Here is a 144,179-nt window from a genome sequence, read left to right as displayed (position 1 = left end):
GCAGGCTCCTCGTAAAAATGTCTTTTTCCGGTTCTCCTGCCGAAGTATACGAGTTCGATATATCTGGCCGCAGATAACGGCCGATATCTCCGATATACATATATCGCCGCCTCTATATGGCCGGCGTCCTCTCCAGGACACGGACCTCCTTCCACCTCCGGCTCGTATATTTCCGGCACCGGCGGAGGAATTAGAAAAAAATCGCCGAAATTCCGGACGATCGTCCTACTTCGACGAGTATACTCGTCGTACTAAAACGTCGCTGTACCACGACAAATTTCTTTTCGGAATAAACAAATAAGTACCGTGATCTTCGCTTGACCATGACCCTTTGAGATAAATTGTAGTGGATGAGATTAAAATTTAAACAAAATGGAAATCTTTCGGTGGCTGTGCAAGTTATTTTCTTAAACAGTTTATAGAATTTGTGTAAGCTCTGTGATTTTTCTAGACTCTTCGAGGGGCACAATGTTCATTTGAAAGTATTAGGTTGGTGCATAAGAAATATCGGATTTTTAAGCGAGTACATAAAACTGCATATCTTTTTTCAAAAGCTATTGATTTAATCAAAATGTGCCCCATTTATTTCAATACACTATTCCCAACGCGAGTTTAATTCATAGATCTTTCATAAAATATAGATCTTTCGTCAACACCGACTTTCACTATTTTAAACATTTAGGACAGTTTTTACGGGCTAAATAGTATATAAATGAGGACAGTCTGAGATATATTATATCAGAGCTTATTAATTCGAAAGATCAGAATTTGTTTAAGACAGTCATTTCTGAATTGAAATCTCGTTGGAAAAGGTGTAGTAAAGCAAACGGGGCATATTTTGATTAAATCAACAGCTTTTGAAAAAAGATATACGGTTTTATATGTTTACTTAAACATCCGACATTTCATACGCACCAACCTAATACTATATACAATTTTTGTCGAGTCTAGAAATTTTTGGATACACTATATAGTATATTTAGAGACTATTTAGAGACTTTTTACAGAAGCTCTGGCATTGTCCTATAGGCTCTAAAATATACTCACGATCTAGTCTATCATTTTTCTGAAAACTCCATAATATATTTCAAGGCTCCAAAACTTCTGCGATCGCTTAAAATTGTTTTTGTTCATCATACAGTCCCTCAATCATACCTACATATTTTCTCTAAACTCTAAAATGTTCCCTAAAACGTTTGTCTTTTTCCTATAATCACAAAAAAGTGTTTACACGATCTAAAATATTTCTAAAAACTGCAAAGTTGCTCCATAAAGGCTCGAAAATATTTTAATTGCTCTTACAACCCCCTGCCTTCTTCATACATTTTCTATAAACTCTAGAACGATCTTCAAGTAACTCATTGCGCTCCTATTTCCATTATTCAACGTTCCATCTGTTGATTTCCCCCCCGCAAACGCACAGAATCGTTCCACAAAGCCACCAATTTTCCTCGAGTCACGGAAAATGGCAATGTCGCGACCGTCACCAGCATCGCCGGCGCTGTTCGTAAAAATCTTTAGCCCGGTGATCAGCGTCCAAACAGCTGCAGAAGATAGGGGGTGGCTCTTTGACAGTGCTCGAATAAATTCCCCAGGCGTAGCTAAGAAGCTCCAAGAGAAGAAAGTTGGGGGAGGCGAAGGGGCGGGTGGCAAGAGAGAGAATCGCGGGGGCCGTTACTTTTCCATTGGACGGATAACCGTGGGGCAGCGGGGTTCGGCGGGGCGGAGGACGAGAGAGAGAGAGAGAGAGAGAGAGAGAGAGGAAGGAGGGACGAGAAGGTATATTTTTTCACCCCTTTTCTTGCAATAAATCTGGTCGCAGGGAATTAGTTTCGAGATAAAGTATAATATCGGGCCCTCGCTGGGTGACGTCAGAGGCTGCTCCCCAGTATTTATGGCCGCGATAGTGTCAGTCCTGCGCGCTCGAGCACCACCACCGCCTCCGCCGCCGTCGCCCACCCTCAACCGGAAAACCGCCACCCAGCGCGACCCCTCTCCCGCCGGGCTAAATTATTGGAAAATAGTCGGCCGCTCTGAGATCCTGAGGGCGAACGCCGGGAGAGGGTGGCGGAGGGTGTCGAGAGGAGAGGGACTATCCTTCTTCTGTTTTGTATTCCGCGGTACGTTCGGGTGCCCGTCTGATTTATGCCTTTTCTGCTCCCGTTCCGAAGCCCCGCGCGACCCCCCACCGCCCCGAGCGTCGCGACGCCTGAATTTTGTTTCGCGCGAGCCCGCCCGCGCTTTATCTCCGCAACTTTTCTTATTCCTCGCCCGGCCTCGCTGGCCTATCGACTTCCCCCCCTGGCACCGCCGACTTGCCCTCGCGAGGGGTGGCAACCCTCGCCGACCTTCCCGTAACTCGATCTCTTCCGGGCAACTGCGATATTTTCATAAACAGTACTTCCTTCGCGGTAGAAATTTGTATGAAGTCTCTGCGAAGTATTTTGGTGGTCGGGAATTTTTCAGGGGGTGCGGGTTAGTTAGTTTCTTGGGCCCCCGAAATTTTTCTGATGTAGACCTGGAAGTGTTCTGGAAGGATTATGATATTTTGTGTAGGAAGATGTGATTCTGTGGAGAACAATGTTTTGTTAGAAGTGACTATAGGATAACTAGGGGATCGCTGTATTGTTTGGGGGATCTGAAATTTCCTCTGTAAGGTTCTATAATATTTTTAAAGGCTATAGAAGTTTTGTAATGACTCTAGAATTTTTGTGGTAGTCATATAGTTATTCTAATGACCTCGAAATATTTTTAGGAGGCATCTGTATCTTGTGAAGGCCTGACAGTGTCCTCTGTGAGGTCCGACAATTTTTTCAGAGGTCCCACAATTTCTGTAGAAATTGCACAATTTTTCTATAAGTCCCACAGTTATTGTAATTGCCTTACAGTATTCTTAGAAGACACCTATCATTTCTGGGAGATTTGCAATGCTCCCGGTGGAGTCCAACAATTTTTCAAGAGGTCTCACAATTTTCGTAAACGTCTCACATGGCCCAACAGTACTTTTAGAAATTCTACAATTTTTCTGTAAACCTCACAATATAGCTAGAAGACCCACAATTTCCCTGAACGTTGCATAGCGTATCTAAAAGCTCTAGAATAATTTCAGAAGATCTACAATTTTTCTGAAACCCCTAAACATTTATTAAAATCTCGAGAATTCACTTAAATCTCTAAAACATTCTACAAATTCTAAAACTATTCCAGAGATCCAACAATTGTTCCAGAGGCCCAACAATGTTTCCAGAGGGCCCACAATTTTTCCAGAATCCATAAAAACTGCGCGCAACCCGCGAACAATGCCCCAGACCAATACAAAAGCCGCCGCGTCGTCGGTCACTCCGCGGATCTGCGTTTCCAGCAGGGGTCGCAGCCTCGGGCCGCAAGATCGCGATCTTCGAAAGGAGACCGGGAGCCGTGGTTCCATCGCGATGTGACTTATGGAGACGAGCACGCGGGGTGTAGCCGGGCGGCTATCTGCGGGCAGCGAAGCGATGGCCGAAATTAATTTCGGCTTGACGTACGACGCCTCATAATATTGTCTCATAACTCTCCGTCGCAATCGGGCTTATCGGGCGCGCGGTGGCGTTTCAATTAGCCGCAGGCCTGCCCGAAAGTCTTATCCCTCGGCGCGGTCGCATAATGCATGAACGCATAAATACGCCAGCGTTCAATTAATTCGGCGACGAGGAGGAGGAGGGCCGATCGGTCGTCGCGCAAAATCGATGGGCAATTGTAAAATCGGTATCAAGTAGCCGAGCGGCCGTGGTTCTCCAGAAAAATGTTCCGGAGGACGGGGCCGCGTCCAGATGGCCTAACTGCACCCCGGGGGCACGATAAAATAATTTCAACGTCAACACCGCCGACCCCATGCTCCACCGTGACGATTTAACGTCGGAAGAAACAGGTCCCGGCTGCGAACAGATGCGCGGATCGCAGCGGTCCGATCTGGACGATCGAGGTCCGCGGGTGGCCCCGTTCAGGGGGCGAAACAGACACCCCGAACGACCACCCTCGAACCGCGAAAACATCGTTCCGGGCCATTGTTCGCCGTCACGTAATTGTCGACGACGCAACTGGCTGCGGCGATCTCGCTCAACCTGTTCGGGATGCTCCCCTATGGGACAGCAGTTAGTCAGTGTAGCGGATTTATGGGGAATTTACTTTGCCGGCTATAGGAATTGTCTAAACGATTTATAAGGCGATCATAATGTGGTAGATATGTTGTATAACAGCTTTAGAAAAATCGTCCGGCTTGTAGGATTATTATAACGTGCTCAGAAAATTTCTAGACCTAGTTAAGATATCATAGTGCCCTTTACAAAATTATAGAGCCTTCAGAAATGCTTTATACATTATCCAAAAAGATTGTAAGGTCTTGAAAAAAAAATAGAAAAATCGCCCGGCTTGTACGCTTACTATAACGTGCTGAAAAAATTTCTAAATCTAATCAAAACATCGTAAAAAAGAACCTTACAAATATACATGTTCCACAAAACAATCTTACGTCCTTAGAAAAAATGTCTAACCTCGAAGAAATGATACAGATCGTTTAGAAAAATTACGACAGCTTAAAAAAATGTTTAGTCTTAGTAAAAAGATGTTGCAACTCGCAACAAAATTTATGAGGCCCAAAAAAGTATCCTGCAAGGTATACAGGGCCTAAGGAAGTCCGCGACGGATTGTAAAAGTGGTGAAGACCTTATCGAAAAACTCGTGGCGATTTTAAAAGAAATTTGTTGCTGGTGAAACTTCAGACACGCCCACTGTGGGCGTGTCCAGGCCGGTCAGGGGCCAGGGCAGTGCCCCGGAGGAGATTTCGTGGCCGCGGCCGGCGTTCCGCGAGGATGTCGTTGTTACATAATATAATATGGACGGGCTCGCAGAAGCAGCGTACTCGTCGAGGCGTGCACACGGGGCTCGACGAGTGGCCTGCATTAAACGCTTTAGCGCCCTCGAGGCTCTAGATGTCGATAGGGCAGATCGTGGCCCTCTTCGAGGCGCACTCGAGCAGCTTACGGGGTGAAAAAGGTAACTCGAGTTCCGCGGCGACGTCGAGTGCCGCCTTTTCACCGGGCCGGGGCCCCAGCTTCTGATCTTTCTCATTGTCGTGTCACGAAGGACCACCGGAAGTGTTGCTCCATGCTCGTTTTCGACGTCGATGAGGCGGCGATCACCCACGACCATGAACCACCTCGAATCATCCTCGAATCGCGTGCCTCTGGAAGGGCCGCCTTCGAACGGCTGCCACTTCGTTAATAAATTCTTTAAATTTTTAATCGCCGAGGACGTCTCTTTCCAGTCTTAAGAGTTGGAAAATGGTCTTTTTAATGTTTTATTGATTAGCAGGTTCTAATCCGTGCGGAATAAGTAGCGAAGTTAGGTCAATTCATCTTTCGGTGATCCGAGAGTTGCACGCGTTTTAGGCTTTCGTTTATGCTTCTACGTAGCCAAAGGAATTGTTGTTACAAGACTGCAGATTTTTATGCAAAATCAAAATTGTCTGTGTCGTTTTTAAAACACGAGAAAACCTGACAGAAATTCTTTTCCTTTTCCATTCTTTTTAATGAATAATTATCTTAACCTATCACAGTCAAAGGACTGGTTTCTTTTTTTAAATTCACAAGAGTTGTAAATACACATTTATAAATTTATACGGACATATTTCGGAAGATAGTAATCGTTACAGATAACTAAATGTTGCGACAGATGCAGTGAAGTTAATAAAATAGGTCAGGGTGTTTCCGAAGAAGTCAAGTGTTTTTGCTGAACTCTTTTTCTTCATTTATTATTCATTACAAAGGATCTTATAAGGAACGACAGGTGCCGCCGTTATTTTCTTATCGATAATGCCGGAAATGATTGTTATCTATTTCGCTACCTTTCCCAGAGAATAGTATAATATATAATATATAAAATAATATAATATAATGTAATGTAATGTAATATGACGTATGGTAGAAAATAATATAATATATGGTATAATGTAGTATAAAATATAACATATGCTATAATATAATATAATCTAATATAATGAAATATAGCATACGATATAATAAAATATAATATATGTGAGAGAGGAGAGACAAGAGAACAAGGGACAGTCTCACAGTTTGAACTTCACAGATCCACCCCCACCAGTCCCACGCAGCCTTACCGTCCCTTTCCAACAGAGCCTAATAGAGAGGCAGGAACCTCTCGTTTCGGGGCGAAAGTTTCCGCGGGTGGTGAGGTAAAAATGAAAGAAGGCGGTCCAGCGGCTCATTAATTACTCGGGAGATGCAGCGGTCAATTAGCGCGGCGTCAAAACACCTGGCGCGAATTATAGGGCAATTACACGTGCCATTAGAGAGGCTCCGGGTGACTTTAAGCGAAACAGAGATCGTGAGATCACGAGCTCGCCTCCGTAGTTGGAGCGAGATCGCGGTGGAAAGGGGGCGGCGAAGGGAGGGGGGAGGAGAGGGGGAGGGGGAGGGCAGGCCGATGCGCAATCGTCTAATTTACGCAAATTGCAAATCTGCCTCGGCCGTTCTCCGTCGCTCTCACGGCGTGTTACGCGGTAATGTCGACGATCCCGGGACTCGGTGCGCAAACTAAGATCTAATAAAGCGACAAATCAGCCTAACGAGCGACACGCGGACGCTGGAAATGCGGCTTAATGCGGCACGGCCCGTACGTTGGATTAACGGCCCCACTAATGGCTTTCCTATGCATGGCTGGCAAGGATTCCTGGACACCGCGGCCCGCGTATGATTTTCCTTATCTCGGTTCAGGCTGCGAAGATGGAGAACAGAGTCTCCTTCGCGGCGCTTGTGCTTTCCCGGGATCGTGACGAATTCTTTTAGAGTGCTCGCGAGGGCCCAAGAAGGACCATAATTTTTTGAAAGGCCCAAGGTGGCGTTTCTTTAACGTCAACATTTTTTAATGATATTTCGATGTACCATAAACTTCACAATTTTTTTCGAGGCTCTGCAATATTTACTAGAGTCCATTTTTCTGATGGTCTTATATTTTCTCTGAGCGTCTTATACTTTCTCTGAACGCCCTCTATAATTTTTTCTACAGATCTTAAAATTTTTATAGATAATCCGTGATGGGTTTTGAAGCGTTTTATAGGTCTTAAAAGATTAAGGACTCTTTCGATAAGATCCACAATTTTTCTAGAGGCCTAGAGGTCTTACAATTTTTCTAGGAGTTTCATAATGTTTCGAGAGTTTTTGTATAATTTTTATAAAGACGATCATTCTTGTAAGGCTCAGAATTTTTTGTTAGAGTTCCACAATTTTTTAAAGGGCCTCACAATCTTTCTAGAGGCCTAGTGGTCTTGCAATTTTTCTAGGAGCTTTGCAATGTTACCAGACGTATTCTGCAGTTTTTAGATTTCATCGATCCATCTTGTAAGACCCAGGATTTTATGTTACAGCTTCCACAATTTTCCTAATGGGCTTACAATCTTTACACGCGCCTCTTATCATTCTTTTAGACATCCTCCAATTTTCCTAAGAGCTTCGCGATATTCCTGGAAGTCTTCTACAATATTTAAAAATTCAACGATCCTTCCTATAAGGCCCAGAATTTTTAATAAAATACCCTAAAATCTTCCCAGAGATCCTATGATTATTCTAGAGGCTCCAGAATATTCCTACACTATTTTCACCGAACCTGTCATCTTAAGAAATGCTTCACCTCATCGTAAATCACAGTTTTCTTTCTATAACAATTGTGAAACGACATTTTTGAAATTCTTACACCATTAATAGAAGGTTATGTTCGCTGTCTTTGAATTTGTCAGTTCTCTCGCTAAGCTGCTCACGTTGCGAAATAAATAAATAAACGAACAAAAACCTGAGCAACTTGGGGCAGTTTTGGTACAAGGGATTCACGTATGGTCGAGGAACGGGGGTGGTTTCCCATAGGGAGGTTACGATCGTGTGGCGTACAGTCGCATTCGGCGGTTTGCCGACAGTGATTTACGATATCTCGGCCGGCAGGAGCCCGCGCCGATGTTTACGGAAGCAGAAAACGAATAGGAAACCGAAGCCAAAAGTCATAAGGACAACCGCACATTAAAGGGTCGTAAAGCGTTTGCCCGGGATAAGTAGTCTCCCGTGCTCGATAACGAGCTGGGCGTGTCCCGTTTTCCGCGCGACCTCACCGGTCCGGTCCACGGAAATCGCGGTCCCCCGGGGGCCCACGGGCCCAAAACGTCATCCCCGTAACCCTCGACAGAGGATTTACCTTCCACTACCGCCTCCCACAACAGATTTCCACGAGACTCGCCATCTCACGGGACTACATGGTCGCAGCCCCTATTCTGCTTCCTCAACGAGCGTGTTCGCTATTTTGCCAACTTTTCCAGTTTGCTTTCGTTTATTCTGTGTAGCTTTCTTGTAGTACTTAACCGGCATGGTTGAACGATTCCGAGCGATTTAATTTGTTTCCTTTGTTAGGTAATTAATTTCGGACCTAGTGACAGATCTAAAATATTTAGGGCCAGAGGGTTTAACGAATGTCAGTAGAGAAAATGACTCTTATCGTGTGTAATTAAATCTATTTTGTTGGAAATTATTCTGGGTCTTAGTGTGACAAATATTGAGGATTTTTGAGGTCGGTAAATGTAACGAATTTTAGTGGAGAAAATGACTTTTACCGTGTGCAATTAAATCTATCTTATTCGAAATTATTTTGGGCCCAAGTGTGACTAACTTTTGGAACTTTTGGGGACCGTGAATGAAACGAATTTTAATCGATAGAAGGACACTCAATCACAAGTAATTAAATCTATTAATTTAGGTTCTAATGTGAGAAACCTAGAAGTGTTTATGGGTCAATTGATTTGAATAAACACAAGAATTTACGGCAACAAGAAGCCGAGGATTAATTTGGTCCCTACAAATCTATGAGCCTTCCGAAGCCAGTTGATGCAACAAACTTTAGCCGACAGAAGGCCTCTTAATAGCACGCGATCGAATTCATTTATTTCAGCGTTAATTAATTTGGGCCTCGGTGACAAACGGTGGGACTTACGAGGGCAGACGATTCAACGAATCCTAATGGACGACGAGGCTCTCGTAATCGCGTGTAATTTGAAAGCAATTAACGCTCGACGCAGAAATCTTCTCTAATAACGGTACCCGGCCGAACCTCCCACTTTTCCTTTCTTCGGAGGGCCTTCCGACGATTCGGCGATCTGTGGTTATACGGTAGCGGCTGGGCCCGGCCGTCTCTAACAGTCGGCATAGTCGAACACCGGAAGCCGCGGTCCTAATTTCTGTTATTACCGCGCCGTGTTTTCCACGTTCCGTCCGACGTAATTAAGGGTTAACTCGATCGAGTCGTTTCGGGGCCCCGAAGATTATGCCCTCGACGCGAAAATCGAATCACTGTTATTAAACAGCTTTCGTCGGCGATTTTTCTTCACGCGGACGGGATCAGCGTTTTGGTTAATGTACCGTTATGTATTATCCCAAATATTTTCCGCGAGTCACCGATTAGGCCGGTCTGTGTGTCATTTTTGCAAAACACTGCGTCACCGAAAACACGGGCCATACTATGCCCTATTAAACTACGGTGCTGGATATTTCAATCAAAGACTCTTAAATGGATTTTAATAACTGTATTATCAGGTCAGCGTATTACAAAAGAGTTTTCATATGCTTCTGCTAGGTTCTGTTCAGCGCGGTCTGTTTATACGTGTACAAGGATGTACATTCAGGTTTTTTATGTTATGACACCCGATGTCATGCAGTATTGGTATAATTGGCGTGCTGGTTTACCGACCTTTATGAAGGCGATGTATAGTTATTTCTAACATGCCCCCTCTCGGCCGAGAAACTGCATCTAGGTAAATTTATTATAATATTAATATTATGTAAATAAAGGTATAAGAATAAATATCTAATATATATATATATATATAAAAATGAAATATCATATATATATATATGAAATTGAGTCTAATGAATCGGCAAACTATTACGCTTTTAATAGTCTTTTAACCCCTTGCACTACGATTCCTTTCACGCTGCGTTGATTAGCACTTATTTATCCTTAACACTTTTAATAATAGGACTAGACAATTTTTGTTTCTTTTATTGTCTCTATGTACTTTTGTTTCTGAACTTTGGTGACAAAAGAATTTATTCTTATTTTGAAGTAGAAGCAATTAATAATATTCATATTTAATAGATCTTGCGTGGAATCTTCATCACGAGTCGTTATTATAGTGTAAGGGGTTAAATAAAAGGATCTTTAATAATGTCAAAATTATTTCGAAAATGATATAACGATTTTCATTAGCGCCTCAGAGGCGCCACTTGAAACTCTGATCGTTCAGCGGGGAAGACTATACGGAGTCTTGAGAATAACAGAGCAACAGTACGGACGCGAGAGATTGGGAAATATTGTTGGACGTGCTCGAGGTGCAAAAAAGAGAGACGGGTGAGCATGCGGTCGCGGAAATCCCCGGGCCCTGGGCGCGTCGTAAAATCGAAAGGTATCGCCCGCACTACCCTAATCCCCGGGAAGAATGGCAAACAGCTCGAGTCAGAAGGACCCCCGCGTCGCGGGCCCGATTATTATTTACGACCGTTGAAATCGATACCCCTGGCAAATCAATTAGGACAAGAAAGCTGTACCTATCCGGGGCCCCGGGTCCCGTTCCTCCCTGCTATAAACATAAACCGCACGACATTTGAATGAACTGTCCAGTTTTTACAAACGTTCATTCGATGGTGTTTTCGGTAATGACAAGGGACATCCGTTTCCCATGGTCGCAATACGATTTCATTGAAGAAAAGCCAACGGTGCTTGAAGGAATATATCTGCTCATTAATAATTTAAGACGAAGGACTGCGGTTGATCCGATTTCGAAGGAGCGCCTTAAATGTAATTTATTCTCCGCTTTGGTGATAACTTCGTTTATAGAAATCTTGACGATCTTGGAAGCAATCTTGAAACCTTTCAATTCGCACAGCTCGAGGAACAATAATTGTTTGATTTACGATTGTTCAGATTCGAAAGATATGTTTGTTAATTGTTTATTCGGTGCATTATGGTGGATACGTTTATAAAATATTCAGGAGATTATTAATACAATATTGATAGGATATTTTAGTTAAAATGCGGTTTAGGTGAAGTTATATATTTTTATGTTAGATTTTTATAAATTTTACAGAAAGAAATATTTCATTTGAACCAAAATGACTCAATTTTAATTATGTAATATGATAGAGTACTGATATTAGAATTAAAGAAAATCGTCATTCGCACTCACCCCAACGATTTTAATGACAATTTAAATATATAAATTTTCAATTTTAATATATAGATATAAAATATTAAGTTTTTATTTATATCTACAGTAGTTGATCCAGCCAATTTCCCAGAAAATGTGTCGGTCAGTATATTCAAAATTTAAAAATAACTAATATTAATAATAATAATAATAATAATAATAATAATAATAATAATAATAATAATAATAATAGCAATGGTAAATTCAGTTTAAGCAAGCTTAAAAGACCTATGTACATATTTATTAAAATGTTATTGATTTTTGAATCACGGCAATGTTAAAACAATGCTACAAAGGTATAGAAGCATTTATATCATGTATAATGTTATTTATGTATCGATTTACTCATATATTAAATGCATTTATATATTAATTTATTCTTATATCAAATACATTAATATACTAACTTATTTATACGTTAAACATATTTATATATTACTTTATTCGTATATTACATGAATTTATACACCAACTTATTTATACATTAAATGCTTTTATAAATTAACTTGTTCTTATATTAAACACATTTTTATATTAATCTGCTCATATAACAGAAACAATTATACATTAATTTCTCTATACATGAAATGCACAGTTTTGCTAAAATGTCCAGTTGTTTCCGTTGCCTACGCTTCCTCGTCAGTTCGAAAAGATGATAAACGATCATGGGATCACGATCCTCTCCTGATCCTCTTTTCAGAATTGCAGGGGTGGCGACTTGTTCCCGGAAGAGTTCCATCCAGCTTAGGCCCGCAGGTACGTGGATCCCCTGAGCAACCGGGATGGAGCCGGTGTCTTCGCTCCAAAATGTCGCAATGTCTTACGTGTCGGGAGACCATTTTCCACGGGGCCCGGACACCCTGCCTGGACACCGTAGAAACTCCTCCCGCGCCCCCCCTCTGCCACCCTTAAGCCGACGGTACCCTCTTCGTAGGCGACACCGCGGTTGCTTTTGCTTTGCTTACTCCTGTATATACCTTCGAATACCACGGTTTTATGGTCGGTCGCAGCTGATTTATGGGACGGTGCGAACCCCGTAAAATCTAAAAAGCGTCTCGTGCTCGCGCCCGTTACCGACGCCGTGAACTACCCTCTGGGACAGAGGCGAGCGTTCCGAGGATCGTCTAGAAACTGTGACGCCGTCGAGGAAATCGTGCCGGACGAGACGCTTTGACCCACGACCTTCGGTCACTTGACTTTTCACGTTTAACTCAATTTTAATTTTCGTCGAACGGGCCAATTGACTTTTGACCCTGCTGTCTAGCTAGGAGGCTGGGTGGAAGGTTAATGTAATTTGTTGTTGGAGTTAATGTAGGAGAACGAGTTGTGATTGATCGTATATGATTTTTCTTCGAATCATGTTATATTAGGTTCGCATTTTTGTTTGGAATTATACTTTGATTTGTATCTCGAATTAATTTTTCGAAAATTCTATTCGAATGATCTTTTAAATAAATTGATCCAAGACAATTTTACTCAGATAATGTATCGAACAGAATTGTATTGCAATAATATTATAATTAGAATTTTGTAAGGATAATATAGTCAATGCAATTTTGTCTCAATAAAATTGTGAATAAAATTGTGAATAAAATTCTTTTTATATATTTCGCTATATTTATAGCGATTTTACTTCAATAAAATTAGAAATAAAATTTTTTGCAGATAATATATCGGATAGAATTTTATTTGACTAATATTAAGAACAACATTTTATCCGAATAATATATCGAACAGAATTTTATTCGATTAACATTAACAATAAGATTTTATCCGCATGATATGTCGAATGCGATTTTACTTCATTAAAATTATAAATAAAATTCCATACGTATAATATATCGAATAGAATATTATTCGAATAACATGAAGAATAAAATTAACAAAATAAGTAAATAAAAATGGATAAACAACAATACAACAAAAGCAAGCTAAATAGAATAAAAATCAAATAAAATATAAAATCATGAATAAAACAAAAGAATATAAAATCGCATGATTAAAACACTTGCATCTGTGTCTCCAAATAACAATGTCCGAGTCAATATTGAGCCAGCAAGTATTTCAACGCCATAGACACGTGGACGAAGGATCGTGAAGAGGTAGCCTGAGTTGCCGAGCAAATACACAAAGTGTTTCTACTGTCGGCAGAACAAATGTTTCCCGATGGTTCGGTAATTTTCGTAAAACTGTCAACTGTCTTAAGGGCCTGTGTATCTGGGAGAGTCTCGGTTGCGACAGCTGGATGAATGGAAATCTGTGAGCTGGAGCGTACAAGGGTGGAACGGAGGTGACCCAATTTCGCATTAGCAACGTCCGTCGAGCCAGTAGGGGGCCCGTAAGGTGCACAAGCCGGCCAAAGCCCGATGCACCGCTTACCTGATCCGCCATTAAACGACCTGGGCTGTAGCTTACGCCGTCCGGGGATAATATTTGCCAATTTGCTACTGTGTGGACATTGCAGTGCACCTTATTTAGTATTGTTCTTAGGCCAGGTGGAACCTCCATTATTTCTTTCTCGGCTGTCAAAATAAAGAGAGAAAGTCACACGAGTAGGTTTGGAAGTTTCTTGTAATTCAAAGCGTTGGAAAATTGTAAGAAAAAATCGGAGAACAACGTTCTTGGTCTCGTTGGAAAGGGGAGGCTTTGTTCTGTAAGAACAATGTAGTTTCGTTTGGTGAACAAATTTGTTGAACAGTCCACGGAGTTGTAGAGTCAACGGAAGACTGAGATGCCGTTGTTGTTACTAAAGCAACGGTTGTTAATGATACAGTTATTTTGTTGTAAAATCGTCAATGTAGTCCGAAAGTGCATTTCTCGTCCTTCAGAATGAGCTTAATTTCATTACCGTACGATTATTTCATATAAAGTGACAGAAGTTTCGCCTGAGACAATTGTGTTTGCGTAGGCCAGCTTGTCGAATGGCCGAGCAGAATTCCGACTCGAGGTGTCATAAAATGCCAAGAAATCGTAAACTAATATTTTCAGTCTCGTTCAAAAGAGCATAATTTCACTTATCAAAATAATTTATTGATTACCCCGCAGGATTTTTCTCCACATAATGCTTGATCTCTGAAATGGAAAAAAATACCCAAGAGATTACCATCATTATCCAAATTGCACCTACTAACAGCATAGTAACTCTTTCGCAAAGTACCTTACTCGAAAGTGCATTCCTCGTTCTTTAAAACAAAATTTAGCCCGCTTTCCATGGTCGTCCGCGTCCGTCCCGCTCGACCGTTTCGCGTCCACGGTTTCGGGTTGCTAATTGCTCCCCATGGAATTATGTCGAGTCACGTAGGATCGACCTGGCGAGTCTCGAATCGATAGAGACGTGTCGCGTTCGTGTCCGACAGCCTTTCGAAGAGGAATACTGCGGCGTAAGACGATGCCATCGGGGTTTGCTAACCCCCGGGAAGAATGGGGACCGAAGGGGAGACAGTATTTAGAGGTTACAAGGCCTGGCGCCTGGCTTACAATGCAGCCCGGCCGGGTCTCGCCTCTCTTTCTTCCGCCCTAAAACCATTCTCGAAAGTGTCCCCGGCCTCTCCGAACGAATTTGCATGGAAATACGAGGCGTCTCAATCCTTGGATCCGAAAACTATCGACCCTGGACGCGCGCTGCACCACTTCCCCAAAAATCGCGCGAACGATTCCCCAAATCAGAGCCCGTTCCATCGACGAAATTAACTCGTCGCGCGTTCGATTCACGGCGACAAAAAGATCGTTGATCCACGTCTCTAACGGTTCGCTTCAAACAGAAGATTTTCCTCTTCGAGATCGTAGCAATCGCAGTCGTTAAGTAAATTTATTGAATATAGTTTACCAAACGCAGCGAATCTCATTCAAGTAACTTGATCAAGATATCCAGGCGAGATCCCAAGATCCGCACAGTGTTTGACAAATAACTCAATAATCGGGAATTAAGAGGTTCCTCGAGTCATTTGAAGCAACTTTTTCCTTTGCGCACATGAGATCCGAGGCTTCGTTTACGAGTTATTGACGACAAACGTTGACCAGTGACAGGGGAAGCTCAACAAACACGAGCGAATGAGCGGTGAGAGCACAGTTGCGTATATTGGTATAGCGGTCTCGCATTAGTCGGATCTCGTTTCTCATTATTCGACGTTTTTATTTAATAACTCGCAAACGAAGCTTTCGATTGCATTTGCGCAAAGGAAAATGTTTCTTGAGATCATCTGAGGTAACTTCTGGTCCACCCTGCGTCTATCAAATGCAGTTTTTAAATGTCTCCATGAGGTTATCGAGTTAAAATTCTCGATCAAAACCTCTAAGAGACCTCTTCGGCAAACCTCGACGAATATACAAATATACGAATATATACGAATATACGAAAATACAAATATATACGAATATATACGAATATGCTGTTGTAAACTCCGTTGTTCTCATGCGTTATACGTCGCGGCATTTTGTTCCCAGACTACGCTATTTGCAATTGTGCTCCGATTATGTAGAATACGAGAATACACTTGTGATGATACGAGTTGATCTTTCAACGGCTCGTTCACAACCGTCGACTGTCCGTCGTCTCAGCGGTTCCTTGACAACCCCCGTCTTCACCCATTTAATCTGAGGTGATGTCCACTTCAGGGCAGTATCACATTATGGCGAATTAATAATCGCCGTAACAATACGAATATTCGAATATAAGAATATACGAATACACGAATATACGAATACATGGCCGACGGTTTCCTCCAATTACGAATCGAGCGCAAAGTGGGATCGCGAATCGATACGTCGGCGCGAACAGCGGCCTGGGGCGGTGCGACGTGGGCCGCGAAACAAGATCGACAATCGGCATCGATAACGGCGCAGGGCGGCGAAAGCGTTGTCAATCGCGGCCGGACGAGGATCGATTGCTATCTCGCGGCAGATAACCGGTTTCCTCGTGAGGAACTAGCTAGAAAATGAACACGATAAGGCGGCCCGGGGATGGACGAGGAGAGGAGATCGACGTTTGTCGGGCTGGCCGGCCACTTATCTGCTGCCGTAGCTGCTGGTCCCGGCCCGGCCCCTGCCCGGCTCCGCTCCAGACAGATAACGGCCCCGGCCAGCCGCAGCACACCGCCACGGTTTTACACGGTGTCCGGGGCGTGTTCGGTGGATACGTCGAACTTTCCTGGCCTTCCGCGGCTCTTTCCTCGTTTGTTCGGAATTGAAGTTTATCGATGCGCCTCCGCCTGTTGTCTGCGTGCCCGGCGCCCTTATCTCCGAGGCGTGGCCCCCCCCTCGGCTTTTACCGGACCCCGGCCGAACACCGGAAACACGTGTAATCTCGCCAATTCGAAAGGGTTTCCCGCAGCCGCGCAGGATTTCCCGCCAGCCGAACGACAACCGGCGCTTTTTACGAGCGACCCGGCTTGTTTAGACCCGAGCGCGATAACCGACGATAACGACGTACGACAACCGTTCCGCTGATCACCGATTAGCTTTCACCGATTCTGTTACCGGTGCCCGGAGATACCGGGATCCTCGGTCGGCAGGTCTTCGATTTCTAGGTTCAAGGTTCTGCAACTCTGTCCGACGGCATCGGACGATGCCTGAGATAAGTAGATTCGTTTTTGAGATTAACTACGACCATCGTCTATGTATAGGGATGATGATGATGAATGGTGGTGAGCGAGGATTACCTCAGAGAGGTAATTGGTGGGATTAATTTGACACTAATGTGTATAGTGAATAGCGTTTTATGACGCTGGCTAAGTATTAGGTTGGTGCACGTGAAATGTCGGATGTTTAAGTAAATACATAAAAATGTATATCTTTTTTCGAAAGCATTTAATCAAAATGTGCCCAAAGATTGATTTCAATACAGAAATGCCTGTCTTAAACAAATTCTGATCTTTAGAATTAATAAACTCTGATATGGAATATTTCAGTCAATAGAATAATAATTCGTTGGCAATACAGAAAGGGGTTAGGCTAATACCCACCTAATAATAACCCAAGGGGATCCACCCCTTTCTGTATTAATTTCATATCCAGATCCGTTCTTCCATTGGACAGTTCTCGAGCAAACTTTCGGCAGTTTTAGGACAGCGTTGCCAATTCCTTTCGCGGCAACGTCCCTCAAGTATTCGTGGAACTCTTCGCTAACAACTACACGTTGTTCGGCTGAAGAAAGTGACAGCTACCTGTCATAAATAATGTTGGGATTAAGAGAAATAGAACGAACACGTTCTTGCTACACGAAGCTTGCTACATATTTTTATTCTCTGTTTCAGTGAAACAATTGTTTTGTGGGAAATTGAAAGGGTGGTTAATGGTAGAGAATTCACCCTTTAGAATGAGCGTAGGTAGACCTTCCTATGATTTTTTTTCTGCGGAGAAAGAGGGGTTCAAATATCGATACTTTCTTTATCTCGATTCAGCGATCTTTATCTCAGTGCTGGCAGCAGTCTTTTCATTCAAATTGCAATAAATCGGTAAGAAAAATCTTGGAATAAGATTTTTAGTCTCTTTAAGAATCAGGGACCCTATTCTTGATGATCATGGTCGTTTTAACCGAGAATAACATTTTTTTCAATTGTTCAGAAAAGCTCAAATTTCGAAAATCGTAGAATCTTACGATTTTTACTTTTCTACCTGATGTCGGCAGGAAACAATTTATTTAGCTAAAATTGATTATAAATATTAAAAGTGTGAACTTTGTCTTAACGAACAAGCCTGAGTACACCTCCCTGCGATTTTTTTCCCGCGATTTTATAGAGCTTTCAATATCGACCAATCGTTGCTTACCGTGTTGTGACTCAGGGTTACAAATGCCGATCCCACACTAGCAATTCAAAGTTGCACAAAATGGCAAATAAAAATCGTAGACCAATTATTTTTATTTTGTTAGAGAGAGAAAACTTTTCTCTTCGAGATCATCATTGTTCTATTCTACAAAATAAATTCTACGACACTCGGCAGGACAACCCAAAGTCCAAAAATGGTCAAGAAGTTACCATACTAAAACTGCAGCAATTAACAACTCGAAAACTCTTTTGCAAAACAACTTATTTACTTTTTTAGTACATTCCTCGGCCTTCAAAATGACCCTACTCTCATTACCCCCGCACCATTTCCCTAAAAGTTACAAAACTTCGAATACCAAACAATCTGTTAAACTATGGTGCTCGGTATTTTAATGAACGACTCTTAAATTGATCTTAATAACTGTATTATCAGGTCAGTGTGTTGCAAAAGAGTTTTCGTACGCTTCTGGTAGGTTCTGTTCAGCGCGGTCTGTTTATACGTGTACAAGGATATATTAGGTTTTTTGCGTTAGGACACTCGATGTCACGCAGTATTGGTATAATTGGCGTGCTGGTTTACCGACCTTTACGAAGGCGATTTATAGTTATTTCTGACACAATCTCCGCCAATCCTCGCAGAACACCCGATTACCAATACTCTTCCACCACCCCTACTTCCAAAAGTCATAAAACAGGAACCTAATGTCCCAGAACAATGCTCTAATGCTCTTTCAAAAGAAGAAACTTCAATCCTGAAACTATCCAAAGCCACAATCACCTAAAAATTATTTCTTCATCCCTAAACAAATTTCAGAGAGTACTTTTGGTCACGCAATTCTCACTTTAATTCCATCATCGGTGTTAAACTATGGTGCAGGGTATTTTAACGAAGGACTCTTAAATAGATTTTAATAACTGTATTCTGAGGTCAATGTATTACAAAGGAGTTTTCGTACGTTTCGGTCGAGCTCTGTTCAGCGCGGTCTGTTTAAACGTGCACGAAGGTATACATATGGGTTTTTTGTGTTAGGACGGTCGATGTCCTGCAGTATTGATATAATCGGTTTATCGACCTTTATGAAAGCGATTTATAGTTATTTCGAACCGTCGGAAAAGTCTGAATCACGCCAGCTGCATCAGAGTCTGAACAATCGGCGGACTATCGGACACTCTCTAAACGAGGCAACTTGTCATCTCCTTGCGCCAGAGACAAACGAGGAAACGTGAACGGGAATATTAAGGGTACGCGAGGGCCGAACGCACCTGGCCGCCAGGTTAGCGTTCGACGTCACTGTCGCCGAGTAGTCTCGTAGTAATTAAGGATTCAAAGGCTAAGTCGAGCCACGGACAGGACAATTACGCTGCGGCGACACCGTTGGCCGACCGACCGACTCTCCGAAGGGCGTTTCTCGTCCGCGTTCACCGGAAACAGAGGCAAGGGTTGAGCGTCGAGGGACCGCCACGCGCTGACATAAATCACTTCGCCGATTTTCACCGCTGGCGCTCCGTCTGTTTGCCTCCGGTATTCGGGAAAGCGAGCTCGAATTAGCCGCTGCGTTGTGTTGCGGAGCTCTTCAACTATTTCTCCATGGTGTATTGGGTCAGGGTATCGCATTGAACGAGGGTTGCGAGGGCTGTAGATGCTATCCAGAATCCTTCGTTCCGCGGTGACAGTTCGCAGCGACGCGTTCTCCTCGGACTTGGATGATGGTTCTTGAGCAGAGAAGAGTTCGCAGAGCATTGTGCGTCTCACAAAAGCGTCGGGACACTGTTGCGACACTCGTCGATCGGTAGGCGGCCTTTGCCCTTGGTTAAATCGATCGTGATCGAACGATCCGCGCTCGAAGAATCGATTGCTAGGAAACGGTTCTAGGTATAGAAATTCTTCAAGGATTCCGTTAATGTTCGAACTGTTCTGCGATATTGAAAACATTTTTCTTTGGAGTGGGAAGAATGTGGTGATCTAGAGTACAGTCTCTGCTCTTTAGAGAGTACTGAAAATATTGATTTATGATTTTTTCTTAGCGATTTGTGGCACTTTGAGTTACCGGTGTTTGATTAATTTAGTGACTAGTTAATCGATATTCAAGGTATTGCAGCTTTGTAAAAATAGATCACAGGGTGGTATAGTTAGACTCATTTTGAAGGGCGGAAATTGGTCTTCCCAAGCACCTAAGTTAATTTGTGATTGCGCCTCTGTATCATTAATACCAGCGATTTTAATAACGATGCCTGTTCTGCGATCATTGTTCATTTTAGAACAGCTGAGAGGGAAGCTGATCTCTGCGATTTTTTTCAGAAGAAGCTGGTGAATATTTTAGTTTGACATTTTTCATTGTTTTCGAGCAACACTCGAGATATGCGATCAAATTTTCCGAAATTGGAAGAATCATTTTTTTCAAAGCTACATGAGAAATGATTAGAACCGTCTGAGAAAATGTATACAGCTATATCCTCAGAACAAATGACGTTTACGAATAATAATCATCGCTGTTAATGACACAGCGACGCTATTACAGATCAATTTAGGCGTCTCGAAAGACCAATTTCCGTTCTTTTAAATGAGCCTAAACAGACCGCGCTGCAATTTGATTTTACAAAGTTGCAATACCTCGTACATCGACAACTTCTCAAACCATTAAATTGCAACTTTTTCGCATGTTATGCACTTAGTGCCATTTAATAAAGCAAAGGTGATCGTTCTTCATCAAATAAAAGATTTTACAAAATCTTTATTATTGCAATTTGTTTTTCTCAAAGAACACGGTAACTTTTACTCTAAGTATTTTTTTGTCAAATTTGCGCAAATAAATCAAAATTGGTGAGACTGTCGTACTGGCCACTCTGTGTATAATAATGTACATAATACAGTATTTAATAATGTATATAATAATGCTTTTGGTAATATAGATAATAATCTATTTAGTAATATATATTTATATAATAATATATTTAATAATGTGTTTAATAATATATATATGATAATATAATTAACAGTAAAGATAATAACATATACGATAATACAAAGCAGCAAATCGAATGACACAAAATTGCCATGTTCCGTAAATCTCTTAAGACCTCGGTCTGCCGTCGCAGGTCCACTCGGACGATCCTCTATCTAATGACTGGTGTCCAAAGCAGAATGATTTCATCACCGATCGGTGGCTTGTCGCGACAAGGTCCGAAAAAATCGGAAGGGAGCAGTAGGTAGTAAAAAAGAGTAGCGACGTGAAATACCGTCGTCGCGGTTATCACGGTGGCATCGACAACCGTGAAAGATCTCTTTTCCAAAGTGGACCCTCACGCATTCCCCCGGCCCGCACCACCGGGGACTCCTTTTTACCTTCTCCGAGTCCGTTGCTGTCCAGCTTCGCCTTTCCTTCGTTTCTTCCCCCCTCCTCCTCTCTCTCTCTCTCTCGCTCTTCCTTTCTCTCTCCTTTTCTTTCTCTCGCTCTTTTCCTCGTGCCCCGGAACGCCGAGGACCCGGCCTATCTCTCCTCCAAATAGGTCTTGTAGTACTTAGGGTTCATCGAGATAACTCCGGCCGGGCTTTGTGTTTCCTACGACGAGAAAGAACGCTGTCCCGAGGAGAACCGCTCCGCGGAGAGGAAGCAACGGAGAACGGGGGCCATATTGTACGCCGCGGCAAGTCGAGCCGAGCCGAGCCGTGGCCGCCTCGCCGTTCTTGCGGACCGCGTGCTTTATGTTTTGCCCTTTTCGAGATCCCCCCCCCCCACCCCCGCCCCGCCGGTACGGCGCACGTCAGCCACCGGCGGGACGACGCCACGAGAGTTTTCACGGTTCTCGGAAATCTGTGCTTTGTGGTACGTGCACTACCACGCTCTGCTATCATGCGAAACTTCTGCCCAGCCGCGGCATCTAGTGTCCTAGAAGCTGCGACATCGATTTTCTCCGACGTCGTGCCGCTGACCTTTTCTCGGATTCACGAATTTGCGGACGGTTAGGGGAACTTTTTTTTTCTCGGATCCGATTATAGCGGTCGCGAAGGCGGCGGTTTTCTCTTTTCAATGGCGGTGAGAGGATGTTGATCCGTGACTTTTTGTTGACGTTTCACGAAGCCGGGAATCGAAAGTGTCGAGACAGTATTTGTGGATCAGGTGTTGTGCGAGGATTGGTGGAGATGATGTTTGGTATTCGATGTTTTGTAACTTTTGCGGAAATGGTAGGGGGGTAATGAGAGTAGGCTCATTTCGAAGGGCGGGGAATGTACTAAAGAAGTAAATAAGTTATTTTGGAAAAGAGTCACTGTGTTGTTGATTTCTGCAGTGTTAGTAAACGTGGTACTTCTTGACCATTTTGTGACTTTTGGATCTTATAGAGTGTTACTGAATTTTTTTTATAGAACGGAACTACGACGATCTTGAAGGAAAAAATGTTCTCTTTCTAACGAGATCAAAATAATTGGTCTACGATTTTTATTTAACGTTTTGTGCAAATTTGAATTGTGAGTTTCGGATCAGTGTTCGTAACCCTGAGTCACAACACGGTGAGCAACAATCTATCGATATTAAAAGTTCTATAACATTGCGGGAAAAAATCGCAGGGAGATGTGCTTAGGCTCGTTCGTAAGGACAAAGCTCACACTTTTAATATTTGTAATCAATTTTAGCTAAACAAATTTTTTCCAGACGACCACAAGCAGAAAAGTCAAAATCGTGAGTTTCTATGATTTTCTAAATTTGAGCTTCTCTGAAGAGTTGACAAAATTTTATACTCGGACAAAACAACCATGATCGTCAAGAATAAAGTCTCCGATTTTCAACGGGACCGAAAAACTTGTTCCACGATTTTTTCTTACCGATTCATTGCAGTTTGAATGAAAAGTCTGCTACCAGCATTGAAATAAAGATCACTAAATCGAGATAAAGAAAGTATCGATATTTGAACTGCTCTTTCTCCGCAGCAACAAATCATAGGAAGGTCTACCTACGCTCATTCTAAAGGGTGAATCCTCTATCATTAACCACCCTTAACCATTTCCCTCAAAAAATTGTTTCACTGAAACAGAGAGCAAAAGTATGTAGCAAAATTTAACAGTATAGTTATATGATTTTCTATTCGAAAGATGTCTCCAATTTACAACAGTATAAACAGTATAAAAACAGTATAAACTGAATACCATAGAGGAAAACTGGAAGCTTCGACCTTTAAAATGAGCCCACTTCAGCTATCATAAGTCTTCTTGTTACAAAATTACATCAGTCTGAATATCGGCAATACGCGAAAAATCGAAAACCAATTACACCGAAACATTCTGCAATCGCTGTACACGCAATCATCCCGAAATAATTCCGGGCGTCACAAAACACTATTCAGCGTGCAGATTAATGCCAGATTGATCTCACCAATTACCAATCTCCCTCTCCCTCTCGATCTCTCGATCTCTTTCGAATTATCGCGTTCACAATTACCCCCCGCACATAATTATCCCTGTTCGCAGATGAACGTGCGGAGACGAATGAAATCGTTTCGCGGCGTAACGAGAGATTCAAAATGGAGGCGATGGTTCGAGGCCGAATTTCCGGTTGGAAAGTCGTTTAAAAAAGGCTGCTGGCACTCAAGGAAGTGCCGCCGTTCTCGGTACGAAGGGCGAGGGCACCGCGCGTCGGTGCATTAACGTAATCACAGAGACCCGAGGCGAGGGCTGGCCGTCCTTTTTTTGCCCCGTAGGCAGGACTCGATCGTTTTCCGGGTGCTCTCTATCCGACGATGCGGATGCAACGCGCTCCTGACACGCGTCTGCACGGACGCCGCGATAAATCCACCCACCGCGCATCACCGGGGCCCCGAATCTCGCCCCGGCGATCTCGAGGGCCCGGGCCCTGACTCCGCAGAAATTCGAGTTTTTCGCCTCGCGGTCCGCCGCTCCGCCCGTGCTCCGGTCAAATACGGAAGAACTGTTTGCGGGCTCCGTTCGCCGTGACCTCGATTGCATCTGCGGCTGTCCCGCCATCTTGCTCGTTTCACCGGAACAGCCCCGAATCTGATCGCTTAACGAACGTCTTTCGTTTCTTCGCTGCGATTTCATCGCAATTTTAAGAAATTTTCTTCACAGAGTTATTTCATGTTTTTATTGAAAATTTTGCTGAATTGTTGAACGATGTCTAATGTATGTTTTTAAATTTTGTTGAGCGATCAGGATCGAATTTTTGTTTATGTTAGAAGCTGGGAATGTTGAGATAATTTTGGGGTATGTTTATTCTTGGTGGATGCTTTTTATTGGTGGAGAAGGTAATTATTTTTACAAGGTACTAGTAGAAACTAGTAAAAGCAGTGTTTAAAGTATATTCATGATTTTTTCGAGTGATCAGAATTGTTTTTTGGTTATGGCATAAAGTGGGAATATTAAGAGAGTTTTAGTGTATGCTTATTCGGGATGAACGATTTTTATTAGTGGAGAAGGTGATTTTTTTTACATGAAACTAGCGACAATTTTAATTGTAAATTTTACAAAACTATTAAACCATGTTCGCAGTACGTTATTGAATTTTTTTTGAGCGATTAGCATTGTTTTTTTGCATATTTTATAAGCTGGGAATGTTGAGAGAGTTCTGGGGTATGATAATTCGGGATGGACGATTTTCGTCATTGGAGAAGGTGATTGTTTTGATAACAAACTAGAGAATTTTTAAATTAAAAATTACAAAATAATTTACTTATTATTTATGTAAATCTAAATAAATTATTTAACTAATTTATGGATACAATCACAGATGTTACTTATTAATTACCATTCAATCGTTCATTATTTATTAATCATTCGGCAAAACGCTTCGAGTAAATAATACTTACATTGCAATCTGTAACTAATGTAATCCGATCGCAATGTATTTAATAATTAACGCAATTAAATGACTTAATAGTATTTTGTAATTGTACTTGCATTGAATCACGAGTAACATTGTTATTTAATTGACTGATCTGAACTACGGTTTACAGCGTTATCGAATTACAACGTAGCTGAATTACAAGGTAATTGAACAACAGCGTGATTGTATGACAATGCAATGAAATTACAACGTAATTGAATTAAAATATAATTTAATTACAACGTGATTAAATGACAGCCTGATTGAATTCTAATATAATTATATTGTTACATGATTGAACTGTAATAAAACATACTTGAGTTGCAATGTAATGGGATTGCAATGCAGTTGAATCTCAATACAATCGAATTTCAATGTAACTGAATCGCAATGCAATCGAATTACAACATAATTAAATTAATTCGTAATAAAATTACCCTATAATTGAATTACAAAGTGATTGAATTACAAATGATTAACTTGCTTCGTAACTACAATGCCCCGTGCAATTCAACCGTAATCCCGCAGCACTCGGCTCGACGGCGGCCTTAAAATAATTTCGTCAAGTAAAAACTGTTCGCCGACCGCAGTTTTACAGCTCCTAATCTGCGTTAAGTAGAGACCATTGCGAGAACAATCGAAGTATCGACGGCTTCGAGTTGGGCCCGATCCGAACAAATAAACATAATCGAATTACAGTACGGGCACGGCGACGACGGGGGCAGGCTATCGTTTACAGTTTGACGAGCTCGTCGGGCGATACGCGTCCGTCCCGTCTCGCAGTTTCCGACCTGGCCTCGGGGCTCTCGGCCCGTCGCGACGGGTAAACAAACAATGGCGGACTGCCGGGAGAAAGGTGCCGGTCCTCGGGGAGAAAGGGCCCGAAAAAACAAGGAGAAGGCTTTCCCGGGGCCCCGGGCGGACTCCAAGCTCCCACGGGCTAATTTACGACGTCGAACGAGCGCGTCCCCGACTTTCTGCATTGTGTAACCCGGACTCGTAAAACACAGACACCTCGTCGGGGCCCGACCACGGGGCCCCCCGGTTCGTCCTCGTTAAACGACATCGATATCCTTCGGACAGCAGGTCGACCAACAACAACAAAAAAAGATAGAAGACGAAGGAGCGTCGTCTTTGTTTTTTCGAATCTCGGCAGCCGGGAAAGAGTTTTTCACCGAGTCGGGGCCCGCCGGAAGACAATGGGCCTGATTGCCGTGATTCGACAGGGTTTCTCTCGACGGGACGTTCGAAAGTTCGACGTCGAGCGCGAAAATTTTCCTTCGGCAATCGTATCCGCGGTAGATTGTTCCGTTTCACTCGCGCCGGGACTTAATGGGTTAATCGCCGGTAGTTAATTAAACCGGACAGCATCGGCCATTTTGCCATCGTCGATCCGATCTGCGACGGCCAAGAAGTTTACCGCTTCCACGGAAACTTCGGGGCAGATTTATCGGCCCCCGGCGAGACTCTCTTTTTCTTCCTGCACCCCTCCTCCCCCCTACCCCCCCAGCCCCACCGCCCCCCCCCCCCATCACCCGGGTTTTCGGCCGGCCCTTTTCAGTCGCCGCGAAAACGCCGCGGATTAACTGGAATCTTAATTAGACGGTTCGGCGTCGACGAGCGAACACCCTCGGCCAGATCGCGTTCCTTCGATTTCTGCGTTTTCTTTTTTTTTATCCGCGACAGAAATAGAAATTCTTTGGCGCTGTTTTTGTCATTGGCGATCTGTTCGACGAAATAAATAAATAAGTTAATAAGTGAGGCAGTAAGTAAGTAAGTGAGCGAGTGAGTATGTAAATAAATGAATGAATAAATAAATAAATAAATAAATAGGAAAGGTGGGTCTGGATGAAAAGAAAAGGTAGTGGTCACGCGATAAAAAACTGGCGACGGAGTATCGAGCTCAGAAATAGGGGGCGGGAAGAATAAGGGTGGAGGCCGAGCTCTCTCAGGGGTGTCCTTTCAGATAGCGAGCTTCTTCTTTTCCCAGTAGTCAAATTCAAAGATGATAATAACTTTTCTTTCTTCGCGGAGATGGGAAAACCCAGTCCCACGTCGAAACTTACCGAAAAATCTGCGATCCTGCTGCCACGTGAATTTTCATTCGCGTTTCCCCGAAATAGAACTCCATTTTCCTATTTTTCCTATTTTTCCTACTTTTCCTATTTCGTGAACATTGTATTTGATATGGAATAATGAAATAATATTCTGAATCCTGCTTCACGTTTTTACGCAATTATATGTTTTATTTGTCAGTATTCATTGTCAGCGCCAATTGCGTAGTAATATTTGTTGTATTTATCGCGTTAATTAGATCGTATGTTCATGTAAAATGTGACAATGATGTCGCCAAGGAGAAATAAATTATATCAAATATGTGTTGCGATTTTGGATAATTGTATTCGTAAAATGAATTTCGTGTTTTCCTATGTGGAATATATCGTATATTTGATCAAACATAGTAAATTACTCATCTGTAATTAATTGAATGAATTAAGGAAAAAAGGGCTGTTATTTTCCTTATGTAAAATAATAGTGAAATAAATAATTATTATACTCACATAGCTGTATTTGTGCTTACTGTAAATTTTGCATACACCTTGAAATTTTAATAATAAAGCGGGTGCCTGTAAAATATTATTTTTGAAGATGGGACAATAATTTACATACGAATAATTTATGCAAATCATTTCGATACGGAGGGAGTACTATTGAAATTAAAAAAATAGTGTCGTCGATGTTGCCATCGAATTTTGCTGAATGACACTAATAATAATACACAAAATTATGGCACACAGAAGTATGACTCGTAGGAATCCTATAAGCTTTCTAGAATTAATTCGATCGAATACCCTTTTTTGGACTACCGTAATACAAAGCGTCCTTGGTTGAATAACAATACTATACTCGGACCTGACGGTAGGATTGTTAGGGTTGGCGGGACGAAGCGCAAGGGCTAATTAAGCAGCGTTCAAAGGGAACATTAAGAGCAGTCTACTTAAACCGTCTCGAGATTCTGTTAATGGCTGTTAATGGAACACGGGTGACTCATTGAAGATTAGGCGAGTCCCATAGCTAGCCTCCTAACCTTTCCTAGACTATGCTCTTCCCTGGCAATCAGCCTTTGTAAAATCCTTGACAAGCTGCTTCCAAAACAGCCATAACCCATACGCGAGTACTATAAAAGTCGTTGTCGACTACCGTCGTTCACTCGCAGCGAACGCAGAGAAACAACATGACTCAGCGTCGTAAAAAATAATTCTTAAAGCAATCACCAATGAAACAAAGCTGTCGACAATTTTCCTGCCTCTAGTTCAGGGTCCCAACTGACCCAGAAAATAGTATCACACCGAACACAAAATCTACGTGGCTGTGAAAAATCATCGAGGTTGCACCTTTCGCGCAAGGAGATTGCAAAATCGGATAAGTCGAAAGAGGATAAAAAATCACTGACACTAAAAAAATCTAAAACCATAATCAACGATCGCACGCGACCAACTATCTTTCCACTGACAAATTAGTGTCCCGACTGTCTCGGGAAAAAGGTTCTGCGAGGATCGTACAGTGTGCACAGCCGAGAAAAATCCTTAAAGTTGCGCTATTTCTACAACTCGTCGAACGAAAAACTGTGGAAAGTCGAGTATTTTCGGCGGTTCTGCGAGGCGACTTTTCAACCGGGGGAAGGAAAGTGAGGCGAAATGTCTCGGCGGAGCATGTTCGCCGGCGTTTCACGGGGAAATTATCGGCGCGTCCCAAGGGTGGCCGCTTTAGGACGCTTTTGTACCTGGACTGACGGACAAACGAGACGGGCATTGGCCCTATGCCGCAAATTCACGGGCTTTATTGGGGAACGCTTACAGGGGAGAATCGTCGGGCTTGTCGGAACCGATGCTCGCCTAATGATTTTATTAACTCGCGTATCGGCCGGGATCTCGTCGTCACCGGGAACGCCGGTCGGAATCTGGTTTGCCGCGCGCTGATAAAAATCGAGCTCCCCACCTCCGCGCCGTTCCGCGTCGATGGACGTTCGTCGACGTCGAAAACGCGCCATCAATCGTTGCGATTAACACGCAGTATAGCGAATTCAGATTTTTTACATCGTTACCATCGCAACGTGAATCTTTTTCCAAAAACTCCCACCCCTGCCAAACACCATCTCATTAGACGGTTTTTCCTGGAGGAACAAAGAGACTAAATTCAAACTATTCTAGCGATCTACAATCCATACAAACACAACTTTCGATCTCTGTAAGGACTTCAAATTTCGTCGTCGATTTAGAAAATGGCGGCGATTCGAAGAGCGGTTTTCGAAACAACAGCATATGCCTTGACTTTAAGAGTAAAAAAACAAAGAAAACGATTACGCTAAATGAATGAGAGCGTGTACTATGAAAGTAGCATGTTTTCTGCATGTGTATGCTAAATTTCGTAGCAGTCGCTTCGGTGGTTACGTTTCAACAAGCGAAGATAGGCTACGGAGCCGTCGCAAGAAACTGTCGACGCTCGGTTTCGGTAATCAAGCGGTCGATTTCCGTTTAATTAGGTCGATTTGTCGTAAGAAGATGGTGTTGCCGGCCGCGGTATAATTTGCCTGGTGCACGCGTGACCTTGCGGTGAATCGGCGTTATCGCGGACAATGCACTCGCACTTTCATCGGAACGTATTTGCACGGGGTCCACGGTTTATCCGGATCCGCAGCCTTGGAATAAGCGGACCCGCGAAATAATCCCCGCACACGGCACTCGGGGTCGCAGCTCATTATCGTTAAACTCGTTTGCACTGCGCCGGCCGCTCGAATAAAGCGCGATCGAATAATTCGGTGGCCGTAGCCGGAGTCGGTTTTCACCGGCCAGTACGTTCCGTATGCCATTCTAAGCAATCAGGCGCCGATCCGCGACCGAATGGCATAATTACGTACTCTCTAAACGCCGCCACAATATTTTCGACTTTCGGCACGGTTTAAAAGACTCTTTACAAGACCGTATGCAACATTTTTAGGGCGGCTTTTTTTCAAGTGAACTGACTTCGAAGCGAGCGTTTATTATTTCGGTTTCTCCGCAACGTCTAGCGAACGTTACGTATTATGGCGATTTTCAGAAGTTACTTCGAATAAACTAATAGTGGGATATTTTGAAAATTTTGCCATAGTTTCAAGAATGTTTTGGTATGTAGAATATAATTCTTTACAGCGAGCATTCAAGATCTATGGGCTTTAGAAAAAGACACGAAGCGATTCTGTTTCTCTGGGAAGCTTAGAGAATGACGAGATAAGGTGAATATTACGGATTTTGCAAGAACGACGCGGGGAATATATTTAAAACATTCTTTGCGCTTTGAAGAATGGTTTTGAATACGAGGAAACATTGACTCTGTACGGAGATTTAATCGGGACGAAATTTTTCTGCAACGAGAAGGTAAGGGAACTACGACCGCGTAAATCCTACAAGAAATTGAAATTTGGATCCTTTTTTAGAATATTTTGTATAAAGAGATGGCTCAAGGGTTGCTTTGAAAACTGTCTATAAGGTTCAAAGAACGTTTCAGTAGAATAGGACCTATATTATTTATTATATCACATATCAAATCATTTATTAGTCTTATTAGCAGAAGTTAAAACTATTACCAAATCGCAACGATTGGTATTCTTATGTTCGATGGGATGTTTTCCCGTTCGACGCTTTTTCGAAGGGACGACATAGTCGCGGGGGATAGACAAAGCGAAAGAGAGAAAGGGAGACAGAATGAGAGAGAGGAGAGAGGAGAGAGGAGAGGAGAGGAGAGGAGAGGAGAGAGTCGCGCGTTTTCCCATCGATTTTCCGAGCGCGTAGACGAGGGTCTCGAAATCAGGATGCACGGAGCAGCGGCTCCGTATGCCGGGACGATCCAGAAGGAATCGTCCGAGAGAGACCGAGAGAGAGAGAGGGTGGGGATATTGCTGGAGAGGGAGAGAGCGCGTTCGGAGAAAGCCGCGGAGAGAGGGGAAACAAGAGCGGTAAAAATGAATCGATAGGCGGAGTTTTTCATGACGCGGCGCTAGAGGTTTGCCCGTAGGGTGGGGGTGTGGTGGCTGGATAGGCGGAGTCAGGCTGATTTAGGGCCGCCATTTTGTGACAATGGACGAGAGGGGGTATGCCTATCTGATTGGCTGATCTACGGACTTCTCTCGTCCCGAACAAGCTTCTACAGATTGTTCGGTTGTATTCTCCGCTGGTACTCGAGCCACCCGGCGACCCGGCACCGCCGCCAACCCGTTCCCGTGCTTCTCCCACCGCTGCGCCCGCGACACATGCCCCTCTCCCCTCGGCCCGCCCATCCACGAGCCCGAGAGAACCCCTCCTCTCCTCGCCGGAGCAGCTCCGCGACCGCGACGCGAAAGCGAGACGAACGCGTCCTTCGTCCTCGCGCGGAACGCTCGTCCTTCCCGGGACGGAATCGACGATTCCCTCTCCTGCTCTCCTTCTCTCTCTTTCTCGTGCTCTCTCTCTCTCTCTCATTCTCTCAGCCACTCTCCCGCCCCTCCGCCACTCACCGCAGCCCTCCGTTCGTCCCCCCGTTCGTCCCTCTTCCTCCCGCTTTCGCCGGTTTTTCTCGCGACCAGATTTTTCCTTCGCCCTCGCTCTCCCGTCTTTCCATTCGCGCTCCTTCGGCCGACTTCCGGGGGGGCGGGAGAAAGCCCGAGGGCGGTGGGGCCGGGGGTGGATCCACGCTGCCTCTCCCTAATCGACGATCGTGGCGCCGGCATCGAGATAGAAGTCGGGAAGCTCTCCGCCGGGGCTTTATCCGATCAAACTGACCCCCGGCAACCTGTAACGCGGAAGATCCGTCGCCCCGGCTTTTCGGCGATCTTCCGGCGCGTGCATCGCGATCGATGGATCGCCCAGATCGCGCTGCGTGCACGCGCCCCCCGGTCTCGAGCCCTCCGCGGCCCCCAGCGTGCAGCTACGACGCCGGGGATATGTAGGCCAACTTTGGGAATTTTTCGACGACAGATCTCTGGAGGGATATTTTTGAAACTCTTTTGGCGGTTTCGAGGATAGTTTTGAAGACGGAAAGTATTTTTTTCCTTACAGAAGTTTTCAGCAGAAGTATCTTCGCTTTAAGAGCGAAGAGAGCCTGCATCTGTGAAACGCCTGGACAAGGCTGAGACGTAGATGAATTTTAGGAATTTTTTTCGGAGATACGACTTGCGGAATCTTTTTGAAACTTTTTGCATGTTTCAAAGCAGGTTTTTAAATACGGCAAATAATTTTTAGATAATGAACCTTCGTGACAAGTTACTTCTGCAGTGACCACGAAGTGAGTATCGTTCTCTTGTCCATTCTTAGAATACTCGTTAGAGTCAGGTTAATTTTGAAAATTTCTCTGAGAAGAACCCTCCAAGGGATTTTTCTAAAAGCTTTTTTTATATTTTTAGGCACGTTTCCGAATTCAGATAATAATTTTTTTACCCCGAAAAACCGTGCGATTTTCAGATTACATAAATATGTGATGATAACATCGTATATTAGACGTTTGAAAGATTCGCATGCGTTCTGAGGTCCCGCCGTACGGGGGCCCATTTTCGGTGGCCAGTGAATACATTGCGGATCGATTCGCGTGCGATCTATAGGGGGTGTCGATTGCGCGGCGGGCCTCTCGATCGCGTTTCAAAGCGGCCGGGTATTGTCTTACTTGTTTGGGGCACGCGTGAAACAGTATCCGGCGTGCGCGCAGCCCGTTCATTCATGCGGCTGGCAAAAAAAGCGAAATCCTAATTCCCCGGGGCTTGTAGTCTGGCTGAAACGAGGAAAAAAGCGGGCCGAGCGGTGCCGCGGCGCGTCGGAGAGGACGGTCGTCGCGCTTAGGTCCGCGAGCGCGCGAGCCGTGGTCGGCGCGCGTCGATGGTGGGAGAGCAGAGTCGGCTCGGCGTTGACAGGCGGCGTTTGGTGGGGGGGCCGGCGAGTGAACGCCCGCGAGTGGGTTGGTCCTCGGCGGTGTGGGCGTGGCCGAGGTTGGCCGAGCCGAGCCGAGGACGGCCGAGCGGCGGCTCGCGCGAGGAGAACGCCGAGGCCGGTGTTTTCGTCTGCCTTAGTTCCGCGCCGGGTGCCACGACAGTCGCATCGACTCGAGTTTACGTGCGCGCGCGCGCGTGCTTCACAAGCCTCTCTCTCTCTCTCTCTTCTCTCTCTTCTTTCTCCGTTTCGCTGGCTTCCCCTCCCGGCCGAGAGGAAACACAGAGATAGATCCACTGCGGAGGACAAGAGGAAAACGAATATACACGGTTTGTTGCACGATTTTTCACGGATTACGTCGCGTTTGGCGCGGCCCTGCGGACCACTGGAGCACGCGCCCATAGAGAGGAGAGACACGGTTCTTCTTCGGCTCTCACGGGACCGGCCGCCCCCACACGATAATTCGAGAGCCACGATGTGCTGTGTGTGTGTACAGTGCAGTGTCTTCTTGGTGCTAACGATAGTGATAACGATTTTATAAACACGCCCACCGACGACGCTGCCTGGCGAGATCCGCCGGCTACTTATCGCGATCCTACGACGACCAGTGATAACCGACGAGGTAAGCACCATTGTCGTGATCCGGCCGAGATCCATAGATCCTCGTGCACTCTGACGCGCGACGATCCGATTTTATTTTCGGACGTGATTCACCGGCTCGACGAAACCGGGACGAATCGTTGCTTAGGCTTCTTCGATAACCGGTAGGCGATCGGTTAGGGCGCTTGACTAGCGGACTCGAGGATGTGAAGTTATGGTTGTGCTTAGCTGTTGACGTGATCTGTCGACAGTTTCGTTTCACGAGTGCGCTTGCGGTATACGGTGACGTTCGGAGTGCGATTAAACGGCGAGATGTAATCGTATGAACAAGCTTTTGCGCTCGTTGGAAAGCGGAGACTTTCAGCTTTGAATTTGTTGTAGTCTGATTAAGGATAATTGTTTGTTGCTCGCCACAGAGGCGCTCGAATACGGAAAATTGTCATTAATTAACATTTTCACTTTCCCGTCTGAGCTCCGAGATAGAAATTATGGTAGTGGGTTCGGAAGCGTGGATTTATAGCTTTGAAATGAGTACAAGTACATCGTGATACAATTGTTTGTTATAAAGTTAGGCTATGTTAAATGTCGGGCATCGTCGAAGACTTTGTGACCCTTGCGCTACTCTGACGCTCGCTGCGAACACTCTTCACCAAAAGAGCGGTAATACTCCATTAAAAGATCGTAGATCAATATTCTGTAGCTTGTTTGAAAGCTAACACTTACATTTCCAAAACAGTGTTAGTTCTAGCTCGAAATATCAATTTTTCGCCTCTCCGCGACAATTCAAATTGACAAAGCCTTCAAAAGTCGACTATTTTCTCTTTCCCGCCCTGCGCTAATCTAAAAATCATTTTATCTGATCGCAACTTAGGCCAAGTCAAAGCACAATCTTCACGCTTCAAAGTGACGTATGGTACATCACTCTCCAATAATTTCGTAAAAAGTTACATCACCCTAAATCAGCCGAAAATCGTTCTCTGTCACTTCAAAACACAGTCCGATCGACTCCTTGACAACGACACCTCGGAATTAGGCTTCCAATTATGGCAGCCCGATGCGCCTTCTATATGAAGTCGAGAAAATCTGTCGAGTGTTAGACGAAGCGAGCTTGGAACTGAAAAAACAATCGGTTAGCGACGATTAATTACCGATCTCGCGAACGATATTTGATGCGACGGCTTTTCTTTTCGCCTGGCGTTCGCCTAAACGCGCAGCATGGCCGCCGTCGGTTATGTTTCATAGCGCGGTCGCGAGGCACCGCAGCCGTGGAGCACGCGTCGGGTTCGGCCGATCGTAAATCGCCGGCGAAATCGAGTTCGTAACGAGCACCGGCGACGTTCTCTCGATAAGCGTTACCTTGTAACGGAGTGCTCGCGGTCGCGTCGCTATACCGTGCGCGCGGGTCCCGGGCTATAGCGTTTCATGCGACGGGGAGCTGGTTCGCGGCCAAGACCGCTAAAGTGCGGAGAAAATCGCGTCCGCGACCATAAATCGCGATCCCGTCCCACGGAGTAGAATTAAACGCGGGAAGATCGAGCGCAGGGAATTTCGACACAGACGAAATCGAGAATTCGCCGCGGAACGCTTTTGCCATAACCGCGGCATACGTTCTGATAAGCGGCGAGTACGGGGGCCCCGTACACGGCAAACGGGTACTTCGTAAAACCAAGCGGCGCGCGTTCGCCGGTTAAAAGCTGCGGATTAATTACAAGCTGCTGCCGCGAACCGCGCGGAGTTTCTAACGGCAGTCAATTTTCGTTCGGAGGTTCTCTTCGCCGACCATCGGGCTTCCGACTGTTTTCCTCGGCGTCGGTGACAGGCGGATCGGAGAAAGCATGATTCACAGCTAGCGCGGTGTCTGCGATCGATGCAAAAATGTGCGATCGACGCAGTTGCATCCGCTGCGCGCAGTTGCAGCGAGATAGGACTAGTTGCTTCTTCGACGCTCGCGGTAGCTGCTCGGCCCGCGTTCAACGTGATTCGAACGCGGCTACACCATGGAACCCCCATAAAAAATATATCGCCGTATTCGGGTCCGTGGAATAATTCTGTGAAAGAATTATTCGATTGTCTCTAGGATCCTGTCCGCAAAAAATTGTTGAAGCTACCCCTGATCTACGATCGGCGAATTGGGACTTATTCATCCCTCGGGGAGGAGTTAGGCTCGTTTAGCGTTCCGGGCCGTTAATGAGCGCGGTTTTTGCGGCGGGCAGGGGTCGTTGGCTCCGGAGAGAGCCGTCGCTGCCCGTATCAAAGGAAACTGTTGTCTCTCGGAGCGAGAGGGACGCGAGGACGGCGCCTGTTCACACTCCACGGACCGTTTCGCCCGTATTTTACTTTCTCGCCTCGGCGTTGCTGTTTTAATTAATATCGCGGATAGAGAAAAAAGCACCGTGGAAGCCTCCCGCGGTCTTCGGTCGCCCGGAGGCCCGGCCCAGAAACTCGATAGACCGTCCAGTTTTTCCGTCGGATCGGGTTGCCCGGCACTTTTCCTCGGGGAAATTAGAAACCGATCGTCGAATAATGACTCGTTACGCTCGATTGCGTAACCCCCGGGTCTCCGGAGGGCCCCGACCGGCCGGCCGGCCGGCCGGGCCCCGACGGGCCCAGGTATGAAGGCCCACCGGGGGCCCCACTGCGCGTCGCCTCGCGTCGCGTCGCTTTTCGCGAGGCCCGGCCACCTTTGTTCCGAGGAACACGCCGTTAACCGACATCGCACCGATGTCCAGCGACGCGGAAATTTCGATTTCTCGACTCCCGGGCCCTTCGAGAAAATCACTGGGCCCTGCCCGGGCCACGGCCACTTTTTTCTCCAAGCGGAGATACACGGCCGAGTCCTTCTAACCCCTCTTCTTGCGGTCTCGAACGCTTTTACGGTCAAACTGCGTTAATTGCAACGGTAATGCCGAGCTCTCAACGGGGCTCGACAAGTTGCACTCGGCTTCTCTTTCGTGTTCACTGTACACAAGGCGCGTTATATCACTGAAATCTTTTCATTCGGATCGTAGAACAATGCATTTACGTCGTAGAACAATCGTGTAACGATCGTATAACTACCCCTGCGATTCCTACCCCATTTGATTGATCTCTTTAGTGTCTCTATTAATAAATATCAGAATCAAACGAGAAATTTATTGTCATCGAATTTTACTCTATCATTTACTCTGATCTTTTCTCTCTTTATAAATAAATAATTCATCAAGAGAAATAGATTTTTGATATTTATTTATGCATCTATTTCTGATGTAGAGATTATATCGAAAAGTGGACGTTGATACTTGGTTACAAATAATTTATTTTGACGTAGAAGAGTTTGCAGGAATTAGTCTAATGTTAATGAAAATAGTTTAAAGATTGCAGCTGTTGTGAAAATTCATCCCATTACGACAGGAAGTGTTAGACAGTTTCTTAAATTGAGTATATTAATGACAGGTCTGCCTGGGAACGTTGTGAACTTTATTTTGCGTATCATAAGTGCGCTGCTTTTATTTATTGTCTTGGTTGTGTGATAGAAACTCGAGTTCCTTTGATTCGGTTTTGAATTTCGCGGGATCACGAATGTGCGCGGATCTGGTGATCTGCCGCCATTTTGTGGACCGTGTAATTATTCTATGCAACCTTTGGAAAGTCGAGATTTCTCAGACTTTTCCGAAAATTAAATTGATAATAATGTTTAAATTGTAGATTTTTGTATAGTAGTAATAATAACGTTAATAGTGATTAGTGAGGTGTTTGCTACGGTTTTATGCTTGGACAGGTGTCCGTCGGAACGTTATAGATACTCTAAGTCGATTCTTTCGATTAGGTTACTTGTTTTCTCGAATTCTGCTTTTAACAATGTTGAAGTTTTAATGCTGGGCTTAGCAAAAATTGAATAATATCTTAAATAAACGTACTCTGATCTCTAATTACACTTTAAAACATTGCACTAATATAAACAATCTTCGTTCTATAATTAATTGCTGCAGGAAACAACAGAATTTCATTAGACTCCGAATTTGCTATTTTCCAAAGAGGTGGATTTTGTGAATTCTCTTCCAGTCGCAGTTTTGGGCCAAAGATTTCCTCAGGCAGCTCAAAATAACCGCGAGACTGTCGATAACAATTGCAGCAAAATATCATTAAAATCGTAGAACAACTTCATTTGTGACAGTATTTTCTCTGTAGACACTTTCGATGGTCGAATTTTCATAAATGCTCTCACCGTCGGAAATGTTTGAAAATCGTGGCAGTGACAGAATTTCTGTCAGAAAAGCTTGCACGGAGACTCAAAATGACCGGCAAACTGTTACCTACAATTTTAAAGTAGTTTCATTAAAATCGGTCAACTATCTTTTTCACTACGGCATCTTTTCTGCGTTCAGCCTTGATGCAAGTTGCGAACGTGCTTGCTGTAAAAGATTTTTCAAAATTCTCTTTGTTACAGGATTTTTGTCAAAACCAAAAATTACTTCTATCTATATATACTATACTTCTATCTATAAGTATAAATATACTTCTCAAAAAGTTTCATTAAGGTTAACGTTCTGCCTTTTTTGCTGCGGAATAGTTTCTGCAAACGATTTCGTCGACAGAATTTCTGCGATCGTTTCCATTTTTGAAAATACTCCCGTTAGCGTAATTTTCGTTGGAAAAGCTTACCCGAGGGCTTAAAATGGCGGTCAGACGATGCGCCTATCGTTTCGCAACGATCGTTTCGTGGTTCGCGAGAAACTCGCGATGGTTTTCGAAGGGAAAAGCGGCCGGTCGCGCGTCGCTCCCTCGCGAAAGGGAGGGAATATTTGCGCCGGCGTTCCTCGCCGCCCATAATTGCCAATTTGCAAGTATAATAAACGGCCGTCGGTTTCTGTTTTCATTTATTAACCGCGAAATGCCTCCGCTTATTAGCGCAACGATGCATTCGAAGCCGGCCCCGCTCGTTTCTTCGCGATAAACATTCTTTTCGCCGGGCGAAAACGCTCGAGCTCCGCCGGCTGCCGCCGTTTTCGTGCCTCTCTGGAGACTTTCCAGCGGAATTCCATCCATCCTCTGCGCCCCCTGTATTTTACTTTCATCGAATCGATTCTTCCAAAACCATCATTCGATCGTTTGAAAATCATTAATCGACCATTTCTCACCCTTCTCAAACTTTCCGCTTACCTGCCACACCTTTACGATTTTTCCTGTATGAACCATCACAGTTCACGCTGACGAAAGTACACGCGGCTCATTCTACCATAACTCAAATATACAATCGCATTTTTTAATCCACATCTAAACCGTTTTTTTTATAACGATTTATTAATTCCTCGCGTCATGTGTCCACGTCGATCGAACCGTCGCCATAGCGAACGCCGCGATATTTTCCTGAACGAACCGAACATTGCACGACAATGCAACTTTCCACAGTTGATTATACTACTATTCCAGTATACAATCGTATTTTTTATTTCAATTTTCACGTATTTTTTCCACTGCTGAGCCATCATATACGTATCATATACTACGAGTTGAGCCATCGCAGTGAAACAGCTGAGAGTGAAACCGTCATAGGCACCGCAAAAAAGTACCAAACGTAAGTCAAAAAATTGCGTCGGACAGAAGAATCGTGGTAGAATAAGCTCCAAAAACGTTTGTTTCCGTAGATAGTCAGTGTATTTTGAAAAAAAAATCGTGAAAGTCGCTTTGGACGGCCGCCCGTCCGCTCGGCGACTCGTCGAGCCTGATCAACCTTTTCTGCCCGTAGGAAGCAAATAATAGTGAAAATTCCGAATCGATGAAACTAATCTCAAGGAATGTCGAATTCCGGCGGGCAATCCGCAAGCAATATTAATATTCGGCGTCGATGCGAGCGCGTCGCTCGAATCTCGAGCCCGCGCGCGGCCAGTGGAAAGCTCTTCGTGACAGAACAGATTATTAACGCACAAGTAGACTGCGTGTCTTTGTGCACTTATGGCACGCGCGGGGCCTCGCGAACGCCCGGCGATCACGTAGCTTACGCTGCGCATTCGAAACGGAGAGTAGTCCCATTCGATTTTTATTCAATCATTTCTCAATTTAATAATCGCCTCCACGCTTTCCATGGAACCGATATACAGCTCCCGTATACGGAGGTCGTTGTCCCGCGCTTTTACTCGCTTTTACCCGGCAAGCACGCCAAATTCATTGCAAGACGGCCACCCGGCGCGGCACGCGCCGCAATCGTCACGAAATAAATAAATGATGCTCGCCCCGGCGAAAATGAGAATCGCCTAGAAAGTTGATGCGGAGATATTGCCGTCTCGTAAGTCAAATCAATTAATTTCGCTGGAAGCTTTACCGAAAAAACGCGCTCGTTCTTGGCGAACTAAGCCGCGGGGAGAGAAAGAGAATTGAACGGAAAGTCGAGCTGGAAATTGTTAGCGAAATTTTTGCGAATCGAACGAATTTATTAAGTTACGAGAGTGTCTTTCTGGATTGCAATTTTCAGATAAATAACGCTCCTTGCTGCAACATATAGTTAAGAAGAAGACGAAGGTGAAAATAGAATTGACGCGTAATCGTTTTGTGTATAAATAGAGGAGGCTGTGAAACTTCAAAGTGCAAGTGAAATAAAATTGAATAAAATGAAATAAATTGGAATAGAATGAAATAAAATGGAATAGAATAAAATAAAATGGAATAGAATGAAATAAAATGGAATAAAATGAAATAAAATGGAATAGAATGAAATAAAATGGAATAAAATGAAATAAAATGAAATAAAATGAAATAAAATGATGTGAAATTAAATAAAATGAGATAGAATGAAATAAAATGATATAAAATGAAACAGAATGAAATAAAATAGAGTAAAATTAAATTACATTAAATACAATGAAACAAAATTAAAGGAAATAAAATTAAATAAAATTAAACAAAATTATTGTAAATAAAATTAAATGAGATAAAATGAACTAAAATGGAATAAAGTGAAATCAAATAGAATAAGACGAGGGGACAGGATAATAAAAATTCTCGACTGGCAGACAACGTGTCCACGCGATAAATAATCAAGTATAAGTGTCCCGGGATCTACTAAAATAACATAGAGTTGTATACAGTCTGGTAAAAAGAGCACGGCTCGATTTCCTTTTTAATTTCCAGCGGAATCGTAAAGGTTTGACGTGTTCCTCCGCGTTAAGTCCTCGGGTCGTTGGTTCCTCCTTTGTGGGCAGCGTCCCTGGAGGTATCGTGTTACCTCCGGATGGTGTGGAAGCACGATCGGCCTCGATCCGACGGCGGGGATCGGGCGGGATCGTGTGTGTACGCCTAGCCGAAACACGATCGATCGCCTCGCGCGATCGAGCGCGTGCCACTTTCTCAGTTTTCGGCGGCTGTTGCCGAGGAAAACGCGTGCGACCGAGGCGATTGCCGATCGAAACTCGATCGGCGGTGCCTGGATCGCTCCCGACGGCAACACCAATGGCGGCCGCGCGGCAACGATCGCGTAGATCGTACAGATCGCGTGCTCTTTTCTTATCTGCTCCGCGCGGCGCTCGATAGCCAATCTTTCCGATTTCGGCGAAAACGAATTACAACGTGTATCGCTATCAGACTTCGTGGACTCGTTCGACCATGTTTCGAGAGCATACAGTAATTTTTTCAGGTAGAAATGTTCGCCCGTCTCGAAGTTATTGCGAAAAAACCGAAGATCGTTTCGCAGCATCTATCGCACTGAACTTCGCCTTTGCAAAGAGTCCTAAAATATCGGTCTTCGATCTTTTCTGTTCATTCAGTCGCAGTTTCATGTCTCATAAGTATTAAAACTGTTCCGCGAGTCCCGAAATAAATTCAGATTAAATAGAAGTCCGACGACTCTGCAATGATTAAAAAATCTTTTCTCCGTATAAAACCAATGCGATTTTGTTGTTTGAGGTCTTCTCTTTGCAACAGATGTAAAAATCTTGGTACACGATTTTTTCTCTCCGTTCTAGCGAAATTCGTCGCGAGGTAAGCGTCGTACGTAGAAGCGGTGTATGAAACGCGACTGCAATTTACGCGCACAGGACCTAGAGACGCAGTGTTTCAGGGTAACCTAATCGATGGATCAACGTTTCGTCGAAGCGTACAGTTCGAAGTACGAACCCTCGAAAAATTCCCCGACCGTTGCGCTTATCGCGAGATTGTTATCGGCGAGTCCCGAGCAACAATGCTATTTTATTGAATCGCGTTACGGGACACGACGTAACGACTCTTATCGATACCTATCGACGACTGTCGCTTCCACCCAGACAAATTTCCGTTGCCAAATCTTTTTCTTTTTCGAATTGTCTGGCTTCGGCACAGGTAAGGATTCGCTCGGATTTCTTATTCTGGTGCTTAAAGCAGTGGCGGACTTGTTAATTTCTGCGCTGGAGTGTCGCGATTATTGTTATTCCGCTTTCTGCTCGCTTCTCAATCAAATTTTAGATTTTCTGTGCTATTTGCAAGCAATATCGAATGTTTTAATCAAAGAAAATTAATGAGAAAGTAATAACTAATAGTGAGGCTAAGGAATTTATATTAAAAATGAAATTAATATTGGAGGCAAATTTTAGAAGGATTTTAGATGAATTTTAGAAGGATTTTAGATGAATTTTAGAAGGATTTTAGAAAGATTGTCGAAGGTGTTCGAAGGATTTTGAACGGTGACAGAATATTTCGCGAGCCGAGGCCCGGTTACGTGATCCGCCCGAAAAATTCCCTCCATCGAGGTGAGCCGTTCGATCACGTATCGCTGTTGCTAATCTTATCGACGTCCGTTAATCGATTGTTGTCGGAGAGCGGCGGGATGCACGTGCGCCACCGAAAATCACCGCCGTCTCGTCGTGACACGCGAGATTAACTTTGTCAACAGCCTTCGAATCTCGATCAAAGTTCGCGAGTCGTTCGATTATAACGCCGAGATTATTCGGGAACTACAACCATAATCACTGTTCCATCCAATTGTTACAAACAACCGTTTTAGAACGGCCCGCGAACAGATTTCAACAACTCCGATATCCGATTCGCACGGCCGTGCAACACCGCGCGCGGCGGCCGCCATTTTGCGAATCGTCTCGGAACAAAAATACGATCCGATAGCCGTCGGATCGACGATTCTTCTGGAAAAAGCCCCGCGACGATATCTCGTTCGGTTCGGCTTGGAAAAAATCAGCGGAGAACCGAGTCTCGGACCGGGACAAATCTGTCGAGATAGATCGCCTATTTATTTATTCCTTCGGAGATTCATCGTGTATCTATTGGATCGATGATCCGAGCGGATCGAGATCTGTTTACGGTCGTTTTATCTCGAAATTCTGGGAGCAGATCGTTGCTCGGTCGATTGGTATCGCAGATCGATCTGTGACAATGTTGCAGGTTGTTCGACCAGGATTTTCGTCGTCGCGCCCGTTCGCCTAACCTTCGGAAATCGTCCGATAGTTTTCGGTTATCAGCTCCGACGGTCTTATCTCGATCGCCGGACTCGTCCAGGCCCACCTCACGGTGCCGAGGAGTGATCGGTCGAAAATATCGGGCGAGCTAATCTCGAGAGTGCTCTCGACCACGATCCACGTCACTCGCCTTCCTGTGACGTGCTCGCGGAATCGATCGGCCGGCCTCGAAACGTCTTCGAAAACCTCGGAGACTGCTTCGTAGACTCTCCAAAAACGCCTGCCCAATTTAACAACTTTTTGAAAATTTAATTCAACAATTAACGTAACCTTGACATAACTTCATTTTCACGCGAAAACGTGTTCCAAAGCGCGTTAGCCTCGATACAGCAATATCTTTCGCTCGCTGAAACTTAAAAACGAGCTGTTTTTTCCCAATTTCTCCAACGCCACTTGAAAGAGCGTCAAAAACATCCCTAAATGTCAGTTTATAGTTATCTTGGCGCAACCCTTTCTATTGCATCACCCTTGTCACTAACCTTTTCTTGCATTAAACAATCACATTTCTTAACTTTGATTAGATAAAAAGAGAACAAAGTATAGATTATTATATATAGCTACAAAGCTTGAATTTTGTAGAACTTTTTATCGTAAACTGCGTATCTATATCTCTTATGGTTACATAGTTGTGGCAGTCGTTATGTTTTCCAATAACCGTCCTCGATTTTCTAACCTAAAAGACACGTCGAAAAATTGTTTCACTCGTTCGACGCGGAATGCGAAGGGCTGTCGATCTGTAAAATTTCGAGACGATTGGACACGGTTTATGAAATCCTTGGCCGGCGTTGACCGGGTCACTCTCGACCCGTGATCGAAAAAGATCTATCAATAGACATTGAAGTCGGGGGTGAGTTTACAAGGCCGCGGGCGCACGAAATTAGAAGGGAAAATCGGGCGCGCAGGTGATCGTTTCATGTTCGTGAAATAATCGAGACGAATTGAATTGAATTCGGTCGGATCGATGATCGAACGGCCGAGGAAATGAAATCGCGGCGAAATGTGAAAGAGCGATATTCGCCGGCGTTAATCTTATCGGGTTTCCCGTGTCTATCTTATCTGATCTTGTTTTCGAGTATTTTATTTGCCTTGGACACACAATTTTGGAAACGGAACGTCCGCAGGTATACTCGGCGGACTGTCCGTGGGTAGATAACTCGTGCGACGTTCGATTCTCGAATCGCGACAGATCTATTTTGGAGCACCGTTTCCTTGCCCTAAAAATGAAATGCCCGAGTTTCCCGCCGCGGTAAGAAAATTCCAAAACGCTCTCTCGAAGAGAGACACTCTTTATTCTGGAGCAGAGTTATTCCATCGCCCCCTCTACGAGGCGCTCTCTCACTTGCAGCCGAATAACTCGATCAAGATTTCTCACAGCTGGTCACAAAAAGTCACCTAAATTACCGAAATCTCAACAAAATATTTTACATCAAACCTTTTTACTCTGCGTTAACTGGTCTACCAGAAAAAATTCGCAAAGACGCTCAATTTTCTAAACGGAACTTACACCGACAATTCCGCTGTACCCTTTCCAAGATGCTCTCTCCCGAACCTAAATCACTCGAACATGATTAATTACAGCTGATTGTAAAAATTCACACAGATTACCAAATCTTTCCCGAACTTTTCGCGTTATATACTTTTACCTTGTGTCAACCGGTTCTCTAGAAAAAAAATTTCCAAAGACGCCTCCTTCTCCGATTGTAAATTAAAATCGAGAAATGGATAAATGAGCTTCTCAGGTGTTAATACAGACAATTGGAGGCTACAAAAATTTGTACACTATTTAAAAATCCTTGCGCGAGCATAGCGCGAAAGGTTCGTCGCGCCGCGATCGCCTAATTTTCCCCGAACAAATTGGGGGAAACCAAGGAGGGGGCTGAAGTTGGCCGCGTTTCGTCGTCGGCGGTTTTCGGTCGCGGCAGGCCTAATCGTTCGGGAGATAAGGGCCCCGTCCGTTTCCCGTGGGATCACGGGAGCGCTGGGATTGGCCGATCGCGCGATACGGGCCCCGGTTCGGCGGTTGCGTCACCGATGACCTTGGCGATCCGGTGGGGCCGGCGGGGCGCGGGCCGCCGCGATTGATAAATCGTTCGGAGGCACTTGATCGTCGAGTGGGTCGGCCGATGATCAGTGTTTCACGCACTAAAGCGCAGATCAGGACCCAATTAACCGAGATCTCGGCGGCTGATCGATTATCATCGGCGATCGTGCCCGTGGTAAGTGACTCGAGCGTCGAACGTTCGCGCGACCCGCGGCCATTTTATCGTGCGGATCGGTGAAACGATCGATCCCGGAAGGAAGATCGATCGGGCCCGGCTGTTAGGTCGAACGATCTCGCCTCGATCGCGGCGAAATCCGTGGATCCGCGCGAAATCGTTTTAACGCGAGGCGTCGCCGCGCGCGACCGGCCTCGCCGCGGCTGCCGCGGCAGATATCGGTAACGATTGTTGTTCGGCCGACCGGCCGGATTCCGCGGTTCCACGCGGGCAGATCTCGCGTTTCCCTCGCGTATTAATTTACTTTTGTGAGCGACCGGGTTACGCAATCGGCTAGGCGACACGGCCTGTCAGTGCTAATTAGCGGACCGGGCTGCTGCCGACACCGTTGCGCGCGCGCGCGCGCACGCGCTGTGGGAACACGGAATCCTATGGAAAATCGGCGAGCGAGATGCGTCGGTTCTCTAGCCGCGCGAAAATCGAAACTCTCCGTTGGACAGGATCGCCGATCCCGCGATGTTACCGGTTATCTAATCCAGCCGCGGCTCGTCCCAGCTGGTGACTAATTAATAATTTTCTCAGGTGTCCTCGGTTTCACGAGTTTCTGGGAGCGGTGGCCGATTTATAGAATTTATGGAAATCCGGACGTGTGATTGGCAATTTTGTTGATCGGCAGGTGTTGCTGCAGGTGCGATTATGTTTTCGGGATGGCCACGGTGGAGCTGTGTAGATGTGCGTGATTTTTGGCAGTGTCTGTTTGTGTCGATTGCAAAGTGGTTGTAGACGGGAGATTAATTAGAGGAAAAGTTTGTGCTTTGGACTAAAATTATGAATCTAGTCGAAATAACTGGGTTCTGATTGTTTATAATATATAAATGTTATAATATGAAAATGGTCTTGTTAGACATTTTATATTATAATAAATATTAGTATAATAGTCGTGGGTAGTTGTCGATTAATGCTAAAATCTACGAATTCTATATCTAAATTGTTTTAGAATCATGATAAGAATGTATTTATTTAAACTTATAAAATTAAAAAAGCGTAGAAAAATTTATATCAAGAACCATTTTACAGTTTCGAGAACTGTAAAAGAAATACAATGAGTTATTTGACTGCTTTGGTAGCTTTGGTGTTCAATCCGGTCATGTCATTATTATAAAACAATACACACATTAACCGCGCCTGGAATTCGATAATTCTAGTGTCAAATAAACAATACCCGAGACTATTAATTACACAAAAACCACAGCAAATTTCAGATAAATTGTACAAACGCCTGCCAAGTTATTCCGACAACAGTGAATCGGTGCGCCCTTAAATATTTGCAAAACAGCGGTACTGCTGCTATTTAACAAACTAGAAACCGAGGAGAAAGATATTTGTGTATAGTCAAAGATTCGCGCAACAACATCCCGGTGGTAATTTTGAAACACAATATCCCGTTCTCTCAGAAAAAAATATCAAAGTCGCTAGTGACAAGGGTTGGTTCCACCAGTTTTCGGCCGACTGCAACGAATGCACCGATTGCACCGATTGCAACGGTGTTCGAGAGTGCACGATCGTCTAAAATCTCCGCGGTGCAGCTCGCGAAACGATCCCGCAGGTTTGCTGAAATGTGTTCCGGTTTGTTTCAGAAGGTGTGCTTCCGGCGTGGCCCTATGATCGCTCGGAGCGTCCTCGCTGGGACCAGGCTTCCGTCAGAGAGGCGTTTTTGGCAGCTATCCTAATCTCCTCCCCTTGTTTCCTGGATTTTCCCTCCGATCCCCTAATCTCCTCCGCGCCTGTCCGTCGAACGACCCCCTCTGAGAGCATCCCCCTCGGACCACGAACGGCGGAGGAGGAGGAGGAGAGGGTGGAGGAGGTGGAGGAGGAGGAGGTGGAGGAAGGGTCGGGCGCTATAGAGGAGGGTTCTGGACAAGGATGGACATGAGCAGCGAGTCGAGCGCGGCTAGGTGGTACGAGCCACCTAGATCCACCCTGGAGCCGCCCTCGGGAGGCGCTGGAGTCGCCGGAGTCGTTGGCAACCCCACCGACTACAGGGGATACTACCCTCACGCTGCACCCACCCCGCACCACCCCGCCGCCGCGGCAGCCGCACACTATGCTCATAGTAAGTTCGTCTTCTCTTTTCTTTTTCAAACCGTAGTTCGTTCACCGAAATTTTCCGACCGTTCGGAAAAATGATTTCGGAATCATTTTTATGATTCGCGGCGACATGATGATCGCCACTCGATCGTCGTGTCGAACGGACTCCTCGTTCACAGCTTATGCGATGGAGGACGTCGCGAGACGTTCGAAGCTGTATAACGGCGTGGAAATATCGTCGAGCTATTTTTGAGGCATCGTTTGAAAGAGGAGACTTCAATCTGTAAATTGTGATATATTTGATCGGGGAACAAAATTTTTTCAGTTTTTTACAGAGCTCTGAATTTTAAGGGTTGTTTTCGCGGTTCTTAAGGGTGATGTTTTTAATCGTGATGAGACATTTGTTGTTTAGATTGTGATAGAGATGTTTGAAAAAATCGTGGATTGAATTGGTTGGGTCCGTTGGAAAGAGGAGATTTTAATCTTTAAATTAGGCTAAGTTTGAATAGTGGAGAAAATCTTTTGAGGGCTTTAGAAATGAATCAATTTTGAAGTCTGTTGTTCCGTATTTAAAGCACGATGAGCCATTTATCATTCAGATAGGGATAAAATGGTAACAAAGTGTCATTAATGCAACTTCTTAGGCTCGTTTAAAGCAGAAAATGTACCCTAAACATTGTCGTACATTTTAATTATGGAATAAATTTTACAAGCTTCGTGGAAGAGGTTGAATTCGAAAAATTGTCAGAGAGCTCTGATTTAATTATTCTATCTAGAATCTTAATCATAAAACTTGCCGCCGTAAAAAATCAGCCGAGACGAATGAAAGTAGAAACTCTACCTTGTAAAATGAGCCCAGATGCATTTCCGTATGATTTTTTTTCACCGAGTTACAGCAGGTTGAATTTCGACTATAGTTTACCGACAATAGTTCACGCGCCAGCAGAGAATCATCGCGAGGTTTTAGAAAAATTCTAGGGCCCAGAAAGATTTAACGAGGCCCACATAAAAATTCCCAGGGCTAAAGAGATATCGTCGGGCACGGAGTAAAAATTGTGCAGCTTGCAAGATGACCGTGGAGTGTAGGAAAAATTGTAGAGTTAGTGGAAATAAAAATTGTGGAGTCTAGAGAAGAATTTCAGAATCGAGAGAAAAATGTAGGGTCAAGAGAAATATTATAAAGTCAAGAGAACAATAGTAGAGTCAGGAGAAAAATTTATGTAGTCAAGAAAAGAATTGTAGATTTAAGAAAAAAATAGTAGAATCAAGAAGAAAATCTGTGTATTGAAGAGAACTATTTTAGAGTCAAGAGAATTAATTGTGGAGTCGAGAGAAAAATTGGGAAATCAAATGAAAATTGTAGAGTCAAGTGAAAAAATTATGGAATCAAGAGAAACATTGCAGAGTCAAGAAAAACATAGTAGAGTCAACAGAAAAATTTGTGTAATCAAAAGAACAATTCTAAAGTCAAGAGCACAATAGTAGGAGTCAACATAAAAATAGTAAATACAAGCAAAACAAGCCGAGTCAAAATAAAAATTGTAGAATCAAGAGAAAAGCTACCAAGTCAAGAGCGAGATTCTGTGTCTGACGTCGTCGGACCCAGAATGAAAATTGCGGACGTAGCGACGGTTGCAGTAGCTGCAGTCTAATTTCGGTTGGTCTGCGCGTCGACGGAGCGTGAAAAAAAGGTAGCATCGAGCGAAGGGGGACCGTCGGGAGTAGGAGGGGGGGAGGGAGGGAGGGAGGACAGGAGGAGGCCGGGATAGGAGGAATAAGGGCCCGGATTCAGCACGGAAAGGGGGCCAAAAAGTGCACGGCCAAGCGAGGAAACTCGATCCACGCAGCCGGTCGGGATCTCGAGGCGGCTCGGGAACGCGATATCCCTGATTCTCGCCGACGCGCATGGATCATACTCGGCCCTCTGTTAACTCGTGCTGCGAAACCGAAAAAACTAGCCGGTGCCCCTAATCGGAATCAAATCTCTATCTGTCGCCGGAGCCGCTCCGCGGCGCAGCCCTCTCCGCGACTTCTTTACGACTTCTGGCTGCTGCTGCTGCCCCGCCCCGCCCCCCAACCCCCTCCTACTCCCCCTCCGGCCCTCCGTAACGTCCTCTTTCTTTCACGGCCGGTCCGGTGGAATTTTTTCCGTCGGACCACGAGAGCCGGCGCACGGTTTCTTCCGTGGAGAAAGATCGAGACGCGAGGCGAGGCGAGGCGAGGCGACGCGACGCCGGATAGAGAGATCTCGTTTCGAGTCTCCGATGGAGGGACCGTGGAACCTCTCGCAGGGCTCGCCGTAGCCGATGTTTCTGTCCGCGAGTGATCGATCGTCGAGAGCGCGACGCGTATCGGGGTGCCGGAGTTCACCGGCCAGAAAGAAAAAAGCAAACACGACGGGCGGACGCTCGATGCGCGCGGGGATGCATGATACACAAGGTGGTTGTTGCGCAGACAGGAAGGAAGCGCAGCGGACCGCGAAGCCCGCGGGCCCTCGCGGTGGTGCATGCGTAATTGCGGGCCACGGGAGGTCGTTGCTTTTGTTTTCTGGGTTAGACTACCCGTTTCGGCGTTATCCGCGTTTCCCTCGCTCGACGGCCACGGCTTTCCTCGACGCTATTGGTCGAACCGACGCGGCGATTTGAAGAATACCCGCAGCGGCACGAAGCGCGTGAAAAACTGAGTCGGAAAGGTGTATACAAGTTTTCCAGTGCGGGGCTGCGTTCTCGAGATAATCGGGGTTGAATCGGCGAAGTAGAAACGGACAGTCATGATCAGACACCATAGTTTTCCTTCAAATTTAGTGTTTGGGTTGATGTCGTTGGTTTGTAAGTTTTATTCGTGGAAAGTTAGCATGTAAAGATTGAAGATGACATTTTCTATCTAATGTTTTCATTTACATTCTAGTTTTCATTTAGAATTATGACAGATCTTTTTCAACGCCCGGTATAAAACAGATTAAGTTCAAATTGTGGGAAACCTTTCGATCGTTGTAACTTCTGAACGGAAAAAGGTATTGCCATGAAACTTACGCCAAAATCTCACAAAAAGATCAAGCTTTCCAAACGACATATAACATCCTATACTTCGCACAATTTTATTATACAAAAATTTAGAAAATGTTTCTGTTTTAATATAAGGTAAGGTTATTAACCAGTGCGTCCTTTTTTAAGGGTTGTGTGACGTTAATCAACATCTCGCGTTAAATAGTCCCTTCGACGCAGATTCTAACGACGATTCTTGTTAGCAAATTATCCGTCTTCCGTCGACAGTGATAATAATTCTTCGCAAATAAAGAAACCCTTGAAACCGCGCACCTCGAAACTCCGTTGCCGCTCGAACCGTTCGGAATCCATGGCATCTCGATCTCAGGATCGCTGGATCAGAGATTTCACGGCGCGGGGAGGTCGGTAGAATCCGGTGTTTCCGCTCGGTCGGTCGCTCTTTCCATTTTCCGTTCGATGCAGCCTCCCGTTCCAGTTTCCCGTCGCGAGATAGCAACCCCGCGCGCTCTATTTCCGCCTGGAACGCGGCCGTTCCTCCCTGGCAGCAGCGAGGTCGGTGCACCGGTTCCTTGTCTTCAACCCCCGGAGTCTCTGCGTCTCCCTCGCGGCCTCTCTTTCCCTCTTTCCCTCTTTCCCTCTTTCCCTCTTTCCCGCCGGAGAAGAGGGTCCGAGGCTCGGCGCGGCGCACGGGTCGTGCAAAACGCGCGACCGCCGCCATCTTGCGCAAATGCACACGCCAACCGAAGGCGGAGCCTCTAGCCGACTCTCTCTCTCTCTCTCTCTTCCTTCTTCTCTCTCTCTCTCTCCCTCGCTCTGTCTCTGTCCGTCCGTCCGTCTTGCTCGCGCCCCCGCGCGGAGAGTGACTCGCGCGCGCGGCAGATGCGACTCGCGATGCAGCCTCGCCGCGCGCGATCAATCTTACTCCTCGTTGCTGCCGTGGCTGCTGCCGTGGCCGCGGCCCCGCGGTTCCCGGTTACCATTCTTCTGCCTCACCCCCTCCGGTGAAGGGTACCGCTCTCGGCTGCCCCCCCCCCCCCCCCTCTCCCTCACGGTGTCACGATTCGACGGCCGAGATCGGGCCCCCTACGGCCACTCTCGATCTTCTTGTTTCGAAACTAGTCGCGAACCTTTCGATCATACTGTCCGGCCCGCCGGGCTCGACAATCCCCCTCGTTAACAAAACCGAGTGGCCTTGGTGGAACGCTACCTATTGTTTCGAGTGACTAGGATCAGCGCAAAAATGTTTGCTGCACTGGGTATGGATTCGAGTCTGTAAGAAGCAGAGATCATTGGTCCGAGGGTCCGCGGAGGCTTGAAGTTTTTTTCCCAGAAGGGAAAGGTAGTCGAGGTTAGGTGTAAGATAGGTCTAAGTTTGGTCTAGGTTAGGTACAAATTAGGTCTAGGACAACTTTAGTTCTAGACCTAAAGTGAGCTTACTTGATCTGGATATCCATGGACGCTTTAAGCCCTTTTCCAGGAGGAGAACAAGGGTTCTAGGTTAGGTCTAGATTAGGTTTGCGATTAAGTCTGGGTTATCTACAAATCCATGATAAATCTTTCCAGTTTTTAAGAAGCGAAATCATTTGTTTTACATAACCGAGAATGCTTTAGCTCTTATCCAGGAGAGAAAAAGATGTCTAGAGTAGTTCTAGATTAGGTCTGAGTTGGATCTAGTTAAAGTATAGATCCATAATAAATCTTTCGAATTTGCAAGAAACGAAACTGCTTCGCCTCAGTATCCGAAGGAGTTGGAAGCTCTTTGCAAGAGCCACGTAATGCTAAAAGCTCAATCTAGATAGCTGTGTTCCATCTGTCAAGATTAGGTCTGGCTTAGATGTGGCTTAGATGATCCAGATATTCCAGAGCATTACAAATTATTTTCAGAAGCAACGTAATAGTTGAAGTATCTATTTTACGTCTCGGTTAGGTCTGCATTAGGTCCGGATTAGATCTAGCTTAATCATACGATACAGTGCTTCAAGTGTATAGGTTAGATCTAAGCTAGGTCTGTGTTTAATCTTACTTATCTCCGAGTCAATAAGAAGCATCAGCACTAAATTAAATCCATATTACCTGACACATACAAGCAAAGATAAAATTAACAGAGTAACACAAAAGAGTAACATAATGCCGAATACTCTTTTGTTGCTCGAAACGTCTAGGTACCTCTAGAAAAATGATGGAAGGCGGCACGAGACGCTAAGGGGGTGAACGGCGACGACGCGAGCGGAAAAGTGGAGGACGGAGCGCCCCGTTCCGCGTTTTCGAGGAAGCGCGGGGCTCCCAGGGGCGTTCGGCCGGGGAACGCGAAGGGGGCAAAGCCGATCAAGCCCGGGTGAAGTACACGCGGGGTGAAATTGCATGTTATTACGCGGCCGGCGAGAGCGGCTGGTGGCGGCCCGGCCAAATGAGACGTTATTTTCTCCTGGAATTTCGTGTGCGCCGTGAATCTGATTACCGCGAGCACTGAAACCGGGCCGCGTTCTGCTCGTTTTTCCATCGTAATTCGAGGATTTACGACGTGCGACGCCCGAGCCGTTCCCACGAAAATCACTACCCTTAATTTTTACGCGTCTTTAATGATCGGAGGCGAGCCGCGCAAGCAACCGCGCCGAATTCTGGGCCCGACGCAAGGAGAGAGCAACGCTCCGCATCCGATGATCTCGATTTTACTCGGTCCTTAACCTTCTCGCGCCTGGGAGTCACCGCTGAAATTGTTACTATCGCGGTCTAAAATGATCTTCGTATCATCAACGTCAAGACTTAAAAATTTATTGAAAGTATAACTATATCGTTTGAGCCGCAGGAATTAATTTTATACGCATAAAATACACTTTGTTATAGCAAATGAGGACTCTATAAATTATTTTAGGCTAATACTAAAAATCGCGAAGGGTTAAATTTCTGGAAGCAGTTTTCTAGGCGTTCCATGTCGACGCGTTTTCCAATGAGTTTTCACACGATGGTTCGCCGAGGGATCGCGGGATTGCTCGGGCTTCGTTGAACGATCATTATAGAGGAGAGCGTAATTAGATGTGGCTGTTAGAAAACGCGGCTAGAAACGTCCGACCGCATAGCAATCGCGGCGACGACTCGCGCATTATTCACTACGATTTCCTTTCGCGACGCGGTTTTCTCTGAACGTGAATGAAACGGCGCCATACAGCGCGATCCTTTCGCTGAATGAAAGGCTCCTCGATCGCGACAATTCTATCATTCTAATTATCCTACGGAGTTGTTCATGGCTGTTTATGATCCGCCGCGTTCACTATGCGTCGACTGTGCGTCGAACGATGTGTTCGGTTCTACACGCCGTGCCGCGTAGAACCGCGTTACTAGGAAACGATTAATATACAGCGAAAGTAGAAGTTCCAAGCTTTGAAACGAGCTGATGCTAATAGCCGTGCGATGTTACCTCGCGAAGTTATGGCAGTTCGAAGACGACGCTTTCTTATGCGGGAACTACTTGCCATTATTTTAGGGTCGGCGGTTTTTGTTTAAACTGTGGTTTATCGTATATATTCGGTGAGGAGAAATCGTAGATCAATATTTTTGGACTCGTTGGAATGAGGAGAACTTGGATTTTGAATCTATAGTGATTTTACTCGTGGGAAAAATTTGTGGAGCTACTGAGACGTCTGAGAAGTTGGAAGATTCTTTAGCAAGTGGTTATGTTACATGAGCAAATTCCGGTGCTCATAATTAGAGATTTCTTTATTTACAATAAGCTAAACTTCATTCTCCTACCATTTTTTGTGACATAGTTATGGTATATTTTATATCGAGGAATTTTATCAGCCTGATTATTATGACTCCATAAGTAAGGTCTAATTGCACGATTTTTGTCAAAAGTGTCGCAAAGCGGCCAGAAATGATCGTAGATCAATATTTTTGGACTCGTTGGAAAGCTAAGAGTCTAATCTTGATCACTACAACAGTTTCCAAGCAGACCAGAAATTTCTTGAACTCTGCAAAACAGGACAAACTCGAAAAATCTAGAAGACAACGATTTTTTTGCTTTTCCGTCTACATTTTACTACAACAATTTTTTATTGAAAGATAACCTGGCTTGTCTAAAAGTTCAGACTTAAATTTTTAAAAGGAGCCTAAGTAGAAACTCCTGCGATTTTTCTTCGCGCAGCTACAGCAGTTCAAATATGCCCAATGTCTGAAATGCACGGTGGTTTTTTAAACAAAAATTCAGAAAGCATCATACTTGTATATATTTATATTAAAAATAGCAGAAAACCGAAATAAAGAAATATGCTTTTCATTAAATTTTCTTCAAGACATCAGTGAAGTAAAATTGAAACAGTATACAAATAAATATCATTTTAAATCATTAATATATTATTTCAAATCTGTAGAAATGATTAAACGAAGAACGAAGTTGCAATAACCGCTGACAGTTTTCATTTCGCACGAATATCCGCAGTCCAATGATTATTCACAGCGCCGGGGGGTTGCAAAATGTAGTGGTTAAAATCGCGACGGAAAGTTGCAGGTAGACGGCGATCATCTAGAAATGTTGGCGGTCGTCAAAGGATCCTGAAAAAGCGCGACGTTGAATGGTCCCGACGGTACTTTTGACGGAAAAGGGGTGCGAAATCGGATTAATCGGCTCCATTTCCGAGATGCTGCATTTCCATCCACCCTGGAAGCCCCGTTTCTTTTTCTGATTGCATCTGTTCCGCTCTTTCTGGCTGTGTGTCTCAGGGCTCGTCCTTTGAAAGAGCGTCGCGTCGCGCCGGGGCCGGCTCTCTTTGAATCCTCTCGAGCCTTTGAACTCGTTCGCAACGCCTGTGCACAAAAGCGGCGCGAAGTCAGCGACGCTCGGGGCTGCTAATTATTTGAAGTAGCCGCGCTTTGATGTCGAATGCTGACCAAACCCGGAGATACCGCGATACGGCACACACGTGTCGCGCGAACGCGCCCAGTTCCCCCATTCAACGGAATATAAATCGAGGCGTCGCGAGATAAAATTTCGGTCGGCTGAATGGAAGATTCAGAGCGTCGCGACGCCATTCCATCAGCCTCCCCCTGATACTCTCCCGCTCCCCTACCACCCCTCCGACGCTCCGTTCAAACGAGCCTTCCCGCGCTTCTTTCCAATTAGCTTCAATATTCATCGCCGAGTTACGCTCACTGTTGCTCTTCTTTTAATCGCGCGACCGGGCAATTACAGACGAGATTTCGGTAAACTCTGCATTTGTCGATCGAGGCGTGCTCTACGTTATACGATCACTTTCGATCGAATTCGTTAAACGGCTCGTTTGGAAAAAATTCCTTGAAGGTTGGCCTTATTTCTCAGTATAATCGAAATTAGATCCAAGGAAGGACTCTGTTGTCTATGTTTGAGGAGAATAGTTTTACGGTGGAAAATTGTTTGGGGAAAATTATTTTCTGTGTTTTGAAGGGTTGTTTGAAATGTCTGCAAAGTGGCGGAGTAGTTTATTTAATCATTTATCTATAAATAATTCTTAAGATTGTGCTTACAGCGGTCTGTCTGAAATTGAAGCATAGATGGACTACCGTACTCTGTGCGTGGTAATATAAATTTCTTAATAGAAAATTATTTTTATTATTTTAGAAAAATTATTTTCTGTCTTAAGAACAATTGCTTAAAATGTCTGCCAAGTACCAGAATAATTCATCCCTCTATAAAAAATTCCTGAAGTCGAGCTCACCCGACGGCCTATCTAAAACTGTTGCAAAAATGAACAACCGTGCTTGGTAAAAATAATTTTCCGATAGAAAATCGTTTTGAAAAAATTATTTTCTATAACTGGTGGCAATGTTAGTACGTATGGATAGCTTCAAGGAGATTCATCGGGACGTTGCTGCAGGAAAAATTCCTAAAGTTCGCTTTATCTCGGCGTCGCTTTCAGGACGATGGAAAAAGGAAACGAGCGACAGGCAGTTCGCACTCCATACTCGGTAAAAAGTTCCTCGCGGAGAGACATATATCATTCCGGATCTCTCTGTTCCTCCTCTCAGCTCCTGCTCTCGGCCTCCCACTCAGCCCGTGCACACGGTTCCCTCTATTTCGCCGTTTTTCTCTCGAACTTTTTCCCTCGTTTCTCTTCCCCGGTAGCTGGCGAGCGTCTCGGCGTCGTTATCTTCGCGATATTGCTGAAATTGTTTCTTTAAAAGGTGAGGAGAGAGGGGACAGAGAGGATAGAGAGATGGTTTACCGAGAAATCCCCGGTCCCCGGGACCCGGGAAGTCGGGGCACCGCGAAAAGCCGCCGAAAAATTGGAGAGTCGGCGGAGCTGCGATCTATGAATCCGCGATCTATAAGTTGCGGCGCGTACGAACGCGTCGACCGTAATTTTGCCGGGGATGTTGGCAAACGCGGATCGCGAAGCGGCGACGGAAAAGGCCCGAAAAAACTAGAAAAACTCGCGGGACGGGCTGCTGATTAAGGCGCACCGGCGAGGAGCTCCTTAGGCGTCGACTCCCAAGGCGCTCGTTTCGAAACGGGTCGACTTCTAATATGGCGCCGCGCTTTTCCAAGTCTTTTGCACCTTCATTTTTCCCTCTAGTCCACTTCTCGGACCCGCGACCCCTCCTCCGCTCTCGTTTCGCTCGGAACAACCAAACGGTAGCAGCGATTTTTTCCATGCAACAGCTTCTCCTGGCTTCGATTCTGAGGACTCCTCCGCAATTTGGGCTCTGTAAAAAATATTTGCCGACGGAGAATTATTAAAGAAAAATTCTATTCTGTGTCTAAGAGTGTTATTTAAAGTCTATGCAAAATTTTAGAAAAATCCATCTATCCATTTCTCTAGAAAAAAATTTCAATACTGAATTTACCTCACAGCCTCTTCAGCCAGATACGAAAATGGCACTTCGCACTCCGAGCTTGATAAAAAATATTTCCCATTGAAAAATCGCTTCAAGAAAATTCTTTCCTGCATTTAGAATGGTTACTCAAAATCCAAGGAAAATGTCAAAAAGATTCACTCGGTCATTTATTCCGAAAAAATTCTGAAACTCCGTCTTGTCTAACAGCTTGCTCAAAGTTCATATCAAAATAAATTCTCACATTTCAGTTATATTAAAACAAATTTCTCAGCAATATATCGTTCAAGAAAAATAACTTCCGTTATTAAAACGTGTCGATCAAGATATGTCCAAAGTTCCGAAGACAATTGATCGGTCCATTCTTCCAGAGGAAATTCCCGAAGCGCAACATCTGTATCTCTCGACGATGTTGCGAACCCTTTTTTTCCGGGTCGAACGCTCGACTCGGCTCGATGAAGGCAACGAAACAGGGCTCTCGGAAGCAAATCGATTCGAATCCTTGTGTATCGGCGCAGATATCTCGTACTCGATCTCTCTCGCGAGACGTTCAACCGACGCGACGAGTCAATTATCGTATGAACGCGCGGAATGCACGGTGTGCAGCTTATTGGATCGAGCGTTTTCAGCGCGTGGGCGTAGCTGTCGCGATCGAGTGACCGATTTATATAGATCGCGTCGCGATCTCCGGATGCCGTATCTCCGGGAAATCTCTGGCATTTCCTGGCCTTTCTTATTTCACTTGGCGGCACAACAATTCCGAAAATTACGCACTGCGATCGCATCGTCTCTTCGATTACTTAATTGAATCCTTTTAATTTGATTTTACCGAACCCTTTCAATTTAATTTTACTCAACCATTCTAGTTCGATTCGACTAAATTATTCTACCTTAATTTTAGTACTTTGCTTTACCTTCATTTTAGTGAATCGGTGAAATTTTTTTTTAATTCTTCTGTTTCAATTTGATTAAATTACTTTATTTTCATTCGATTGAGCGATTTCACTTGAATTTAGTACATTATTTTGGTTAAATTTCATTCAGTTGTTTTACCTTAATTTGATTAAATTATTTCACTTTAATCTTAGCAAAAGTGTTTTGGTTAAGCTTGATTAAAATATTTTAATTAAACATGATTAAATTATTTTGATTAAATATGATTAAATTATATCGGCCAAACTTGATTAAATTATATTACTTCAACGTGATTGAATTACTTCACTTCAATCCGACTGAATTATTTTAATCGAACTTGATCAAATAGTTTTATTGTAATTTTATTAAATTGCCAACTATTTTTTCCAACTATCTGAACAATTGTTTGATTTATTTCTGTTGTCTTTGATTGCAATGCAGCGCTCGAGATTGCCGTTGGCAATTGAAGTGTCAATGATTTCTGGGCCGCGATTCGCGGACATGTTGCGATTCGGCGTCGCAACGGCGTCGCATCGTTGCAGCGAGCGCGCGCGGGATCCAATTACAGGCGGGGCATCGTTGCATTCGATTAATTGCGTGACGCTGCAGCTGCTCGTCTCTGTCCGCGATCCCCCTCCACCCCTCCGGGTGATATTACGTTTCATGCTCCTAAATTTAGACGGCTTTCCGCGGCGACGTTCCTCTTCCATTCCGCCCGCGAGCTGCGGTTAGTATCCTCGCCGGCCGAGCGCTGGCACCGCGATTATTTTCACACTGATACCATCATCTATCGCTAAACCATCCATCCACTCCCCCTCTGTCCACCATTATTCACTTACCGATTATTTATTCGCCGCTGTTATTATTTACTTACGTTCCGGCCGATCCATCGGTCCGGAAATACGGCGCTTATTCAGGAATTTTTCTCAGCCGAACGCCACCACCTAAATTGTTCGCACTTGTTCTACGTTCAAAGGGTAGTCCATGAGATGTTTATAGAAATGTTCGGTTCAAAACATTCATTGTTCGCCAAGATAAGTTAACATGAGTGACGTAGAGTTGCGAATAATTCCCAGCAGATATTTTTCAGCGTAGAAATGTAGTTCTCGTTTAGGATTTTTTTATAACTAAACCGGGGGACCTAAATTTTTTAAACTTTTTGTACGTTTAGAATGTACTGTGAAGAATATATGAACATATTCTCAGCCTAAAAAATTCATTTCTCAAGAAGAATTCTATCATCAGTAACGTACAATTCTCGATAAACATCCTCATACATTCTTCGATCCAAAAGTACACTCTTCGCCGAAAAAATTGTGCTGTCTTAACAGCGAAACTTAGATGTTTTAAACTTTATCCTCGCATAAACGATAGTTCAATTGACTCGCATAAAAATCGTCGAGCGGCAAGATTTATTCTTGCCGTAAATAAAAGCGCATCTATCAAAGGCGTACATTTTCGGCGGGCGGTCTATCTACAGGGTGGTCCGAAAAACCGGCAATTCCCAGGGAGCGTATCGCCGCGGCAATTTCTCAGGCCGCGGGTACCAGTCGCCGGCAGGAGATCGTGGAAGCGTATGGGGGACCCCGCGGAAATACGTATCGCGTCGCGGCGCCGAGTTAATGCTGGTAATTCGGCGAAGTCGTCGCTGGTGGGTGGGGTTTCGGCAAAACACTGGCTCGTTATCAGCGTATGCCGGCGAGGCGGAGCCCTGGTGTCTCCCACGGGAACGGGTAAAGGAGGAGCGGGGGGGGGGGAGGGTTGGGGGGAGGTGGCGAGCAGAGGCAAGAACTCGATATATCGATTCGGCTTTGGTCTCCTCTCCTCCGAAGAAAACGGAGAAGCGGCAATCGAGTCCGCGAATTAACCAACGAGGGGGCGGGGCCCCCGGAATTCGGCCTCGCGCGGCTCGCGCGCGCGAACCCGATCGAAAGGTGAAAGATTCATGCGCGCCCGGTACGGGAGAGACGGTCGAGAGCAGAGAGAGATAGGTAGATAGAGAGAGAAAGAGAGAGAGAGAGAGAGAGAGAGAGAGAGAGGTGGCAGCCAGACGGGTGGGGGGACACAGACAAGAGAAGAGAGACGAGAGACCAATAATAGCGCGCGCCTCCAGCCACCGGGGGCCCCTCGCACTTAATTAAGATGTCTCCCGCAATTAGGTGGTTTTACGGTCGGCATAAAAGCCGATCATTCCGCGCACGCACGAATCAGGTTCCCCGTTTCTGCGATACGCCGTCGCGAGTCCATGTTCGTCCGCTCCGTACCGGTTTCTAAGCCTAAGGCCTCGTCGATGGACGTTGCGAAACCGTCGTCGATATTCAAGAGCCGACGGTTCTTAATGCTCTCCCGAAAGCTCCTTTCGTTTCCGACTAGTCTGAACGATTTTTTAAACGAACAAATGCCACCGATAAATTAACAAGGTTGAAGAATTAATGGAACGTTAATGAACGGGCGATCGTGGTGTTTGCAACACGTGTACGTTGCACGACACGTTCGGGGTAGCCGATATTTTATAACGGTTATTTTATAAATGTTCTTTCGCTCGAAATTGATTTTATAATATATATATATATGGAAATGTTGGAACGTTCCTTTTATCAACTAATCGATGGTAGGAGGTTAATTAGTACAGGTTTAGGAATCAGTGGAACATTATTTAACTGTCGATTGTGTTATTTGGATCTGGATTGGTGGAGCGGTGGTTTTCTATCCTTAACCCTTTACATTAATGAACATAAACTGCATCCTAAGAACGTACAACAAAGTCATGTGACCCACCGCGTATAATTGCCGCGACCACTGTCTGAAAATAAATCAAAGACAATTTCGCTCCTCTTGGAACGTATCGACACCCTTAAATTCCACGCGAAGACCCCAGCAAAGATGCTCGAAAGCGTCGCTCGCTCCATTACGATCCTAAATCCTACCTGAATGAAGAAAAATCGAGACCGACGTCCTAGTTAACGATATCTGTTTCGGTTTTGCAGCGAGGATGTCGAGCAGCGGCGTGACGAGCGGACCGGTGAGCCAAGTGTGCCGGCCGCACTTCCACAGCTCGGTGCTGCACCCGTGGCTGGCCGGGAGCGGCGCGGACACGTCGAAGACGCCATGGGGTTTCCCGACGTCGACGGGCTCGGGCGGCGGCGGTGTCGGCGACGAAAAGCCCCAGAGTCCGTTGGGCTCGTCGCTGCCGCCTAGCACGGGCAGCCTGTCGAGCCACGGCGGAGCGGGCGCGGGCCACCACCTGTTCTCGTTCCCGCCGACGCCGCCGAAGGACGCTACCCCGGACAGCATCACGGCCAGCACGACGTCAACGACGAACAACAACAATAACAACAGCAGCGCGAACAACAACAACAACAGCAGCAACCCGCTGTCGGGGCTGGGCGGAGGCGCCAGCAGCGAGTACCAGGCGGCGGTGGCGCACGCGGCGGTGATGGGCGCGTTCATGCACCATCAGGACGCGTTGGGCGCGTCGGGGGCCAGCTCGTGCGACGTCAAGCCGAGCGTGATGCTGGGCCACCACCACGGGGCCCCGTCCCCGCCCCACCAGCAGCACAACGGGACCACGAACGCCGGGAACCAGGGGAACGGAGCGAACGGAGGGTCCGGCAGCGGACAGGTCAAGCAACGAGAAGGTAATAACCAATCGGGCAGCCAACAGGCCACTACCGCGCAACAACAGCAACAGCAACAACAGCAGCAGCAACAGCAGCAACAGCAGCAGCAGCAGCAGCAACAGCAGCAGGAGTATCAGGGAAACGGCGTGGCGGGCGGCGGCGGGGGTGGTGGCGGTGGCGCGAGCTCGCCCTCCTGCAGGGATAATTACGCGGCCGCCGCTGCCGCCGCCGCCGCGGCCGCGGCCGCGGCTGCCTCCAACAGCCACCACACCGGGTCGCAGTACGACCCGGCCACCAGCGCCTATAACATGTACCAGCACCTGCAGTATCCTAGTAATGCCCACCACCACCACCACCACCATCATCATGGCGCCTCCTCGTCGTCTTCTACGTCTTCGTCCCACAACCCCCACAACGGGACCGCCGCGGTCACCTCGGGTCTCTTCGGGCATCATGCCGCCGGGACTGGGGCCGCGGCGGCTGGGAACGCGACCGGCGTGGCCGGCGTTAACGTCGACTCGAAGTTGTTGGTCGGTCACGCGCACCCTAACACGCCGAGCTCGCCGTCCTCCGCGCAGCAGCAGCAGCAGCAAAAGCCGAGGAACAAGTCGAGGACGTCCGCCGGTAAGCGGCACGCCTACCAACTCTCTCTCCGTACCCCGGACCCAAATACCAACCCTTCCTACGGATACTCCCCTCTGGTTTTTACTTTCTCCGCTTTAACACCGGGTTCACTCGTGATTCACGCCGGGGTTTTTCCTTTTGGTTTTGCGGTGGCCTTTGGTTATCGGTGTTGCACCATTCGTCTCTACGGTTTTTTTCGGGGAATGGATCATGGGCTGGACTATTTTTCTGGGCTCGCACGGTGGACGAGATTCGTCGGACCTTGCATGCGGTCCTTGCAGGCGATCGCGGCTTGCGAACGAAAGCGGATGCTTCGGAGACGGTGATATCCGGTTATTCGAGTCGCGCGGATCGTTTTTATAGTTCCAGATTATTAGTAATTATAATGTTCGTTCGCAAACCGATGATCGATGCGCAGAAATTACTTTTTAATACCACATTGTCGCGTCATCTTCGCAATCGTCGACTTTTCCCCGTCATTTTTGTCCAGTCTTGTTTATTTCACGCGTCGCAAGATTATTATACGTTCACCGTTAATTAGTATTTTACCGCAGCAGAGATCGCTGAATATCCGGGACTCGCGCGTTTCTCTCCGCCGTTCGCTATTTCCGCGATCGCGCACGTTCCACGCGGTGGAATACTCGAACGTGATATTTTCATTCCGAATCGTTGCAAATATATAGTCTCCGGCGCGTTGAAATGAGCCGATTCGCGCGCGCGCTTCGTTCAGCAATCAGACTCCCGGTATCGTTGCGTTTTCACGCGTACTCCGATGGCATTCCCCATTGCAGATCCGTAAACGCGATTCCGCTGAGGGGGGCGGATCGATCGCGGAATAAAGATTCTAATTGGGGCGAATTGATTAGACGCGTCCCGGGGGTTTCTGTTGATGATACGGTCTCGTTACGGTGCAGCACCGTTCTCGTTGCAAAAGACACGCGTGCAGTCGATTTCCGGTTCTTTTATGTGAGAACGGTTTACTATCTCGCCGGCGGCACCGTCGATCTGAAGGAACGGCACGAATAATCGCTTGAGAAAGGAATCGAAGAAAGGAGCACTTTGCATTCTAAGATTTCCTCGTTCCTCGCCTTCCTTGGTACCGTTTGCGAATCGGAACACGACTGCACCCTCGTTCCAGAGCAGCACGGTGTTTTATGGTTTCCATTTGTCCCTTGGTTCTTATCGTTATTTTTGCACTTTGACTACTTCATCCGTTTCTATTTGACGTTCTCGTTTTGCTTATCTCCTCGTCGTTCTATTTCTTTCTCTTGTTTTGGACGACTCGGCGCTCCGCGATGTCGAGCAACAATTTAACTATTTACGCGAGTTGTAGGAGAACAATTGATATTAGAAACGTCGTGGTAGAACAGGTTTCAGGGAAGAGTTAATTCTCGACTACGGGGACCATTAGAACTGCCTCGAGACACTCGACGCGGAAAATGAAATGTTTTCTGCATGGAGTGTAGCAGGGGGAGTGGCCTAATGGCCCCGCGGAGCGATCGCGCAGTCCGCGGAGCCTCGAGTCGCCGATTTTTCATCCCGAATTTTCAGTTTTCGTCTCCATCCCCGAGCTTTTGGTGGCGGTCGTCTTTCGCTTACAGTTCTCGTTGATCGGAACGTTGGAGAACACACATTTGTTTCTGTTTTTTCTCGTTACTTTTCCTCGATCAACTCGAGAGCTGAGTGTTTACGAGAGGGAGAAAACACACGAACCGTGTATTTTTGTATTTTTGCCTCACCGATGTGTTTTTTGAGTGGCACCCGCGAGACGTACAGCGTGAACAGCACCACACCCCGTTCGTTCTCGATTTTTCTCGACGGCGAACGTCGATCTACAGGGTGGCCGAATGGTCGCGTGATCGATCGAGGGGAGGATTGCTCGATCGCCGTCGGAGCGATCGCCCTCCGATCGGATCCACGACGAACTCGGGCCAGCCTGTACATCGTTTCTACATCTTTTTTCTATCTGTCTCTAGATCTGTTCGTGTCTTTATACATACACAGGTGTGACACACGTCTACGCAAGCGCGATACAGCACACACGTATTTTTGTTCTCGATGTGGTGTGGCTACATGCTGCCGTTTTTTCGTTTTGTCACAGCAAATCTCCCTCTCGAGAATGAGTCTGCGGTCCACGATTTTGCCGCGCCAGACGAATTCGGAATGTTATTGTTTTTGTGTTCGATCGTTGCCGAACCGTCAACGGGTATTTTGTTGTCTCTTTTTTTTTGCCACGGACATCTCTGTCTGTTCTTCGGGAAACTGGACCTCCGGATAGGTGGACTTTGAGAATTCTTTCGGAAAAGGAGCGACCAGATTTTGCAATAACGATTTTTGCAATTTGTTAATACGTTGTTTAAGATTGTCTCTTTCGGTATATTTTTTTCGAGTACAAATACAACAACGATGTTTTCGAGATCAACACGACGAACATGGCTCGCTTCAAATTATTATAACTTACACAATTTCCGAGATATATTGAACATTTTTAAACGTAAATAATCTGTGAGAATCATAGAATATTAATATATTTAAAGAAAAAATTCATATTCCGTTATAGACACATTATTTTCGATATTGCTACCGAAAGTAGCTATTTGTAATTTAAGCAGATCGCTTTTGGTGAGCTTAAAACACTTGTAACTCCTTTTATTTTTGAGATATCGTCAAAATTAGTTCGCGTAAATGATCAGTAAAGATCGTAGAAAATCACCGTGTAAAGCGTAAAGATCCGAAAAATGTTTGGAGGCTCCGTTTCCCGGGGTATAGACAGCCGCGCGCGTCACTGGTGCAAACGTCGGAACCGGGTCGATCGCGGTGAATCGATGCGACGGCCGGGGAAAAGGCGAAGAAAACTGTAGTAGGAGGACTGGGAATGAAACGTGTGCCGGTTGAAAAATGCCGGATACGTTGATTGCGGTAATAATGGTCGGTCTGCGGCGAGGACGGCGTGGTAAAAATCCTAATTCCGGGAACAATGGCCCGACTTCGCGGCGTGGAAGTCCGCTAATTAAATCGACTTACGACATACACACGCTCGGCGAGCGGCAACGGCAGCCTCGATCACGGCGAAGCCAGACGATTCCGTGGACGTCAGCCTGTTTATGGCTGCCGGTGCGGTTTTCCGCGAAAGGAACGCTCTTCCCGCGCAATCGATCACGGCAGGATCGATCCTGTTTCGTCGCAGCACGCGAAATTCTCTCGGAAAACCTGTCCACTTTACACGACGGCGCACGGCGGTCCGGTTTGCAGAATTTTGGTGACGCACAACTAGAAAGTCAGCTTTTGCGGATTGACAATTGGTCAATATGTATTGCTCTACAAAGAAATTAAAATTAAATAAACACTTTAATTACTATGAATATTTAAAGTCGAGTATTTAAAGCGTTTTGAGAGTAGAATGCTTCGCCTGACGTATCTCGTCAACTTCTTTGAGATGCCTTGCTCATTATGTTCCATATTTTTACTCAGTCTTTTTATATTATAAAGATCGTATTTTTTTAATAAGAAATCATATGTTCTTCTAGTCATTGCTAATAATGATATATAAATAAAGTAACGCTGATTGATGCGCGATCGATTTAAAAAGTTGCCTGTGTTAGGAAACAGCAATGAAAATTTATTAAAATTTATTGTTTAACAAGTGCGAAAAAATATTTAATTATTGGTAGTTGAAAGCTACTGTTTTGCCATTATTTTTAACGAAAATTTCGTTGTGATATCTTTTATGGTTCACAAGTTATAACAAGTTTTACCGAGTTCTCCTAAAATCAACTACTGTGCGTCGGTCATTGTTGATTAAATATTCGTCCGAAACGTGCGATAACTTTACAATCAGGTTCTGTTGCGTTTTTTGCAACGATCAGAAAGATGTGATATGATCAATTGTGTTCATAATTGAGATGTTCAAAAATCGTAATGTCAGAAAATTGTGAAAGATCACCTTAAATTGTTGATAATATCAGATTGCCTTGATATTTTCTGTTGGATGCAAAATTTCTTTATTTATTTATATATACAGGAAAACTTCTATTTCTTGCAATAAATGATATTAGGTTGATGTTAATATTAACATTACTACTGATCTTAATATTATTATTGATATTACTATTGATCTTAATATTGCTATCAATATTACTATTAATATGATATTAATATTACTATTGTTCTCAATTTTACTTTAATATCATTACAACTGAATATTAATTTCAACATAAATTATTTCAAATATTAGCATCAACCATATTAACGCACAGTTAAAGTCCAAAATGGCTAAAAATCGCGGCAGGATAGTATCCGAGTTTTCGTTTTGAATTTCGCGCGCACGGCACCAGTGATCGGCGGGAAACTCGAATCGCGTCGCGCTGTTTATCTGCTCCGCGCGGATGTTTCCGTCGGTTCGCGACTATTTCGCGGCCACGTCGATCGCGTCCGACCGGAAACGGGTCCCATGGGAAGGGCCAAAATTCCAGTCTCTAAAGGCATCTTTTCCAGTAAAATGGTCGCCGCTCGTTGGCGCAGAGATTCCGAGGAGGATGCAGCTCGATGGACGAATATCCGAGAGAGACGCGGATTTTCACGGCTCGTGAAAGATCAAAGACAGTCCTCCCTGAAAAAAGCCTTGTCCTTGAACAAAATTTTCAGACCTAGCTTCGACCAGGATGACGGTTGGAAGGGGTCTGAAAATCATCCAGTTTGGTGGAGGGTAGACTAATGATACGCCAGGTCTCTCTACTGTCCTCTTCCTCTCTATCTATCTTCTCACTTTCTATCGCTCTCTCTTTCTCTCTCTCTCTCTCTCTCTCTCTCTCTCTTTCTCTATCTGTCTTTCTCTTTCTCTCTTTCTCTGTCTCCGGTCTTGTTTCTGAGAAAAATTGGTCCCCGCTATTAACAAGCCGCTATCGGACGATCGTGTTCGATCCACGAATCGATCGAACGCCCACGGTCCGAATGAGACTCTGCTTTTGTTCTGGTAATCGCTTGGTATGGTATGTCTGCAATTGCATGCGAGTTCCACCACCGAATTTCGTCGATGTCTATCGTTCTCGGCCACGCTCGCTCTGCGATCTATCGAACACCACGGCGACTATCACGCTCGGCGTTCCAACGAGACTGCTATGGTACGCGGCAGAACTATTTGACACGCGGGAAAGAGTTGTCGTATATTGTCTCGCAAGGGCGCAAGCTACCCCCGAAATTAGGGCTTCTGTTTTGGGAATTATAGAACCTTGTTGCAAATTATGTATATATATAAATTATATATAGTACAATATAAAGTAAATTTTAGATTTAAATTATTCTATCAAATATATTTATTAGATGATATATATAATTTTGCAAATATAAGTAAGCGAAATATGTTCATATAGCGACTTTTAGCACAGTCCACTCTTGAGAAGTTGCATTATAATAGAAATATATAGATTATCTCGGAATTCAGATCCACCTGTTCGGAAACAATATAATTGTTTACCGAGTCCGAGTAGAAATTGTCAAATATTTCTAGGCCTGTATCACTCTCCATGACATTTATAATTATAATTAAATCCGTGCGAGTCGTCGTGGTATTAATTATGCCGTGTTTGACAAAGTTTTCGGAGTCATTATGGCAGTGCCAGCGCGGTCGTGTTTCAAAATGGCGGCACCGAGCGGCGACAGAAGCTTCGCCGGATGCGCGATTTCGAGATCGTCCGAGGGACGATCGAGTAGAGAATTCGAATCGCCGCTCGGCGCTCGCGGACGTAGCTTCTGCTCTTTCTCTCTTGTCGAACCAGCTAAACGAGTCTCTAACAGCATTGTTGTTTCTTCGATGGGATCCCGATAGAGGGCCGCGAGTGCGTCAACTGCGGTGCAACTTCGACGCCTCTGTGGAGACGGGACGGCACCGGACACTATCTCTGCAACGCCTGCGGACTCTACTACAAGATGAACGGCCAGAACCGACCTCTCATCAAGCCGAAACGACGCCTGGTAAATACCTAAGCTGATCTATCTTTATTCTTAATTAACGCTTAGACTGTCAACGTGATCAAAAATTTGGCGAAGCGTGGAATTTGACACTTTGACTCGGAAGTGATGTCTGTTCCAAGTATTTCGTTTTGTAGGATTTCAGTGAAGTAGTAATTGTATAGTGATATTTTTATATTTTATACAGTAGTGTTGTAGTAATGTTGTTGTTATTACAGTAATATTATATATATTTTATAGAGTAATATTATAAAAATATTGTATACTTTATATAGTATTATAATATTATATATTTTGTACAGTAATGTTACAATAACATTATACACCTTATATATTAATATCGTAATGTTATATATTGTATACAGTAATATTGTGTATTTTATATAGTGGTATTACAGTAATATTATATAATCTTTATGCGATAAAATGCATTTTATCGCATGGTTGGTGCATATGAATACTATATACTATTTAGCCTGTATGAATACTATATACAATTTAGCCTGTATGAATACTATATACTATGTAGCCTGTATGGATACTATAAACTATTTAGCCCGTAAAAACTGTCCTAAATGTTTAAAATAGTGAAAGTCGGTTGGCAAAAGAACTATATTTTATAAAATTTTATATTTTATTTCATTTAAATGGAGACAGTTTGAAAAATTCCATACTATAGTTTATTGATCTGAAAAATCAGAATTTCTTGAAGACAGACATCTATGAATTAAATTCGCGTTCAGAAAAGTGTATTGAAACGTATGGGGCACATTTTTATTAAATCAATGGCTTTTGAAAAAAAGACATGCAGTTTTATATACTCACTTAAAAATCCGATATTTTATGTGCACCAACCTATTATATCTCATACAGTAATATTATATATTTTACATAGCACTAATTAATTCCAAATCACGGCAGGCTTCATTAACACTTATCACGTTACAATTCTACATGCTTACAACAAAAGCGACAAGACGAAAGAAAAATCATCAAAATCGTTCAGAAAATTAGAAAACGCTGTTCCATTATTTGCAGCTAAACAACACAATCACGGAACAAAATAAATATTTATACCGCCGTATCAATTTAAAATTAACAGCTTTATCTTGCACAAAAATCGTCAGCCTGCTAATAACGGATCGACCACGCTGGGAAACAGCATCCGACAGAGTCAAAGTGTTAATTAACGCGATTGTTGTCCTCGATTCGAATCGAGGGATGAAACTACCCTCGAAGCCGACGGAATCCGTCCTATCCGCCGCGAGATCTCGAGGCGGACCGTGTTACGCGAAAGTTTCGGGTGCCTGTCCGAGCGACAGCCAGCGGCCGAACGTGTTAATTATCCTCTTGCTGATTTTCGCGAGCGATTAAAGGGGGAAGGGGTGGAAGGCATTTCTTTGGTTTTGTTCGCCCCGATCGCGGGGACCGTGGCAGCGCGCGCGATGATCGTGGGTTCTCTCTTGCGGATCGGGGCACCGATGATTCGCAGAAAAGCACCCGGTGCACCTGGCTGACTCGTAAAAGCGAGTCCTTGATCGTTTCCTTCGCGCATACCGAGTCGCACATACTTAATTAATACACGCGCGGAACACCGGAGCGTTACACGTTTCTCGCGATACGCAGATGCAGTCATCAGAATGCAAGATAAAACAAGGCCAAGTTAATTTCCTGTACACGACGATTAATATACGCGACGCCCCCCCTCCTCTCTCCCTCGCCGCCCTCTCTCTCTCTCGCTCGCTCGCTCGCTCGTTCCCTTCTACCCCCCCGCCGGATCCCATCGTCCTCCGCGGACGTTGAGATCGACGGCATCCTCGACGATCTCTCGAATTAGGATCGTTTCAAGATACGCCGACGATCGAAATTAAACGAGCGCTGCGCGAAACTCGCGCGGGTTCAACGCGCTGTAACTCCGCGAAACAGAATCGCACGGATGCCTGCCCCGGCTCGTTTTAAAGGGCGAAGTCTCCCCTTTTATATTTACTAAGTTGTTTTCAGCGAAAGATTTTTTTATGAAAATATAGAACGACGATTTCGGATGGTGATTTTCGAACGATTGCGTGCGTTCGAGAATGTTTATAGAGGTTAAGTAATTTTATTTTTGAGATGCAATTTATGCGAATTTGTAGTCTGAAGTGTCTACTTTTAGACGATAATAAGAAAAGTGGGCTGCGATTTTTTGTTAGCGTTTTATGGTGATTTTAGTGGGAACTGTGCCAGCCGAGGCAGGATGGTTATCTTGAAGTATTCGGTGGAAGGAGCGATGAGATATAAAATATTTTAACCTCGCGAGGAAAAATCGCAGGATACTCTAACTTAGTTAAGGTTAAAACGTAAAATTTCCTTTCTTATCTCCAGTACGTCGTTTTCAGATAAAAAAATTTCTCCCTAAAATATTGACCAAGAACTGCAGATGACGTCTTTTAAATGATCATGATTATTAAAAAACATCCACGAGAGACAAAAATTTTTTACTTAAATAAAACTTATGTAGATCTGTATATTGACGTCTTATCGTTTATTATCATTTTATGGCACTTTTAGTCGTAACCTCGCCGTCGGAGTCGAAGCACCCATGACTGAATCGTAAAAGTATGATCAGCTTCGAAATATTACAACTTCTCTAAAAAAATCTCAGGATAATCGCCTTTAGCTCATTCCAAAGGGTAAAATCTCCTCTTTCGCTTCGCGTAAGTAACAATGTTCTACATAAATTTGTCGCGCTGGTACAGAGCGGAGAAAGAGATCCTGGCTGTCTGCGAAATTCTCCGAATTGACGCACGCGAGTCATTCGAGCGCGTTAGAAACGGAGATTCGCTATCGAACCCGGATTAGGGGGTATCGGGAGGTCCGCCGGATCGATAGCTCGAAGGGTGGCCCGGGGGTTTCGTGCGATCGGCTCGTAGAGCTCTCGCGAATTCGATCTATTTTCGTCGAGCAGGCTGGCACCTGCGGAATAGTTTGCTCCGATACACGACTCCGCGGAAATTCGATATCGACCTCGCCACCGCCATATTTCCCACCCCGTGCCACCTCGTTCGCTCGATTTTCTGAATAGCAGACCCGCTGGAAAGACATCGCCTTAAATTCGTTGAAAAATTCCCCGCGGGCGAAGCGTGATTAAAAAGGCGGCCGCCGAGCGACAAGAATGGGAAAGAAGCTGCAGCCGATCGGCGAACCTCCGTTGCATTCCGCGGGTGCAGAATGCAGTGACGTTTCACTATCGCTCTCCGCGCGGCTTTCTCTCGCGCGCGATAGAGCAGAGCCGATGGATTCACGGGCTTTTTTTCCCCCCCTCTCGCGTTCCCCTCGCGCAGACACCTCATCATTTTTCTAATTACGCCGCTCACGCGCCGGATAGACGTATTAATCGACGCGTTTTTGCATTCGCGATTCCTCGCATCGCCGAGAGCGAAAACGCGATTCACCGATCATTAACCGGCGCTGCGGCCTCCGGGGACTCCCGGCCGTGGTTATTCCAATCGAAAAAGTTCCCCAACCGTTCTCCTTTCACCGTGCAAACGCGCCACAATTCATAAATTATCGGAAACAATTTGTACACTCCGCCAAACTCTTCGATTCTTAATATAAGAACACCACGCGAGGCGGATATTTACATAAATCAATATATATACTATTGGATATTTTTTAATGAAAAATATCGTGAACTACACTCGAGTATGCGTCAAATTGTGATAAAAATTTGGTTCGAATTGGTTACGTGGTTCGCGAGTTGGAAAATAAAGAAGTTGCCCCCGTTGCAATGAGGCAAGCGGATGATTACCGCAAGAGTCGGTATAAATTAATACGTATCTCGATTATTGTCAACTATTTTGGAATGAAAAAATTCACGAGCATCGTCAAAGATACCTGTTAAATTGTGATAAAAATTTTACTAAGATCGGTTACGTGGTTCGCGAGCAAAAAAAAAAATGGGGAAATCGGTCTGACTGCGGGGAGCCGTGCGGGTTCGATTATCGCAGGGCTGCGCCCAAGAAAGGAGGAGCGTTGCCCGGGGGTAGGGTGGCCCATATGCTTTTCGCACAATATGTCGCATTTTTACGGGGCGAGCATGGGAGCGAATCCGGTCACAGATGCGGCGGGACGAGACGAGACGAAACGAGAGAAAGAGGGCCGGCTCGATACGATCTGCGAAACAAAAGCCGGCACGCCACCAGGTATACGCGACGGGGGCCTGCCCCCGAAAATAATAAAGTCGTGGGTCGTGGCACACATATCGGGGGCCACGTGGAAACGCATTGTGCGGACGTGTCTCTTCCACGGAAATTCCAGCCGTGCGTTTATTATGAACGGGTATGGTCCCCGCCGGTTCTCGAGAGCCCGATGGGGCCAGATAGCAAGGGTTGAAAACCCCCTCTCCGCGCCGCCTCTGCTGCCCCACTGCAGAACGAGCGACGCCATCGTTGATTCCACGGGCAGATAACGCCGGGAACAGCTGGGAACATTTTTCGGTACACTTTTTTAACCGTTCGCCTTCCGTAGGCCCCTTTCCGGCCGCTCCGCAGAGGTTCCGCAAACTTCAGTCGTTACTCGGACTTTTCTCAGACTTCCCTTGGACATTTCTTGAGTCTATCGCTATCGGACTACTGTTTCAACACATTTTTAGCATTATCAAATTCTCTGAGTGCTTTGGAACTGGGGTTATTCTGGGTATAGAGTTGTTCAAGGTTTTGTGACGTTTTCGTGGGGTTTTGGGAGTTTGGGATGCGTGAACTGTTATAGAGGAACTTGGACTCTCCTCTGAAGATTCGCGGATTCAGCAGAAGCTTCTCGAAGCTTTTAGGACTCCTCTAAAATTATTTTATCCAGCCCTCTAGGATTATTGTAAGCTTGAGTCTTTTGGTCTCCTCCACTAATCCCTGAAGCGTTTTGGATTATGAAGCATTCCCGACTGCTTAGAATTTATTACACAGTCCAACTGTTACCGAGTATTTTTTTAGTAGTCCTTTAGACCACCTAAAAGATTTTCAAAGCTTCTTGCAAATTTTTCCAAGCTTCCTGTATTCCCTGGATTTTTTTGAAGCACCAAAGCACTGCGATCTTTCCTCCACGTTTCTACACTAATGTTAGAATTCTCAATGTTTTATTCTAATCCTATACAATCTTTTAACACAACCCTTAAAGCTTAATGGACCCCTTGGACCCTCTTCGAAGTCTCTTGGACCCTTCAGTTGTTCTCGAAGCTCGTGCACCCTCTCCAAATAAACACTCTTTGGCTTCTTTTGAAAGTGCTTCGGCCCTTTATGGAAGCCTCTTGAATTCTATTTAGAGCTTTTTGGTCCACGTTCGGAGCTTTTCGGACTTCTCCGGAAGCTTCGTGGCTAGCTGGTACGGAGGATTCGTGGACCAAGCGCAGAGGATCCTCGGAACGAGGCGAGGCAGAGAAGAGGAAGCCGGTCGGCCGGTTCGAGGCACGTAGAAGCAGGAGGCTAACCTTCTGCGTGGAATCGCTCGTTAACGGCTGTCCTACACGGCTTTCTCTCTCTCTCTCTCTCTCTCGCTTTCTTTCTTTCTCTTTCTTTCTCTCTCTTTCTCTTTCGCCCTTTTCTTTTCCCTTCTGGTCCTGGTGGCGATCCTTATCGCGCACCACGCCGCGCGCTACGGCGTGCAACGTCGTGCAACGTCGTCGTGCGCGATGCTCGTCGAAGTTATACGGTGCCGCGACCGTTCCTGGACATTCCGGTGGCAACAGAAGCGCCAGCGACCCTCGCCGGACCCGTTAAGCCCTTCGAGGAATTTTTTCGGCTGGCCAGAACCCCTCCCTCCACTCATTATCATTATTACATTTACGACCAATGTTGCAGCTCTCTCGACAACATTTCTTGCGACTTCCCGATGATCTTCGTACTCCTCTCGGAGCTCTTCCCCACTCTTTGGTTGCGCGCTCAATGTCCTGTGAACTCTTTGAACCATTGTTAAAGGTCCTTGGAGGAGTGACAATTTTTTGAAAGCTCCCTGGACTCGTTGGAATTTTTTGGGGAGCTCCTAGGATAATTTGGATATTTTTATAAGCTCCGACTTTTCGGAGAACATTTCGGGTTATACAGAAGTTTTTGGGAGAATTTTAGATGTTTGTGGAATTTTTTAGAGGTCTCTTGGACTAATTAGAAGTTCTTGGAAGGACCTTAGAATTTTTTACAAGCTTTCTGGACACATCAGAATTTTTTGAAAGCTCCTAGGTCATATATGATATTTGTACAAGCTTCGAATTTTTGGAGGACTACCTCGATTCTTCAAAACCTTTTGGAAACTCTTAAAATTCTTTCGAATTTTTTAGAGGCTCCTTAGACCAATCAGAAGTTTTCTGAGGGTCCTTACAATTTTGTAGAAGCCTCCTACACTCTTCGTAATTTTTTAGAAGTCACTTACAGTTCTCAGAATTATCCAAAAATGCCTAAGACTCCTGAAATATTTTTTAAAGATCACACTACCCGATACAATTTTTCAATAAATTCATACAACACTTTCGAATTTTTCGAAACGTCCTTAGAAACTTTTCCAAACTCTCCGAACTCTGAACATTATTTAATACGCCTTAAAACTCCCCGTACTCCCCGGCGAGCGTTGGCAGAGGCTCGCGAAATCTCGCGAAGCAAAATCATTGGCCAGAGTTAATCGATTCCCCGGGATCGGCATCACGCAACAGCCACGGCAAGCGATTACCTTAGAGGAACCTGGCGCTCGTCTCGACTCAGCACGGCACGTCCCGGCTCGTCGCGCCTCGCCTAACCCCGCCGGTCGTTATCATAATTAATCCCGATCGCGTGGAAAGTAGTTGCGAGCGCACGAGAGAAGAGCCAGAGAAAGAGAGAGAAAGAAAGAGAGAGAGAGAAAGAGAGGACAGAGGCACGGGGGAAAACTCGACTCGCTTTCGGTCCCAGCGGCTCGTTCCAGGGAAATCCTCTCCTCTCTTTTTCTCTCTCGTCGCTCTCCGGCTGGAAAAATCGTAGCGGCTTTCTCGCGAGAACGGGGCAACGACACCCGAGTCAGACGCGACTCCGCGGATCATACGCCGACACACAATGCTCACGAGATCGTTATCCGCTGTCTCAGACACCAGGCGCGAGCATTGTGCGCCGCAAGGTAAACGACAGCACCCCCTCCCGGTGAAATGAAACTTTTCCATCGACGGTGAACTCGTTACCTGTCCCTACGTCGTGGTCCTGACATAATCGCTGCATACGGAAATTGTATAAATAACTCTATGCGCTCTGTCTCATATGCTTAAGTGTTTGGACACTGTGCGTCATTGCAAAAATGCTGGGGATATTTAACATATGTGTATTTGTTGAAAGGAAAAGGCGTTAATTGTTGGAACTCTGAGTTTAGTACAGATTGATGGAAAAATATCGTGGTAAATTTGTGCTTTTAAGGAGGAGGGTGGAAAAGAAGGTGTGGAGAGGTGAACAAAACTCCGTGAGGGGGCGTGGTTAAGTGGTTCTAGCTCTAAGGATAACGATAATAGTTTGTCAAATGAATTTCGTTGAACAGAGATTAATAAAATGGCAACAGTTTATGTTTGTGTTTGAAAGTGAAATGAAAATAGTGGGAAAGGGAAAGAAAACTTTATGAGGGGCGTGACCAACTAGCTCCATCTCTAAGACTGATAATAATAATATCTCAAAGCACAAAGATTAACAGAACGCATCGAATCTATATTTGCTCCTGCAAGATAACTAAAACTAATATAAACGAAGAAAAAGAATCCTGTGAGAGGAGTGGCCAATTAACACCATCTCCATGACCAATAATAATAACTTATCAAAGTACAGAAATTAACAGAACGACATCGAATCTACATTAGCTATTGCAAGTGAAATAAAAGCACTAAAAACGAAGAAGAAAGTTTCCTGAGGGGGCGTGGCCAAGTGGCCCGCAACTCCGACAGTGCCAGCTGACTGACTCAGAGGACCAGTAAGGCCATAGTCGTCGTGCCGCCGCGAGTTTGGCGTGGTAGATTTTCGGGGAAGATGACGGGGTCGCTATTGGAGTTAGGCGACTGGTCGTGGAATAATTAAATGCCGACGTACGGCACCGGTTAATTATAATTGCGGGGAACAAAAGGGTAGCGTAACGATCCGGGCTCAGCACGGTTTCTGGTCCATTAAAATTCACCGGAATAAATTTTCGAGCGGTCGCGCGCGAGCGGGAAGGAAAAAACAGAGAGAAAGAGAGCGAGTGACCGAAAGAGACAGAGAGAGGGAGAGAATGAGCGAGTGACCGAAAGAGACAGAGAGAGAGAGAGAGAGAGAGAGAGAGAGAGAGAGAGAGAGATGGAGAAAAAAGGAAGGCGCCTCGTTATTTCCCTAGTGCCCGAGCCTCTCCTGGATTTCGTGAGATCGCCACCGGTGTGCTTTATGAACAGCACACGCAGTCCGGCCCGGCCCGACCCGACCCGGTCCGAAGCGGCGGCCGGCCGTGGTCGGGGGCAGGAACGGCGACTGAATTATGTACCAGATGCAAATGTCCCCGTATTGTCCGGTGCCGGCGGCCGTGCTCCATCCATCTTTCAGCTTCCTTGAAAATTCCGCTCATGAGAGACGAGATTTGCATCCGTTCACACTTTGAATACGTCGCTGTCCGCGTCCAGATCGCCACCGGCTTCATCCTTAGTATCCTCTCTTCGCTCGCCGAACTCTCGATCGCTCGAAAAACGATCCAACAGAACGCCCCGACAGACTTGTCGATAGCTTGAAAAGCTTCGCGTTTGTACCTTCGATCGCCATAGTACACAAACTTTTATTGATAAAAAAGTAGTTTAAAGTTCTTGATGAAACTTTTCTATCATCTGGTCCACATACGAATGCACTACTCTGAATTTTTCTGACCGCTATTGTTCACTGTAAATGGTCGAAAACAATACTTAAAGTGAAAGAAAATGTTTTACCATACTTTCTCCCAAATTTGTTTGACGGGTATTTTAATAATTATTTTTTCAAATATTCTTCGATCGATTTTTACAAAAATTTCGTGCAATCTGGTCCACACATAGACAAGACCTTCTGAATATTCCTGGCTACCAATGTTCTCTATAAAGGGGTGAAAACAGACCTTAAATCGAACAACGAAGCAGGATCCACTTTCCTCATCTTTCATCTTGTATTAAGTTTTCAATATTTGATAATTATTCATGCAATTACGGAACAGTAGATTTTGACGAGACTTTATTAAAAGATAGTTCATAGCTGTAGCCGCACCCCATAGAATTTTCTCGACCGTCATTGTCGACATTGAAAGGGTGAGATCAACCCTAAAATGAAGGGATCCTCTGTATACAGAAAAATTGTATAAAATGTAGAGACCGTGTATCTTCCGCTAACAAATTGCCCGTTGCGCCTAGACCGTGCATTTGTTTAAACAATGCTCGCGAACTGACAACCGGAATGAATCATTGCGAGCATTCGATTACGTCCCGGCCGTTTCGCGGGGCGCTTAGTATTGCGAGTGTTCCGCCAGTAGCGGGGCCAATAATTTGGTCGTGCGTCTCGTTTCGCCGGACGACAAGCGCCGCGATTTATTTCGCGGATTTATGCGCGGCCGGGATCGCGCACCAGTCGGAAGCAATTTACAAGTTAATGGGTTAGGACGATTCGTTACGCGGCCTCCGCTTTCTGTAATCTGTTCCTCTCCCGGTCTCTCCGCCTTCCGCGGCACTCATTTCGCTCCGGAACGGCACACGCCCATCTCGAATTACCCCACCGAACCCAATCCACCTCTCTTTACCAAAACGACGATTTTTCAAGCCGTAATTTTTCAGAACGGCGCTCCCCGGCTCCGAACAATCTGCAGAATATATTTCGAGCGATGGGCGCGACGGCGCGGCAAATATTTGTCGTCCGACGCGCTTAAAATGCACCTATTGACTCGCTTATGGTATTTGGACTTAGAGACGATTATTCTGTGTAGATAGAAATAATTTTAAATAGATGATTCTGTTTCAAGTATAAATCATTTCGGAGAACTAGAGATGATTCTATAGAAATAATAATAATTCTGATGAAGGAGAGATAATTCTAAACAATTCAAAATTGTTTGAAATGAATGAAAACAATTCTAGCACAGTTACTAATTACTCCAAGCAAATAGAAATAATTTTATAGAAAAAAAATGACTCTGAACAGATAGAAATATAATTTCATAGATATAAAAATAATTCTGGGAATGTAGAAATAATTCTACACAAATGAAAGTTACTACTAAAATATTCAAAATATTATTCTCATCATATATAATTATTCAATAAACATATAGACGAACGGAGAACGATGAAAAGTATCTTAAACATCGTGAAAAATCAAAGGGAATTATTAAAAATTGTTAAAATTAATAACAACCATTTCAAAGTATTAAAAACACTTTTTAAAAATATTGTTCATCTAAATCTAATTCGGATAATTAGTGATTTGAGCCAACATTTGTAAGAAACGGTGTCATGGTAAGCTCGTCGGATGCAACGCTGCCCTGTTCGAGGACGCAGGGTGCCGTTTAGGGTGCCACTTATTTCCGTGGAGGGCTAAGGTCGTTGTTCCGATTTTCTCCGGCGAGGTTAGGCCGGGTTTAACGAAGCGTTTGAACTACGACGGTTGTTAGCGGTAATGGAAGGCGGGCACCGTTACTCGGAGCGACGCTGCCGCGACTTTAGGCGACTCCAGCTCCGCTTCTTTTTTCTCTTCCTTTTAGGCTCTGCCTCCGGAGAGCGAGAGCTCCGGCTACTTAAGATTCGGCACGCCGAGCGGAGCCGGGCCGGGCCGGGCCCGCGATCAGGCGACCAGTTTTCGACTGTCCGACAAGTCGATCGATCATTCACCGACACAAAGAAACAATTCGCCGGCCCGATAAACTACCGTGCCGTACGAGCCACGGACTCGAAATTGATTTAGCTCGCGCGCGCTCTCTCTCTCTCTCTCTTTCTCTCGAGATAATTCGGTTTTCGTCCGGCCGATTCGCCGGAACAACGAACTCGTTTCGACCGGCCGACGGCTTTCGTGCCGTACCAAGAATCTTTGCTACTAGATCACCGTGTTTCAATATATTTCTCTCATGCGAACGCCAGACAATTGTTGCTTCTTTTTAATTATGCTTCGATTCGATTTTCATGAAACTTCGTTGCTATCTGGTCCACGCGTGGATACGTCTTTCTGAATTCTATACGGCTGCTTATACTCGTGTTAAAGGGGTGAAATCAGCCCTTAAAGTATATCGAACTCGATTTTATTGTATTTTGCTTCTGAAGATTGATTAAGTGGGACTTGATTATTGTTCTGTTAAATTATTGTAATTATTTCGAAAAGATTTGGCTGAAATCTGGTCCACATGTGGATACGCCTTTCTGAATTTTTCTGGCTGATTAAGTCGTGTCAGAGGGGTGGAATCAACCCTTAATGTTAAAGAAGATTAAAATCAATTTTATCATATTTTTACTCGCTAATTACCTTATTAAATTATTATAATTATCTCGATAAAATTTGCAATCTGGTCTACATACAGATGCGCCTTTCTGATTTTTTCCGACTACAAACGCTTACTGCCAAAAGCCTAAAAACAACCATTAACCCCCTCAACACCTACCACGAGGTACCTCACACTAAACGCTTACCATTCAGTCATAGAAAAATGTATTTATTTACTATTTCTCAGTACCATTTACTAAAAAAAGATATAATAAATATTAGCATATAAAACAGATTTCTCCGAATAATTCTTGAGAACCGCATTAAAATCAAAGAACTACAAAATCCACCTTCGTCAATTTTTCTTCTTCCGTCCAATCTAATTCGATCCACTAATATTCCATAATTATTTACGCAACAAAGAACGAACCGATTCAAGCGAAACACTGCAGAGACATGGTCCATACCGAAGTAAACGATGCGAATTTTTCCTAGCAAACAACGTCCACGTTTAAGGGGGGGAGGGGATGAGATCATCCCTCAGAGTAGAGGGAAACGACGGCGTCGCCCGAGGAGCTCGGCGAATAATTAATCCGAGCGAAGGAAGAGATGCTAGGGGCGCGATTAGGGGTGGGCAGGAGCTTGTTTACCCGTTTGCGGCGTCCCTGCCGTTATTATTTCCCTCGGACCGGTCTCTACGACGCCATCGCGTCGGTCTAGGGGTGGCCGGGAGGGAGGGCGGGGGGGGGGGGGGAGATCACCGGCGCGCAATCCGGAGCGCTGCAGCCTGGGAGGCATCGGGTACACTGGCCTCCCCCTTGCTCGTCAAAGGGGCTCGTCGGGATCTCCGGAGAAGGATTCGTAGATTCCCCAGGGCAGCTGCGCCCGCTATCATTGGTTGCGATCTCGATCTAGCCCACCCGGGCTCCGGGAAACAACCCCTCCACACGTCGGCCCGCCAATCCTGTCCTCCGGCGACCCTCTGCCACCGCGGGATCCCCTTCCCGACGCCTGATTCACCCTTGATCCTTGATCCTCGGGAAAAATCGGTTAGGAACACCAAACTACTCTTCCACCACCGCTCCCCCCCGAACCTCACCCTGCAGTTACGTAAAACTGGACTCTGCTAAGCCCCGGATTGCATTGTTCTATTTCTTGGAAAACAGGGGAGGCTAAATCCCAGTGGCCGATTTTGCTAAATTGTTTGTATTTTAGCGCGGATTTATCGTGTCCATGCTTGCCATTTGCTGTAATATTTGGGGATGTATTTATGTGGTGATAGTGTGTGTGTGTGTGTGAGATATAATAATAATAATAATAATAATAATAATGAGGATAGTTATAGTAATATTTGTAATAATATTAGCAATATTTGTTTTTAGCCTTTTCATTATTTCTACTGTGTTAAAATATCATACATAGATAAATTGGCAAATATTAAGTAATGGAAATAACATTTCGGATATTTTATTAAGAATTTGTAGCTTCAACTTGAAACTAGAGCGAAGGGGAATTATTATTACAACAGGTAATTATATCAAGAATAGTAATTGAGTAGAAATTGAACTGATAATATCGAAGTACCAACACGGAAGATAAGATCGTCATCAAACAGCCGCAGTAGACAAAATTCACTTATTTAATCAATTATTAAGTCTCGTTAATATTCAACTAATATTTAATGAACATTTAAAACCGTAACAAACTACACGAACGCTAAAAAGCAAGCAGTTGAAGCGAGTGGCACTAAAACCTGGTAGAAAAAGATTGTCAGAGCCCCGGTTATTTCTCGGGAATGAAATGGAGGGGTGTAGAACCGTCGAGACCCGTTCCCGTGCAGCAACGCGGGTAAATAGTCTCTGGTCTAGCGAACGGAAGATGCTATCCCGGAAGATCCCAAAAGTCGATTAGGGGTTTGCACCCCCAGCATCCCCAATTTCCGCGAGACGGTGTTCCGCGCGAAATAGGGGTGTCCCGAGCTCTCCTCGCGATCGAAATCCGGACGATTTCCTCGGCGACCGTCCCTTGTCGCGGCCATTCTTCGCAGTTAAGGGGGGGGGGGGGGGGGTGGTGGGCGAGGGCGTCGGTGGGAGGGTTGGAAAAGACGTCAGGGACGAAAGCTCAGCCCGGTTTTCCACGAAACGAGCCCCGGTGGAGGAGATGCCGGGGCCAGAAAAAGGGTCTCGACGATCTAAAAAGAATCGTCCTGGAAGTCCATAAATCTCGGCCCCCCCCCCCCCCCCCCCTCCCACCGGAGGGTGGCGGCCGGTCGCCGGGCCGCTTCTCGGCCACGAAAAACGCGGTGGCGCGCTCGAATAAATCAAAGTGGCGTGAAAATCAATTGCGAGACACTCGCCTCGCGTGTAGCCTCCTCCCCTCGCCGGAGTCACCTTGCCACCCCCTACCCTCGCGGAGCTCCGAGCCGGCGAGGAATCGGAGAACAAAGAGGAGGACGACGATATGGGGGCCAACCGGAGCCCGGAGAAAGACGACGGAGCGCGAGAGGGCGGTGAGAGGGTCGAGGAGGGCGGCAGGGTGGGTGGCAAGAGGGCGCGAGGGGTGCGACGCCGACGCGAGCCAGCGCGCGCGGGCCCTTCGAAGGAGAAACGCAGGAAGAAAGAGGGAAGGGGGCAGGGTGTAAAGTCAATACGGACGGAAAACCGCGCAGACGCTCGGCGTCGACCAATCCGGGCGGTTCTGGGAACGAATGGCGTCCCGAGGCGAGGCGCTGCCGTCGCCGCAAGCCTTTCGCAACTGTCCGGCGATCGGCCGATCGATTTTCCGACAGGGCTCTCCTCCACCAGCGTTCTTACTGGAATTTTTTCCGCGACCGTCGCGCCAGGTAGCTTCGTCACACTTGTGTGAACCGATTTCTGGGTCCTTGTGCCAGGTTCGGGAATTTTTTTAGTCACTGCCGTCGTTGACGAGGGAATTATGGGTACAGGACGTTGCAGCGGTTAGAATTTGGGGTAGGAAAGGGAATCTCGTAGATGAGTCTATATCTTTGAAAATAGACGGTGTTGTTTAATAGAAAAATTATGAGGGACTCTTTGTAGAATGCTTGTCTAGATGATGTGGAACGATTTTTGGAAAAGCTCGACGCGTTTTCGAGATAATATTTCGTGAATATCGTCATTCGTTTCATGGTTGTTTCTAATCTCCAAGATATGATTCCAATGCAATGTTCCATATCTTCTGTGATCTTTGATATATCTTAATGACAAAATTAGGTCTGTAGCTTCAAAGAATACACTTTGAGGCTCATTAAATTTTAATACAAAATTCCTACGCGTTTCTGAGAAAATAATTCGAGAATACCACCAGTTAAAGCCAGTCCAATTAAAGCCTTCCAATCCCTTAAATGCAGCTTCCGCTAATATATCTCATATCCTCTTCAAACCTTGACATTTCTCAATAAAAAAAATTACGTTTCCAACTCCAAAGAATGCCTTTTTGTGCGGTGGCGTAGTCGCGTCCGGTGGAGAGAGCGCTTTCCAACGAAAGCGGAGCGAACTGTAATAACTATGGTAGCTGCTTAGGGGAGCGATAGGGGAAAGTTTCGCGAAATGGAGCGAGTGGTATGCGGCGTCCCTGTATCGGACGAGTTGGTCAATCTCGCGACAAATCGGGGCCGCTTTTGATCGGCTGCGCGAGAAAAGGCCTGGCGGTTTTTATCGGCCGGAGTGACAAGCAAATCGAGACGCGGTGGAACGATCGCCCGAACGGAGACAACTATCGACCGCAGCCCGTAGCCTGGGTTGCTTAATTGCGCCGGGGACTCGGGGCCGTATCGCGCTCTCCTTTTCGCTTTTTGTCTCCGGTTGTTAATGGCACTCTCGGCTGGTTCCCCGTTCGGCCCATTATTATTAGCTCCGATGGCGTCACGGTTCGCGGAAGGGGTCGCTGCACTTTTCCCCGGTGAACGTATTATTTCGTCGAGCATACTTTCGCGCGTGCACCTGAGAGTCCTTGAGCCGCGATCACCACCTTTGGAAACTGTCTCCACGGTTTTCGGCTGGCCTCGTAGTCCCCCATGAACGCCGCAGCGTGCCCGCTGCCAACCTCGAGAACTCTCATCAAATCCTGGCTCCGCTTTCGGAATTTTTCTTTACAAAACCATTCGCGGCAGCTTTATGAAACCTTTTAGACACATGTATACATATCCGAGTCACATTTATGAATTATTCTGCGGTGCTATCGCCGCAATTACGTTTCCTGCGCGTCGAAGAAGCGACCACTCTCCTTTGGACAGTATTGCCCGTTCTGTAAGGGTGGTCTGCTTCTTCCGCACGCAACGACTGTAATTTCAACGCCAGCACTGTGAAAAAATTCACCTCTATAGTACAAATACATATCATTATACCCGCAAAGTGTCGTTCATATTCATCTTTCTGTTCGACAAGAAAAAATTCCAAAGTTGCCGCTTGCAACGCCCAACTCTGTACTATATGCTGTCCAAGCTGCTTGCCCGAATTAATTATGCGAATCGCAGGTGGCGCAGGTCAAAGAGGTGAATAGTGACGGTAACTACGAGAGGTACGGCGTATTTTTACGTCGAAGTTTCAATCGAGTGCATCGAGAATTGCCGGAGATACGACCTCGGAGAGCGTCGAGTGTTTTTGTAGGAGCGGTCGGCCGAATATTTCCGGCGTGAACGGCGGGGGGTAGCGGGACCGTGGGCGGGGGTGGGTTTGATCGCGCCCCCAGGAGCGGAGCCAGAGGGTGAGCGACAAGTAATGGCCGCCACCGCCGCCGCCGCCGCCGCCGCGCTCGTTATTTATCGCCTCTGTCGCGGTGCACACGCGAGCGTGGGCGCAGCGGCAATTTCCAGCGATAAGCGAGCGCGTGCTCGCTCGCTGGCTTGCTCGCTAGACAGTCTCGACGATTAGTCGCGCGACTGGATAAACGGCGCGCGACCGACGCTTTAAACTTGGACGTCAGAGTCCGATTAAACGATGTCCGACGACGCTTCCGTGAACTGTTCGTCTTCCGAGGAACCGCTTCGGAACGACCGTTCGATCTTCGACGCCCCGGCAACCAGTGAACGCTGCGGAGCGTCGTTCTCATATCTTGCCGCCGCGTTCATCCATCCTTGGTGAACGCGCGGTAATTTTTTCGAGCAAATACATTCATTCGTTTCGGAGTTATAGCCGGGAAAGCGAGCGCGACTTTCTATCTTGAAGGAAAGCGAGTGTTGCGATTTCGAACGCCTTTACCGAGATCGACAAATTTTTCTACCGCGGTACGATTAACGGGGATTTAGAGAACGAAGCTTCTTCTTTCAAACGACATATTAAAATTATGTGTCCGCTGTTTTGTAGCCGTTTGGTGGAGCTTCGAAGGAGGAGCGTGCCGTCGGCGTTGGAATAAGGATCATCGCGGTTTGTATTAGAACAGGGCTTCTTAAACTATGGGTCGCGACCCCAAATGGGGTCGCGCAGCAAAATTCTGCGGACGCGAGAGATTTTAATGTCAAATATTTATATATACCATTTTATAACATCACTAGAGTTGGCGGAATACAGTGGACTTGCAGCGTCTAGACACGCGCATTTGTTGAAGGTTTTGAGCTATCTAATTTATTTTTCTTTTATATTTGTATGGGGTCGTCACGAAACTCGCAATCATAAATGGGGTCGTGAATGACAAAAGTTTAAGAAGCCCTGTATTAGAAGATAGGTTTATCTTTGAAATTTTATAAATGTATGGAAAAGTATCGTACAGATACGTGGCTTAGCTTGTTTGAAAGCTAAAAGTCTCGAGTTATCATCCAGTAGGTCGTTTTTCTGTGAAAAATCTTGTCTACTAAATGACAGATGAAATAATAAGAATGGTCGCTATCAGTCAATGTTTCAAGTTAAAATATGTCTGTATGGAAAATAATTTATATAATGGAAAATAATTTATCTATAATTTAAACTAAGATGTATTTATAGATTGAAATCTCCTGTTTGCAGCGAGATATAAAAATTTGATCTTCGATTGTTCTTTACCGTTTAACAGCGCTTTGAATGTACAGCGTCCCGTCGGCATTCGAATCAGGATAGAAAAGCGTTCATCTTTGAACTCTCATAGCTCAGTTAAAAAAAATCACATCAGCATGTACCTTAGCTCATTTTAAACAAGAAACTATCTAGTTTTAGTCCCCTACATTGTTTCTCCTTAAAAAAATTCTATCGATTAAAAAGACAAATAAAACATCAAAAACGGTTCCTTTCGCAATTTCTCAAATTCAATCGCGTTTGCGAAGCGTAAACAATCATTTCAACAATTTCTACCAGCTCGAATTAATATGGTAAAGCCGTTTCATTGCTCGTCGAGCGAGACCCAGCGCCGTGACATGCACTTCTCTTAACTGCGCTGCTTCTATTTACATTTTTACGGTGTCCCCGGGAGTTCTGCTATCTCGCAGCAATGTGCAAAAATCGCGTCGGAAAAGTTCGAGGTTCTTATGTCCGGCGAAGTAGAAACTGGGGCTGCGCGGACGCGGCGGGGTGGGGAACGGAAGACGGTGTTAATTTATATCGAGCCGCGGCGAGATAAAACCTCGCCGAGAAACAGATTGACCGTCTTAATGAGGCTATACGCGGATTCATATTCGCCGTAAACGCCTTTTATCGGCTATAATTTATATCGGGTGAGCGCGGGCCCGCGCGCTTATCGGTACACGTGTTTACCGGGAAACTGGTATGCGCCTACATTCTGCGCGGCCGATGTCGTTTATTTCGCGCACGGAGTTTCCGAGACGTTTTAACGACGGGAACGGTAAGTGTATCTTGCCGGTAATGCCCGTGGCTGTCGCTGAGAATTGCTGTTGCACGCTCCGCGCCATAAACAATCGCATAGACAATCGGGAGAATCCGCGACGATGACGATTACGTTGCCTCATATCGTATCCACGTATCCCGTTTACATCGTCCGCCGCGGATGAACAAATGGAACGACAAACTTTACAGGTTCGCTGACAGACGAATAGAAGTCAAGTGGATCGCAATTTATACCGGTTACGTTCCTGAGAGTCTCCGCATGCGACGCGAAATTTCTTCCGCGCTTTACCTCGCCGTAATCGCGACAGCGCGCGTCGTTCTTAATAAATTATTGTCGAGTTCGCAGCTTTTGGGCTTTGAATATAGAAAAAATATATCTTGTTGCAGGAAGATTTAACGAATATTTGGTAGTAAATTAGAAGTCGATATCGCTTCTCTTTTCATACGATAAAAATTTGTATAAATGGTCGATACGTCAAAGAAAAATTTCTTTGACATTTAAGTACTTTCACTCAGGTTACATCCATTGTAATTAATGATCACGATCAAAATTGTTTATCGTTTTACACAAGAAATATATATCTTGTTAGAAGAAGATATGACGAATATTTTGCAGTAAATTAGAAGTCGATATCGCTCCTCCTTCCAGACGTAAAAAACGCGCGAAGTCGATCGATTGCGGGGCGCGCGGGAGACGCAGTTTTAGGCAGGGCTCTCGTTCGAGCTTATTGCCGAGTGTCTTCTCACGGCGCCGCGCTGCCCGTCGTTTCCTGGCCCTCGCAACGCGCTCGAACAATTATAATTGTTAATGGGAGGAAAAGAAAATGTTCCGTCGTCCTTGATTCCCGCCTTGGGCAAAAACGCGCGATAATTACGTATTCGCGATCGCGACTCGAACGAACGGAGAAGGAAAAAGAGCCGGCGAGTCGCGAGGACGAAAGGAGAGACCCGGTCAACGTGTACCGTACACTCTCGGGCCGCGCAGCAACAATAGAGACAACATAATGACGCTATAAATAAATAATAATGCCACGGTCTAAGCGCGGTAGAAAGGCTCTTTGTTGCAGGCACGCTGTACACAGCGAGGCTAGCGAGCTAGCCCACTTGCCTAGCGCGTTTATTATTCCGCCGAAGCACGGCCACGCTCCGCCGACTCTCGATCTTTGGAAACTCGGATCTCTGGATCTCGCTGGATCGTTTCGTACCTGCTTCCGAGCCTCCGCACTCCGCCGAGGACCGGGAAACACCGTAGACAGCCTATCGCGAGAAAATTCGTGCTGACAACCAGTTCGCGTATCGTTGCAAAAATTTCCGCGCTTGTTCAACAATGTTTCGAGAATGTACAGTTCAGTTTTCAAGTGGAAATATTAATTATTTTAAACATTATAGCCGACGAAGTGAACGGGTCGACTTCAATTCGATTCTACTAGTCCGATCGTCTCTGTGGGGTTTAAACAATTTCCTTCCTGGTTAAAATTTATACGAATTTGTCGGCTAAAGTTTCTTCTTCGTGATGGGTCATCAAAATTACATGTACGATTTTTTATCATCGTTTGACAGTGTTTTCAACGATATACGTGACGATAACCTCGGAATGCAGATCGGTAATTCTAGAGTAAAAAAATTCTTCATACTAGACCTGCCATAACTTAGTTCCTCTTATATCTACATAGATCTATAGTTCCTTTTAAAGCAGAATGTTTCTACTTTCATGTACTAACGACAGCTATCCCCGAAAAAATTACATCCGCTAAGATACAGGCGAAGAAGTACACCGAGCCATACGCCGCAGATCGTCTTATTCAACTTTACCTATAAACCATACAAAATTTTCGCCGGTGATGAAACCAACAATAATTCAAAGCTCGAAGTCTCCCCTATAAAAAGCCTGCAAAAACCTCGACCCAGCACTTCCGGTTCCCGTTCTACGCGACTCGACGCGAGCCCCGAATCCGCCGAAACGGCGCACAACTCGAAAGATCGAGTAATTGAAAAAGAAACCCGCTCGACTCTCGAAAGATTTAGGCTGTCAACCGGGGCGTGGAGGGGCGAGGGAGCGGCGACCGGGGGGAAGGGGGCCGAAACGGCTGCGGAATTTAATATAATTAACCGGGCGAGCGTGACAAGCCAAGACGGATTGTCGCGAGCCGCGTCGGATGACAGCGGTTGAATAATTACCGCGACTAATCTCGTGATCGTTGACCGAACAAATAACACAGGCCTGAGTGTGCTTAATGCGTTCCGAAAGGCGGGGGCAGTCGGGGGAGGGGGGGGGGGCAAGGGGGGGCACGGCGGAGTTGATGAACGAGCGACGCGTGGAAACGCCGCGGATCGTGTTTTCCGGATGGAAAAGCCGCAAGAAAACACCTAGAGGACGGCCTTTTTTTTCCGTCGACGTCCGGACCATTAGAAATTTAAATAGACCGCGCGCGACGGCCACGTCGAATTACGTAAAGTCGTCGTCGAGAGCTGACAACACCTACGACGCCCCGGCTTCCGATGGCGGCCGGCCGGCCGCCATTTTTCCACGGCTTTTATTTCGTTCGTCGGGGATAAGGCAATGTCACCGGCAATATTTATTCGGTTAATTCTACCACTGCTTTCCATATTGGAACACAGCGTTTCGGTGGAGAATAATACCGCCATTCCATTCATTATTCATCGAAGGGTGTCTATAGGTGGTTGTAGACGTACCGAGTCGGACGATATTTCTGGTAAAGCGAGTTTAATTTGGGGTATCGATGAAGGATGGATGACCGCGCCCCGAACATTAATCAAATGTATTCCTTATTTAATTCTGGATAGATTTTCCTTTCTAATGGTGGAATTGAGGGCATGGGTTCATCCACTGTAGAAATAATTTGGTAGGGTTCTTCCCTCCAGTTTGGATGGAGCACAGTCGCTTCTGGGATATTAATTCTGGTTAGATAAAAAGAAGAAGAATGTTCTGATCCCAGGATATATAAAATCCAACGATTATTAATCCTTAGGGAAAGATTGGAGATTTATACACCAATCCTGAAATATTTCTGGATATGAAATCAACCCTCCCCGCTTCTCCAATAATTACAGATTGGAGCGCCACAAAACCTAAAACAGAAAAAGAGAAGGGTTCTTTCTCCGATCTCCTCCAAAGAATAAATTAAACCTAAACACATCTAGAAAAAGCGCTCGAATGGACAATTAGAGTTTGGATATAAATTCCTTCGACCTGTCTCCACCAAAAAATATCAGACCTGTAAAAATCCTGGATCGTTCTCGCCTTCGAATAATATGGTTTCGAGAGATCTAGAGATTTGTGGAGGCTTCTCTGATCGAAGAATCCGAGGCGTCTCGTTTGTAAACAACCGATAGGATCCGCGTCGCGATCGATTGCGAGGGTTCCCGAATAGTTTCGGAGGGTTCGGTGGTTGGCTCGAGGTGGGTGGGGGAGCCCGTGCTCAGTAACTCGAGTCGCCGGTCGCGGGCAAGTGGTTAAAAGGCGCGCGAGCTTATGTTAAACCCGTGTACACACAGGTTAAATATATCGCGGGTTTGTCGTGCACGGGCTTAAGCTAGCATGGCCGTATCGTATCGTATCGTATCGTGGCGCGGCGTGGCTCTCGCGGAGCGGGTTGTGCAATCGGTCTGCGTACGCGCGTCAGACAATATAGAACGAACGCGCGCGCTTGGCTGCCGAGCCGACAACGGAGCAGGATTGAATATCCTGTTCGGGCTTATTAGGGCAAGGTGGCCAGCCTTGCCGGCCGCCTCGATACCGGTATCCGCGATAGCGTTACAAGCGGCCGAGGGCAGCGACGTCAACGCTAAGTCCTCTGTCGCCTGAAACTCTCTTCGAACTTCGCCGGGCCCGATACGTCTTCTACAGTTTGAGGATGGAACTCGGCTCTGCGATACTCCTCGGAATTGATTATTACCAGTGTAGCTTGGCGACCAGGAAGCTAAACCAGATTGCACAAGGATCCTCGGAGATACTGTTACCTATGAAAAATTGTCGTGATCAGAATTTTAGGACTTTCCGCGAGGAATAAATATTTCCTGTTAGAAGAAAACTCTGGGAATAGATTGTAAAAAACCACGTATTGACACCTGCTCTGTTTCTGTATGAAAAAATTCGCGTAGATAGTCAGCGTGCTGAAGAAAAATTTCATTGTAGTTTCAGTACTTTCACCCAGTTTGCATTATCGTATGAAATCAATTAGTACGATCGGATCTGTTGAACCTTTTGTATATGAAAAATATAGCTTATTAGAGGAAGTCCTGACGAATGTTTTGCGTTAAATTTCGAGTCGATATCGTATCTCTTTCTGTAAGAAAAAAATTTGCATGGATGAATGATGTACCGAAGCAAAATTTCTTTACTGTTACAGTACTTTCACTCAGTTTGCATCATCGTGAACGATCAATTACCACGATCAGATTTGTTCGTCTAACTATGCAACAAAAATGTATCTTGTTAGGGAAGGTCTTGACGTATTTTTCGCACAGCGTCTCAAGTCGATACTATTTTCCTCCGCGCACAAAAAAAAAATGGGCAAAATTGAACAATTTGAGGTACGACGAAAGTAGTATAGTTTCAGGCATATTTATTTTCCTCGCCAGCGATGAAAAATCCCCACGACCTAATCGTCTCGTCTTCTGTCATAAACAAGCGATCTTCTATCGGAGGAATGATGGAGGAATTCTGTGAAAAAAGCGCGGCATCCGATTCTCGCGGGCGTGAAAAATAATCGCGAAGCGGTCACCGACGATTCCGAAAGCGACGCTTCCGTGAAAAATGTCCGACGCCTAGGTCAGCCTTAGGTGTCCTGGCAAGAGCACCGCTGCGAAACGACTGAAATGCCAGCCAGCAAGCCAGCAAGCCAGCCAGCCAGGCAGCTACACACCTGGATAGCAGCAGCACTCGTCCGCGGCTCTCGGGCTACGTGTCTGGCGCACACGAACGCGCACGTGCACGAACAAGGACGCGCGTGCACGCCACGAGACGAGGAAAGAGACAGCGGAGGAGCGTGTACGCGTCGGCGGTCGCGAAGTTTTGTCCAGTGACGTAATTAATGCACTGGCTAGGCCGACTTTCTCGCGAGCCTAACCCAGCCGGAGCCGAATCCTGAGCGCGGCCGGGGCCCGGGCTGCTGCTCCCCGCGGCCGCCGCGAACGCTCCTCGATCCTGCGGAGTTTTCCACAGTCGCGCGCGCGTCGATCAGAAAATCGAGCGTCGATTAATAATCAGCGGCGCGAGCGCGAGTGCGCGCGCGCGCGCGCGGCCGGCTCGGCCGGATTTATTATGCGCGGATAACCAGTGTCCAGGCGAAACGATTAACCGCTGATCGAAAGTAATGCTCCGGCGGGATCATTTTTCCTCGGGCCGGCTCGGACCGGCAAAAAACCGCTCTAATTGGATCCAGCAATTTGTCACGATCGACGGCCACCGGGAAATCATCGCGGCCGCGCCGCGATTTTCAATTACGCTTTGGGTGATCCCGTCCGTCCCGCTGCGAGAGCCAGTCCGCTCTCGGCTCGTAATGGCCGCTAACGACGCCGCAATCTGCGCCGGCTACGTCACGGCTCTCTGTGTGCCGATCCACCGGTAGATCCTCGATCGAGATCGATCTCCGATTTTCGACGCGGCATCGGCCACCTCCGCTGCACCGTCCCCTGCAAACAATTCTAAAAATTGATTCGCTTTATGTATACTTTTCAAACTTTCTCAGCTTCTTCGCACGTATTTGAGAGTCCTCAAAAAAAATATTTAACCCGATATAGTTGTTCGATTCGCAGTTATGGTCGTCGCAGCGAGCGAACTTTATTTTACTTGCTAGATCAAGTTTCATGGGCTTCGACCTCTCTGGAGAGATCAAAAAATTTTTTTTAGAGTATCAGAGTACATGGAATTCAAAGATCGAAGCCTGTTCTTTAAAAGAGATCGAAAAAATTGGATCTATGATTTTTTCCATCGATCTGTCGAACTTTCAAGGAGAACTGTACCATGAAACCTCGCAGTAGCAACGCGAGACCTTTTGGACGATTTCAAACGTCTGTAGATAACTAAAAAAAATTGTTAGGCAATTCTATCTTACACGGTTCGAAAGGTGAATCCCTTCTCTTTAAAGTGACTCCAAACAATTACATCCACGATTTTTTGTACCACTGTTGTCTTACTTTCAAGCACAAATCTACCATCGTCCTTAAAAATGACGTCAAATCGCTTCGTCATGTTCCAAGGTTCGCCCACAGCAAAAAGAATTTTTCATCGAACTATAGTTTACGCGATCTTAAAGATTAGATCTTCCCCTTTGAAACAAGTGGAAAAACTTGGATCTACGATGTAATCTGCGTCTTTTACCGCTGCTTGAAATAGGAAGCTGTCGCGGAACCATTCTCGCGGCGGCGATAATTGCCGATGCGTTTCGAGCGTTTCTTCGAACACGGCTCACCCGTTAGATGGAATACGCCCCGGACGAAAGTACACGGTGCAGAGTGTGGGTGTGTGTAAGAGGTCCAGCCTTGCCTCGGACGGAGGCTGGGTGTGGCCGTGACTAAAAGTTCACTAGAGCACACTTAACACACTTAACAAGCGGTTTCTCCGCGGATAGGATAGGATTGGCGATCCTGGCTGATACGCAGGTACCTTCGGGAAATCGCGTCCCCGGAGTCCTTGGAGCACCATCTATCCCCGCCGACCTCCATTCCCAATCGTTTATGCCACCGCGCGCAACGTAACCGGTACAGTCGTTTATTATACGGAATTACTGTGTTACAATCGTTTATCGAAAACCAAACCAAGGAAGCAACACAACGTCGCTTATATACAATATATAATATATATATATAAACATTTTCTATATTTATTGGAAAATGACAGGAGTCACTTAGGTCTTCTTGTTTCATTAAACACTTTTTGGAAGTATTATATTTGATATCTCTCTTTGATATTTCTCGCTCAGTTAATACTAACTTTATGAAGCAGTAAGGAGCAATTGTTTTCTGTTAGATGTATTTTATAATCATATGTGTTACTACGTATCGTATATATTTTATTTTATATTGAATGCAATACATCTATTCTAATTTTTAAGACATTCTTTGACCGTTTCAGTATTTGCTACAAAGTAACATATAAATAATCAATAATAAATATATCTATAGAATCTGCGTAAAAGTATTTTATAAATTAGTGCCCTACCATTTTAATAGTGATTTAAGATCATCATTTTGACAGATTATAAAATTTTCCGTGAGTAACATGCATAGTATTAATTAATAAAGCCTACTCGATCACCTCATGAATGCATAAACACAGTCAACTAATTATTAATTACAATATCGATCGATAAGAAAGGGAGCCTGTATTTATTTCGCTAATAAAAGACGTGAACGGCCACTACGCTGGAATTATCGACGCGTCGGAAGGGTGCCGAGAGTCGGATTTCGGTATTGGTAAATCGGTGGCTGTTGTCGATCGCCGGTTAATCGACTAGGTCGCGCGGTCTCGGGCGCCCGGACGCGGTTTTTGCCCGAGGAAAATTAATATCTCGTCCCAGTTGAGCGCGCGGCATTTGCATATCGAGCACGCGGCCCGCCTGCTGGAATGTCGATTCCCTGTCGACGCTGTGGCTGCGCTCGCGACACCCTGCATCCTCACCGAAAAACCATTTTTCTACCCTGAAAACGAGTCGCAGCTGACTCGCGGCCTAATTGATTCGTGTAAAAGGCTGTTGAAAAATTTCTGATCAATTATGGGGCAGAAAATGAGCTCTTTATGGCACTTACAATTTTTGCATTCAAGGTCAGTGAAATATATATATATAGTGATATTATTTATTAATAATATTTTATGTGATATATTTTTGGTCAATGGTTATAATTAACTTGTAGTTGAAAGTATAATTTATTTATAATAATCGTGCTATTTTCTGTGGGGAAAATTGTTGAATGTTTAATAGAGTCAGTGACAAATTAAGTTATCAAGTCTTTGCTAAATACTTCCATCATGCAGCAGGATTAGTATGCCGCTAATTTATTATTAAGCAATCGTCTAAATTAAAGCATAGAAAATTGTTCAATAATTAAAACAGCCACCGTCACTATAGTTTTACAAATCTACACGCTATATTATTAACTAAATACTTCCATCATGCACTGGTATTAGTATGCCATTAATTTATCATTAAATAATCGTTTAAATTAACGCGTATAAAATCGTTCAACAATTAAAAGAGTCAGTTCAATTTCAGGAATTGGTATAAACTATCATTTCTAACATATATTATTCGTTTATTATTAAACACTTGCCTACATCAACGTACTAAGAATTGTCCAACAATAAGAAGACTCAAGATCGATAAAATATTATAAACGCCTCTTACAAATGTCTGCGTCGTTCTCCAAATATTTCTATAACATTATATTTCATTTATTAATTTATATCTATAAAGTTGTCTCGAAGTCCTCGCGAGGCCTCGTCGAAGCAGCAGCCTTGAAATCGCGAATCGCGTGTCGCGCGGCACCGCGACAGAAATCGCGGCGACGAAATGCGAGAAAAAATCCGGATCGGCTAGATCCCGATACCGATCTCCGTCGACATTAACGACATCATTAGTTATCGGAAATGATGTGGATCAGCTGAAAGAAACTGGTGGTGGTGGGAGAGAGCGTGGCCAGGCGGGCGTCGGTCGGCGGGGGTATACGAAGCAGTTAGCCTGGTCGATCGAGGATTTATTCGCTCCGGACGCGGCTCGTTAATTACAAAATTACAGAAATCAGTTAAGTCAATGAAATCGCGTAACATAGTGTTTGAGACGGTGAACGACGACGACGACGACGGCGGCGGCGAGAATGATTATGATGATGATGATGATGCCATTAAAGTGGCATCGACGGGTCTCCCGCCTCGCTCGTACACGCTCGTGCTCTCGGGCTCTGCCCGATTGCTCGGCAGCGTTTTCGCGCTCGCGCGCACGCACCCGGGGACCACACAGGCGAGCGTTTTACGCGTGTCCTAGCGTGTCCGCGCGCGCGCTCGCGATCGACGCCACGCTAATCGCGTCGAGGCATCTCGTCCTACGGTATATTATCTAACCAAGGATTACGGCCGGGAATCGCAATTATCCTGCGCTCTATCGCCTCCTGCCTATAATTCTCGACGTTTCAACGACTTCTACGCCGACGATCGTTAGCCCCGACCATTTCCGTGAAAAACGCCGCGAAAATCGCGAGCACGCACTTACACCATTGACGATAATACGTCGGGCGTTCAAATAAAATATGCTTTTCGCGATGACGTCGTTGGATGTACTTCACGGGTCTGTAGATTGCGGCCGATGCTTAGATAGGTTGTCTTTAACCTCTTAGATACGACGTGCCATTGTAGTGGCTGTCGCGGATGTTTCGTACTTTATTTTAGTAATCAAAGTAAACGATTAAAGTGAAACCGTATACGTAGAATACACTTAAAAAAGAATGTATATAGGTAATGCCATGCATATATAGCTATACCAAACATATATTTATTAAGAAAAATGGTAATTTAATTATGAAAAACTTCATTTGAGCAAAATCCGGCCGCGCCTAAGAGGTTATGACGTTTTTAAGATGTCTTGAGTGTCCTAAAAATGTCCTAGAAACGATAGTGTACACGTATGGGTAATAAAAATAGAAAAACTTTAGTAACAATTTTTATAGTCGCTGCTGATCAATCATTATAAAATATAAATAACGAGCCGCGAGATTTGAGTAGTCGTAATCTCGCTTCGCACGGCCTCCATATTTGTTTAGAAGCTGAATGGTAATTGAGTAAGGTTTACTGTATTATAACGGGTGACCCTTTTGGAAAAGCAAACTTTATAGAAAATTAACTACAAATCGGTGCAGTCTTGGAAATAATCAATTTGTATAAAAAGCGTAGAAATAAAATTGATATCTTCATGTTTTTCTTCCGATTCCATGGTTAAGCCGTCTTCTTGATGTCTATTATATGACGCCTTTAAGACATCTCAACGACGTCCATTTTAAGGCGTAAGACGTTCCGATCTAAAATGGACGTCTTTAAGACGTTCCGATTTGTGAAAAGAATTCTTAGACTGCTATACCACTGGAAAAAACAGTCGAAGTGATTTTGTTCGTTTGCAGGGGGCGACTAGGTTGAATTTGAACCAGCATAACTTTGTGAAGAATGATCGTGCGCGGATCAAAGTCTGATCATTTTAAAGCTTAGATCCTCTACTTTCACGATCTATAAACAATTCTACTTCATATATTTTTCACACGATGCGACAGGTGGGTAACTGGAGACCCATTTTCCCAAAATATGATACAAATTCAAACAGCCGCGAAAGTTTCAAAAAATTATTTTCAAGACTGAGATTACAATAAATTTGTAAATTAAAAGTCTTCTCTTTAAAATAAGTCATCAAACTACGATCTAAGATTTTTCCTATTTTATCGCACTTTGAATAGCAAATTATCCTATCCTCAAAACGAGGGCCGTTATATTTTGACCAACAAAGTGTCCATCTTTGTGCTATCATATCTCCGTTTGAGAAAACCGTACCGACATACACCATAGCTAATTTCGAAGCACAAGCTCCCCTCGTCGAACCCATGGAACGATTTTCCCCAGAAAGCTAAATCCACGAAAAGGCAGGCGAGAACGTGCAACACCTAATTTCCCTTTATTTTTCAAACCTTCTCGTCGCCATGTTTACAGCGTTGCCGTCACCCGTCGTTCTTCGAACACCCCCTCGCGGCGCCATTTTGTTTCTTAGCAATGCAAAGCGAGTCGGTGGCGAGGACAGTGATCCACGGACGGATTTCACTTTGTAATTGCGATGCGTCGCCTCGCGATCTCGATATTCAAATTCGGACGCGGAGGAACGGTGGCTATTCAAATCTCCCGCCTTAATTTACAGCGATGGCGTTGCTCCAAAGCCGTAAAATGGCTACGCAACGAACAAACCAAATACGAACCGCGTCCAGTGAATTCAATTATTCAGCCGTCCCGAACGACTCAATTTCACCTGCGACTAAATTAAACAAAAAAAAAAAGTAAGAAAAAAAGAAAAAGAAACTGTCCGCCGAGTAATTCTTCCCAAGGCTGAAGGCCAGGGAGCTAAGGTCAGAAGAAAAGGTTAATCAGATTCACAGGGAACAAGGGGATTTTCGCATGATCCGCGGTTCGCTCGAATATTCGCTTGGCATTCGGTTGCGCAAGCTCCACCTGCTCCTCGAGGGGAAAAGATCAAGGTGGAGGGAAGGTGGAAGCCTGAGCAAGCAAGCAAGCAAGCAACCAAGCAAGCAAGCTAGCAAGCAAGCAAGCCGAGCAACCGCTGGACTGGGAATACGTGGAAACATCGACGTGTGTCTGTGTCCGTGTCTCTCGAAGTTTGCTATTGAAAGATCGAGTCGCCGGAGATTTATGTCGTGCCGGGACCGTTTACTCGTAACGCCTTGAATCCGCGATAGCAATCCTCTCTCGAGAGAGCCTAACCGCAGCCGAGAAAATCCGTCGGCGAGCCTGCGGATCCCTGGAAAATCTTTGCAGTTGTTTAAAGAGGATGCTCGTACGCCTGGTTATGACAGTAACTCTCGTAGACGTCAGGAACAACTTCGAAGTCGAAGGCAGCAAGGATTTGTCTGAGTTGCCCGATGGTAGATCCTCAAGAAAGGTGATGAAAATCGAGCCGCGGATCGAACCAGGTGATAAAGCTAGGCTGCTTATCACTCGGGCACATCGGAAACTGGCTAATCGGTGCATCGAATACGCGGGAAAGTCTGTTGGATTGGTAGGGGATTGGAGAGATTGATGATAGAGGATGGTCAGAGACTCTTGAATATAGGATCTAGGTGATCCGATGGACTGAGGATCGTGTAGAGGTGTGTTAGGTATAGTCGAAGAGTGAAAATGCGATGAATTGAAAGGTCTGAGTATTAGTAAATTCTCTCGGCTCGCTAAGTTATTCTAAATTCTTCGAAATTCAAGCATATTCTGCCAAATTGTTTATAAGCATAACTTATTTACTGCCACATTTGTTCTTTACTTTTTAACAGAAATAATTATGACAAGGTTATGTTTGGATTGTCTTAACAGAAATAATTATATAGAATATATAATGCAATCACAATATAATTCAAATTATGTTCTTTTAGTGAAATATTTTATTTTTTTTAAAAAGTCCCAAATTGTGGCGAGTCGCATAAATAAAACCCAATCAGAAAAAATTTCTTTTAACTCTATGAATTATTTTATACATTCTAAATTACATAATTACGTACTTAATTACGACATAAAAATCGAATCAAAGACGTCCAGCTGCAAATATCTCGTCAGCCGAGCACGCCTCTCGTTGGTCAACAATTTTTGCTCATAACTCGTTAACAACGTCTCGTGGAAAATTTCTATAAAGGAAAAAATCATTCCAAATAACCCAGGGAGCCCTTCGTTCCAACTGCGAGTGAGTTTTGGAACACCCTGTAGTTCCAATCTCACCAAAAAGCCGCCTACACCCGTCTCAGCTCCGAGCAGACGCGCCGCGACTTAAGCCTGGCATCTGCTTAGAACCTGGCTAATCACAGCCTCTAATGACAATCGAGTCTTGTAGATGGATTGCGCGATAACAGGAATAGAGGACGGGGACCGAGGAAAGACGCAGGAGCCTAAACTAGGTCTACCAGGCAAGTTGCGCGAGGCAGATAAGGAGGATCAGCTCCTGGGCGCTGGTTGCAGAGCCCCCGGGCGACCGGTCGAAGTCGTAAATCGAGTTTCGAGAGGTGAATCGCAGCCGCGAGACGCACTCGCGTGCTTTATGCATTGTGCGAGCGCACGAGGGCCATCCGCCCTCCATAATTCACCGGGAGAGTCCCTCGCGGATCGAGTATGCGCTTGCTATAGTCCTCGGCTGCGTTTCCTCGAACCGGAGACTTGGCGCGCCCCTAATGATCCGCGGTCATTATTCCGCGTTTTGGACATCGGGACCCGGGTCCGTTTCGACCCGGAGCGTTTTATTGTTTCCGAAAAATTATTATCGATAAACAAATAATCGTTCAATGATTATTTGTTTCCGAAGAACTTGGTCCAAATTTTTCAACTGTTCCATCGGGCTTGATAAAATAAATGTTGGAACGTTGGTGGATGGTTTTAATTATATGTGGTTATATATTTGTTGGAAATTAATGACGTTTAGCGTCGATGAAATTGTAAAATGAAATAGGGGTGAATGAACTTGGTAGGAATAGTTTTGAATAAATTTAATAAGTAAATAGTTCTATGTCAATTTAATAGGAAAATAGATCGATACGGAATTAATAGGAAAATAGCTCTATATAAATTTAATAGGAAAATGGCTCTATACAATTTTCATAGGAAAATAGCCCTGTAAAAATTTAATAGAAAAACAGCTCTATGCAAAATTAATAAGAATAGCTGTGAATAAAATTAATACGAAATTAACTCTGAACAAATATAATACCAATAGAAACGAGCAAATTTGACAGAAATATCTGGAAACAAATTTAATAGGGGTACAGCTCTGCAGAAATTTAATAGCTGCGAACAATTTTAATAGAAATAGCTAATTTAATTGCAGCGTCGACGAGTCCGAGGTGAAGTAAACGTCGGATTAATCCGCAGCGAGGTAAACGTTATATTTGTCGGTTGATTTTTGATTCTTCGCAACCGAGTGCCTGTAATTAGCCGCGGTTGCAGTTGCAGGCTCGTTATATCGTGTCCGCGAGACTGATTCCGGTTCGAATGAAAATTCATATCTGGGTACCAGCGCGCGCGGGGGCTCGCTCGCGTTCGGCCTTAATGCCCCGGTTCCTCGTGAATCCAAAGTGGATGCGTTTTAGACGCATCCTGGTGTAACTGTGGCATTGTAGTAATCCGCTCGATTGTGCCGGCCGCTTCCTGCCGCTTCCTGCCGCCGCGTAATAATTAACGAACCGGCCCGGTCGGCAGCTTTATGTTTGTTTAGGCAGGTGAAACGGGGGCTCGCGCGAACTCTCTCGCCGCGGGAAAAACTCCCGACGAAAACCATAACGAGAACGTGTCACCTGGCCGCGCTCCGCGCCGCGCCGGCTTTCCATTGTCTGCCGTACACAATTTTTCGTTCAACGCTGCGAACACTTGCCGCGGTGCAACCGATGCGTTGCTTATGCGCCTCTCGAGGCCCTGCGAAAACGTCTGCCTTCAGCGATTTTTCATTCAGAGACCGGTCGGTTAATTAAAAATCTATTAGCGACTGGCTAAATCTATTAGAAGCTAGAAGCTAGTTTCTAAAATTTTAATCGTTCTCCTCGCGGTCCTTGCAAAGAGGTCTACGTTTGGCAATTTTTTTCTGCTTAAACTAATCGGTTAATCAAGTAGCTGCTAATGGAAGTGTGTTATGCATATCTTGAGATAGATAGACGATTTTTATAACCTGATTAGCTTTCAAAATGGCGCCGATGCTTCTCATGCTTTGTAACTCCTCTTATCGAGAACCTTACTAAAACCTCTACATGTAGGATTTTTTTCTGAACAATCAAATTAGTTAATTAAAAATCTATCATTACGAACATATTACACACATCTTGAATTGTATATAAACAATTTTTCTCTTTCGTCCGAGTTTTAAAATGGCCTCGTTATAGTTGCTTTCAAGGTACCCTTACGTATCCTTAAAAATCCTCCAGTAACGCTGCACGGTTGCACTGTAATTAACACGACTTCTACATAGTTAATTAAATCGACTTGGAATATTACTGACACAATCTCCGAAGCTTCCTTTTGCTGTACACGTAGTATCTGTTTCGATCGCCTCAGCATAATCATAGTACGTATAGCAGCCGCGTTTCGAACGCGTGAAACGTTTCGGAGAGGAAATGTCGAGCGAACGTTGCAGAATTTGGTGGCGGCGGGAAGTCGGCGCAACAGCGATCACTATGTCGGTCGCGGGAACACAGTGAACCCCCGGGTTTACCGGAGCGTGTAGCAGAAGAAGCAGGGTTATCGAGGCGGACGGGACACGCAAAAGGAACAGAACCGCGAACGAGCTTCCGAACCGATCGCAATTAGCAGGTAGACCGTTCTGTTCTGCAACGAGAATTCCTCGGGACGGCAACTAATTACCGGTTGCTTTATTTCGTCGGTTCGACGCGTCCCGTTATCCCCGACGTCTCGCACTGGCCACAAAGATAGAGCCGGCAGCGATTTTCTCAGCCTCGAGCTTCATTTCGAAGCTCCGGCCGAGCGGGCCGCTGATTGCACCGTGGCAAACCCCCTTTCTCCGCTGTAACTCTCGATCTCGTGCACATTTATAATTGAAAATATTACCGTATATTCTCGAAACATATACAAACAGATTCACGAGGTACCAAAGTGTTAGCTGACAAATAATTATTTTTACTTAATTATTGTAGATATATTATATCTACGTTCACTCGGTTCGGAATAAAAATTTATCGAGCTCGATGGACGCGGTTGAATTGTTGAGATCGAGTCTAGCTAAGAAGTTAGAAAAGTGTTAGTTCTTCGAGCTGTAACTTTCGATCTCATGGACGTTTGCGATTGAAAAGATGGCTATATCCTCGAGACAGGGAGGAATAAGCCCGCGAATTTGCAGAACGATATCTCCGATCGTTCGGTTCGTGGGTGTGATCTGGTTCGGGGCAGGAGGGAGCGGACGGTTCGCGGATGGCTCTCGGAGCCAGAAAACCGGCTCGATGGCTTCTGGGTATCCGTTTAACGAGCCTGCCGTGTCGATTTGCAAAAATCCAGCCGTACCGTTCCGCGGCTATATTAGAAGCATCGTAATTGCACGGGTTGCAACGCGCGCGTTCCCGAACGATCTCCACTTTGTCTGCAGGATTCAAGTCCCCTCGTCGATGTTGTCGTTGATTCTCACGAGGTTGTATCCACCGGAAAAAATCAAATGGAATAAAATGTGTAGAGGAGGAAGGATACCGTGGTTCTCGAGGGTGCAGGGGGACAAGGGGGCGCGGAGGTGGCGTTGTCCCACGGGGCGACCCACCGTCCGACTTCTCCCCGCCTTATATAAACCAGCGAGCCACCGAGCTCTCTCTCTCTCTCTCTCTCTCCTTCTTTCTTTCTGTCTCTTTCGCCGTCTCTCTCTCTCTCCCTCCCTCTCCCTTTCCCGCGGCTCGTTTTGCTCGATTTCGATCGCGCCGGACCAGAAGAAGCTGCTGAACACGCTGGAACATTGCTCGCAATTTAAATAAATTCACCGCGTACCCGTGGCTTCGCTCTGCCCCCCCTTTTCTCTGTCCTTTTTCTTTCCGCTCTCTTCCTCCTCGCGATATTCTCGATGTGGGACGATGCTCGAGGTTTGTTTCTTTACTATCTTGTCCGCGGCGCTCGCCGAAAAAATTCTGGCCGTGTTCCGAAGCGTTCCTCGAAATGTCCGCGAACTTTCGGACCGATTCGTTGAACCTTCTCTCTCTTTCTGCGGGAAAAATTCTCGAGGTCTTGTTTCCCGCGTTCTCGGAAATCTGGTAGGAAAACATCGCCGGGCGAATATTTTCAGTGTCGATGATAAATGTATTCTAGAGGGAAATCGTAATAAGAAAAATTGTTCTCTCTATTTGCAAGCGTTTCTTTATTATATATGTGACATTTTAAACAGTTTCATTTAGCCGTTTTGTCAGAGAAAATTTTCTAAGCTAACATTGTTGTTGGCATCCAATAAAATACATCCAAAAGGACAGTACTCGAGTCAGGCTGGATAAAAAATATTCCCTCGTAAAAAGTCGCCGCAGAAACAATTATTTCCTCTATCTGGAAGTATTTTTTAAGATACGTGAACAATCTCGGAAATTTTCATTGCGATATTTCCTCAAAAAAAAATTCTCAAAACCAACGTTGTGATCACCATCCACTAAAATATAACAAAAGAGCAATACACGGATCATCTTGAATAAAAAATACTCGTGAAAAATCAACATAGAAAAAATTATTTCTTCTAGCTAGAACTATTTTTCAAAAATCTTGCAGAATTTCAGAAAATTTAATTGCAGTACCTCTCCAGAAAAAATTCTCGAAGCCAGCCTTGTTCTCACCGTCCACCAAAGCACATATAAAGTCGCTGCTCTCTGGAAATTCAATGATAAATATTTTTGTATGAACAATCGGCGGGGAGAAATTGTTTCTTCTCCCTGGAATCGTGTCTGAAGCTGCACGAAATATTTGAAACAGATTCATCGGTCGGTTTCCCGGTGAAAAATTCGCGTAGTCGCGAATGGGATGATTGCGGTGCCCGGGGCGTGCTGCGATCGCGGATAAGAAGGATCGATCTCCGGGTACAACGAATTCGGATCCGGCGATCGTAACGGTTATTAGAAAGGCGGAGAGTCGGTGAAAATGGTTTGCCACGTCGATCCGGGCCGCGTGCACCTTGTTGTTCCTAGCGGATCGAAGAGATGAGTGAAAGGTTGCTTACCCGGACCAAGGTCCGTTGTGTTCAATGTCTCATCTCGGCTCTGTATAGCGTAGAAATCAGCGGCTTGGCGCGCCATTAAGCCAGCTGAACCAGCCTGCCACGCAATAACGATAAATCCGCGTGCGAGCGCGCGCCCGCTCCCGTACGAGGCGTGCTGATTTATTTCCAGGGAAATGCAATCGACGGATTAATCGAGTCCCGGCGTCCTCCTCGCCCGCGAAAATGGTTTCTCGCGGTCTCCAGATTTCGCTTGCTCTATTTTCAGCCGTACGGCGGAAACGAATCGCGAGCCTGCCACAGTTTACGGGCTCGTTTCGAGACTTATCGCGTGCGTCCCGCGCCACGAATCACTCGGATCGGCTGATTAATCAACTTGATTCGGCGACATCGTTGCGTGTGCTCGTCTCGGGCATGCCAAGCTCGGCTTGCCCCCTCCTGTTGCTCCGGCGCTGTCCGCCCGCGGGAATGTTGACCCTCCAATTTGCCACTAGCGAGCTAAATCCACTTTCCAGTCGTATATACATTTGTTTAAATATTTTGCGCGGTGGACTTTTATTAAATATTACATTCGTTTTTTCTCTCGATTATTACCTCTGAACCGCAATATTTCCTGGGAGAAGGAAAGTTGACAGATAAATATAACATTTAATAATAACTTAAAAATAATATAAAGTATAACGTTAATAAATGAAGCATGTTTCATCAATCATAAGTTAGTCGAGTCAACTCGGGCACCGATAGGAATAAAAACAAAATTGAAAGTTGCTTTCAATAGATAGTATTGTCGGTCCGAATATTCACTTGTGCAATTAAGAACAGTTTACAATTAATTCAACAGTAAAGGGAGTGTTCGGAGGATTATTCCTAGAGAATAATTACCGGATGCACCAACTTTTCTCCGAGATATCGTCTTTCCAACGTGGCAGTCGCAGCTTTCACCGGCTCGCGACTTTGACACAAGAATGCCGACTTACAAATCACTTGATTCGCAATTAACTACATGGAAAAGATGCATCCAAAGGGAGTCAAGAAATAAATGTAGTTCTTAGAGCATGTGCTCTGATGAAAGTTAATTTAAGGTCGAATAAACAGTACTCTCAGGCTTCCGTATAGCAGAGCAACGCAGCGGTGCGTCCGTCAGCGTGCATCCTCCCCATCTTGCTTCCGCAATATGGCCGCCAGAGTTCGCAGGCAGCTCGCGATTTTCGGAAGCCGTGTTGCACGGATCCGTCCATTGTTCGTATCTGTTTCTAGCCGGTGGCACCGTCGAGGAGGAGCGAACGCGAAAAACGCGGCGAGAGATAGAGAGAGAGAGAGAGAGAGAGAGAGAGAGGGAGCGAGCTGCAGGGATAAAAGCAAGACAGAGGGAGAAAGAGAGCGAGTTCCAAGGGGGAAGAAACAGGGGACGAGAGAGAAGGAGAGAAGGTGCACCGAGAACGGGTCGAGCTCGCGCTAGTGTTAGGAATGTGGTACCACTGCTTGTCACAGTCACAAGCGCACGCTGCACCGTACCACCGGTACGTTGCATTATGCGGCTGCGGTTCCATCGGGCTGCAGCGAGGCGGACGACACACGGTTCGAATATTTCTTCCCTTAACCGAAATCCGCTATCGTCCCCGCGGAAAAGAGTCGTTCGGAAAGTCCCCGAAAGCGATCGGACAGACGTCGAGCGGGGGGGCCCGAGGCCCCGCAGCGTCCCCAGGGGCCCGATTTCCCTCCGTAAAATCGCGGGACCGTAAATTGCCGCGTGTATCACCGACGCGATGCGATCTCGCTAGGATACCGAGCGCAATTAAAATAAAATCAGGGCCTCCGGCTGTGGTGCCCACTCGCCTTACCCCCACCGCGGTGCCCCGGCGACGCCCCTGCCATTGTTTTCGAAAGAGAATCGTTGTAAATCGGGGGATTACCGAGCCCGGAGATCCAGACTTTTCCGGCCGGATCGTACTCCGGCGAGTAAACGATCGTTTTACGAGCGCTGGCCCGATAACGATCGCCGTGTATCCTTGACTAAATCGTGACTAGACGCGGAGGGAGCGCGCCGATACAACCTCGATACAAACATTGTTCTCGGGGGGATACAAATTGCTCCCGTACCGTCGCAGCTGGACCCGGCGCGCTTTTTATTTTCTGCCTGACCTGCTCCGATTCCGATGAAATTTTACTGGCCGGCTCCACGCCGGGAAACAAGAGACGCCCACGGTCGCCGTTATCGATCTGCGACCGCGATTTTAGGGGGTGAGATCGTGCTTCGATAATTCGACTGTTCCCTCCGTATCGTCGCGGTTGCATCTGACACGTTTTTCTGTTTCCATAAAAGACACTTTCTTTTTCTTATTGGTCAATATTCTTACTGACATGTTTATCTTGAGCAGATTTGTTCAAGGTGTAAACATTTGTTTTCAAATAAATGAATATATAAAAATAGTATAGACAAGTGATTAAATATATAAATAATAGAAGGAATAGTAATGAGTAAAATATAATATAGAAGAGATAATATAAATGTGGATGATAATAACGAGAAAAATATAGTAAGAAGTTGAAAAGCATTAGTACAAAATAATAATAAATAGAAGATAGTTATTAAAAATGGTAGTAAGTAAGTAATTAATAAGTAAATCCTGTTTCTTTTATGCTAGGAATGAATCGTTAAATACGTTATTGTTGACCGATTCCCACGAGAAATCTCGTAGTTGGTAGTGAATAGTTCGAAGTTCGATTTTAGGGGATGAAACCACCCTTTGAAAAATCAGCAATTCTGGAGTCTTTTGAATCGATTCCAACGAGACATCATTGTATACTAAAACAGTCTAAAATGACATGTTTGCTCTTATCGATCAGATCTTTCTTCCAGCTGCTAAAACCACCCCTCGAATTTGTTTAACTTCGTCGCCGCGTATCACCGAAACTAGCAACAACAGAGCAATGCTTCAAATAGAAAACTTGCTGAGCATTTCTCAACGAACAATGCCAGCCAGTCCGTCCACCGAAATATTATACAAAGCACCTGAAGAACGCGCGAGGGCGGCCAACCCCCCTAGTTTCCACGTTTCGATCGAACCAAGCGCGACGTTTCTCGTGTGCCGCGGTAGGCCGTTCAAAGTGAAAATAAAAATCGGCAGCGGAATCAGAGCGGAATCGAACGCGCCGCGGCTTCCGAGAGCCGAGCCCGTTGGTTCCCGGGCCGCCATTAGGCGTTATTAATTAGCCCGATGCGGTGATTAATGGCCGGCGTCGGTCGGCGATCGCGCTCACAGGCGGTTCTTTTATAAAATTCGCCCGGCCGGCCGGCGTGTTCGTGCCCCGAGCACTCGAAAAAGCCCGGGATTCGTGGAACCGGCGTGTTCCCGATCGGGGACAATATCGCCGCGGCCGAGATCGATGACGCAATTAAGAAGCCACGACTGCTATCGATTTACAATTCTCCGGCGGGATTATTACGCAATCTTCCGAGAACCGTCGAGCCGCTGTGACCCGGGTAACCCGCCATCTTCGAGCGGCCAATAATTACTCCCGCGCCCCGTCTGTCACGACCGATCGATGGATCGGCGTCGATCACCGGCATGAAAAATCGTCCCGAGATCACCGAGTCCCGAGTCACGGCCGATCCGGTTTCCCGGGGATCGGCTCGTTCGATTAGGTTCCCGCGACACGATCTTCCCAAAACACTCCTCCCCCCGCTCGTCCATGTCCCTCGGACCTTAGACTCCCCCTCTTACCCCCACTCTCTCTCTCTCTCTCTCTCTCCCTCTCTCTTGAATGCTAACGAGACGTCGGGAGGATCCACTGGATCCGCTGGATCACTGAACCGCATCGTGCACGCATTGCTGCGCGATTAGATCGCCTCTGTACCCTCCGGGACCGTCCGTCGGCTCCGAAACTGTTACTTAGAAACACTGCCCGGCTAAATCCTTACCGATCTTTCACTGCTCCGTGTGATCTCGCGTTACCGATTTTTCTAACTCGAACAATACCGGTTTAATTCTATACGTTTCTTGAATTTGCTGATGGATTTTTAGCGATCTTTATTCCAGCGCTGCTTGATTATTTTACCGATTTTTAGGAGAGGCTATTAGGTTTTTCAAAAATGTTACTGTGTTCTTAAAGATTTTTGAAACAGAGATTTGGATGATCGAAGTCAGATTAGCATGTGGTAAAAAATGTTATCTAATGCTTATCGAATATTTACTCTCTCGCCTGATTGCGTTATCGATGTTCGTGATAGATATTTCTTGCAGATTACTGATTTTGACAATAGAGATTTAGATGAAGAAATTTATGTTAGGATAATACGTTAGATTTGGTAATATTGGTATTATATCCTTATCGATTTTTGTAATAAAGATTTGGATGGTCGAAGTGAAATTAGGACGTTATCAAGAACATTATCAATTTCTTAACATTATCAAAATTAATCAATATTTATTATCAATTTCAATTTTGCCTGATGCGTTATCAATATCTCAATAAATATTCCATATCGGTTAATAAGCCTTTCTGTCATTTCTAATATAACGGAAAATTATCTGATTCAATTATCTACGATTAAATAATTAAGTGAATCAATCTAAATAGTCCAGATGAAAATAGACGCAGACTGTAAAGTTATGTAACAATACCACTATAATGTGATCGATTAAATCTGAATTACAATGACACTCTCGTTATATTTTATACCTTATTGCAAACAAATTGTCCGTAATCACACAGTCACCCCATTACAAGGTTTAAACCTCATAACAACTCTCAATCAATTTACACTATACGGTAAAAGTGTACCTATTATAACTAAAACAACGTTCCTATTGAGTATTTAATTAACGTAATAAATAGGCAAATATCTATTTAAATAAAAACAAAATAGGAAGAAAACGGTATATAAAGTAATAGATACATACGACTTTCCCACAGCATTACGTGTAATCGGCGTCGAATGAATCACCGATAGGATGAAAATGGCAAAATTTTCCAGGCGACGCAATCGCCTCGATCTTATCGATCCAGGGAAATCACCTATCCGAAGGGGTGGGGCCACGGGACAATACTATTCCGGCGGCGGTCCGGAACCGGTTGGCAGCGTCGGCCAGCGAAGCGGCCGGACACTGACGGATATGACATTTGCGAAGTCCGCGGCGCGGCGATCCGCGTTTCTCTCCTCTCATTCTGCCAGAGGAACCCCCGCCCCCGAACCGTTCCCGCAGCACCCCTCCCCCCTCCCCACCCGGCCCAGCGCGCCGCGGCGAGCAGAGCCAGTCGGTGTCCTCCTTTTATTTCGATTCGATTTTTCTGCCGAGGTCCCGTGTTCCCTTATTATCTCGTTTTGCTCGTCTCCGGCCCGCGTCACTGTCCCCTCGCTTCTCCTTCCGCAGACGGGCCCACGGTTCCGCGCGTGGATTTTATTTTGCGAGACGCGTCCCTCCGCGCGTAAACTCCTTCTTCTTCCACCCTCGTGCTTTTATTTCCTCGTCGATCTGCCCTCCGCCCCACGCGCTTCTTGTCCCATGTCACGCGAGACATTTTGTCCGTTTCTGCGGCCACGTACGAACACCGAATTAAGGCGAAAGTACCTGCTATAGTACAACGCTCGATTCTCCACCCTCCCTTGACACCTTGTTGCAAATAATCGGCGAAAAAGTAAACGAGGCGTACGAAAACGGATGTCAAAATTCTGACCATATTGTCGAACTGTCTTCTTTACGAGACAGCGCCGAGATGCAACGATGTTGAAAAATATTTGGTCGAGTGCGATGGTTATTCTGGATTAGGTTATATTGCATTTATGTTCCTCGGGAATTCAGAAATTGAAGTACGTAATATTTTCGTGGCAATTTCTTAATAATAGCTTTAAATAATAATTATATTATTAATAATAATAGTAATAATAATTTTGATATGAATAGAGAATAGTACGAGTACAGTGATAAACTACAGACATGTAATAGAAATACGAAAACTGTGTTCCTAAACGGATACATGCTTATAATGTACTGTTTTACTAGTATTCATTTTTGTTCATATTAAATACATATTTTAAAATACACTAAATAAGCTAGAAACATCAATCTACCGAACGGTAGTATATATATATATATATTTAATTCTAACACTTTAAAGTTGTAATAAAATGGAAGATAATCTTACAACCCTTGAAAAGCGTTCCATATTAGGTACTCTTACCTTACCGTACAAATTGAAACAGACTTGTCGCGTAATTTAACCCTTACAAAACGGTGGCTGGGTTAATTCTGCCTTGGACTATTTAACTCATTCACTGAATAATTTGTTTATTCGGTAAATAAATCGTATAGATTGCTGTTTCCTTAGAAACAACGGAAAGTAGTAATTATAAATATATATTAGATATATGAATGTATATTATTAAATATGTACATATTAGATATGTTGAATACATAAATATATGTTACTAAATAAATATGCATGTATGTAATATGTGTATATATATATCGTTAAATAAATGCATATTGGATATGTCAGATAATTAAATATATATGATTAAATAAATACGTAGAAGATATGATACATGTTCATAATGATATGTATGATATGATACATATTATCAAATAAATATGTATTACATATTACATACATGCAATCACACATTATCAAATAAATACCACTAAACGTGCATTACAATTAAAACCACAGATATATTTAGACCAACAACCAACAAAGATCTCAGAATAATAACCCAATAAATCTTAGAATCGTCACAAGCATCGCCAATAATTCTGAAAACGATCCGAGGATCGGCGCACCGAATTATTATGTAATTAAACAGAGATTCGAGGTCGTCGCGTGTAAATTGACAGTCGATTGGCCAGGGCGCAGACTCCACCCCATTTCGAAATGGCGGTGGTTCCATTTGCTAACGAGCGTCCGAGGATCCGGTCACAGGGCTCCACCCCCGCAGTTTAATAACCATTAGCCGGGAGAATTTTCGTGGCACGGCGGAACATCCCCCGCGCCGCGAAGGTGAAAGCCCGCGCGACGGAGAAGCGAAGCGGAACGGCGAGGGTGTCAAAGATCTAGAGCAGATAGCGGGAGCTCTCGGTATCGATGAGCTGGCTCTCACCGCGTATCGATTCGACGCCCGGCCGTCCCCAGCCGTCCCCGTCGGGGCCCGGAGCACCCTGCAGACCCCTTTTGCTACGCGCGCAACACCGATAAGATCCGGCCGATAAGGCACGATTACGCGTCGCGACGCCCCTCTTCACCCTCGACGGTGCTCTCTCGAGCTTTTCTCGGCCCTCGACCCTTACCCTTCTCCCCTTTGACCGGCCAGGGTAAACACCGCTGCTGGTCGTCGCCTCTCCCACGATCCCCCTTTACCCTCCTCCATCCTCGGTCACCACTCGAGAACCGTCGAAGAAAACGTCGCCGCGAGGGTGGCAGGTTTTTTCGGGGTGGTTTCGGTTCTTGCTGATTTTTTTATTATGTTGATGGATGCTGGGTTACGGCACGAAGTGGGAAGAGAGAGCCGGTTTTATGGGAACAGAGAATGCGATTGATTGGATGCGAATCGTTATGAGTGACGCGCGAATGAGTTTGGTAATCAGGATGCGCGATGCTGGGAGATTAGGTGAATGCAATTATTGCGGTGTGATAGAGAATTTGGTGTTGGTTGTGTGGGCGATGATTATAAGGTAGTGTGAGTGTGGGAAAGTAGATGGAGGAAGAGAAAGAGAGAGAGAGGGGGGGTGTTAGAAATGCGGAGAGTATTGATAGAATTAATACAAATATCAACTGATTGATTATGCACTTGTTACTGTATGTTTTACGCCTTGTTGCAAATGACCCGTCTAATTGTGCTGTAATTCATTCGTACTGTTAACCCTTTGTAGTCGAATGGGATTCTAAAGGATTGCTAAAAGTTGTAGTGTCGCGTTTAACAATAATTTGAATACGGAATATTGACACTGATTCTTTGATTTACTATTATTCAGATTATGAAGGCAGGTTTATGAATTATTTATTAAACCGATGTGTTACTTGGTGCATAACGCTGGTTAAAAATCAAAATAAGTGTTTGATTGTTACCTTTATAATGTGACATAGGTTAACTGCATTTAGTGCTCTGTAAGTTGATTGTTAAATAACAATTTAATTTAATTTCGTATGTATAAAGTGAACCAGTTTATGTAAACTATTTATATTCATATATAAATAGATACAGAAATATTTATGTTTGTCTATATAAATATATCGAGTTAAATTGCAAAAGATTAAATACGTAAATGTTACTATGAATTATTACCGACAAGTATCACAATTCTTTACAAATAAATGCCCTTTTCTATACAATATTTCATGGCAGTAAATACCGTGCTAACTTCAAACTACAACAAGCTATCACAATCATCCCCCAAGATAATCAATAAACAAAATATTTCTAAAACATTGTCAAAAATTAGTATAACTTTTTCAGGCACAACATTTATTCGCGAACACTACAAACCAAATTTCCATAAAAAAAATTCGATACCTATAAAATCACATCTTCAAACCCTCAAACTTGTCTCTACGAATATAAATAAAAATAATACCAAGGGGACAGTAATCAGGAGGGGGGGGGGGGGGGGGGATCAGTAATACAGTAATCAGCGCACCAATCCCATCCACTTCCGTCTGCTCTTATTTTCCCTCGATTTTTTCACGGACAGCAAAGAGGGCAAGCATTAGCGGATTACCCTCGGGGTCCAGTTCGATCTGGATCTCGCGCGACGAACGAGAGATCCGTAGATCGCGGAATGACAATGGAGATAGGTAGGGACGTACGGGGGAGGGTGCTCGAAACAGGAAGACGGCCGGGTAACACAAAAAGGAAAACAGTTGTTGCATCGGGGACACTTTATATTCGTGGACACGCGCTTCGGCTCGTATTGTGACGCGACGCACGGCCGTCGTGCACAAAGGGGACGCAATTTCGGCGGGGTGAAGAGGGGAGGAGGGGAGGGTGATAGAGGGGGGAGGGGGAGAGAGAGACAAACCCGCCGCGATTTTGTTCTCGCTCGGCCGAGTTTCAATCGGTTTTCCATTAGCCGGCGAAGAGAGGAAGCGCCCTTGTGCACTGTCGCCGACAATGATCCAGGTACCGCCTCCCTCTCCCTCCCCCCCTTCTGCTTTCCTGGCCGTCGTTTTTTTTTTTCTTTGGAAAACACAGGGACAACTGGCGACACTGTTCCCGACGTAAGTGGTCCTCGAATGGGAAACGAGAGCCGGCGAAACAAATAAAAAATTGCGTAGAAATAGGGCGGTAGCGGTGGGGTGGAGCGAAGGGGGGGGGGGGGATGTCGAGAGGGCACCGGGGATTCTTCTTCTCCTCTTTTCGGTTTCTTTTCCGTGCGGCGCTCGATAGTTCGCGCACGGTGTAAACAGGTGTACCCGAAGATCGTTTCTCGTTCACAGGGGTCGGTATAGGGAGGGAGGGAGGGGGCAGGGCGAGGGGGGCAGTTCCCGAAAGGGGGGGCACAGGTAAGAGGACTAGCTCGCGTTTCCAGCCGAGTACAGCCGAACGATCGGATGGGGGGATTAAGGGCGGCCGATTTCACGCGATCCCATTCCCGGATCGTGGCTTCTCGAGTCTAGAAGCTGCTCGACCGTAAGAATGGAATTTCTCGAACGAAAAAAAGGCCCCGAGAAGGGGCCCGTCACGCGGCCCAACGTAACCTATGCGCTCTGATAGACGCCTACTCGATCCGTCTCTCTTTCTCGAGGGGGAGAGAGAGAGAGAGAGAGAGAGAGTTGCTTCGGCCGAGCGATCCGTGTGCTCGGAAGAAAAGGTTTCCGTCGGGACAGAATTTTTTTTACGAAGGCCACTTAGACGATACTAAAGTATAGACTTCGCTCTTTGGTATGAGCACAAGTGGACCTCTTTGAAACTTTTTTTGTGAAGTTATGGCAGTTCGGATTTGAACAACTTGTGAGGCATGAGTCGATGGTCGTTGATTATCGCGGTTCCATTTTACATTCGAAAAGCGATAACTCGGGAAGAGAATATCGCAAGTCGATTTTTTAGAGCTCGTTAGAAAGCGGAGACTTTATTCTTGAGAACTATGGTGGTTTTAATGGAGAACAAAATTTTTGCGACTTTGCACAAGAGTCTGAACTTGGAAAATTAGAACTTGAAATTTTTTAAATTAGGGAAAATTAAAAATTTTTAATTTTCTGTGTATGATCGAGTGAAACAATTTTTCTTTATAAAACACTGTTAAAGGTGCTAACTTTACTCTTCGAAATGAGCTAAAGTGAAGCCATCTGCCATTTTTTCCGCGAAATTATAGCAACTCAGATATCATCAATCTGTGACGCAGAAATTGGTGATCGTTATTCCAACGCTGCAGGCATCTTCTTCCGTTCAAAATACGATAAATCCGTAAGAAAAAATCGTAGACCCATTTTTTCGTACTCGTTAGAAAGTTAAAACTTTACCCTTAACCACCACGTTGCTTTCCATCGAAAAGAAAATTTTTTAAACGCAGCAGAAAATTCCAAAAATCAATGAACCCCAATATACATATTGGAGGCGGTTGAAGTTTATAAAAGTTATTATTCGTAGTTAATGTCAGGGGGGATGAAATTTTCAAAAATTGTGTCGCCGTTACAGGTGTGATATCTGTTTGTTTTTTTTCCAAAACTGTCGCTGCAGAGTGCGGCGAGGCGGGCGGGCACCAGCTGCGCCAACTGCAAGACTGCAACCACCACGCTATGGCGGAGGAACCAGGCCGGCGAGCCAGTCTGCAACGCGTGCGGCCTCTACTACAAGCTCCACAACGTAAGTAATCGATCGTGTGCTCGAAAACCACTTACTCCGAAAAATACCGAAACCCTAAATCAATCGGGCTTTCCAACGGCGTCGTAGCGCTCACGACCTGCAACGAAATTCCGGAATTGAATGGTTGAAAGAAATTCTGCCGCGAAACTTATTCTTACTTCTTATATATTAATATAAATTCTAATATTAATATATATTAATATAAATACATAATAGTATATATTAACGTATTAACGTAACAAGAATTGCAATCACTTTTTATTACCTATATATAGATACCATTACTTATTATTTCGACAATGACCACAGTTATCATTTTAAAACATCAAATATCTTGCGTTCGTCTCTGCAGTCAAAAATTACTAAAAATCCAACCGAACATACAGTAACAATTACCAAACGTTCGATGTTAAATAAAACACCGTGACATGTCGCGGCGCTTGAAGTGTCGAAGAGGCTCGAGTCTCGAGGGATTCCGTTGCCGGAACAATGCGTTTGGAAAGCTCGATTGTCTTCGAATCGGGAGACTCGCAGCTCGGTGAACTCAAACGGGCAAGATGTGTATTTTTTTTTTATCGTATCGTTCCGGACTTCCGGCGGACCAGACCGTCCTCGACAGAGAAGAAGACGGGCTGGAAAATCCGGGGGGCGGGAGGGCGTGTTTGGTTGCCGGGGAAGCGGATCCGTGCCACTCGATACAATGTTTGCCGCGGAAGGGAGACGCCGACAATAGGAGGTCGGGGGTATTAAACGGCGGATACGAGATTCCTGGCGATAAAATGCTTTCTTCCGATAAATAGAGGAGGCAAAAGGTCGGTCTTTCGGCCACCGTCGAAGCCACCGATCGTCGCTTCACCGCTCCGGGGAAACGTATCGCTGGAAAGGAAGATAGAACGAGAGAGGGAGAGAGAGAGAGAGAGAGAGAGAGAGAACACAGGGTTTTGTAACGCGATATCGGATTGCCATTGTCGCGAGCCTCTCTACTCTTCGAGATCCATTGTCGGCCACGCCGTGGAACCTAATTCCTCCGGTACTACCCCCTCCGATCGGTCCTTCCGTTTGATCGGAAGTCGCCTAAACTCTTTGAACGACGGTAGAAACATTTCTCGAGAAGCTATTTTGCATATAAACGGTTCCGAAGACGTCCGACTTGCGCCGATCGACATTGAAATTTAGATAAATGAGGATTATGTTGAAGAATAAATAATAATAATTTATAGTAGGTGATGTATAAGGGAATTTAGCTAGAAGAGAAATAGAACAGATATTGTGTGCACTTCGTTTCACTCGGTAGATAAAGTTGTATTAGCATTGAGAAATGGAGACGTGTCTATGGTGTTCGATGTAGGTGGTGATTATGTCTGACTTCATTCAGAATGGTTGATTTTTTATTAGTAATGTCAGGGTTGGAAAGAGAATTTCGGGGAATATATGCACTTCGTATTTTGAAGAAGATTAAAAAGCTAAAATTTATTTTTTTTAAATAAACAATGATAAGTGAGAGATACTACTTACACTCGTCAGAGCTACTGTAGCATCAATTTTAAAATATTTGTCATAGATTTAACACACAAAGAATATAATTCTTCTCCCATCCATAAACCATCAATTTGTATATATTGCTTCTCTTTTTATATTTAACATTAACATTACTAATATTATTAACCCTTCTCACTCGAGTATGGATTCTAACGCATCACTAAGAATTGTTATAGTTCAATATTCCTTGCTCTTTAAAAATCTGTTAAAAGTACAATTACGACTTACATGACTCAATTTCACATAGACAAAATGCATCGAATCATATAAAATATAAATAATATAGATCAGAGAAACTATGACGCATTTCGAGTTAAAATAGCGTCAAGTGTAAAAGTTTAATATCATCAATATTATTGATATTTACATTTATATTTAATCCGTGATCATGGAGACAACCGTAGACGCATCCACCTCACATTTAACTAGAACATTAACCACAAATCATAAACAAATATGGCGACCAGTACGACCATAAACAATCACGTCCGACAGACGTACGCTCTCGCGTTCTGAAAAGCGCACTTGCGCAGCGCCGTGCACTCAGGGGCACGTAAGTTTAATCGCACCGGCTCCCCAGCATTCGATTTTCCATGACACCGTCGCAGTCTAAGAGACGTCCGGTCACTAGAGAGATCGGTGTTGCGCCAACAATTAGGGTGGCGACCGTGCGAACACTGTCGCCGGCGCTTCCCCCACGGAACGCGGGGGTGGCCCAGCGACTAGAGCGTGCTCAACGGCCTGTGACACAGGAAACGCCGGAAGTAACAGCGCGCGGCTCCCTCTAGACAAAAGGGAAGAGGAAATCCTCGGCGATTCCTCTTTTTCTCAAGAACCGTCGTCGACGCCGCACACCACCGCGCGTCACGGTAACTGCGGAAATCTGCGACGCGCGCGTGTGGGCGACGGTGACCTTAATAGGCCAGAAACTGGAGAATCTGCTCCTGCTGAAGTTAACGTCTTTCACGGCCGTAGTCACGTGTCCATGACTACGAGAAAATTTCAATCAGGGCCAATCGATTCGACGCTATTTCAAAATCTTTCGCAACCGTGTTCAGGGAATTTGTTTCATTTTCGAGGCAATTGTGATGTATTTGATTAATTATATATTGCTGTTGGTAATGGGAATAATTTTAGTATATAGTATAGTAGCGTTGATGGTAATGATATAGTTATTAGTAATATAAATAATAACTTTGATTGATATTATTATCATTATTAATCTTATTAAATACTATCACTGTTACCAAAAAAAAAAAAAAAAACAGTAATGACTATATTATAATTATAATTATTATCAATAATATATGAATAATCTGGTACTTCACAATTATACTATTAAAAAAGCATACGAGAGGAAGATCTAGTTTTGACAATGATTCCTTACAATTTTCAATCACCAAGATTCGCGAGCAATGAAAATATCGACAAAAAAAATTAACATCATATAAACAACCCTGTTTTGCAATTTTAATTCCATTGAACAACATACTACAATAAAAAAATAAATAAAGAACAAGGCTATTAGGGCCGACAAAAAGACTAACAAGGCTCCAAGAAGTCTATGCATTACAATCGTCGAACAAGAGCTCAGAATTTGTCATAAACAACGTCGACGTTGTAAAATCGGTGCGCCATCAAATAGTTAATTAACACAGCCGAACTGGAAAGAATTTTTGCGAGTTCTGTTCTCCAACGGGAAACGCGATGGCGACCGTAGCTCGCTAATTTATTGTCTGAGGTAGAGGAACAATAAAATCTATTGTTTCGCCGCGACGCCCGGCGACGCGACGCCTGCGATAGCGATCTTGATGGCGAGCGCGATCTCTCCTGCGATCTCGATAAGGAGAGTGAAAAGGGGGAGAGGGATTCGTTTGCGGCTCGCGCTAATTGGCCCGCGATTTCTCTTACGAGAGACACACGACTCACTGTCCTCCCCTCCCTCTTTCTTTCTCTCTCTCCCCCCTCTCTCTCTCTCTCTCTTTGATTCTCTCCGTTTACACAGATTTCCCCTCGCCCCTTATCTTGCGAGCTTTATCGGATCGCGGGACGCCTGACGATTTCAAACAGCCACGAACTGTCCGCGACGGATTCAAACAGTGGCAAACGGTCTCGAACAGCGTCAAACGTGGCTCGAATTTCCGCGCGACGGACCGCCGCGTTAATGCAGGCTGCCCAGGCCGAGACGGCTTTCCTGGTAATCGTTAATTAAGCGAAGGGCCTCCGTTACGCCGTCGCGGCCACCGTCGCCGACGTCGCCGGCCAGGGACGGGGGGATAAATATGACCGTGCTGGACGAAATCGACGTTCTTCGACCTATCGTCACGCCTCTTGTTACGTCAAGACGTTTAACTATTTTTTAATAATAATCAACATGATCTATTGCATCAATACGATTTTATATAATTAATATACTATTTCGTGTTATATAAAATAATTTAATATACAATATTATGCTCTACAGTGTTACATGAACTTCCAAGTCTCTCTTCTATCGGTTAAATAACTTTGACATAATCCAATCAATCACTGAGCAGTCCAAAATTGAAACATCGATAATTTTGTATTAAATAACAATTTTCAATGAAGTCGATTGAAATAATCTCTTAAATAGTAAACGAAATTTGTCGTTGCGTTCGAGCAATTTTTTGAAGAATTCTTCGCTCGAATATCATTTTTAATACAGTTAAATGTCTCTGTTGGACACCGTATGACGCGGTACGGTACGGTTGGTCGCCGTTCGAATAACTCGAGGCGATCGGAACGGCCGACCCGTAGTTTAGCGAGAGGAATCCGAGAATCCGAGGAGATTGTCGAGCGGAGAGGGACGAAAGTTTGCGCTCGTTTGCGGCGGTTTGACGCGTGGGTAATCGGCCTCGGACTCGGTTTCACTTGGCCTGACTCCGGTACACGGGGCTCGTCCAGCCGGAATAGAGGCGACCGTCTCTCTCCGTTGACGTTAAGCCGACACGTTATGGTCCCGGCCGGCAACGTGTCCGTCCCGAATACGTACGTATGTATGTATTTATATCTCCTCGGAGCCACGGGACTGTATAGCCGACGCTCGAACAATCGGATGACTACTCGCTTTCGGATTAGTCCCACGGAAGAGGTCGTGGACTCCATCGGGGCCCCGACGATGGACCTCTGCCGTGTCCTGCACGTGCAGGATTATATTCGAGAACGTTGTCGCGTTTCGTCGCGTACACCTGCTGAACTTCAGCAGGATCCTGCGTATTTAAAATGATCGAGGCGGGCAGCTCGTAAAAAGTGTGGTAAAATTGAGCGCGGCATGGTTTTTGGGGGGGCTTCGGGTTCTCGTTTTGTCTCGCGTCGCCCGAATCCGGTGCTCTGCGCGCCTCTGTCGGCAAATTTTGGAAATGGCGGAGATTCTTTTATACGTTAGGTTGGTTTTATAAAATTGGAGAAATTTGAATGAAATGGAATTGAATGAAATACAGTGAATTTAAAGAGAGTTAAATAGGGTAGAATAAAATAAAATAAAATGGAATTAAATAAAATACAATAAAATAAAATAAAATAGAATACGATAAAGTAAGGTAAAATAGTATAGAATAGAATAAAATAGGATACAGTAAATTAAGATAGAATAGAATAGGATGGAAGATAATAAAACACAACAAAATACGAAATAGAATAAAATAAATTAAGATAAAATAGTATAGAATAAAATAGAATACAGTAGTGCAGAAGAGAACGGAAGAAACTAGAATAAAATAGAAAATAAAATGAAATAGCGTAGAATAAAATACGATAAGTGAAAATAAAATGAAATAGTAAAAACTATATCAAATGGAAATAAAATAGAATACGATGAAAGGCAATAAATTAACGATAATGTATACAGCGAATTCGCAATTACACTTCTACTTTGTGCGCCGCGAGAAAGCTAAGAATGTAAATATTGCGCGAGTAAATTTCACACATTTTTGGTCACGCTTTTACGAAATACTAGGTTGCACTTTTTAATGTGTACCTTGGTAATTATTCAGCGGATCGGGGTGACTCTGTTTTTGTTCGAACGGGAATAGTCTGGTTTAGAATCTGTCGGAAAATAAGTCCCGACAGATTGCAAGTCATGGAAAAAAGTCACGCTGCGAAGATCGTTTTACAACGTGAGTGCCAAGAGTAAGCTGGAGACACGAAGACACGAGGTGGGAAAATGTTTTGCGAGAACAGCGTTGTGCAAAGAATAACACGCGACGTCGATGATATAAAATAAAGCAGAGGATGTGTAGAAAAAATAGAAATGGAATGGACGGAAAAGGTTGTAGAACAAATGATTCGCATTGCATGACCTTTGCGAAGTAGGCGATGTGTAAAATTATATAAAATTACCGTGACATATGTCTTTAAGGAATACAATATAAAAATCTGTCGAAAATCTAGACGGAAAAGGATAAACGAGAGAAGTTGCATAAAATTCTACATAATAAACGCAACGATAATATAACAAATGCGACCAATGAAAAATGTGTATAAAATTCGACCTAACAAACTTGACAAAAATATTGTACAAAATCGGACGTCACAAACACGATACACGAACAATATTTAACAAAATATCCACACAAAATTGTATAAAATTCGTCAAAACGACCACCATACAGAAAATATTCTACAAATTCCAGCAAAATAAATGCTACATATGAAAAATCTCGCGCAAAATACGACACGCGGGAAACGTTACATAAAATTCATAATAGGCAACGTTAGGCAACATACGATAAACAATCTACGCGACATAAAATTCAAGAGAACGACTACTGCTACGAAAAATGTAATAGTACAAATTGCAACGCTTCGAATGCGACGTACGAGAAATGCGCTCGAAAATACGCAAACACGAACAACGTTATACAATGTTAATAAGAAAAAGGCACAGCATACGAAATGCAACATAGGAAATGCAGCACGGTAAAGACGATACGGAGAACGTAAAAAACGGTCCGCAATAGGAGAACTATGGGGAGCATTCCCGGTGACCCGTCGCGAACCGAATTAAAAGTCCCGGACGCGGTGAACATCGAAAGCCGGCGGAAAGAGGGCTCGGGGGGGAAGTAGGGGGGGGGGGGGGACGGGAAACGAAAATAAAAGAAGGAAGGAGATGGCTGACCGGCCAGGGCGAAGATCGATCGTTTCGAGAGCAGAATCTTCGGCAGTTTCTCTCGAAGCTGCCACCGGTCGCGTCCGGTACGCCTCCGGGCCGAGTGCTCGCCTCGAGATTATTCGAGATAGACGGTCGACGAGGAAAAGAGAAAGGAGAGAGAGAGAGAGAGAGAGAGAGAGAGAGAGAAAGAAATAAAGCGAGAAGGGGGGAGAGGGGACGGACAAGGAGAACGTCGTTAAGATAGAGCCGGCCGATAGCGTTCCCGCTCGAAATCTCTAGTCGAAAATACACGGATTACCCGCGGCCGTCGCGGAACGTGCGCGCAACTTTTATTCGTCCGCGGAATCGTCTGTTCCATAGGAGGACGACGATCAGAGGGCCCCGGATTCGCCGAAACGCGAACTGAGAGGAAAACTTTCGAAATTCCTAAAATAAGTCCGCGGAATTTTGTCTGTACAATTATTTATACGAATTGAAGAAAAAAATAAGCAAGTGAGTAGATGGTAACATAGTAGACGAATGAAAGTAGTTCCTCGTAATTTGTGTAAAAGAATTATGCTGCGGGATAGCAAGATTTCTGATTTTAAAGTTGACGTTATTTTTATTTGTTTAACATTAGGACCAAAGCTTTTATCGTATGCGATCTTGCGAAATATTATCATAAAAGTATATAGATGAAATAGAATTGACGTACGTCGTCTGAAGTGAAGTTTCAAACTCGATTTTCTTGATTACAAAGTCTCGAATGGAAAAAGTTATTCTATACTTTTTATTATCATTTTTTTAATAAAGAATCGGCTGGTACAGCGTTTGTGCATACTTTACAAAGAAACATTGTAGTTTCAGCAGAATAATGTCGCCGCACTGCGAAAGTAGTAAAAGAGTACTTTTCTCGATGAAAAAAATCGGGTTTCGATTGAAGCAAAATAAACAAAATTATTTAACCCATCTTTTAACTGATTCTTTGACCTACATTTCAATTAAATTTTCAACTCATTTTTTTTAACTTATACAAATGCAAAAATTATCATCGAGATCGGTTACTGCGAAGACAATCTACGAGTGTCAGAAGGATTTAATAATCGCAGATTTCTTGTTAATCGAAAAATATGAAAAATCTAGGCGAAATCTAAGATTTTTGCACTATGTTTGATCAATTTTCGCGGCTTGTCACATCAAGGTCAACCGATTTTGATGAAACTCGCAGGGATCATTGTACTTTGGGAGCCGCTCTAGGCCAGTCCGATCGGGGGAGAGATTTAAATTTAAAACGACAGGGGGGGGGGGGGGGAGAGCAGCTCGGCGGATTTCCACGTGGAAACAGAGGCGGCTTGTCTCTCGATCGCGAACGGTGGTCCGTAGATCGGCCGATAGCTGCATAATTTTAGGCGGGCCGTTCCCGAGCCGCCTTTCGTCGGACTCCGCTAGATTTAAACCCGCGACCCCTGGAAATTCATGATACTCCAGCCGTGAATGACATCGCGACGCACAGTGGCCCCAATCGAAGCGTTAGCTATCCCTTAGAAACTCCAACAACGTTTCAACAACATTATAATATTACTTTATTATGCTTTTTATTATGACATTTAACCCTCTGCTGTCGCATGAAGTTTATACACAGCTGCCGCGCTGACCGGAATTAATTTTATTAAACGAACAGTAATACATAGTACGCAAGACTAAGTATAAAAGACAAAATTTATTAACCTTTTCTAAGGTTTATATATAAATAACGCAATAATATATTTCAATTTTACCTAAAATTAAAAAGAATAAATAGAGGGTTAAAAGAATTACATGTCAGCCTTGCGAACCTCTTCGCAATCTTCTTCTTTTATCTGATTCAAATTGTTCAAATAAGTAAAAATAAGCGTCTGCCCGTTTCCCATAGCTTTTCCAGAACTCCTATTTTTCCAGAAAACACCGCGCAGCACTAGTTTATAATGTGAGGGAGCATTTTCGTGGCTTTTTTGCGGCGGCTTTTTCTGCGGCTTCTGCGTAACGAGGTTTTACAACTTCCTCGAGCAGGAGAGGCGATCGGTTCGGCGAATCGGAGGCCCGTGACGCACACCTCGGATCGATCCGTGATTTATCCGCGAGTGGTAGGCGCGCGTGACCCGCCTGACAAGCCGGGAGGAAGTGTGAGAAACAAGAAGTCCTCCGCCGACGGCTCAGTTTTCGTTGCGCAGGATCCGAAAAGATGATCCGAACGACGCGACGCGGCCCGACGCGCAGCGGTCCCAATCGGAGCATAGGTTGCTTTAGTATAGCATTTCGAAACGTCAGAGATCCTCAAGTCTGCCATACGACTCTTTTAATCTCTCGCGGTACTTTGACCTTTTCAGGGATGAATTTTTATAGTAGGGAAAGTTTATCTAATTTGTTCTTCCCTATTTTTCGTTTGTTTCATTTCATTTGATGGCGTATTTTAGTATCGTTGACAGATTTTTTAGTGAGTAGTTCCTCGACTAATTTTCATTTCCTTTACTTAGAATATTTTACATATTTTGAAATTTGAGAATATATTTTTATTTTTGTGAAAATTACAATTAGTGATTGCTTTTAAAAATGATGCGTATAATCGTCGTGATTGGAAATACTGTTATTTCTTTGTGACGAGTATACTAATCGTGACAGAGATATTATAGAGGATATTACTCGTCGTGCTACGAAATACTTCCACTTCTCCGTGATGAATATACTCGTTATGTCACGAAATACTTCCACTTTTCCATGGCGTGTATCTCATTAAACCGCGAAATATTTTCGACAAGGGAAATATACTTCTCCTGATACGAAATTCTGCCACTTGTCCATGACATGAATATTCATCATGGCACTTCTCCATATACATACTCGTATGCTGGTCAAACACAGCAAACTGTTCAATCATCGAAGTAAATACGCAATAAATATAAAGTACCTCTTTCTCCTACAAAATAACTGCGATCGAAAGGGTTCTAATCATAATATAATAATTCCAAAGGAAAAGGTACGGCAAGCTTGTCAGCCTCTTCAGGGATGAATTTTTCTAGTAGGGAACAATCTATTTAATTTTTCCTTTTTAATTTATCATCCCTTTCATTTCGTTCGATGAGGTTTTTCTCATTGTCTTTACGCTTGGAATATTTATAATTTTACGAAATCCAAACGTACACACACCTGACAGTATCCCCGAAAAGGTTAATGGCGAACTTTCGACGTATGGATCGAATACGTTACTATGCCCGAAGTATGAATCGGCTACGGGCGCTCGTCCCGCGGCCAGCGATTTCCCCGAAGCGATCGCGATTCAAGGATCGCCGGGGAAAATTCGAACGAACGCGCGGCGGGCCGCGTGCAATCTTTGATTCGTTGACCCCTTGTCGGCGGATCCGCGACAAGATCCGTCGATTACGTATGCGATCGGTGCGCCCGCGCGGTTGTTGCATCGTGTGCGACCGCATCGATCCGCATTCGAATCCGCCCGATGTCCCTCCACGCCGGCTTTCCGGCGCGGCGCGATGCAACGCGATGCAGCGCGATGCAACGCGTCGTCTCGTCTCTTTGTTTGCGACTAACGCGCGCTCGCGCTCTTTCGGACAGCCGGGCCCGATCCGACGCTCGGCTCCTATTAAAATCCGCTCGTATTGTATTCAAATCGCTCGGAACTGTGGCCCCACGGCCCCCCGCGGACTCGGACCACGGTATTGCCTCCCTAATGGGCCGTTTTCTTTATTAGCCGCTTCCCAGGAAAGTGACGACTTTCGCGACGCTTCTCCGCGGAAATCGACGACTTAAGTGGCCACCGTGTCTCTTGTTTATCGTTCAAATTTGATTTCTACCTTCGACGTTTGAGAGCGTTTGAGCAATTTGTAGAGTAGGGACTTTATGTATCCGTTGCAAAAATTGATGGGAGGATGCATAGAGTGGTTGGAATATTCTTCCGTTCTTTTCAATTGTTTAAAGCTATTAGCGGTATGAATACATCTTTATACAATCTTTACTTTGTATTAAGATATGCAGTCCAGTTATTAGTTCATCGTATTTTATTAGAAACACCTGCTAGATTGACGAATGAACTATATCTAAGATATAGGGTGGGACATTTAGTTTTGAAAAAGATCTGAAGAACCACTATCTATTTATTTATTTCTACTTTTGCATAAAATTCGAACGTATTATGATACACATATCTAATATAGAAGAATTAATTATTATACTAATAATGAACAAAGGGTGACACCCCTATATTAACCCTTTACGGAACGTATTAAATTTCTGCGTAGGACATACTGCTCTGAATTAATTTGCGTTGCACAAACAGTACAATACATAATATGCAAAATTAAGAAGGACAAACAAAATTTATTAATACTTCCTTAGATATATGTCACACGGTGATATGTTTCAATTTTACTTAAAATTAAAGAAAAATTCCAAAGGCCAATAAATGGATTTCGGTGTTAGCTTCTTTCTAGCTGAACCTGCTATTAATTGCATTATACAGTACTTTATAATAAACTGTAACATGAGAATTCAAATATTAATTTCTGATAACTATTTTATATAATGTAAAAATCTGTGGTCTAATAAGCCTCGTATAGATTAAGGCAACGATAAATAAATAAATAAATAAATAGCTATGGCGACCGAGAGTAAACATACGCAAAGGGCTAACAACGCGCAAAGAGTAAAATTCCACTACCAATAATCTCTTATATGCCATATAATTTCGCCGACCACTGTATCTCACATCCTTCCCCCAAAAACAAAGCCACCACCGATCGAACCTCATCCGCTATCGGACCACAAACGTCCGATAATCGAGCGCTCGGCTAAGCATCCTCCGAGACTTTTTCGGGCTGGTCGGCGCTGTTAGAGCGGCGTGCGATGCTTAAGTACGAAATAACTAGGTATGCAAGTGCGGTATGCTGCACCGGAGGCAGCGGAGCAAGCGGGTGCCAGGGGGAGGAAGGGAAATGCACAGCGCGGGGAGGGGGGGGGGGGGGGGGAGGAGGAGGAGCGCGCGCGGGGGAGGCGGTGGAGGCGCGCTTTGTAGTTGCCGCGACGTGACGCAACTGCCAACTTAAGGAAAAGGTTCCTGGTATTGCGAGCGGACCGCGCTCGAGGTGGCGGCCGAGGCATCATCCTCCCTCGTCCTTTTCCCCGTGCCGCGCTCGCTCTCTTCCTCTCTGCGATGCCGAGAGCCGACGTCCAGACGTACGACGACGACGGCGACGACGACGCCGAGGACCACACGGCCGGTCAACGACACGCTCAGGAATTACGCCTGATATCGCCCGAATTCGCGTGAGACCCGAGCTGGACCACCGTTTCGGGACCTAAATGTCACCCGGTGTTCGTTTACTGAAACACTTTTGGCGACTGTAACGCTAACGAGCCATGACGCTACTCGGACCTCCGAGGCTTTATTAAGAGGGGGTGGAGACCTTATTAGGGGGGCTGGACTGTGGGAGATGTTGTTGGATAGGTCAAGGGGGATAGGAAATTGGTAGACTGGGGTTTGGAGACCGATCAGATTTCGAGAAGTGTCTGTTGATGTATGTGTCTTGTTCTCTGAATTGATTAGGTGAGAGAGAATTTTCGATGTATCGAACGGGTTGAGTCTATATAGAGTAGAAGCAGGGTAGACTTAGGATAGATTTAGGGTAGTCTTAAAGTAGACTTATGGCAGACTTAGGGTCGACTTAGGGTAGTATACTTAGGAAAGACCTAAGTTGAACTGTAGGGTGGTCTTGAGAAACTAAACTAACTAGGTCAAGGTAGACGTCAATATTTGTGGGATAATTTAGCAAGGCTAGTCTCAGTAGCACCTTTGATATCAAAATAATCTAGAGGTCCAAAGTTAGGTGTACCTAGACGCCCATCTTTAGGAAACACTATGGCAATGTATTTTTCCTGTTATCTGAACACTTTGGAGGGCAAGACAATGAGAATATGGATCTTCTTTTAATCAAAAAGACCAGATAGACCTCAGATAACACGAATATGTAAAATTTGAGACCTCCTGAATGTCTTATAAATGGTCTATGAACAGTCTAAAAACGTCTTGTGTTATAATTCGAGACGTTCTTTAGACGTCTTAGAAGACGTCCATAAGTCATTCAGATGTCTTTTAGACGTCTAAAGAACGTCTCATGAATTACTGATGGACGTCTATGGCCGACTTATGACCGTCTATGAATGACTTATGGACGTCTATGAATGACTTATGACCGTTTGTAAACGACTCATAGACGTCTTCAAGACACTTTAAAACTTACAGTGCTTATTGGGACACGGATTTCCTTAGGGGATGTTCTAATCAATGACAACAGCACTTCAGTTACCTAAACATTTTATAGCACAAAACTGAGTTCGAATAAACTAGGTTCCACTGTTTGAATCATATAGACCAAGATTAGGTCCAAGTAGACAGCCTTCAGAGAATGCTCTTGCATATTAATTACAGTGGCATCTCTGTTATCCGAACAGTCTTTTAACCAAGACCGGTCGAATAAAAGAGGACCCACTGTAAACCAAACGATCCAAAGTGTTCGATCTAGGTGTATGTCAGTCATTAGAAGATTTATTTGCGAATGAATTAAAATGACGCCTCTGTTATCGGAACGGTCTGCAAAGAAAGCTGGTTCGAATGAGAGAGGGCGACCCAAACGATCCAATTCCACTCGGAACGGATCCTTAAGCCGGCTGGCACGAGCCAGAAGTGGACAAAGGTTGCGGCGTCGCGTCGATTTGATGATTGCTGTCTCTCGGAATCCGAGGGATTGGTTAATTGGCTGGTCGTCTGGAATCGTACGAAAGTCCCCGTCGTTCCGTGATATCGTGGTGCCCGTCCGAGTTCACTGAATCTTTTAGGCGAGGCACTCGGCCGCTAGATGTATCGGCTCGACTCAACGAATTGTTGGCTACGACTCTTGCAGGTGAACCGGCCGCTGACGATGAAGAAGGAGGGCATACAAACGCGGAACAGGAAGCTCTCGTCGAAGAGCAAGAAGAAGAAGGCCGGCGGTTGTCTGGGTCTCGGGGGCGTGATGGGCGACATGATCAAGGCCAGCGGACACCTGGACCTCGATAACAAGCCGTTCCATTCCGGATTCGGTTCCCCCATGGGTGAGTATCTTTCGGCGACCTTCCCGGACAACGGCGAGATATTGCTCGCGTGGAAGCCAAGCTAAACGGTTGGACGTTTCTGTTCGCAGGCACGTCGCAGCATCATCACACGATGCATCCGGCGATGCAGCATTACATGTATCACACGGGTGTCGGCGTAGCCGGAGGTCTCCATCAAGGATTTGCACCACCGGCACCGCCTCCCATACACCCGCACTCGCATTCGCATTCCCATTCGCATCACATGACCAGTCTTCAGGGTCTCCAGCTGGCCGCGACCACGAATGCGATGGTGAGTTCATTCAATTTACTCCGTACGACCGACCGAATGTGAATTCTCTTCGACTTTCGGTGCATCCGAGGCCGACCACTTCTCTCGTCGACGAGTCGCCGCGGTTTTCTCGGCGCCGATCGACACGTCGTTTTATTCCCAACAAAACGCGCCGTCGCGCGTCTACTGAAACTCAATTAAATCCAGCAACGTTTCAATTTTAATTACGCCCCAGCACCGCATCGTTCTGTGAATCACAATCGCGTATGGGTCTAACGCGAATCGAAATATCTCAAAACCCGATCGAGTAACGAGAAAATCGCTGGAGCACTTTTCGACGGAGATTGAGACAGCGCGTCGAGCGGCGCGCGCCAAAGTCGCGCAACGTTGCCGAGCTGGCTGTGGATAAAAAGTTCGAGAGAAAAACCAGGGACGTTTGTTTGATTTCAGACCGGGTGGCGATCGGAGTACACATGAATCACGAGCGACCACCGGCTCGGGACGCATCCCGGCACTCTCGTTCGAGCGTAAACGAGTCGCGCTCCCCCCTCTGCCCCCCTCGGGCGCGGACCGGGCGGGGGGCAGAGTCGCGCGAGAGATAGCGGGGAGTCGAGACCGAATTTTTCATCGTGACGATCCTCTCGTCGTTTGCCCCCTCCCCATCGTTTCTCTCTATCTCCCCCACGCCCCCAACTCCCTCTCCCCCACCACCACCACCACCTCTGCCACCAGCGAAAATTCTCGCGGTCCCGCGTCGCTGTGTAAATATGTAAAGTTCTCAATCCAGAGGGCCTACGAGCCCCGGCCCCAAGTACAAACGAAGTCAGCTAACTTGTATCGAGTCTAATTAATAACACTGTACATACTATACGAGCCGTAAGCAGAATATTTCCGAACGATCCCCGCCCCCTCCCCCCACCACGAGCGCGATTCGCCGTTCGGGAAGGTTCGACGAGGTTCGGCCGCAGGCTCCGCCCACCGCGTGACCGGCGCCGCCAAGCTGAACGAAGCCGAGCCAGCGTGGAACCCGGACAGCGCCGTTGCGACCAGGTACCGTCGCAACCCGGAGTCGAGGCTGTACATAGTCTGTGGGAGGAGCGACCGGAAGTCGCCGGGGTATGAAGCCCCGGGTGACCCACGGTGTCGGTCCTCGGCGGCCAGTGGACGTTCTAGCGTGTAAGTGTGCTGCTATTCGTGCGGAATCGTCGCGAGAGACATCGTGCAATCTTCGAGTTTCGTATTCGGCCGCGTTCAAGCGCCCCGGAGCCCGCGCGTGGGCGTGGCTAACCTTCCGATCGGGCCCGCGCGGGCGTGGCCAGCCTGCCGATCGGGCTCGTCCGCTCCGGACCTCGCCAAGCGAGCCGTGGCGCGTCGTTTCTGAGCTCGTTTCGTCGCTTTCGACGCCCCGAGTCCTCCGTCCGCGCGATTTCCAACAGATTTTTCGGCCGGAACAGAGCCGGCCCGGTGTGTGTGTGTTCGATCGGGGCCGTGGCGTCGACAGGCGGGACTAGTCCCCGAGCGTAATGGGAACAGAGTAAACTAGCTACCAAAAAAAGTGTCCGGCGCGGACCTCTGGACAGGAAGGCAAAAAACCGGAAGCGTGTAAAAAGACCTTGGCGAGCGATTAAACAAGTGGAAAGGAAGCATTGTAAATTTTGTATCTTCGAGATTGCGTACCGTTATTGTACCGAGTATAAATATATAAATAAATAAATAAATCTATATATATATATAAATAAATAAATCTTTATATATATGAGAAATTGAAATATAAATATATATGTATAAACGAATATCGATCTACGGCCCGCGGGCCACGGGAAAGCGGCCCCGAGGCAAAAGCCGCGGGAGAGAGGAAGAGAACGCGCGGAGGAGGAGGAGTGGAAAAAGTGATTGTGCATAAATTAGCGGTTAATTGCGCATCGTAAGATTTGCATCTAGATAGTCGAGCGATGGTAATTAAAACGATTTATCGCGAGCGAAAAGGTTAATAGCCGTAAATGACGATTATCGTTATTATTCTTATTACACACCTATTATCGTCGTCGCCGATCGGCCGCCGGCCGATTCTCCATTCATTAATCGTTCTAATTAATTAATTAATTAATCGCGAAGGACTCGGCCAAGAGATCGAGTTGACCACGAGCTCGAGACCGCATTGTGATGATCCTTTCTGTTTGCCGATCGTCGGGACCGTTTCGGGGGAGACCGCGCGCGCCGATCGCCGATGATCGATCGCAGGCCGCGACCAACCCCCGACCCCGCATCGATCTACCGATCCCCCGCTCCGGAGAATCAAGAAACGAATGCCTCTTTCTACACCTTCCTACCCTGAGCTCCTCGAACGAAAATCGGTCCCGCCGGCGAGAAGACTCTGCTCACGCGTTTCACCGCGTTTCACCGTGTTTTGCGTGCACCCCGAAGCGGGAGATCGACCGTGGACACTATCGAAGGTGCGTCGGTGCTGGATCGATCGCTCGAGCTCGCGGCGGGCCAAAGGGGCGGGGCCTGCGGGAATGGGACGGCTCTGGGGCGGAGCGAAACGGTATGAGCGGGTCGGCGACCTTGTGATTTTCCAGAGGAAACACTTCGATAAAGACTGAAAAGTAAGAGTTCGCGATCCAGATCGACGCCGACACGCCCCCTGCCCAACTTTACGCAAGCCCCGCCCACGGATTCTTCATCGGGCAGGTCCAGGGCCACGTGGACGAGCAAGGGGAAGCGAATGGGGGAGGTTATTCTCGTAATAGTATTATTAGGGAGTAGCGTGTAGAGTGTTTGTATAAAGACGCTCGCGCGAGCGTGTGAGGCGTGCTATGGACTAAGTGGGGATTAGGGGCGTGGCGTGATCAGCCCCGCTCAAAGGAGAGCTGAAGGAATGGAACAGCTGGTGGGGAGGAACGAGCGAGACGGACACGCGCAGTTTCGTCGCGGTTTTAATTTCGAATGTAAAAAGCGTCATTGTAAGATATCGTTGTAAAAAAAGGTTTTAACTTAAAATAAATTAAATGATAATTCACGCATACGTACGTCTCCTGAGAGTCACTATCCTGTCATCCGCGGCGTCCGCGTCCCTCAGGCTGCGGCAAGGAAAATCATCTGACGCGTGGACACATTCTGAGACTCGCACAGTGACGTGATAGAGTAGTATGAAGCTACAGGACTCTTTAAAAAAATTGACGAGAGTCTAGAAACATTTTTGGTCTTTAGGAAAATTCCGAGATGTTCACAAAAATTCTACGAACCAAAAGGAAGGTTTGGCCCCCGTTATAAAAATTGTCGCGCGAGTGAAATAAATTTTAAATTCGTTGTAAATTCGATACCGACTGGTATATTCTAGAGGTTGGTCAAAAATCGCTGATTCCATAAGAAAATTCTTACTTAAAAAAAAATCTAGAGCCTGTAAATAAATTCTGAGACATATAAAAATATTCCACAAGCTACAAAAGGAGTCTAGATCTTAGTAAGAAAATTATGAGACCTGTACAAACATTTTTGGTTTCGTTGAAAACTCGTCACATTAATGAATGCTGTCTCCGACTACAACAGTTATAGAGCCTCTAGAAAAATTCTAAAGTGTACACAAAAATTCTACGAGCTAGTACAAGGGTTCGGAACTCGTTATAAAAATTGTCGAGCTTATAGTGGAAATTTTAAACCCGAGGAAAAATTGCCAAACCTACAGGAATATTTTAGAGGTCGATCAGAAATCGATGGTCTCATAACGACGTCTCTTAAAAAAAATCTAGAGCCGATAAACAAATTTTAAGCAATACATAAAAATTTCACGAGGCAGTGAGAGGTTCCAGGTAGCACTAAAAAATTATAGGGCCCGTGAAAGAATCGCGAGGATCGACAGAAACGCGGGCAGATCGGTGCGTATCCCTTTATCTAGCGCGGCGCCGAAACCGTGGATCGTTTCGGTGTCCGCGACGTCCGAGGCGCGGCGGTCTTATTAATTACCGGGCGCGACTCAATTAAAGCTTATCAGTTGGCAGCGCGGCCGGCACGAGGCGTTTACGCGTAAATCAAAGACCGGTGGTTCAGATAGCGCGCATGCGAATAAATCTTGTCGCCGCAGCCGGGAGATAGTTATCGACGTCCGGAGGACGGCGAGGCGCGCGGAAATCGAAACGAAGGCAGCGCGTGCAGCGCCCGAGAGATTTTCGGGAAGCGAGATTAATTGATCGAACGGACGAGGATCGGCCGCGATACAGAAAACCGGTGACAGATTCGCGAGACGAACGGGGACACGAGGCGATCGTTTTCAAGTCGGCGGAGCTCGTTTCACGGTGAATTGAATCCGGATAGATTCGGGAGCAGAGGTTCGACCTAAGTCCCGTCAGCTGGCTAGAAAATGGCTGTCCCGATCAAAGGAGGGTCGGATAATCGCGTCCAGAGGGGGAAGGAGAGGGGGCCAAAAGTGACCGGGATTTCGCGTAATCCCGTTTCCGGGGCCACGGGGGTCTTCGGCTTCTCACGGGAAGAGGCGGCCGGCGGAGTTTCCTCGCGAAGTCAACGACACGCTTTCACCGGAGACTTCGGTGTCGCGGTTCCCCGCAGCTGTCTCCGGTTACCTGGCGGATTAATCGCGTCGCGTCGCGTCGCGTCGGGAAGTCGGATCATCCAGGTCGACTCGTGTACCCTCCGAGGACCGAGGCGGATCGCCGGGAAGTCTTCCGTGGAGGCAGGGGGCGGGAATCGGGGTCGATCGACTCGGAAAATTGCGTCGCCGTCGACGGTCTTCGAAGTCGAGGGATTCGATTACTCGGTTAGTGACGCGCCGATGGCTCGCGCGCGATTTCCACGCCGTTTCGCAGATCGGCCGAGCTGCCGGCTATTCCGGCGGACAGTATGTCGCTGGAAAATGGAGCGACTCACGGGCGCCTCGTAATCCCCGGGCCGCGCGACTCGAGACCGAGGGGTCAGTCGCGCAGGTCGAGTGTGAAACTGAGGATTTGCCGGACCTGCTGGCCGAGAATCGCTGACGTATCGAGGGAGCAATCCGCGTGACAGCGTCGATCTCTGCGATGCTACACGAGGCCGAGGCTTACTGGAAAAATTTGAAGGGTCGAGGGGACGGTGATGGGGCTGCAGAGAAATTTTGGGAGCCGTCGCGAAGATGGAGCGGTTTTAGGATGAAACGAGAGGTTAGCGGGGATGGTGGACAATAGCGGTTGAGAGAAAAATTGTAGCGACTATAGAAGAATTCTGAAGATTGTAGGAAAATTCTAGGATCTGGAGAGAAGGTATAGGACTCGCCAGAAAAATCCTAACGTGTCTAGATGAATTTTTGGGTCCTACAACATATCAGGGGACCAACAGGATTTTTATAGAGCACAGTCAATGATCGTAGGACGTAGGATATTGGAAAATTCTGTAACATTTGTGGTTTATATAAAAATTCTATAAGCTAGTAGGAAGCTATGGGACTCGTCACAAAATTTTTGCAACTTATGGAAACATTCTTAAATTGATAAAAAAATTATGGGACCAATAAGAATATCAGAGCGGTCAACCAAAAATGGAATAATTCCGTGTTCCGCAAAAACAATATAGGACTATAAAAAAATCTAATGGTCGGAACAAAATTCTATAAGTTAAAGAGAACGTATAGAAGTTATCAAAATATCGTGGGGTTCGTAGATAAGTTTTCGGGCCCGTTATAAAATCATCGAACAATGAGAAAGGTCATAGTACTTAGAAAAATTCCTTCGTCTGCTAAAGAAATCATAGAACTCATCATACACTTGCGGGATCCACGAAAATTTTCTAGGACTTATGGAAAGACAGTGGGGCCTGGTAAAAAAATTGCAAGACCCCTGGGAAAATTCTCGAGCGTGCAGAAAAATCGAGGAGGCTGTACCCAACTAGGAATAATCGCAGCGGAAGCATTGTGCTGCATAGGAGAGTGTTCGAGTCGATATTGCTGGTACGAATCACGTTTGAGAGCTGCAATCGATCGTGATTGGGAGCCAGGAGCGGACGGAGCCGTCGAACGAAACGAGACTGAGCCGTGGAGCTGGCGGAGGAGCGCGGGGGGAGGATGAGAGGAGCACAGCGCGGGTGCATTGTTTCTGTGGGAGGATCTCGCGCATAACTTAGAAAGGGCTTGTACAGGTGTAAAGGAAGAATGCTCGTGTGGGTATTGTGAGCCCCGCGGAGGGCTCGGGGGCGGCGGGAGGGGGTAAGGGTTGGAGAGGAGGCTGGCAACTCGCACAAAGGCGCGAGTTTCGCCGAGTAATCGTGCCCATTAATAACGATGCTGATCCACCTCCTCTCTGCCTCGTTCCTCTTCCTCCTATCCCCCTGCGACGCCAGCCCCCTCCCCCTTGAAACGCGCCGACTATTCTTCCAACACCGTCCGGAAACAATATTAGGATAGCCGAGGTTGTACATTAACGCCTTGGTGCAACCCCATCCAGAGAGATCGTACTGTACTTAATAAATACCATAGTATTCGATTTTAGAATTTTTGGCGAGGACTTGAAATTTATTTTCGACCTCTAGCATTTTTCTGATGGCTCTAGAACTGCTTGGTAAGCTCTAAAATTTTTTTGGTAAGTCATAGAATTTTGTGGTATGCTCTAGATTTTTTTATGCGCTCTAGAATTATTAGTGAGCTCTAGAAGTTTTTGGTGGGCTCTAGAATCTTTTTGGTGAGCTCTAGAAATTTGTGGTGTCTTCTAGAGTCTTTTTCTATAGTCTTGAAACTTTTGGTGTCGTTTACAATTTTTTGCTATACTCTAGAATTTTTGGTGAGGTCTAGAATCATTTTGGAGAGCTATAGAATCATTTCGGCGAGTTTTAGAATTATTTCCGTGAGCTCTAGGATTTTCTGGTGAGCTCTAAAATTTTTGGTGACCTCTAGAATTCTATGGTATACTCTACAATTCATTGATGAGCCTTGTAATTTTTTGGCGAGCTCTAGAACTGTCTGATGAACTCTAAAATAATCGAATAATTCTAAAATGTATTTGGTAAACTATAGAATCATTTGGTAAGCTCTTGTTGGTGGTCCCTACTAGTTTTTGGTATGATTCAAAACGTTCCTAGCTATCTCCAGTAATTTTGTGACGAACTCTAGAATCGTTTCGGTGGCTCCAAACAACTTGTCCAGAGTAGGATCGACCAGCGTGTTTATCGGCCTTCCGACAGATCGATTCGAAGGTACCGCGATCCGCTCGAAATTTCCTTATCGACCGGTCTGCCCCCTCGGTTGATCTTATCGGGCCGGAGGAATTGGATTAACAGGATCAGCCGTTGATGCGATTAATCCGGTGGACGTGTATCGTTGCCGATCGAACGGCAAGCTTCCCCCCTCGATCGACAAAAGGAACCCGAGGAGAACAGATTGCGGGGAACGGAGAAAGCTGAGGAAAGAGAGAGGCGGAGAGGGACGTGGAGGATGTGCCAGCGAGATCAGAGGAACCGATCGAGAGATCTTCTCGTCGGAAATCGAGCACGAGAGCGTCTGCGAGGCGTCGATGCTTTCATACCTCGATTCTGTTTCGTTTCGACGCTGCACTTTTCTTTGCTCTGGCTGCGCGGCGAATCGATTGACACGTGCTGCGCGCCGATTTCGATCGTATACGTAATGCGAGAAATCATTTCCTGGATACGAATCATACGATCTAAATTAAACGGTGCATCGTCGTCATCTGCTCCAATTGATGCTGAATATTAATACGTTTATGGTTGAATATAGAACTTTGAACAAATTTAGAGCTCACCAGCAAGGTTGCGCAGCTCGTCAAACAATTCTAGAGCTTGTGTAAAAATTCTTCGGCTCACCAAAGGAGTTTGGAGTTCACTAGAAATATTCTAGAGCTTAAGTAAAGACTTTCGAGCTCCCCAAAAAATTTAGAGCACACTGGGAAAATTATAAAACCCATCAAAGAATCATATAGTTATCTAGAAATATTCTAGAGCTCAGTAAAAAATTCTTGAGCTCATCAGACAGTTTAAGAGCTACCAAAAACTTGTAGAACTAGTCAAACAATTTTAGAGCTCACCAAAGAAATTATAGAATTCGTAACACAACTCTAGAGCACACCAAAAGATTGTAGGATTCATAAAATCATTTCAGAACTCACCAAAAGTTGTAGAGCTAATACAACAATTTTAAAATTCACTAAAAAGTTGTGGAACTCGTAAGACAATTCTAGAGCTCACGAAAAAATTCTGAAGTTATCCAGAAACATTTCAAACCACACCATAAAATTATTGAGCTCAACAGACTGCCTTAGACCTCGCCAAAATAATTCTAGAGCTCATGAAATAATTCTAGATCTCAGTAAACAAATCCTAACGTCATTTAAAAATATTCCTCTAAAAATATTCTTGAGCTCGTAAAAAACTTTCAAAAAGGTCGAAAAACTTTTTGGGACTGCTAGAGTTTTGGGCCCTGCAAAAAGAACCACCTTTTATCACCTAACGTTGCATCTGTTGTCGAAAATAAGGAAGATACATGGGGTGTCCTATTTGGATGGGACACTGGGCTGAACGTAGACAATGTTCGACGATTTTTGGGACTGTTGCGAACCGCGGGCCCGATAGTCGGAGCGTTTAATAACGGCAATTATCGGCGCCCTCCCGTTACCGAATCGTTCGATCGTTGGCAGCTCGTATTCGCCGGATCGAATAAGGTAGGCAAGCGTGTTAATCATCTCTGGTTCGAGCGGTCCGGCGCGGCGATAGAGGAGGATAGAGAGCGCCGGGCCCCGTGGATGGGCCCAGTCATTGTTGCCTCGTAAAGCCAGTGAATGCCCTCCTCGTGATTCCGCCTCGACGGGGCAGCCAAAAAACGATCGGGCTAATCGTTCCACGATTGTAATAGCTTTTCTTCACGGTCATTGTCCCGCCTTGGGACCTTTGATATACGGAGAACGGCAGAAGGGCCCCCTCGCTCACCTCTCATCCCCTCCCCGCCCTCTACCACTTCCCCCGGCCGCTCGCCGTTTCTCTCTGTGGCCGATACAAACGCCACGATTGCCGATCGATTGGTAATTTTGTCGGGGTTAAATGGAGAACGAGGGGTGGCAGGCCCCGTCGGTGCATCGTTCGGGAACAATGGGGCCCTGGTTGGAAGAAATGTCGCGTGGCGAACTCCCCGTTCGGGCCCGCGGACCACGGGCCCATTAATTTCCAAGCCTTGTTACGATCGCCTAACTTTCTCTCCGAATGATTCTTCATAAGATGTTCCTTCCCCTCGCGTTTCTCCTTCCGGCCGCGATATCTCGGCCGAAAAAAATCGCAGGTCATTTTTTTCGGGCCTGCTGGAAAGGGGAGACTTTCATCTTTGAATCTACGGCGATTTCAATTCTGGTGAAAAATTGATGAAGATCGTGGAGTCGTTTGAAGTTGCAAAACGATTAGAAATGTCAATATCCAGTTTCTCGTTTGTTATTTAGTGAAAGAATTTTTTTAGAGGAAACAGTTTAAAGGTTCAAAAAGGGAAAACTTTGCGCTTTAAAATTAGTGCAGGTAGATCGTTCTACGATTTTTTATAGTCAAGCTACAGCAGCTGCTATATCGATACCTTTTAAATCTAAGATTTAATAATCACTATTGTAACGCTGACAGGACAGTTTCTATTCAAAGTGCGATAAATTGTTAAGAAAAAGTCGTGGTAAACTTTTCAGGCCTCGTTGGAGAGCTAAAACTCTAATCTATGAAACTAAATTGGGCTTAAGAAAAACAAAAATATCCTTATCACCGTAGACAAATTTGAATCTGAAAAACGTGCCCGAAACAACTGCTTCCACATTTCTATCCACGGTATCGACAAAAATCATTCCAAATAAGAGAAAAATCCAGGAATGAAAAGTTCAGACCTTGCCGATCAAAACGAGCCGTGATAGATCATTTCCCGTCGTTTCACCGCGGAGGTACAACAATCTTTACCCGAGCGAGCGTGGCATCGGCTAAGTTTCCGCGCGAAAAGAATAACAAAACAAATACAGCACCGGGAATCATTAACGCTGGCGGGTGCCCCGCGAGGAGGAAACAAAGCGTCGCCTAATAGAAATCAAATCGGCTCTCCATTTATAACGGCCCCGTGGCCGTGTTCCTTTTGTGCGTCGCCGTAGTCAGCCTCTCTTTTTCGCCCATCACCGAATAATCGAACAAGATCGATGAGAGCGGGATGACTGGGCCGGTGAGAACGGGGCCCGGGGAGTCGCGGCGCGGTCCGGCGGGCCCCGTGCATTGGTTTCCCGGTGTCACGGGGCCCCGTGACACCTCCGGACGGCCGCCGTTGACGTCCGAAACATCGACATTTTACGCTCGGAATTCTCATTGTGCCCGCGCGTTCACCGATTCCGCGGTGCCGGGCCTCATCGATTACGATTATATATCGAGGCTACGAGCTGCCTTGGGCCGGATTAGTCCCGCCGGATTTTCGGAACGTGGCCAGGGGGCTTAGGGGAGGGGGCCGGCACGGTGCTCGCGCGCGCGACCCTCGACGATCCGGGACCCCTGGCGCGAAACAACAAGCAGCCAGAAAAATGGATGGGCTGCTAACCGTGCCACACATGGAGCCCGCTCGGTTATTATCTCGCTTTTACTCGATCGTCCCGCGGCGCGCAACGCGCTTTAATCAAGCTGCATTCTTAATTACGTTTTCACCTCGCCGAGGTTAACAGACGCCGAACCGGCTCCTCTATATATTCGGATACGCCAACCGCCGGAAACCCGCGTCTAACCTTCTCCTCGCGACGCGATTTTCCAGAATTTCTGCTAACAAGAGTACCGAATACTCTGACTCGACAATTGGCACATCTCTTTGGCAGTGTTTCAACAATGCTCTTGAATTTTTTCAAGCGATGATGGTAATTCTTTTTATACATATATATTTTTTAGTTATACAGTAGATCGTTCGACGACGTCTTATCGAATAGTAAAGACAGTGGCTTAACTCTGCTCTGCTTTTATATATAATTATTTCAATACTTACCTAATAACACGTATTAAATTTTTTTAAATTAAATTTAAAAAATTTTAAATTAAAAAAAAACATAATATCTCCTATTCAATAAATTTAGAGTTACTTATGCCCGAAGACAAAGCTGAGTCACCATATATCGAGTCGACGCTCTGTAGGTAAACTTTGTTTATAACTTCCGACATGAAAAGATTACTTTTTCATGGAAAGAAAATTCAAGCATACAACTTGAACCTTCCTCTTCGAAACGATCCAAGGTACGTCGTGATCGCGCGATTGGTTCGCGATAGAAAAATCCCGTTGCATTGGGAAATCCGATGATCCACGGTTTCCTCTGGAAACAAATTAGAAAGCAGTCGAGCGACAACATAAACGATCCCCCTAATTTCTGCGTTTAGGTCTCTGCCGGGGTTATACGGGCCGCGTGCTCCTCGGATGTATCGTCTTGACAAGGTGTAATGATACTTGGAAAACATGGATTGCTCGAGAACAAAAGAAGGTCAGACGAATGACTGTTGGTGAAGTGCACGGCGAGAGGGACGGTAACGAGGAGGAGAGTAGGCGTGGGCGTCGTTGACACACGATCAGCCGAAAGGTAAACGGGAAACGGGAAACGGGTCGGCGATCCTTTGAGCGATGGCAAGGAGGCTCGCCGAAAATCCAATAGCCCGGGGGACCGTGAAATCTTATTTGCAAACGAGATTTCGAGTGTCCCCTCTATTGCGTCTCGCCGCGGCCTGCGACAATGGCGACCGTGAAACCTTCGGCTGACACGGAGATAAAGGAAGCGGAGAGCCACCGGACCGATTTCCTGCATGAGTTCCCCCTGCGACGACGGGAGATCCGTTTGCTATTCGGATCACCGTCACCTGTAATTTCGCCTTTCTGCCTCTCCCCTCTCCTCCCCTCTCCCCTACCTACCTACCTATCCGACGAGGAGCTCTCGTTCTGTTACGCGAATAAGACCGCGCCGCCAAGGCAATCCTAATCTGACCATTGTTGCCCTCCATTCGATTCTCGTTAGGATTCCTTCTGTTGCGGCCAGATTGCGGGCCCGAATATGCTCCGACTGCTTCGGACTCTATAATAGCGTCGGCGAGGGTTGCGGGGCCAGTTACTGTGCGTCGCGGGTGAGTATGTATGTATAAATGAGTTTGCTTTGAAGCACTAATAAATAAGTAAATATATAAATAAATATACAAGTGAATATAAAAATAAATATATAAACGAATATATAAATAAATATACTAAATTAATTAATTCAATTGAATAAATTGTATTAAAAATTAAATTAAATGGCTAACTTTATATATACGTGTCTTAATTAATAGCTGTGTGCAACGAAAATTTAATGTTTAATATAAGCTTAGTACATCTTAAAATGAAAATAATAATATCGATTGAGTTAAAATTGCAACTAATTTGTAACAGCAATTGGGTCGAGGTTGACCCGGTTTCTGATAGATCTACTATTAAAAATCAACGAACTGTTCTGTATCGAGCCACTGGGACTAGAGACGCAGGTTTAAGGTCAGATTAAAAAAATTGTAACTTGGATGATTTTGTAGATATTGGTATACATTAAACGGCATTTGATAGAGCAAACTATGTAAATTCAGGGAAAAAATCTTCTTAAATCAAGAATTTATAGATTTTTTCCATGATTTCCCGAATTTGTGCAATTTTTATTTAATATTACGAGTTCGTTGATTCCTTGATCAGGATCAGAGTGAGAGTCAAAAAATTGTAGCAAGGACAATTTTATAGATATTGGTACGAACTGAACAGCATTTAATAGTATGAACTGTGTATATTTGAGAAAAAAATCCGCTTAAGTCAGAGATTTATAGATCTTTTTCGACAATTTTTCAAATCTTTTTATTTTTCACCCATTGATACAAGTTCGTTGATTTAGTACTGATCAATGTAATAATTGTAATAACGCATTATCGTCCCATTAAAACATATTAAGTTTATGTCAAATATTCAATTTTGATCGTACAGTATCATTGAGATGAAGTAGTGGTCCAGTACATGTCAGTCGGTGTGATACCGTACGAACTGGTTCGAGACTCCCGGAGCACGTAAATGGCTCGTGACCGCGAAAATATAGTAAGTAGGAAAAGGGGAAGTGGCGCGCTGAGACCACGGTTCACCAAGGTTTATGAAGTCTTCACTTAGGGTATCCTTCGGAGCGAGACGTAGGCGTCGTGCGAGGGCTATCGGCGCGCGCGGTCTACCCGCTAGTTACACTCCCATAAAGCCGCGACGTAAATTATCCGCGAGACTGACACTTCAGGGGAGTGTTTGCGATGGTCCACCTCCCGTCAACGCCCTCGCGTAAAACGCGAGAGGAGGAAGACCGACCGAAACAAACCGAGCTAACCGGACCCCGAACGAGGGGACGTCGGGGTATGCCGGTGCTATTGAATAGGCATCAGATAAAACCCGTCCGTCCATCAATTACCGCTTCTACTTCTAATCTCGAGAAACGAAACCTGGCAAAACACGACACGGATTACTATACGCGCGTACGGACGATGGCCTGGCGATCATGCCACGATTTGCAATTAAAAGACGAAGTAGCTTTTTCGGGCGTCGTTCGAAAGAGCCTTAGAAATATGCTCAATGATGAGTTTTTGAGAAGACTCAGAGGCAATCGGATTGGTTTTACGAATGAATATAGTTTTCGCTATCAAATGAACTTCATGCCAATACCTATAAAATCGGCCGTATTACAATTTGTTGATTTTACTATAAACCTGACCACTAAATCAACAAGCTCATAATATTGAGTGAACATTGGACAATGTCAAAAAAATCGTCGGAAGAAATGTACGAATATCTGTCTAAAGCGAATTTTTTCCACGAATGTACATTATTTACACTATCAAATGCATCTGAGTTCATACCAATATCTATAAAATTGTCCGAATTACAATTTTCTGTAACATACCCTAATCCTGACCATTAAATCAACGATCTGACAATATTGAGTGAAAATTGAAAAAATTCGAAAAATCGTCGGAAAAGCTTTACAAATGTCCGGCTTAAGCGAATTTTGTTTAATGAATGCATACAGTTTCTGCTATAAAATGCCTCTTATTTCATACCAATATCTACAAAATTGTCATTATTACGATTTTTTTAATTCGACCTTAAACCTGCCCCATAGACTTAGCGACTCGATACGAAAACTTTCTTAATTTTGAATTTCCGATCCGTCAGACACCGGGTCACACTCGACCCATTGGCAGAGACCATTGCAAATTAGTGTCCGAATGCACCGGATTGTTCCGAAACGTGCCAGTTGTGGAAGATATTGTGTCCGAGGGAGGGTGAATCGACCGTGAAAGGGAACGATTGAGAAGAAACTACGAGTTCGGTCGCAACGTTGGGGTGGACAGGGGCCGGTTTGGCCGATGGCTGGTCCTGCGTTTAGCGTTCGTGCAGGGGGCACTAAACGGTCTCCGCAGGAACTGCATGGTATGGCCGTAACGCCTCGCGGAGTAGCGCTGCTAAGACGCATTACTTCCACCGTCGGTATCCGGGCATTTGTCCAGGACGACGCGTCCAGGAACCGGACTGGCTGCCGGGGGATGGGCCGGTGCTCGAGGATTTAGTGCAGGACGGCGCGGCAACGCGCCCCATACGTCTCCGGAATCGTGTTAGGATTTTCTGCCCGGGTCGTACATCTTTTTCTAATCGCTCGCTCGCTCGCCCGCCTCGCGGGGCCCCCCTCGCCCCCATCCTCCCCCTCGCCCGTCGCGTCCCGCGCACCAAGTAAACGCTTCGCCAAGGTTTAAACGGCCGCGAGAGAATCGCTCAAAGGTACGTATTTCCACGGAAACGTGGACTCGCAATTAACCGATTATGCAATCGGTCGACGAATCATCGATCGCTGACCAGGATCTCGCGGTCGTAAATCGCGGATCGCGCTCAACGAGACCTGAGAACCGCGCGCGGCGGATCGAATCGAATTAATGTTTGCTATTTTTCCGGGCATTATTCCCGTTCCATAAATCTTTGTTCGCTGAAATCGGAGTTGGGCATAGTTCGCTCGAACAACGGATGCGATTTTATTCGCTGAATATATTTGATAGACGAATGCGGTTTTGTTCGGAGGATTTATTCGGATAATACAATTTTATTTGGTGGATTTACAAGAATATTATAATTTTATTTGAAGGATTTGTAAGGATATTACAATTTTATTTGAAGGATTTATAAGGATATTATAATTTTATTTGAAGGATTTATAAGGATATTATAATTTTATTTTAAATATGCTATAATTTTATTCGAATTGTTTGTATACTTTTCCTTTCCATTTTTCTGCTTTATTTTTCCTTTTGGTTTCCTCTGCTTGCACTTGTGTGTGATAGCTGTATACAATATCTGTATTTGTAACTACATCTTCATTAACAATCTCTTTATGTAGCGGATTTTTTTCGTGAATGTATATAGTTTCCGCTATAAAATGCCGCTTAGTGCATATCAATATCTAAAAAATTGTACAAGATATGATTTTTTGAATACAACCTAAATCTTAGTCAATAAATCATCGAATTCGTAATATTGGATGAAAATTGGACAAATTTGAAAAATCGTCGGAAAGAATCCATAAATCTCCGGCTTAAGGCAAATTTTTTTTAGCGAATGTATACAGTTTCTGCTATAAAATGTCGTTGAGTTCATA

The 144,179-nt window shown here is 45.2% G+C and overlaps 1 protein-coding gene across 1 annotated transcript; it reads left to right on the top strand.

Moving 5' to 3' along the window:
* Positions 1-46,951: 46,951 nt before the first annotated feature.
* On the top strand, positions 46,952-131,558 carry LOC144472942 (uncharacterized). Its single transcript, XM_078186411.1, has 7 exons — positions 46,952-47,163; positions 60,850-62,106; positions 67,931-68,076; positions 114,344-114,478; positions 128,075-128,264; positions 128,354-128,556; positions 128,986-131,558. Exons 1-7 carry the CDS (start codon positions 46,974-46,976, stop codon positions 129,010-129,012), a joined length of 2,148 nt encoding a protein of 715 aa, XP_078042537.1. The 5' UTR covers positions 46,952-46,973; the 3' UTR covers positions 129,013-131,558.
* The last annotated feature ends 12,621 nt before the right edge of the window (positions 131,559-144,179 follow it).

Source organism: Augochlora pura, chromosome 7 (genome assembly GCF_028453695.1).
Source record: "Augochlora pura isolate Apur16 chromosome 7, APUR_v2.2.1, whole genome shotgun sequence".
Lineage (NCBI taxonomy): Eukaryota > Metazoa > Arthropoda > Insecta > Hymenoptera > Halictidae > Augochlora > Augochlora pura.
The sequence above is the reverse complement of the archived record's forward strand: the minus strand, read 5'-3'. Positions and strand labels throughout refer to the sequence as shown.

Excerpts from the sequence above, each read along its gene's own strand:
- LOC144472942 (XM_078186411.1), top strand. The coding sequence starts at position 46,974 with ATGGACATGAGCAGCGAGTCGAGCGCGGCTAGGTGGTACGAGCCACCT. Across the intron at positions 62,107-67,930 it reads CAAGTCGAGGACGTCCGCCG|AGGGCCGCGAGTGCGTCAAC; the intron begins GTAAGCGGCACG and ends GGATCCCGATAG. Across the intron at positions 128,557-128,985 it reads CCGCGACCACGAATGCGATG|ACCGGGTGGCGATCGGAGTA; the intron begins GTGAGTTCATTC and ends GTTTGATTTCAG.